The sequence below is a fragment of the Lolium perenne genome, chromosome 3 (genome assembly GCF_019359855.2).
Source record: "Lolium perenne isolate Kyuss_39 chromosome 3, Kyuss_2.0, whole genome shotgun sequence".
Taxonomy (NCBI): Eukaryota; Viridiplantae; Streptophyta; class Magnoliopsida; order Poales; family Poaceae; genus Lolium; species Lolium perenne.
Genome location: NC_067246.2, coordinates 54,064,093 through 54,208,271, shown reverse-complemented (window position 1 = coordinate 54,208,271; position 144,179 = coordinate 54,064,093). Strand labels below are relative to the sequence as shown.

The 144,179-nt window shown below is 44.4% G+C and overlaps 4 protein-coding genes, 2 long non-coding RNA genes and 1 other non-coding gene across 11 annotated transcripts; 2 read left to right on the top strand and 5 right to left on the bottom strand.

Moving 5' to 3' along the window:
* The first annotated feature begins 61,212 nt into the window (after window positions 1-61,212).
* Window positions 61,213-64,563, top strand: LOC127341221 (uncharacterized). Its single transcript, XM_051367018.2, has 4 exons — window positions 61,213-62,108; window positions 63,058-63,147; window positions 63,253-63,320; window positions 63,456-64,563. The coding sequence occupies exons 1-4, from the start codon at window positions 61,413-61,415 to the stop codon at window positions 63,592-63,594; spliced, it is 993 nt and encodes a 330-aa protein (XP_051222978.1). The 5' UTR covers window positions 61,213-61,412; the 3' UTR covers window positions 63,595-64,563.
* Window positions 64,564-65,048: 485 nt separating this feature from the next.
* On the top strand, window positions 65,049-65,120 carry TRNAC-GCA (transfer RNA cysteine (anticodon GCA)). The gene has a single exon. It is a non-coding gene; the product is annotated as a tRNA-Cys (tRNA).
* A 577-nt stretch (window positions 65,121-65,697) lies between these two features.
* On the bottom strand, window positions 65,698-69,097 carry LOC127341222 (rhamnogalacturonan I rhamnosyltransferase 1). Its single transcript, XM_051367019.2, has 8 exons — window positions 68,497-69,097; window positions 68,003-68,070; window positions 67,824-67,912; window positions 67,459-67,621; window positions 67,090-67,379; window positions 66,799-67,003; window positions 66,564-66,721; window positions 65,698-66,452 (listed from the first exon to the last, which is right to left on the bottom strand). The coding sequence occupies exons 1-8, from the start codon at window positions 68,741-68,743 to the stop codon at window positions 66,206-66,208; spliced, it is 1,467 nt and encodes a 488-aa protein (XP_051222979.1). The 5' UTR covers window positions 68,744-69,097; the 3' UTR covers window positions 65,698-66,205.
* A 10,318-nt stretch (window positions 69,098-79,415) lies between these two features.
* Window positions 79,416-83,320, bottom strand: LOC127341224 (autophagy-related protein 18c). Its single transcript, XM_051367020.1, has 5 exons — window positions 83,166-83,320; window positions 81,570-82,441; window positions 81,145-81,403; window positions 80,450-80,573; window positions 79,416-79,834 (listed from the first exon to the last, which is right to left on the bottom strand). Exons 2-5 carry the CDS (start codon window positions 82,329-82,331, stop codon window positions 79,726-79,728), a joined length of 1,254 nt encoding a protein of 417 aa, XP_051222980.1. The 5' UTR covers window positions 82,332-82,441; window positions 83,166-83,320; the 3' UTR covers window positions 79,416-79,725.
* Window positions 83,321-90,482: 7,162 nt separating this feature from the next.
* On the bottom strand, window positions 90,483-97,462 carry LOC127341226 (uncharacterized). 4 transcript variants are annotated; one of them, XR_007875354.2, is made up of 8 exons: window positions 97,034-97,462; window positions 96,829-96,959; window positions 96,566-96,673; window positions 96,333-96,372; window positions 95,686-96,132; window positions 93,746-94,886; window positions 91,258-91,334; window positions 90,504-90,676 (listed from the first exon to the last, which is right to left on the bottom strand). It is a non-coding gene; the product is annotated as an uncharacterized lncRNA (long non-coding RNA). The 4 variants fall into 4 exon arrangements; XR_007875352.2 differs by having other exon boundaries at window positions 90,483-90,676; window positions 91,258-94,886; XR_007875353.2 differs by lacking the exon at window positions 90,504-90,676 and having other exon boundaries at window positions 91,040-91,334.
* Window positions 97,463-98,067: 605 nt separating this feature from the next.
* Window positions 98,068-122,629, bottom strand: LOC127341227 (uncharacterized). 2 transcript variants are annotated; one of them, XR_007875358.2, is made up of 4 exons: window positions 122,271-122,629; window positions 121,899-122,014; window positions 120,594-120,696; window positions 98,068-98,594 (listed from the first exon to the last, which is right to left on the bottom strand). It is a non-coding gene; the product is annotated as an uncharacterized lncRNA (long non-coding RNA). The 2 variants fall into 2 exon arrangements; XR_011754912.1 differs by lacking the exon at window positions 98,068-98,594 and having other exon boundaries at window positions 119,801-120,696.
* A 2,713-nt stretch (window positions 122,630-125,342) lies between these two features.
* LOC127341228 (uncharacterized) lies at window positions 125,343-128,893 on the bottom strand. Its single transcript, XM_051367021.2, has 8 exons — window positions 128,238-128,893; window positions 127,972-128,048; window positions 127,014-127,182; window positions 126,585-126,673; window positions 126,282-126,446; window positions 126,128-126,205; window positions 125,844-125,947; window positions 125,343-125,721 (listed from the first exon to the last, which is right to left on the bottom strand). The coding sequence occupies exons 1-8, from the start codon at window positions 128,713-128,715 to the stop codon at window positions 125,616-125,618; spliced, it is 1,266 nt and encodes a 421-aa protein (XP_051222981.1). The 5' UTR covers window positions 128,716-128,893; the 3' UTR covers window positions 125,343-125,615.
* Between the last annotated feature and the right edge of the window lie 15,286 nt (window positions 128,894-144,179).

The following is a 144,179-nucleotide window of genomic DNA, read 5'->3' as shown; positions in this document are numbered from 1 at the left end:
ATTACGTGTTTGTGGTTTAGGTTGGAAAAATAATCAAACAAAAAAGGGTGCATCTTTATATTTTTGCGAGGGAAAAATGGTGCATTTATCTGATTTCAAGCATTGCGTGTTTGTGATTTTTTGTTTCATACTTATATGGGTACCCTACTTATATTACATCAAAGTTCATACTTGGATCCATGTTTGTGATTTCATGATTCATACACCCTTGATATATTACATCGAAATCATAGAAAACTAAGATATATGAGATGCAAATATTGGTAGCCAGATCATCACGCAAAATAACTTAGATAAATTCGATACATAAGATTCTTAGTTTCACCATTACACGGAAGTAACTTAGATATATAGATGGGTACCCTAGATAGATAGATGGGTACCCTAGATAGATAAGTTGAGTGACACACGACTTGACACGACTCAACACGGAACCACATAGAAAATGAAAACGTAAAGCTAAAAAAACATGACGAGCTTGATGAGAACACATCTTGGCCGCACCACCTGCCGCAACACCTGCGCCGCACCACCGTCTTCACCAGCGTCTTCACTTGTAGTACGGGAGGCAGTGCATAGGTTTCCCGGAGAAGAAGATGGCTTCGCAATCGGTGAAGACGTTGTAGGTGGTGAATAAGATTGACTCGCAGCCGCACCAGAAGACCTCACCGAGGAGGGCGTACGTGAAGGATAACGTTGCATAGAAAACAAAAAATTTCCTACCGCGAACACGCAATCCAAGCCAAGATGCAATCGAGAAGACGGTAGCAACGAGGGGTTTATCGAGTCTCACCCTTGAAGAGATTCCAAAGCCTACAAGAGTAGGCTCTTGTTGCTGCGGTAGACGTTCACTTGCCGCTTGCAAAAGCGCGTAGAAGATCTTGATCACGATCGCTTCCGGCGCCACGAACGGGCAGCACCTCCGTACTCGGTCACACGTTCGGTTGTTGATGAAGACGACGTCCACCTCCCCGTTCCAGCGGGCAGCGGAAGTAGTAGCTCCTCTTGAATCCGACAGCACGACGGCGTGGTGTCGGTGGTGGTGGAGAAGTCCGGCGGAGCTTCGCTAAGCGTGCGGGATTTAGTGGAGGAGAGAGGCCGCTAGGGTTTGGGGAGAGGGGGGCGCCGGCCACTAAGGGGTGCGGCCACCTTGGTGGTTGTTGGGTGGCAGGCCCCCTCCCCTTGGCCCCACATTATATAGGTGGAACCCCAAGTGTTGGTCTCCAAGTCTTCGAATAAGACCCGAACCAAAAACCTTCCATATGGTGGGGAAACCTACCCAAGCTAGGACTCCCACTAGAGGTGGAAGTTCCACCTCCCATATGGGGGGGTGGCCGGCCCCCTAAGGGGGAGTCCACTTGGGACTCCACCCCCACTAGGGTTGGCCGGCCATGGAGGTGGAGTCCCATGTGGACTCCACCTTCCTTGGTGGTTTCTTCCGGACTTTTCTAGAACCTTCTAGAACCTTCCATAGAACCTTCCGCGTCATTTTAATTCACATAAAATGACATCCTATATATGAATCTTATTCTCCGAACCATTCCGGAACTCCTCGTGATGTCCGGGATCTCATCCGGGACTCCGAACAAATATTCGAACTCCATTCCATATTCAAGTTCTACCATTTCAACATCCAACTTTAAGTGTGTCACCCTACGGTTCGTGAACTATGCGGACATGGTTGAGTACTCACTCCGACCAATAACCAATAGCGGGATCTGGAGATCCATAATGGCTCCCACATATTCAACGATGACTTTAGTGATCGAATGAACCATTCACATACGATACCAATTCCCTTTGTCACGCGATATTTTACTTGTCCGAGGTTTGATCTTCGGTATCACTCTATACCTTGTTCAACCTCGTCTCCTGACAAGTACTCTTTACTCGTACCGTGGTATGTGGTCTCTTATGAACTTATTCATATGCTTGCAAGACATTAGACGACATTCCACCAAGAGGGCCCAGAGTATATCTATCCGTCATCGGGATGGACAAATCCAACTGTTGATCCATATGCCTCAACTCATACTTTCCGGATACTTAATCCCACCTTTATAACCACCCATTTACGCAGTGGCGTTTGATGTAATCAAAGTACCTTTCCGGTATAAGTGATTTACATGATCTCATGGTCATAAGGACTAGGTAACTATGTATCGAAAGCTTATAGCAAATAACTTAATGACGAGATCTTATGCTACGCTTAATTGGGTGTGTCCATTACATCATTCATATAATGATATAACCTTGTTATTAATAACATCCAATGTTCATGATTATGAAACTAATCATCCATTAATCAACAAGCTAGTTTAAGAGGCATACTAGGGACTTCTTGTTGTCTACATATCACACATGTACTAATGTTTCGGTTAATACAATTATAGCATGATATATAAACATTTATCATAAACATAAAGATATAAATAATAACCACTTTATTGTTGCCTCTAGGGCATATTGATACGTCTCCGACGTATCGATAATTTCTTATATTCCATGCCACATTATTGATGATATCTACATGTTTTATGCACACTTTATGTCATATTCGTGCATTTTCTGGAACTAACCTATTAACAAGATGCCGAAGTGCCGATTCTTTGTTTCTGCTGTTTTTGGTTTCAGAAATCCTAGTAAGGAAATATTCTCGGAATTGGACGAAATCAACGCCCAGGGTCCTATTTTGCCACGAAGCTTCCAGAAGACCGAAGAGTCAACGAAGTGGGGCCACGAGGCGGCCAGACCACAGGGCGGTGCGGCCTAGGTCTTGGCCGCGCGGCCCTGTCATCTGGGCCCCTCGTGACGCCCCTTGACCTGCCCTTCCGCCTACAAATAGCCTTCGTCGCGAAACCCCCAGTACCGAGAGCCACGATACGGAAAACCTTCCAGAGATGCCGCCGCCGCCAATCCCATCTCGGGGGATTCAGGAGATCGCCTCCGGCACCCTGCCGGAGAGGGGAATCATCTCCCGGAGGACTCTACGCCGCCATGGTCGCCTCCGGAGTGACGTGTGAGTAGTCTACCCCTGGACTATGGGTCCATAGCAGTAGCTAGATGGTTGTCTTCTCCCCATTGTGCTTAATTGTCGGGTCTTGTGAGCTGCCGAACATGATCAAGATCATCTATCTGTAATTCTATATGTTGTGTTTGTTGGGATCCGATGAATAGAGAATACCATGTTATGTTGATTATCAATTTATATCTATGTGTTGTTTATGATCTTGCATGCTCTCCATTACTAGTAGATGCTCTGGCCAAGTAGATGCTTGTAACTCCAAGAGGGAGTATTTATGCTCGATAGTGGGTTCATGTCTCCGTGAATCTGGGGAAGTGACAGAAATCTCTAAGATTCTGGATGTGTTGTTGCCACTAGGGATAAAACATTGGTGCTATATTCGAGGATGTAGTTACTGATTACATTACGCGCAATACTTAATGCAATTGTCTGTTGTCAGCAATAACTCTTAATACGGAGGGTTCGGATGATAACCTGAAGGTGGACTTTTTAGGCATAGATGCATGCTGGATAGCGGTCTATGTACTTTGTCGTAATGCCCAATTAAATCTCACAATACTCATCATAATATGTATGTGCATGGTCATGCCCTCTCTATTTGTCAATTGCCCAACTGTAATTTGTTCACCCAACATGTTGTTTATCTTATGGGAGAGACACCTCTAGTGAACTGTGGACCCCGGTCCAATTCTCTATACTGAAATACAATCTACTGCAATACTGTTCTACTATTTTCTGCAAACAATCATCTTCCACACAATACATCTAATCCTTTGTTACAGCAAGCCAGTGAGATTGACAACCTCGTTGTTACGTTGGGGCAAAGTACTTGGTTTGTGTTGTGCAGGTTCCACGTTGGCGCCGGAATCCCTGGTGTTGCGCCGCACTACATCTCGCTGCCATCAACCTTCAACGTGCTTCCTGGCTCCTACTGGTTCGATAAACCTTGATTTCATACTGAGGGAATACTTGCCGCTGTACGCATCACACCTTTCTCTTGGGGTTCCCAACGGACGTGTGCTGTACACGCCATCAAGCAATTTTTCTGGCGCCGTTGCCGGGGAGATCAAGACACGCTGCAAGGGGAGTCTCCACATCCCAATCTCTTTTACTTTGTTTTTGTCTTGTTTAGTTTTATTTACTACTTTGTTTGCTGCACTAAATCAAAATACAAAAAAATTAGTTGCTAGTTTTACTCTATTTACTGTCTTGCACTCTATATCAAAAACACAAAAAAATTAGTTACTTGCATTTACTTTATCTAGTTTGCTTTATTTACTGTTGCTAAAATGGGTACTCCTGAAAATACTAAGTTGTGTGACTTCACAACCACAAATAATAATGATTTCTTATGCACACCTATTGCTCCACCTGCTAATACAGCAGAATTCTTTGAAATTAAACCTGCTTTACTGAATCTTGTTATGCGAGAGCAATTTTCTGGTGTTAGTTCTGATGATGCTGCTGCCCATCTCAATAATTTTGTTGAACTATGTGATATGCAAAAATATAAAGATGTAGATGGTGACATTATAAAATTAAAATTGTTCCCTTTCTCATTAAGAGGAAGAGCTAAAGATTGGTTGCTATCTCTGCCTAAGAATAGTATTGATTCATGGACTAAATGCAAGGATGCTTTTATTGGTAGATATTATCCCCCTGCTAAAATTATATCTTTGAGGAGTAGCATAATGAATTTTAAACAATTATATACTGAACATGTTGCACAAGCATGGGAAAGAATGAAATCTTTGGTTAAAAATTGCCCAACCCATGGACTGACTACTTGGATGATCATCCAAACCTTTTATGCAGGACTGAATTTTACTTCGCGGAACCTATTGGATTCAGCTGCTGGAGGTACCTTTATGTCCATCACTCTTGGTGAAGCAAAAAAGCTTCTTGATAATATGATGATCAACTACTCTGAATGGCACACGGAAAGAGCTCCACAAGGTAAGAAGGTAAATTCGGTCGAAGAAACCTCTTCCTTGAGTGATAAGATTGATGCTATTATGTCTATGCTTGTGAATGATAGGACTAATATTGATCCTAATAATGTTCCGTTAGCTTCATTGGTTGCTCAAGAAGAACATGTTGATGTAAACTTCATTAAAAATAATAATTTCAACAACAATGCTTACCGGAACAATTCTAGTAACAACTATAGGCCATATCCTTATAATAATGGCAACGGCTATGGTAATTCTTATGGGAATTCTTACAACAATAATAGGAACACACCCCCTGGACTTGAAGCCATGCTTAAAGAATTTATTAGTACACAAACTGCTTCTAACAAATCTGTTGAAGAAAAGCTTGGGAAAATTGATATACTTGCTTCTAAAGTCGATAGTCTTGCTGCTGATGTTGATCTTTTGAAATCAAAAGTTATGCCTAATAAAAATCATCATAATAAAATTGTTACTACAGCAAATGCCATCCAAGTTAGAATTAATGAGAATATAAGATTGATGGCCGAATTGCGTGCTAGGTGGGAAAGAGAAGAAAATGAAAAAGAAGATAATATAGCTAAAGTTTGGACTATAACCACCACTAGTAATGCTAATGCTACACAAGTTGCTGCACCTCCTACTAATAATAATAAAATAATTGGTGTTATCAATGTTTCTACTTCAAATGCAAAGCGCGAGAAATTGCACAGCTGCTAAAACCTTGGCACTGTGATAAAACTGCTGAAATTTTTTCCAACATTGGGGATGATGATCCCATTGCTTTAGATTATAATGGTTTGAATTTTGATGATTGTCACATCTCTGAAGTTATAAAGTTCTTACAAAAACTTGCTAAAAGTCCTAATGCTAGTGCTATAAATTTGTCTTTCACAAAACATATTACAAATGCTCTCATAAAAGCTAGAGAAGAGAAACTAGAGCGCGAAGCCTCTATTCCTAGAAAGCTAGAGGATGGTTGGGAGCCCATCATTAAGATGAAGGTCAATGATTTTGATTGTAATGCTTTATGTGATCTTGGTGCAAGTATTTCTGTTATGCCTAAGAAAATTTATAATATGCTTAACTTGCCACCGCTGAAAAATTTTTATTTGGATGTTAATCTCGCTGATCATTCTACAAAGAAACCTTTGGGGAAAGTTGATAATGTTCGCATTACCGTTAACAATAACCTTGTCCCCGTTGATTTTGTTGTCTTGGATATTGAATGCAATGCATCTTGTCCCATTATATTGGGAAGACCTTTTCTTCGAACTGTTGGTGCTATCATTGATATGAAGGAAGGTAATATTAAATATCAATTTCCTCTCAAGAAAGGTATGGAACACTTCCCTAGAAAGAGAATGAAGTTACCTTTTGATTCTATTATTAGAACAAATTATGATGTTGACACTTCGTCTCTCGATAATACTTGATACACACTTTCTGCGCCTAGCTGAAAGGCGTTAAAGAAAAGCGCTTATGGGAGACAACCCATGTTTTTACTACAGTACTTTGTTTTTATTTTGTGTCTTGGAATTTGTTTACTACTGTAGCAACCTCTCCTTATCTTAGTTTAGTGTTTTGTTGTGCTAAGTAAAGTCGTTGATAGTAAAGTTCATACTAGATTTGGATTACTGCGCAGAAACAGATTTTTTTGCTGTCACGAATCTGGGCAAAATTCTCTGTAGGTAACTCAGAAAATTATGCCAATTTACGTGAGTGATCCTCAGATATGTACGCAACTTTCATTCAATTTGAGCATTTTCATTTGAGCAAGTCTGGTGCCTCAATAAAATTCGTCAATACGAACTGTTCTGTTTTGACAGATTCTGCCTTTTATTTCGCATTGCCTGTTTTGTTATGTTCGATGGATATTTCGATTCCATTGACTTTCAGTAGCTTTGTGCAATGTCCAGAAGTGTTAAGAATGATTATGTCACCTCTGAACATGTATATTTTGATTGTGCACTAACCCTCTAATGAGTTGTTCTAAGTTTGGTGTGGAGGAAGTTTTCAAGGATCAAGAGAGGGAGATGATACAACATGATCAAGGAGAGTGAAAGCTCTAAGCTTGGGGATGCCCCAGTGGTTCACCCCTACATATATCAAGAAGACTCAAGCGTCTAAGCTTGGGGATGCCCAAGGCATCCCCTTCTTCATCGACAACAGTATCAGGTTCCTCCCCTGAAACTATATTTTTATTCCATCACATCTTATGTACTTTGCTTGGAGCGTCGGTTTGTTTTTTTTTTGTTTTGTTTGAATAAAATGGATCCTAGCATTCTTTGTGTGGGAGAGAGACACGCTCCGCTGTTGCATATGGACAAATATGTCCTTAGGCTTTACTCATAGTATTCATGGCGAAGTTTCTTCTTCGTTAAATTGTTATATGGTTGGAATTGGAAAATGATACATGTAGTAATTGCTAAAATGTCTTGGGTAATGTGATACTTGGCAATTGTTGTGCTCATGTTTAAGCTCTTGCATCATATACTTTGCACCTATTAATGAAGAAATACATAGAGCATGCTAAAATTTGGTTTGCATATTTGGTCTCTCTAAGGTCTAGATAATTTCTAGTATTGAGTTTGAACAACAAGGAAGACGGTGTAGAGTCTTATAATGTTTTCAATATGTCTTTTATGTGAGTTTTGCTGCACCGGTTCATCCTTGTGTTTGTTTCAAATAGCCTTGCTAGCCTAAACCTTGTATCGAGAGGGAATACTTCTCATGCATCCAAAATACTTGAGCCAACCACTATGCCATTTGTGTCCACCATACCTACCTACTACATGGTATTTCTCCGCCATTCCAAAGTAAATTGCTTGAGTGCTACCTTTAAATTTCTATCCTCTACCTTTACAATATATAGCTCATGGGACAAATAGCCTAAAAACTATTGTGGTATTGAATATGTACTTATGCACTTTATCTCTTATTAAGTTGCTCGTTGTGCGATAACCATGTTCCTGGGGACGCCATCAACTACTCTTTGTTGAATATCATGTGAGTTGCTATGCATGTTCGTCTTGTCTGAAGTAAGGGCGATCTACCACCTTATGGTTAGAGCATGCATATTGTTAGAGAAGAACATTGGGCCGCTAACTAAAGCCATGATCCATGGTGGAAGTTTCAGTTTTGGACATATATCCTCAATCTCATATGAGAAAATTAATTGTTGCTACATGCTTATGCATAAAAGAGGAGTCCATTATCTGTTGTCTATGTTGTCCCGGTATGGATGTCTAAGTTGAGAATAATCAATAGCGAGAAATCCAATGCGAGCTTTCTCCTTAGACCTTTGTACAGGCGGCATAGAGGTACCCCTTTGTGACACTTGGTTAAAACATGTGCATTGTGATAATCCCGGTAGTCCAAGCTAATTAGGACAAGATGCGGGCACTATTAGTATACTATGCATGAGGCTTGCAACTTGTAAGATATAATTTACATGATACATATGCTTTATTACTACCGTTGACAAAATTGTTTCTTGTTTTCAAAATCAAAGCTCTAGCACAAATATATCAATCGATGCTTTCCTCTTTGAAGGACCATTCTTTTACTTTTATTGTTGAGTCAGTTCACCTATCTCTCTCCATCTCAAGAAGCAAACACTTGTGTGAACTGTGCATTGATTCCTACATACTTGCATATTGCATTTGTTATATTACTCTATGTTGACAATATCCATGAGATATACATGTTACAAGTTGAAAGCAACCGCTGAAACTTCATCTTCCTTTCTGTTGCTTCAATACCTTTACTTTGAATTATTGCTTTATGAGTTAACTCTTATGCAAGACTTATTGATGCTTGTCTTGAAGTACTATTCATGAAAAGTCTTTGCTATATGATTCATTTGTTTACTCATATCATATACATTGTTTTAATTGCTGCATTCACTACATATGCTTACAAATAGTATGATCAAGGTTATGATGGCATGTCACTCCAGAAATTATCTTTGTTTATCGTTTACCTGCTCGGGACGAGCAGGAACTAAGCTTGGGGATGCTGATACGTCTCCGACGTATCGATAATTTCTTATGTTCCATGCCACATTATTGATGATATCTACATGTTTTATGCACACTTTATGTCATATTCGTGCATTTTCTGGAACTAACCTATTAACAAGATGCCAAAGTGCCAGTTGTTGTTTTCTGCTGTTTTTGGTTTCAGAAATCCTAGTAAGGAAATATTCTCGGAATTGGACGAAATCAATGCCCAGGGTCCTATTTTGCCACGAAGCTTCCAGAAGACCGAAGAGTCAACGAAGTGGGGCCACGAGGCGGCCAGACCACAGGGCGGCGCGGCCTAGGTCTTGGCCGCGCGGCCCTGTCATCTGGGCCCCTCGTGACGCCCCTTGACCTGCCCTTTCGCCTACAAATAGCCTTCGTCGCGAAACCCCCAGTACCGAGAGCCACGATACAGAAAACCTTCCAGAGACGCCGCCGCCGCCAATCCCATCTCGGGGGATTCAGGAGATCGCCTCCGGCACCCTGCCGGAGAGGGGAATCATCTCCCGGAGGACTCTACGCCACCATGGTCGCCTCCGGAGTGATGTGTGAGTAGTCTACCCCTGGACTATGGGTCCATAGCAGTAGCTAGATGGTTGTCTTCTCCCCATTGTGCTTAATTGTCGGGTCTTGTGAGCTGCCGAACATGATCAAGATCATCTATCTGTAATTCTATATGTTGTGTTTGTTGGGATCCGATGAATAGAGAATACCATGTTATGTTGATTATCAATTTATATCTATGTGTTGTTTATGATCTTGCATGCTCTCCGTTACTAGTAGATGCTCTGGCCAAGTAGATGCTTGTAACTCCAAGAGGGAGTATTTATGCTCGATAGTGGGTTCATGTCTCAGTGAATGCGGGAAGTGACAGAAATCTCTAAGATTATGGATGTGCTGTTGCCACTAGGGATAAAACATTGGTGCTATGTTCAAGGATGTAGTTACTGATTACATTACGCGCAATACTTAATGCAATTGTCTGTTGTCAGCAACTTAATACTGGAGGGGGTTCGGATGATAACCTGAAGGTGGACTTTTTAGGCATAGATGGATGCTGGATAGCGGTCTATGTACTTTGTCGTAATGCCCAATTAAATCTCACAATACTCATCATAATATGTATGTGCATGGTCATGCCCTCTCTATTTGTCAATTGCCCAACTGTAATTTGTTCACCCAACATGCTGTTTATCTTATGGGAGAGACACCTCTAGTGAACTGTGGACCCCGGTCCAATTCTCTATATTGAAATACAATCTACTGCAATACTGTTCTACTATTTTCTGCAAACAATCATCTTCCACACTATACATCTAATCCTTTGTTACAGCAAGCCGGTGAGATTGACAACCTCGCTGTTACATTGGGGTAAAGTACTTGGTTTGTGTTGTGCAGGTTCCACGTTGGCGCCGGAATCCCTGGTGTTGCGCCGCACTACATCTCGCCGCCATCAACCTTCAACGTGCTTCTTGGCTCCTACTGGTTCGATAAACCTTGGTTTCATACTGAGGGAAAACTTGCCGATGTACGCATCACACCTTCCTCTTGGGGTTCCCAACGGACGTGTGCTGTACACGCCATCACATATCTCCTTCAGTACGCGTCAAATCGGTTGGCGAAGGTGACCGTGAGCAGCTTGAGGGCGACGCCTTCACGAGACTCGTTGACGTAGTACATGACGGGCGAGCCCGGTGGGAGGTGGGAGAAGCCCTCGTCGAGGAAGTCTCGAGTGAGCTCGACCTCGGTCCTCCACCTCGACTTTGCCCACACACGGAGCGTTTTCTCGACGAGGACGTCCGCCGGATAGAGTAGCTCCATACTGGTGCGCGGACGGCGGAAGGTCGGTCCCGTGTACTGCATCTTCGGAGAGGCAGAGAGGCTCGCTTGGGTGCGTGGTGCTTTGGAGAGGGAGAGGAAGAGAGGCTCGCTCGTTTGGTGTGTGGGAGAGGAAGAGAGGCCCCTTATAAAGAGGTTGGCTCATAATTGGGTGGTTCCTAATGAATTAACGCGTGGCTAGCCGTCTTCCAAAAATAATTAAGCGTATTGACGATGGCAAAACTGATGCCGCTGCATCGCTGCGAGAGCTGAGACGATGGCAACGCTGAGACGCTGCGTTGATGCATTAAAAGGCGTCGGCGAGTGAGGTAGGTGGAAAGGGCCGTTGGCGTGGCACCTGCATGGCGCATGCATGGCGCATGCATCGCAGGCCTAGACACGCGGGACGGCCCAACGGACATTTCAGTGTTCTTATAGCCCACCGTACGCGTGGAGAAAGGAACCAATCATGTTGAAGAACGAGGGTGTCCACGGATCGGCCCCGAAACCTTCTAGAAGGCTAGATCGGACGGCTGGCGTTACTGCAGTGAACGGTCCACAATGCAAAACAGAGCAACCCACGGATCGGTCTGGTTTCCTTCTAGAAGAATAGGGTTAGCTGGTCAAAATTAGGCTTTCACCAAACTTGAAATGAGCATAAAAAATTCAAAAAAAATCAAAAAAATGGAAAACCTTCTCACATAGACTTCTTATGTCATATACTACCGATTCTAGTTGATAAACATGGTCTACATGCTGTTCAACAAAAAAACCATGTGTCTAATGTGATATCTCAAACACTGGGGTACAAGTTCGAGGGTGAAGACAAGAGGTTTAGGGTTTGGAACATGAAAAGTTTCAAAAACCTCACCAAAGCTTCATTTTGGAGTGAATAACAAGGATCCATGCTTAGTTTTACAATTCCATGTTTAAAACTTGATAAAATGATGGTCAAAGTTAGGTTTGACTAAATTTGAGATGAGCATAAAAAATTCAAAAAAAATCAAAAAAATGAAGATCCTTCTCACATAGTCTTCTTATGTCATATACTACCCATTCTAGTTGATAAACTTGGTCTACATGCTGTTCAACAAAAAAACCATGTGTCTAATGTGATATCTCAAACACTGGGGTACAAGTTCGAGGGTGAAGACAAGAGGTTTAGGGTTTGGAACATGAAAAGTTTCAAAAACCTCACCAAAGCTTCATTTTGGAGTGAATAACAAGGATCCATGCTTAGTTTTACAATTCCATGTTTAAAACTTGATAAAATGATGGTCAAAGTTAGGTTTGACTAAATTTGAGATGAGCATAAAAAATTCAAAAAAAATCAAAAAAATGGAAATCCTTCTCACATAGTCTTCTTATGTCATATACTACCCATTCTAGTTGATAAACATGGTCTACATGCTGTTCAACAAAAAAACCATGTGTCTAATGTGATATCTCAAACACTGGGGTACAAGTTCGAGGGTGAAGACAAGAGGTTTAGGGTTTGGAACATGAAAAGTTTCAAAAACCTCACCAAAGCTTCATTTTGGAGTGAATAACAAGGATCCATGCTTAGTTTTACAATTCCATGTTTAAAACTTGATAAAATGATGGTCAAAGTTAGGTTTGACTAAATTTGAGATGAGCATAAAAAATTCAAAAAAAATCAAAAAAATGGAAATCCTTCTCACATAGTCTTGTTATGTCATATACTACCCATTCTAGTTGATAAACATGGTCTACATGCTGTTCAACAAAAAAACCATGTGTCTAATGTGATATCTCAAACACTGGGGTACAAGTTCGAGGGTGAAGACAAGAGGTTTAGGGTTTGGAACATGAAAAGTTTCAAAAACCTCACCAAAGCTTCATTTTGGAGTGAATAACAAGGACCATGCTTAGTTTTACAATTCCATGTTTAAAACTTGATAAAATGATGGTTAAAGTTAGGTTTGACTAAATTTGAGATGAGCATAAAAAATTCAAAAAAAATCAAAAAAATGAAAATCCTTCTCACATAGTCTTCGTATGTCATATACTACCCATTCTAGTTGATAAACATGGTCTACATGCTGTTCAACAAAAAAACCATGTGTCTAATGTGATATCTCAAACACTGGGGTACAAGTTTGAGGGTGAAGACAAGAGGTTTAGGGTTTGGAACATGAAAAGTTTCAAAAACCTCACCAAAGCTTCATTTTGGAGTGAATAACAAGGATCCATGCTTAGTTTTACAATTCCATGTTTAAAACTTGATAAAATGATGGTCAAAGTTAGGTTTGAATAAATTTGAGATGAGCATAAAAATTCAAAAAAAAATCAAAAAAATGAAAATCCTTCTCACATAGTCTTCTTACATGGAATTGATGTGTTGTGAATTTATTTGGCCAATTTAGACAAGATCAAAAAAACTTGCTTAGAAATGAGGCCATTTACCCTAACTTTGGAGCTCTTTTTTAGCACATTTTGACATGAGTTCCTCAAAACATGTAATCTCATCATTCCAACATCATTCAAACATAGTTCAAACATGTACTCTAATCATTCCAACATCATTCAAACAGAAATACAACATTATTCATGAACTTTAGTTGGTTCCCACTCAATCATCTACAAAGCGTTGCGGCTTCTTCTTGGTCCTTGTGATCCTTGTGCTCATTGCTTCTTTTCACATTGCCTGCTGACCATGTCAACATTGTAGGTTTTCTCATATTCATTTGATGTGACATGGTAGACACCAGCATGTGATGCTCCTAGATTCTTTGCCCATTCTGTCATTTTATCTATTTTTTTTCCTTATCTTGGGGCAAATAGTACCAGGCCATGTATCTGCCTCTTTTTGCTTTGCCACATTTCTATGCATGATTTTGCTGGAAATGGTTTCCAACATTGATAGTACAGGAAACTCTCTACCCTCAAGAATGTAGCTGTTAAATACTTCAGAATGATTATTCAGAAGCATGTCACATTTTAGGAAATCATTGAAGAAAGCTTTAATCCATGTATTTGGCTGCAATTCCTCCACCCATGCCCAAGCTTATGGTAAACATGTCTCACACAGTGCCTATGTTCTGAATCAGGGAAAACTTTCTTCACTTCATTGATGAGGCCCTGTAATATAGAGACAATGTTAATCAGAGAATATTCTTGTGAATATGGCAGGTCGACTGAAAAGTTAATTATGCCCAATATAGAGAATATTCTTTTCCCTTTTACTCCGCTAGACACTACGAGATCAAACTCATGGACTTGTCTACATGTGTTCAGCTAGTGTGCCTTCTGTTCGGCTCGTGTCTTTGATGCCATTGTGCTGCATCCTATAAATGGCATCCATCTACTGAACCAGAAATGCAAACAAAGATGGACAATGCCATGAGTTGGAGGAGGAGCACTGGCTCTACTGGTGCCTCTCGCTCCAGAGATGCCTCTCTGTCCATAAGTGCTTCCATGGCTAGGGCAGACAAGCACTTGCTAGTTTATCATAGGAGAACCTTGGAAGAGAGGGAAGCTGCTGCTGCAAGGCGCAGGGAGGAGGAAGAAGCTGCTGCTAGGCTGAGGGAAGAGCAACAAGCAGCTGTTACCCTGAAGCAGCTAGGTGAGTGCTTTAGGACTACACAGGTCATCCAACTTCCAACGGGCAGCAGGACCAAAACCTACTCCCAAACCGAGAAGGTACCATGTGTCACCAAATCTTGAAGAAAAGGTGAAGGCTGGAGTTATGTTGTGCTGGCTGAAGAAGGGCATGAAGAAGATGAAAGAGGCACTGAAGATTGGTAGAGGCAAGGACAAGGGCCAAGTTTATCATAGGAAAGGTTAAAGCATGGCATGTAGTTTGTTGCTGTTTCAGTCATGTAGTTTGTTTGAATAAGAATGTAAGGCCGTCGCCGCCACTAGCCATTTCGTCGAGCAGGTGGAGGGCGCAGTGGCGGAACGAGCGACTACGTCGCAAGATGGTGGGGCAGAGCAGGTGCTCCTGGAGGCGGTGGCGGTGGAGAAGGTGTCCACGCGGGACGGCCGCACGGCGGCGCAGGTGGTGGCGTCGCAGGTGGTGGCGTAGCAGATGGTGGTGGGTGCAGTGGATCGGTGTGTGGCTGTGTGGCGGGAGCAGGGGTAGTTCGGTCTTCACCTTTTTGTCATTGCGCGGTCCTACCTGTAAGATCCAGCCCCACTTTCAGTAACGGCAAGAGACGGAAACGTTTGAAGCCTGGCCGTTTGGCCTCGATGGAGCAGCTGCGCCAGAAGCGGTGGCAAAACTGAGCACCATTCTGTTCTAGTGGCAAAACTGAGTCATGCGCGGACAGTAGTGGCAAACCAATAATTAACCCTTTAATCTATGTATGAGACATTTTTCTATGTATCTCAGAGACATACTAATATTAGTTCCAATAAGTTTAATTTCTAAATTAACTCCAATAATGAACATACAACATAAGTAAAAACGTTTAAGATACAACATAATAACTGCAACGAATTTTAAGATACAACGCGGAAGTAAAACTGAAATTAACATACATAGCTAGTACAACAGATCACTCTATTTGCCCTGTGTCCACCGTGGCCATTTTCCGGACTTGTCGCTGCGTTCTTCTGCCGCTTGCGCCTCGGCAGCTCTTTCCCTTAATCTCTTCCTCTCCGCTTCACGGGCCTCTCTGCGCACCTCTTCCTCTGCATACCTACGTGCAGCCTCACCATCCATCCTCTTCTGATTCACCTCACGATTTCGAGCTTGCTCCGCCCTTAATTTTTGTATCTATCTCTCTCTTTCTGCTTTATCATTACAATAGCCTTTTCGAAATGCTCTTCCTCATGGAACATTGCCCATGCACGCCGCTGTTTTTCCTCCACCTCACGGCGTGCCCAATCCGGCTGCTCCTGGTCTATCCAATGAAACCACATGCAAAGGGGCGGGGGAGACTATAACACAAATAATACGGTTAATAAACAAACATTAATGACATACAATTAAATTTTTTAATCATGTCGTTAGAACATACCGCAGGCCTCGAGGACGATGAACTTGTTTGCCTGGGTGGATCATGATCATAGCTCGCGCACATGAAATATTTCATGCCGAACTTATCCGCAAAATCAACCACCTCCTTCACCTTCGCAAGGCGGCCGCACCAACACCTCTCTGCTCTCACCCCCGGTGGCAAGCTTGCATTCTTCCCCTTCATCGGCCTAAAATCCTGGTCCGAACAAGGCACACTCATACTCACTCCAAAATTTTGCGCACGAAACAGAGACGCGGAGAAGGCAAACTTGATCCTGCTGTTTCGATTTTTATGCGGGGAAGCCGACTGTTGGGGGGATAACCCCCGGTATGCCAAAGGCATGCCAAACCGGATGGTTTGAGCCATCGAGATACCGGTTTAATATTCTTACCGGAGCACGAAAGTAAGAGTTTGGCTAAGTGAAGCTAAGCCGGTATCCCCAAGAGGGGTATACCGGAACCTGGTAAAGAAGATACCGAAAAGAAGGGCCTGTCGGCAGGACTGGTCAAAGATTCTCTTCGAAGCTAGAAGACAACGATGAGCTAAGCAAAGTGGCTTTAATCAGAGCCCTGGCGCCAAAGAGAGAGGTGACGCTGAAAGAAGCCGGAGGACGTCAGCGTCCCTGATTAAAGAAGACCCCGGCGTCATCTATGATTAAAGTAGCTTTGTAAAGTAGTTTGTCCAGTCAAAGATGCCATTAGGGTTTCTTGTTCTGTAAGCCACCCTCTCCCCTATATAAGGAGAGGGGGCACTGCCTAATACGGGCGCGTGTACACAGAGGAGATTAGACGAAAGACCTTGTATCCAAGCAACTGTAACCATGTTGAGATCAATGAAGCTAGCGATCTAGTGAAGAGTTCTTCCTCTTGTCTCTCTTCTTGCATACCGGCCTTTGGTTGAGTTCTTGAGGAAAGCATCCGGAAGTTCATCCCATCTAGTCGCAAACCCTCCCCCGAATCCTCTAGCGCCCATTCGGCCCCAACTTAAGCCATCCCATGGCATCTGCTCGTTCGCCACGACGACAGTTGGCGCCCACCGTGGGGCATGAAGTGGCGCTTGCTGGAGTTCACATTCGGGCGGGCATCCTCGACGTCGCCGGCCAGCGTACGGTCTCCGCGTTGGTGCAGCGCATCTACACCATGGACTTCATCAACGACAACGTGGGCTGCTTCGCCAACGGCGGCATCTTCCCCAAGAACGGCCGCATCATCGAGTTCGGCAGCCACCGCATCTACTTCGGCACCGTTCCTGTGCGCCAGTGCCTCTCGCCGGTACTGGTGGCGCCGGATCAGCCAAGGTGGCTACATGCAGGTCGCGCTCCAGGCAGCGTGGAGGTGATGATGGCAGGCGCGGTCGACGCCGGCAAAGAAGCTGCAGAAGAAGGCGCTGGGCGTGCGGTTTCGACCCGGGCGGCCAAGCCACCGTTGGAGCGAGGCGCAGGCGCAGCGGGAGCATCATCCGCGCCACCGGAAACTCCGCTCCAAGCGGCGATGAACGTCCTCGCCACCCCCATCGCGCAGAACATCGACCCGGCAGCGGCTCAGGCGGAGCTGGAGGCGCAGCGCCAGAAGATGCTCGAGAGCGGCAAGGACATCGCCAGGGCGCAGCGCGAGCTGAACCTAACCCTACGTGAGTACAACGCTGCCCATGGCTTTGCTTCTGTTAGTGCACATGCTGCTAGGATACCGGAAAACCGGCTTAAGGCTCGCAATCTAGACCAGGATCTGCGCAAAGAAATTGCTGCCAGCAAAAGCATATCTGCATCTGTGAGCATTGTAGAGAAACCTAAGTACAGTAGCCCGGATAAAACAATAAAAGCTGCTAAAGCTGCTGTAGCGCTATGTGACTCGCTTTCCGGGGACGCTCTGGCGAAACAACAAGAGCGTGTCCGGGAACTTCTTGAAACTATCGAGCAGCAAAATGCTGAACAGCATGATAGGCTAAACAAGGCTGTGGCTTCCAAATCCGCGCGTTCGACAAGGAATGCCGGTAGCAAGTCCCATGGGCAGGCTTCGTCCCCCCATCCAGACAGAAGAAGAGAAAAAGAAGTGAATGCGCAGCAGATGACTGTGTATGATCCGGTTCTTGCCGGAAAGCAACAAGCCAGGCAATATGGTGCCGGCAGAAAAGGCCAAGCGGCAAACAGAGGCTACGCCAAAGAGGGCTATGCCGGTAGACAAGAAACCGGGCAAAATTATCGAGCTGCAAGGGCAGCGTACGATGAGGAGGAAATAGATCCTCCAAGGTACCGGCAGGCAAGGGCCGCGGTACCAGAATGTTATGATGAAGCTGATTCAGCAAGACCGGCAGCATACCGGAACTCGTTAGGAGAACGCTTGGGAGAAAGGTACCTACCAGAACGGGATGCGAGGCACCGTCTGGATAGAGTGTACCTGTCAGAAATGATCGAGGAGGAAGGTCCCCCAGGCCCAAAGTGCTTTGGCCCAAGGATCATGAAAGAAAAACCACCAGTTCGCAACTTTATGTTGCCCCGTGACACAAAAACATATGATGGCACCACGAAGCCGGAAGATTGGCTCGCGGACTATGTAACCGCAGTATACATCGCAGGCGGCGGAGGAACCGTAGCTGGAGGAGGAAATCGGCGATGGGCCGTGAGAATCATACCGTCGTTTTTGGTTGGGCCGGCAAGAATCTGGTTAAACAACTTGCCGGCAGGAAGCATAAATGGCTGGCTGGATTTTGAGGAAGCCTTTGTGAGCAATTTCAGCAGCACTTATCAGAGGCCGAACAGGCCGCAGCAGCTCGCTCTGTGCATACAGCGCCAAAACGAAACAGACCGGGATTATCTGGCCCGGTGGAATACCACAAGGAACTCCTGTGAAGGGGTAATCGAGGCACAGGCCATTGCTTGGTTTAGCAGTGGGTGCAGGAGAGGTTCACCGTTGTGGCAAAAGCTCCAGCGGAACATGCCGACAACGTTGGCAGAGATGATACGTGTGGCGGATAGCTATGCGTTGGGAGACCCAATGCAGCCGGCAGTGCAACCTGAGCAGGAACAGCAGCGCCAAGAGCAACACCGGGATAACCGGAACAACAAAAGAAGGGAAGATTTTCCGGATCGAAGGTACGGTCCGCAGCAAGTTGCTGCAGTGCAGGAAAACTCTGAGGCCAGCGGCAGTCAGAGGCAGAGAACCGGATCGCAGCCATGGGCGGGTCATAAAAAACAGTGGGTAGAAAAGAAGCCCTGGGTCCAGAAAAGGAACTGGCAAGAACCCGCGAAGTACACCATGGAAGCTGCCATGGACCAACCCTGCCGGTGGCACACACCAAACCCGGCACACCCGTCAAACCATCTGACGAAGGATTGTACTTGGACCAAGTACTTGATGCAAAAGGGAACGGTAAAAGATGCACAACCACCACAAGACATGCCGCGGCAACAACAGCTACCACCACCACCACCGCTTACCGGGGCGAACGCCTTACCGGTGCAGCCAAACCGGCAGCAGTACCAGCAAGTTAACCAGGTGATGGAAGGCAATGACCAACCACCTCCACCGGCACCTTTGGGCCGGAACATTTACAAAGATCCGGATATGTGCTGCGTTGTGTTCATAACTGAGCCAACCGACAAACAAAGCCTGTATCGCCGTTCTATGGAAGTGAACGCGGTGATGCCGGCAATACCAAAATATATGCTGTGGTCTGATCAAGAGATCTCGTGTTCATTCAAGGATCACCCTAAGGTCATGCCGAACCCGGGTGGCTATGCTCTCGTCTTGGACCCAATCATGCAAGGGCCAAATGCTCGAGTCAAATTCAGCAAGGTGCTGATAGACAATGGAAGCAGCATAAACATCATGTACCGGCACACCATGAACATGCTGGGCATAACAGAAAACATGCTTCAGCCAACGCGCACAACGTTCCATGGAATCGTTCCGGGACTGTCCTGCGCACCGGTTGGAAAAGTCCGGGTGGATGTGCCGTTTGGAGGACGTGACAATTGCCGGGTTGAAAACCTTGAGTTTGAGGTGGTGGACTTAGATAGTCCTTACCATGCTTTGCTGGGGAGACCAGCGTTAGCTGCTTTCATGGCCTCGACTCACACGGCGTATCTCAAGATGAAGATGCCGGCACCTCGTGGACCCTTGACTGTGGTGGGAAACTACAAAGTCTCGCTGGAAACAGCTTCCGTCGGATCAAACCTGGCAGAATCACTGGTGATTGCTGAAGAGAAGAGGAGGATGCAAACCGCGGTCACGCTGGCTCAGTCCTCACAGCTGAGCTTAGCGGCAATGAGTGCAAACCTGGGTACACCGGCGTTCAAGCCAACCAAAGAGACAAAGGACATTGTGCTGGATCCAGCTCACCCTGAGCGCACCGTTCGTATCGGTGCCGGCATGAATGAAGTATAGGAAAGCGCGCTCGTCAGCTTCCTCCGTGAGAATCGGAATATCTTTGCCTGGTCTACTGATGACTTGGTAGGTGTTCCGAGGGAGCTGGCTGAGCACTCATTAAATGTCCGGAAAGACGCAAAGCCGGTAAGATAGCCGCTGCGCCGGTTTGCTGAAGACAGGAGAAAGATCATTGGAGAAGAGGTGACAAAGTTACTGGTTGCCGGTTTCATTGTGGAAGTACAGCACACTGAATGGCTAGCCAATCCCGTGCTGGTCGAGAAAAAGAAAGAAGAGAACATGGAAGCAAAAGCTCCAAAGGTGTGGCGCATGTGCATCGACTACACCAACTTGAACAAAGCTTGCCCGAAGGACCCTTTCCCTTTACCCAGGATCGATCAAGTGATTGATTCCACTGCAGGATGTGAGCTGTTGTCTTTCTTGGATGCTTATTCCGGTTTCCACCAAATCCCCTTGAAAAAGGAAGATCAAATAAAAACTGCGTTCATTACCCCGCACGGGGCCTATTGCTATGTCACTATGCCTTTTGGTTTGCGCAACGCTGGTGCAACGTACCAGCGCTGTATGCAAAAATGCTTGTTTGATCAAATTGGAAAAAATGTGCAAGTCTATGTGGACGATGTCGTGGTAAAAACTAAGGTAAAAGAAACCTTAATGGATGACCTCCGGCAAACATTTGATAACTTAAAAAGGTTCCGGATGAAGCTCAATCCGGCAAAGTGTACCTTCGGTGTCCCAGCCGGCAAGTTTCTTGGCTTTCTCGTATCAAGCCGGGGCATTGAGGTAAATCCGGTAAAAATCCGGGCAATCGAAAGAATGACAATACCGCGCGATCTAAAAGACGTGCAAAAGTTTACCGGTAGCTTGGCATCGCTAAGCCGGTTCATAAGCAGGTTGGGAGAAAAAGCTCTGCCACTCTATGCTCTCATGAAAAAATCTGACACGTTTGTCTGGACCCCTGATGACCCACAAGTATAGGGGATCGCAACAGTCTTCGAGGGAAGTAAAACCCAATTTATTGATTCGACACAAGGGGAGACAAAGAACACTTGGAAGCCTTAACAGCGGAGTTGTCAATTCAGCTGCACCTGGAAACAGACTTGCTCGCAAGAGTTTATCAGTAGTAACAGTTTTATAGCAGTAGCAGTAGTGAAATAACAGCAGCAGAGTAACACAGACAGCAGTAGTGATTTTAGTAAACAGCAGGATTAAAATACTGTAGGCGCGGGGACGGATGAACGGGCGTTGCATGGATGAGAGAAACTCATGTAACAATCATAGCAGGGCATTTGCAGATAATAATAAAACGGTGTCCAAGTACAAAGCAATCAATAGGCATGTGTTCCATATATAGTCGTGCGTGCTCGCAATGAGAAACTTGCACAACATCTTTTGTCCTACCAGCCGGTGGCAGCCGGGCCTCAAGGGAAACTACTGGATATTAAGGTACTCCTTTTAATAGAGTACCGGAGCAAAGCATTAACACTCCGTGAACACATGTGATCCTCACATCGCTACCATTCCCTCCGGTTGTCCCGATTTCTGTCACTTCGGGGCCATCGGTTCCGGACAGCGACATGTGTATACAACTTATAGGTAAGACCATAAACAATGATTATCTTGATGAAACAATAACATGTTCAGATCTGAGATCATGGCACTCGGGCCCTAGTGACAAGCATTAAGCATAACAAGTTGCAACAATATCATCAAAGTACCAATTACGGACACTAGGCACTGTGCCCTAACAATCTTATGCTATTACATGACCAATCTCATCCAATCCCTACCATCCCCTTCGGCCTACAGCGGGGGAATTACTCACACATGGATGGGGGAAACATGGCTGGTTGATGTAGAGGCGTTGGCGGTGATGACGGTGATGATCTCCTCCAATTCCCCGTCCCGGCGGAGTGCCAGAACGGAGACTTCTGGCTCCTGCGACGGAGTTTCGCGATGTGGCGGTGTTCTGGAGGGTTTCTGGCAACTTCGACTTCTCCCCGTGCGTTTTTAGGTCGAGGCCGATAAATAGTCCGAAGGAGGGCGTCGGAGGCCAGCCGAGGGGGCCACACCACATGGCCGCACGGGCCCCCCCTGGGCCGCGCCGCCCTATGGTGTGGGGCCCTCGGGCCTCCACCTTAATTGTCCTTCTGGCTCCGTCAGTATTCTGGAAAAATAGGGCCTTCTGCATAAATTCCGAGGATTTTCCCGAAAGTTGGATTTCTGCACAAAAACGAGACACCAGAACAGTTCTGCTGAAAACAGCGTTAGTCCGTGTTAGTTGCATCCAAAATACACAAATTAGAGGCAAAACAATAGCAAAAGTGTTCGGGAAAGTGGATACGTTTTGGACGTATCAACTCCCCCCAAGCTTAGCTTATTGCTTGTCCTCAAGCAATTCAGTTAACAACTGAGCGATAAAAGAACTTTCACGAACACATTTGCTCATATGATGTATATATTCTCATGCTATGGCTAATACTTAAGCAGTTCATAATGAGATACATGCAAATAAGATCATCTAACAGCTATGTCAATCATGGAGAGGTACCAACAATTAATAATAAGCATCATGAATCATGTATATAAGCAGGATTGCAATGTTCATGAGAGAGTATGATAAAGTGGTATCTCGCTTGCCTGTATTTGATTGGCAAAACATAAATGCCCGGGCACCTCTGGAGTTCATAGAAAGACTAGAAGTAGTGATTGTCAAAGATAAAAGCATCAAAGTTATACCACAATCAATCATATTTTGAGACAAGCATATTATACTAAGAATGAGAGTTGTGCTCTCAAGATAGTGCTCAAAGAAATAATGGAGACACAACATAAAAGTAAAAGATTGACCCTTCGCAGAGGGAAGCAGGGATTAACATGCGCTAGAGCTTTTCATTTTTGAAATCAGGAGTAAAATTATTTTGAGAGGTGTTTGTTGTTGTCAACGAATGGTAATGGGTACACCAACTACCTCGCCAACCGGACTCCCAAGAGCGGCTCCCATGAATTATTGCATATTTATGTGGCACTCCTTCCAACCTTTCTTACACAAACCATGGCTAACCGAATCCTCGGGTGCCTGCCAACAATCTCATACCATGAAGGAGTGCCTTTTTATTTTATTTTTATTATGATGATGACACTCCCCCCAACCTTTGCTTACACAAGCCATGGCTAACCGAATCCTTCGGGTGCCGTCCAACAATCACAAACCATGGAGGAGTGTCTATTTAAGTTAATTAATTCGGGACTGGGAATCCCATTGCCAGCTCTTTTTGCAAAATTATTGGATAAGCGGATGTGCCACTAGTCCATATGAGAGTCCGTCAAAAGTAAATGACAAGGTTGAAAGCTAAACACCACATACTTCCTCATGAGCTATGAAACATAAACACAAATTGAGAAGCATTTTGAAGGTTTTAAAGGTAGCGCATGAGAATTTACTTGGAATGGTTTGAAATGCCATGCATAGGTATTTATGGTGGACACTCTGGAATAACTTGGTTTTCATGTGTTTGGAAGCACGAGCAGTGTTCCCGCTCAGTACAAGTGAAGGCTAGCAATAGACTGGGGAGCGACAAATCAAGAGAGCAGTAACTGTCATAATCATGCTTGCGGCAAAATAAATTAACGGAGGCATAAAAGTGATACAAGAACTCTGAAGCAATATAGATCATCGAGGCTTAATTGAATTTTTGTTCAGTCATATGCATGCGTGAGCATGTGCCAAGTCGATATAAATGAATTATTCAGAGGAGGATACCACAATGCCATACTTACTTATGAATAAAACAATGCAAGCAAACATCCATGACATGCTACTCATATTAATAGATTGGAGCTAAACATGAGAGATCGTGAACTACTAGACTTTCTCAAATAACATATACCTCACATGAACCAACTAAGCATGCTCACATGGATGAGTATATGTACAAAAATGAAAACAAATAGAGTTCATACCAGCCTCTCACCACAATCCAGTTGTCGTAGATCGTCATTATTGCTTTTCACTTGTGTACCTTGGATAATATGAAATGAAAACCACGCTCCAGCCACCGAAGACCATTGGACTCATAAAGAACTTTACAAACCAAAGAAGAACAGCAAATATTTTTGGTGTTTTCTAATTGCAAACAAGAACAAGAGGAAACAATCAAACAAAGCAAAATCTTTTTGGGTTTTCTTGTAGCAAACTAGCAATAGCAAATAAAGCGAAACAAATGCAAGAAACCAAAGCAAACAAATTATGAAGAGAAACAACAGAAATATTTTTGGTCTTTTTGTGTTTTGGAAAGAAAACAAAGCAAAAACAAGAAATAGCAAACTAGAAGAAACACAGAAAAGCGAGATGGCAGAAATCTGCCAAAACCTGACAGCAGTACAGAAATCGATTTTTACAAAAATCTTACGTTGCTCAGCTCGAAAAGTGTTCAACTAATGAAAGTTATATAACAACCTGGGGAACCTGCACAAAAATTGGCAGCTCAAAATAACGCTCTGGCTGTGCGCACGAATTTTTCTAGTAACAGTCCAGAATCTGTTTTCAGGCAGCACTTCCCCAAATATCATCTTCCTCTCATTAGAAAACCACTCAAACAAACAAAACAAATATGTACAAGTATCCAGCAACCATAATATGCAAAGAATGAGTGATGCCGGTATACCTCCCCCCAAGCTTAAGCTTTTGGCCTAAGTGGAGTTCAACCCCAACGAGGATCGTTGTTCCTTGCCGGTGGGTAATTCATGGAGTAGTCATAGTAAAGTTCCTGTGCAGAAGAAAAGCGTGGAGGCTCCACATGTCCAACATGTTGATGCGAGGAACTTGCTGCATCGGATGATGAATCGAGGTGCTCCTCGACCTCCGTGTCATCTCTTGCATGTTGACCTCCTCTCTCTATGTGTGCATCCAGTGCACCTTCCGTGACCGACCAATCTCCCCTGGAATCAAGGTTAGACAGAACAGTGAGCAATCTTACTAGTTTCTCAGTTTTCTTAGTTATTTTCCAGACTTTCTTATAAAATGTCATCTTGTAAAACAGGTTACCCAAGTTGGAGGAATCTGAAACAAATTCATGTTTAATCATAGAGGCTATGTCAAGTTTTTCTATGGGGAATGGAATATCAAAATGATGAGGTTCTACATTATGAAAAGCTAGTAAACGAGAGGCGATGAGACCTCCACAAATTCCACCTTTCTCACGGTTAGTAGCAAGTCTATAAGCTATCAATGCCCCCAAATTATAAGTCCTACTACTTTGCAGTGCCGCAGCTAGAAAAGCTAAATCCGGGATAGAAAGTTTACCACCAATCTTTTTAGCAAGAACGCATTTGGTAATAAAATAGGCAAAGTAGTGGAAAGCCGGGAGCTGAATGCTAGTGATTTTACCACTATCCTCTGAGAAACTCCTTCCATAGCAAATCATCTTGAAGAGGTCCAATAGTTCTTGCGGCGATCCCCTTATCTTCTCGCATGACCCCCATTGCGGTACTCTAATTGCTGCACAAAAATCACTGAATGGCAAGTTGACAGCTTTATTGTAAATTTTATACTGGACCGTAGGGTTAGATCGCGACCAATTGAACTTAAAGTCCTGCACAAAAGACATAGTTAATTTTGCATATTGTCTTGGCTCTCCTTCAACAAAGTCACTCAGCCCTGCACGAGAAATTAGGCTTCGAACATCTTCAAATATTCCCGCGCTTCTCATGAAATCCGCGCACGGGTAGTAAGAGGGGTATACTCCCTCTTCACGATTGACTCTCATAACTTGTTGGACTTCCAATTCTTGTTGGTTCAAGTGATATCTATTCCACTCCATTTTCTGAAATTTCAACAAACAATATAAAAATTTGATTGGGTGACATATAATCAAGGGGAACTACCATAGGAACTTGCTAGAGTACTAATCATGCATCAAAACTAGTTTCTACCACTTAGAACAAGCATGCAAGCTCACTAAACATGTTACCTACAGCAGCAAAATATTCAAGATATACTCAACCAAACAAAATTCTACTTGGATGGGTGGAGGAGTCACATACCAAGGAACAAATGTGCCAAATTTCAGCAAGAAATCTGGGCTGAACAAAGAGATCGAGAAATCTGGAGCTCTGGAGCAAAAACGCGAGTGAGAGGAACCTGGTACGAGTTTTTTCAGGAGAGAGAAGGTGCTGGGAGGAAGAGATGAGATAGTGGGGCAAGGAGGGGCCCACACCACAGGGTGGCGCGCCCACCTCCTTGGCCGTGCCGGCCTGTGGTGTGGCACCCTCTGGTGCCCCACAGGTCATCCTCTGGTGCTCCCAGGTGCCTCGTCGAAAAATAGGACCAACGGTATAATTTTTGTGAATTTTTGAAAACTTTGAAAAATGCACATTTCTGGGTATTTAATTTATTATTACTGGCCAGGAAATTTTTTTGAAATCTCCAATTAACTAAGGAACTTTGCAAATTAAAAATGCTACAGCAACTAGAGCAAGTGGAGGAAGAAAGAGATGTTGTTTACCTCCTCTATACATATAAAAAGTATTTGTTAACAAGGTTGATCAAGTCTTGCCACCAAATAAATTTTACATAGCATAAGAAGAAATAAACCTCAAATCAATCATGTTACCTTGAATTGTATTGATATGGATCCAATCACGAGAGTTTGATATTCTTCTTTAGGCTCATATATAGGACAATCAATAGTTCCCACTTTGATAGTTCTCACATTAGAAATAGTATTAACTCCACGTGCTTTCTCAATCCTCTTGGGAAAATAAACGGTATGCTCCCTATCATCAACATTGAAAGTAACCTTTCCTTTATTGCAATCAATAACAGCCCCTGCGGTGTTAAGAAAAGGTCTCCCAAGAATAATAGACATATTATCATCTTCAGGCATTTCCAACACAACAAAATCAGTTAATATCAAGCAGTTAGTAGTAACTTGAACAGGAACATCCTCACATATACCAACAGGAATAGCAGTAGATTTATCAGCCATTTGCAAAGATATATCAGTAGGTATCAACTTTTCTAAGTAAAGTCTCTTATAAAGAGAAAAAGGCATAACACTAACACCGGCTCCCAAGTCACATAGAGCAGTCTTAACATAATTATTCTTAATAGAACAAGGAATAGTAGGTATACCTGGGTCGCCCAACTTCTTTGGAACTTTGCCATTGAAAGAGTAATTAGCAAGCATAGTGGAAATTTCCTCATTGGGGATTTTCCTTTTGTTAGTAACAATATCTTTCATATACTTTGAATAAGGAGGCAATTTAATAGCATCACCAAAGGGATTTGCAAGAATAAAGGTTTCATCCAATCACAAAATTTATTATAGTGTTCTTCTTCCTTTGATTTTAGTTTCTTAGCAGGAAAAGGCATTTGCTTTTGCACCCAAGGTTCTCTTTCATTACCATGTTTCTCAGCAATAAAATCTTCTTTAGTGTACTTTTTATTTTTAGCATGCTTTTCAGGTTCTTCTTCAACCTCTTCTTTATCAGGAGCATCATTCTTATCATTATCTTTATCATGTTCATTACCACTTTCGGTTTCAGCATCGAAATAGAAATACTATTAGGATCATTAACAGGTTCAGAGGATTCTACAACATTTTTATGTTTCTTCTTCTTTTTCTTCTTAGAAGGAGCACTAGGTTCAATGCGTTGAGAATCTTGTTCAATTCTTTTGGGATGCCCTTCAGGATATAGAGGATCCTGGGTAGAGACACCACCTCTAGTTGTTACTTCATAAGCATGTTTCTCTTTAGAATTATTCCCCAACAAGTCATTTTGCACTTTAGTGAGTTGATCAATTTGAGTTTGAATCATATGAAAATGTTTAACAAGCATCTTAACATCATTGGAGGTTCTCTCCACAATATCATGCAATTCACTAATAGCTCGAGAATTTTCCATTAAATGATTCTCTACTCTCATATTAAAATTTTCTTGCTTAACAATATAATTATCAAACTCATCTAAGCATTGTGCAGGAGGTTTCGAATACGGAATATCCTCCCTAGTAAAGCGTTGAAGGGAGTTTACCTCAATCATGGATGAAGGGGGAATTATCTCACATATATCTTCTATGGGAGGAAGATTCTTCACATCTTCAGATTTAATACCTTTCTCCTTGAGAGACTTCTTGGCTTCCCTCATATCTTCATCATTTAATTTAATTAAACCCCTCTTCTTCAATATTGGCGTTGGAGTTGGTTCAGGCGTAGTCCAATCATCATGATTCCGGCCTATTTTAGCCAATAATTCTTCAGTGTCGTCTGGAGTTCTTTTCCTGAAAACACAACCAGCACAACTATCCAGGTATGCCCTAGACTCAATGGTTAGTCCACTATAAAATATATCAAGTAAATCATGCTTTTCCAAATCATGATCAGGCCGAGCTCTAATAAGAGAGCAAAATCTCGCCCAAGCCTCAGGCAATTTCTCTCCATCTTCCTGGTTGAAATTATAAATTCTCTGCAAAGCAATATGTTGAGCACTAGCAGGAAAGTATTTACGGAAGAAAACATCAAGCATTTCTTTTGGACTTTTAATAGAGTTAGGTGGCAAATTATTATACCAAGTTTTAGCGTCATCCTTTAATGAGAATGGAAAGATTTTAGCAACAAAGTAAGTACGCATCTTGACATCATCAGAAAACAAGCTACTTAGAGTAGATAACTCAGTCATGTGTTCAACATCACTTTCTTTTTCAGTACCACAAAAGGGTGTTTTCTCAACAATAGTTATATGAGATAGATCAAGAGAAAAATCATAATCTTTATCCTTAATGCATATAGGAGATGTGGCAAATTTAGGATCAGGAGACAGTTTATATCTAACAGCATGTTCTGCAAGCAACTTTTTAATTTTTCTTGCATCAGTAGTAGCATTGCATTTTTCAATAAAATCATCATTAAGCTCCACATAATCTTCATCAGGATCATCACTAAAATAATCAAGTTCAGGTGAATTAACAGGTGTAGTAGCATTAGGAGTTTCAGTATTTTCAATTTGTCTAGACCTAGCAATTGTAGCATCTAGAAAAGATCCCAATGAACCACTATCATCAAGCACAGCAGAAATATTATCAATATTGTGAGAGTTTTCAGATTCAGCAGAAGTACCCGCATGTGAAGCATGCGGCGGTGAAACAAGTTTATCAATCACAGATGGTGAATCAAGTGTAGCGGAGGTACTCAGAATTGTACCTTTTCTTGTAGTGGATGGTAATATGGCGATCTTAGTATCGCGAGGTTTACCCATGATGGAGAATTTGCAGCGAACAATATTAATCCAAGTGAACTTCCAAATAAAGCTATGCTCCCCGGCAACGGCGCCAGAAAATAGTCTTGATGACCCACAAGTATAGGGGATCGCAACAGTCTTCGAGGGAAGTAAAACCCAATTTATTGATTCGACACAAGGGGAGACAAAGAACACTTGGAAGCCTTAACAGCGGAGTTGTCAATTCAGCTGCACACTGGAAACAGACTTGCTCGCAAGAGTTTATCGATAGTAACAGTTTTATAGCGATAGCTTGATAGTGAAATAACAGCAGCAGATAACACAGACAGCGATAGTGATTTTAGTAAACAGCAGGATTAAAATACTGTAGGCGCGGGGACGGATGAACGGGCGTTGCATGGATGAGAGAAACTCATGTAACAATCATAGCAGGGCATTTGCAGATAATAATAAAACGGTGTCCAAGTACAAAGCAATCAATAGGCATGTGTTCCATATATAGTCGTGCGTGCTCGCAATGAGAAACTTGCACAACATCTTTTGTCCTACCAGCCGGTGGCAGCCGGGCCTCAAGGGAAACTACTGGATATTAAGGTACTCCTTTTAATAGAGTACCGGAGCAAAGCATTAACACTCCGTGAACACATGTGATCCTCACATCGCTACCATTCCCTCCGGTTGTCCCGATTTCTGTCACTTCGGGGCCATCGGTTCCGGACAGCGACATGTGTATACAACTTATAGGTAAGACCATAAACAATGATTATCTTGATGAAACAATAACATGTTCAGATCTGAGATCATGGCACTCGGGCCCTAGTGACAAGCATTAAGCATAACAAGTTGCAACAATATCATCAAAGTACCAATTACGGACACTAGGCACTATGCCCTAACAATCTTATGCTATTACATGACCAATCTCATCCAATCCCTACCATCCCCTTCGGCCTACAGCGGGGGAACTACTCACACATGGATGGGGGAAACATGGCTGGTTGATGTAGAGGCGTTGGCGGTGATGACGGTGATGATCTCCTCCAATTCCCCGTCCCGGCGGAGTGCCAGAACGGAGACTTCTGGCTCCCGCGACGGAGTTTCGCGATGTGGCGGCGTTCTGGAGGGTTTCTGGCAACTTCGACTTCTCCCCGTGCGTTTTTAGGTCGAGGCCGATAAATAGTCCGAAGGAGGGCGTCGGAGGCCAGCCGAGGGGGCCACACCACATGGCCGCACGGGCCCCCCCTGGGCCGCGCCGCCCTATGGTGTGGGGCCCTCGGGCCTCCACCTTAATTGTCCTTCTGGCTCTGTCAGTATTCTGGAAAAATAGGGCCTTCTGCATAAATTCCGAGGATTTTCCCGAAAGTTGGATTTCTGCACAAAAACGAGACACCAGAACAGTTCTGCTGAAAACAGCGTTAGTCCGTGTTAGTTGCATCCAAAATACACAAATTAGAGGCAAAACAATAGCAAAAGTGTTCGGGAAAGTGGATACGTTTTGGACGTATCAACCCCTCAGGCAGAGGCGGCGTTTAAAGAACTAAAAACAATGTTGGCTACAGCACCTATACTGGCTTCACCTCTAGAAAGAGATCCTATGCTATTATACATAGCAACAACAAACCGGGTTGTGAGCGTAGTGGTTGTGGTTGAAAGAGAAGAGGAAGGAAAAACCGTCCAGAGGCCGGTATACTACCTGAGCGAGGTGCTTTCCCTCTCAAAACAAAACTACCCTCACTTCCAGAAGATGACTTATGGTGTGTACATGGCCGCCACAAAGCTCAAGCATTACTTTGAAGAACATCCTATGAAGGTGGTGAGTGAAGCACCAATCTCTGATATCATGTGCAACAAGGACGCTAGCGGAAGGATTGCAAAGTGGGCAATCCAGATATCACCATATGTACCAGCGTACGAAAGAAGAGATGCCATAAAATCACAGGCTTTGGCTGATTTCCTCGTCGATTGGGCGGAGATGCAATACAAGCCGCCGGATCAGAAGATAGAATACTGGAAAATGCACTTTGACGGATCCAAGCTCAAAGAGGGTCTAGGTGCTGGTGTGGTGCTTACCTCGCCAAAAGGAGATCATCTCCGGTATGTCTTGCAAGTGCATTTCAGGGCATCGAACAATGTCGCTGAATATGAGGCCTTGATCCATGGGTTAAAGGTCGCAAAAGAAATCGGTGCGCACCGGATCATTTGCTATGGAGATTCAGATCTTGTGGTGCAGCAATGTTCCGGGGATTGGGACGCAAAGGATGCAAACATGGCTTTGTACAGGTTTCACGTGCAAAAGATTGCCGGCTTCTTTGAAGGCTGTGAGTTTCACCATGTGCCAAGGGCAGAAAACGAAGCCGCGGATGCTTTGTCCAAGCTGGGCTCATCTAGGCAGGAAATTCCTCCCGGAGTACCATCAATCAAGCCAAGCCCGGAATCGGAATCAATTTTCGTACCGGAATCGCATGTGGTACCCATGGATATCGATGAAGGAAACCCGGGGACTATACCGGTAAACTCGGGGACTGCACCAACAAGCTCGGGGACTGCTGCAGCCGTACCGGAAGAAATGATGCTGGTGGATAGCATGGAGATAGATGCACTGGTGTTTGTGGTTCGAGAGACACCGTCGTGGGTTAAACCTATTAAGGAATTCCTGATCAACGGCACCTTGCCGGATGACGAAAATGAATCAAGAAGAATCCAAAGAAGGTCCAAGGCATACACATTCATCAATGGTGAGGTATACAAGAGAAGCGTTACCGGTGTCCTTCAAAGATGTGTGGAACCGGAAGAAGGAAAAGAAATGCTTGAAGAGATTCACCAAGGAGAATGTGGGCATCATGCTTCATCAAGGGCGCTGGTAGCAAAAGTATTCCGGCATGGGTTCTACTGGCCCACTGCTTTGGAAAACGCTGAGGATTTAGTAAGAAAATGCAACGAGTGCCAGAGGTACGCCAAGCAAAATCATACCCCAGCATCCGGTTTAAAAAAAATACCGTTAACATGGCCGTTTGCCGTTTGGTGCCTCGATATGGTTGGCCCATTCAAAACTGCAAGGAGCAGCATGACTCACATCCTGGTTATGGTGGATAAGTTCACCAAGTGGCTAGAAGTGAAACCTATCGCAAAGTGTGATGGGCATACAGCGGTGAAGTTCTTGAAAGATGTCATTTTGCGGTATGGATACCCGCACAGCATCATCACTGACAATGGAACCAACTTTGCTCAAGGTGAGTTCAAAAGGTTTTGTGAGGACAACAACATCCGGTTGGATTTGTGCTCAGTGGCACACCCACAAGGCAATGGCCAAGTGGAAAGAATGAATGCTTTGGTACTTTCCGGTATCAAACCAAGGCTCATTGAGGCGGTAGAAAAGTCACCGGGGTGTTGGCTTGATGAGCTACCATCAGTGTTGTGGAGCATAAGAACAACTCCAAACCGGTCCACTGGGTACACTCCATTCTTCATGGTATACGGAGCAGAAGCGGTCATACCAACTGACATCATTCATGATTCACCGAGGGTACAGCTCTATACTGAGCAAGAGGTCAAAGAGGCCAGAGAAAATGATGTGGACTTGCTAGAAGAAGCGAGAGAGTTGGCTTTGGCAAGAACAGCCATTTACCAGCAAAACCTCATACGCTATCATAGCCGGAAGGTCAACCCCAGAGTTTTCCGGGAAGGAGATCTGGTGCTACGCCTAGTGCAGCGCACTGAAGGCCGGCATAAGCTCTCACCACCATGGGAAGGTCCCTTCATTGTGAGCAAAGTGCTTCACAACGATGCATACTACTTGATCGATGCACAGGAGTGGAAAAAAGGAAAGGCGGACAGGTCCGGAGAGGAGAGCAAGCGTCCATGGAACGTAGCTCTGTTGCGTCCTTTCTACTCTTGAAGTTGTGGAGTAAGAAGTTCCTTTTTGTACCTTATATGCTATGAATAAAAAGATGTCGGAACCTCAAATGAATCTCGGGGACTACCCCAACCTAAGTTGCATGCAACATGTTTATTTTTTCAGCTCACCGGTTGTTTAGTGAACATTTTTTCCTTCCGGTTTAGTAACGTGCTAAACCTACCGGAGTCTTCGACTCTACTGCTGTCCGCAAACCGGCTTCATGGCAAGCAAGATAAACCGGTAGCAACTAAGCACGCGAACTGCGAAAAGAGAAAGTGGGGACAAACAATCCGGAAAGATTTAACTAACCCCGGTTAAACCGGTTTTTTGCAAAATTTCGAAGTTATTTCTAAGTTCAAGAAAATGCTTGTTTGGTGAAAGAACCTTGTGCTCATATGCCAAAGAACGCCCAGAGAAGGCAGGCAGAGCCAAGGCAAAAGAACCAAGTGTGCATCGAATTGGATGCGGAAACAATTTGGAAATCTTTGCAGTACAGGATAAAAGCAAAACCAAAAGTAAATATATTAAGGCAAATTTAAGATAATTAACTACCGGTATAACTTACCGGCATAAATTGTCGTACGGCAACCAAAAGCAAACTTAGAGTTTTACATCATAAACCCCGGCATACCGGGGTAGAATTTAACAGGACATTGTTTTAAGTTGAACAGGACAACCAGATATTTCACAAGCAAACGTCAAGCAGTAGATGATCAGGCAGCGGGGGCTTCAGAAGGGGCATCGCCAGCACCGGCATCACCCAGAGGCTCCTCCTCGGCTTCATCCTCCTCCTCGTCGAGATAATCTTGGACGTCAGGAGGGGGAGGGATGAAGGTGCGCATGTCGGCGTACTCCGCAATGTGGTACGCGCGATCCTGCCGCTTAGTGGTGAGAATCGGGTCCAGATCGGTTTCCGCGCCTTCGCGCACTCCGGTGAGGGCATCCAAGTTCAGCTCCGAATACCATGAACAGGCGACGCGCAGTGCAGAGTCTGCTCCAGCGCGGGCAGCGGAGCACTGCCACTCACGGATCCTCCTGCCGGCTCCCTTGAGGCGATCGCTGATCAGCGAGAAAGTATCCGGCACCTCCTCGCCAGGCCACAGAGTCCTGAAGAGCTGGGTAGCTACATCAGGAATATCAGAAAGGTTACGATCTATGGCGCGCATGTGAGACACCCGCGCGTTCAGCGCAACCAGATGGTCATAGGGGGTCCACGGCACGCCAAGATTCTTCTGGGCCTGGGCAGCGCGGTGCTCATCAACCTTCTTGATGGCGAACCTCTGAGAGTCTGGGAAGAGGCCTGTGCAAAGAAAGAAAGAAAGAAGCTAAGGAAAGGCATCCGGAAGAAAATGCAGCCGGAAAGAAAGATAATGGAAAGAAAATGCGAACGGAAGAAAAAAGCTTATAAGCAGAAATCGGAAAAGGGAAAAGGAAGAAACTTACGGTAGGCATGTGCATCAGTTTGCATGACCAGCCGGTCGTACTCCTTCTGCTCCGCCTCGAGCCGCGCGACCTTCTCCTCGGCACCTTTCTGCACCTTGGCCAGCTCCTCCAGCTCAGTCTGCAACACCATGTTGGAGTTGCCGGCATCCTCAAGAGCCTCATGCATCTTGGCCGCTGCGTCAGCTTCAACAGCTTTCAGAGCCTTAGCATGGTCAAGGCCCAGCTGGATGAGCTGGGACTTGAGCTCCTGGTAGCTGGTCTTTTGGGCGCTCAGCTCCTCCTGATGCTGCCGGATGAGCTGGTCCTTCTCCCCTGAAACCCGGAAAAGAAGATGTTAACAAAATTGTACTGTTAAGATGAAAAGAAAACCAAGCCAACAGGAAAGAGGGAAAGCTGTACGTTGGGCGGCGGCGAGCTGCTCCTTGAGAGCCTCAATGGAAGCTTCTGGGATCACTGTTAAACAAAAGTCATGAGTGTTAAGAGGAAGAAAGGTTTCCGGTAAAAAGATGCCGGTGCTATAAAAATTTACCTTGGCACTTGTCATGTGCCTCAGCGAGGTCCCGATGCTCCCATAGAAGCTCCTCAAAGAGGACCTTCCGAGCGTCAGCCGTGAGCTGTTCAAGAAAAAGAGATAAGCTAAGTTTTGCGCTAAGAACAAGGTTCTTAACCCAAAACTCGGGGACTGGCAGTGCTAGTTTCGCGCGTTTTTAAGCTAAGTTCTGCGCTAAGAACAAGGTTCTTAACCCGAAACTCGGGGACTGGCAATGCCGGTTTCACGCTAAGTTTTTAAGTTAAAGTTTTGTGCTAAAAGCTGCGCTCTCACCACAAAACTCGGGGACTGGGAAGATAGACAAGAGAGAAACCGGCATGAAACTAAAGAAAAGATAGAAAAAATCCGGAAGTAAGGGAACCGGCAAAAGTTGAAAAAAGTGCTGGAAACTTACCCTCAGATTGTTCGTGGAATCAAACCACGCGTTGTCGAGCTCCTTCACGGCTCGGCGGAGCCGCATGAAATGCTCCTCGGAGCATCGGTCCCCAGCCAGTGCGGCAACGGCTGCCTGTCCTTGCCCACGCCGTGGGTCGCCCGGGTCACATCCGCGGCATTCCACTGTTGGGCATAAGGCAGCAGATGCCCAAGCTCCCGGCCCCCGCGCCGAAACTCAGTGATGCGGCCGAGCAAGCCGGTGGCCTTCTCGCGGACATCGCTGGCGGCCTTGGAGACGTGCAGCACCAAGGGCTGCTGTCCACCGGAAGGGGCCTTGGAGGCCGTCGCCTTCCCCTTGACTAGCTTGGAGGGCTTGAGCGGCGGCGCAGTTGGAGCAGCCCCGGCAGGTTTGGGGCGAGGCGCATCCGGCGGCGGCGTTGGAGTGGTTCTTGGAGAAGGGGGTGCGCTAGGGGCACCACCCAAGTTGGAACTTTCCGGCACGGAAGTTTCCGGCGCGGAAGTTGTCTTCTTTTCAAGGACGGGAGGAGCCGAAGGCTCCGCCCGCCCGGCAGCTTCTTCCTCGGCGCCGATGTTGCTGGCGCCGGTATCCTGGTTCTCTGGAGGGAAGGAAAGATCCTCCTCCGTGCGGTGTTTTGGCGGTGTAGGGGCCGCACGCCCCGAACTTGTAGTGCCCCCCAGAGGGGAGGCAGAGGTGTTGCCGGCACCAGAAGGTGCCGGGCTTGAGCGAGGAGGAGGGGTTGAGGTCCTTGCGGAACCTTCAGAGCCCGCTGGCTTTGAGCCAAGCTTGAGCGCAGGGCTGAAAAAAAGAAAGAAAAACAGTTGGAGAAAAGAAACCGGAAAGAGAACTTGGCAAAAAGAGTCAAGCAAGAAAACGAGAAACTTACCCGGAAGCAGTCGGCATCTGCTTGCGCCCGTAGCGCCGCATGCCTACTTCCTTCTCCCCCAAAGGCTCCGTCCGGAAGCGCTTAGAGGGAGGGGCCTGGCTGGAACCGGCATCAGATGCCGGCGCCTTATGCTTCTGGTCCTGGGCCATGAGCTTGTCCACAAACTCATGACCGGCCTCGGCGCGCAACGGCGGCGCGTGCTCATGGATCTATAAGTTAAACATAGCTAAGAAAAGATTCGAAAGAAAGTGATAATGAAAGAAGTATAAGAAACCGGAAAAGAAAAGTACCTCAAGCATGGTCAGATCATCAGAAGAGCCGGTTGGCTTCGGCGGAGATCTGCCAAGGCGCGAAGCCGGAGTCTTGCCCATCTTCAGATCCCTCCAACGGATGTAAGGATCCGGATCGAAGGAATCAAGCGCACGCTTCACGCAGATCCCACGCCGCTCTGCGAGGATGGTGGGGAAGCGGTCCTTGGCCTGAAGCAAGAAAAAAGAAGGTTAATAAGAGTAAAAAGTTACCGGCAAACCGACCCCAATTGCGTAATCTCTTACTTCTTGGGTCGGAGGGTTAGTAGTGCTGAGGGGAAGGAAGCCCCATTCCCAGTCAAACGGCATGACAGTTTGGCAGATCTGCCTAGCCTTGCGGACGACGTCCTTCTTGCTAAGAGGACAACCGGTGATCTTGGTGGGATCGCCAGGACCGTACATCTCGCTCATTCTATGCCGACGGCGCTTAAGAGGAAGCACCCGGCGCGAGATAAAAGTGCGGATGATATCATCCGAGCAGATGTTGGTCTCCTTCTTCAAAGTTGCCATGAAGCGTACCACCCGGTTGGTTTCAATGTGATCCGTCTTCGGGTTGTAGCTCCAATTGGCTCTGCTGGGCGGCGCCGCGTTGAAGGGCAGCAGATCGATGAGGTTCGCGGGGCCGTCGTTCTTCACGTAGAAGAAAGTCCCTTGCCAAGCGCGGCAGGACTCGAGGCCGGAGAATTTGAAGAAAGTGCTCCCTTGGCGGGAGCCGACGATGCAAGACCCGCATTGCACGGGCGGTTTGGGCTTAGGGATTTCTTTGCCCTGAACGGAATTATTCCGCAGAGCAAAGAAGCGGGCAAACGTCTCACGAGTGGGACGAATGCCAATGTAGGCCTCCATGAAGGTGGCAAAACAGGAAAGGTAGAAAATGGCGTTGCCAGGGAGGTGATGAGGTTGAAGTTCATAAAAGTTTAGGAACTCCCGGAAAAAAGGCGAAGCAGGAAGGCCGAAGCCACGCTCAAAATGAGCAAGGAAAACAACGTGTTCACCGGGCTGGAGCTCCGGTTCGATCTCGTCACCAGGAAGCCGGCAGGTTACTCCTTCCGGAATCCTGCGGGACCGGTATAGCCAATCGATCTCGTATTTGGTAACATTGGAGCCCATCCAGGCTCCACGAGTGATAGGGGAAGGCTCTACGCCGGAAGCTTGGCTAGAGCTACCGGATTCTAGGTGGCTACCGGACTCTCGCTGGCTACCGGATTCTTGCTGGTTGCCAGAATCGGTATCCATCGGATCTGAAGCTGTAGATCTACTGGAAGATGGACTACGCCGGCTACCGGAGGAGGAAGCAGAAGAAGAAGCAGAGGAAGATTCCTCGCTAGACATTGGTTTGGAGGCGAAAAAACAGAAATCCCACAGTTGAACCCCGCGCGAAGATCTACGAGTAAGAAGGAAATCAAAGAAAAAGAGGAAATAAGAACACTGTCGACCCAAGATCTGGAAAACGAGCAAATGGCAAGCAAAGTGAGATTAGTACTAACCTCAGGCGGCGCGGTCGCTGGGGAAGATGTTCACCGGCGAAGGAGCGGGTCAACGGTCACCGACGAGCACCGTCGACGGCGAAGCGGTGAAGGGCGCGAAGAAGAAAGAATGCGGCGGTCGCAACGGAGGCGCTGCGAAGGATTTCCGCACGGCGAGGTCCGGTGGAGAAGCGGCGTGAGTTCGCCGGGCAGCAAAGCTCGAGCGGACGACGGCGGGCAGAGAACGGCGGAGGCGCAGCGAGCGAAGAACACTACGCGCGAAGGATGGAGAATGCAAGAAGAGGAAGAAGAAGGGGCAGTTCTCCTTATAAAGAAGAGGGAGCGTGGGCCGAAAACCGTCGGGCCACGGCGGTTCGCTTCGCGGGCCGCGACGGTTCGCACCGCGGGCCGCCACGTGGCAAGGAGGTACACGCGAAAAAATAGGAGGGCGCACGGAGGCACACACAGATCCGAAGTGGCTAGTGGGATCCGCAGTGCTGCATTTAATGTACGCGCGGGAGTCGAAGCGAAATGACAACTGACACTGGCGTGCCAGTTAACAGTGCGCATGTCACTGACAGGCGCGGGGCCCGAAATATTCTCGACTTCACCGAGGAAGGAGTAAATGCGAATGATACCGGAGAAAAGAGATGCCGGGGAATTCCTTGCAAAGAGAGAAAAGACAAATAAGGGCAAAGATGCCGGATCCAAGCTCAAAGCCGGAGAGATTAAACCGGTATCCTAAAAACATGAAAACCTGGCATGGTCTGTAGGATAGAATCCGCCAGACTATACCAGCTTCGGGGACTAATGTTGGGGGGATAACCCCCGGTATGCCAAAGGCATGCCAAACCGGATGGTTTGAGCCATCGAGATACCGGTTTAATATTCTTACCGGAGCACGAAAGTAAGAGTTTGGCTAAGTGAAGCTAAGCCGGTATCCCCAAGAGGGGTATACCGGGAACACAGTAAAGAAGATCTAAAGAAGGGCACGTCGCGGATCGGTCAAAGATTCTCTTCGAAGCTAGAAGACAACGATGAGCTAAGCAAAGTGGCTTTAATCAGAGCCCTGGCGCCAAAGAGAGAGGTGACGCTGAAAGAAGCCGGAGGACGTCAGCGTCCCTGATTAAAGAAGACCCCGACGTCATCTATGATTAAAGTAGCTTTGTAAAGTAGTTTGTCCAGTCAAAGATGCCATTAGGGTTTCTTGTTCTGTAAGCCACCCTCACCCCTATATAAGGAGAGGGGGCACTGCCTAATACGGGCGCGTGTACACAAAGGAGATTAGACGAAAGACCTTGTATCCAAGCAACTGTAACCATGTTGAGATCAATGAAGCTAGCGATCTAGTGAAGAGTTCTTCCTCTTGTCTCTCTTCTTGCATACCGGCCTTTGGTTGAGTTCTTGAGGAAAGCATCCGGAAGTTCATCCCATCTAGTCGCAAACCCTCCCCCGAATCCTCTAGCGCCCATTCGGCCCCAACTTAAGCCATCCCATGGCATCTGCTCGTTCGCCACGACGACACCGACTTATATAGCCTTCAATTAGTGTGAGCAGTACCAAAAAGTTAGTGCACAATTATTGGTATCGGCTGTCGGTACTCTAATTTTTGTATCAGCACAGAATTCCTACGCATATAGGCCGCTTTCGGTGGTTAATTTCCTGTTTCGAGCGGGAATCTCCGACAGTTTCACGTCTCGTTGTCGCTTCTAAATCAGTGCAGCGAATTATCAAAATCAGTGTCATGGATGGGGCCTGTCGGCCTGATTTCCCGCTCAGACCTGCCTCAAAGTCAGTGCCGGTTGGTGCTGGGCCGGGCCCTGCCGTCACCTGCCCTGGAGGCGTCGCCACGTCAACCTGCGGCTGCATGCTCCGGCGGCATGGCCCGCGGCGGTCGACGGCGGCTCACTGCACGGAGCAATGGCTAACGTGCCGCCAGTCAGCTCGGCGGCCGGTCCCTGCCGCCACACACCCCGGCGGCATCCTCCACGTGTCGCTTGGGGGCTCTGCCGCCACACACAAGGTGGTTTTTGTCAATTTGTCTCACAGGTGGTCCTTTTTGTCAATGTATTGGGGCAGGTGGTCTCTTTTGACAAAATTTCTTCTATAGCCTACACTACACAGCTAAACAAGTAAATTAATAAAGGGAAACCAGCATGAGCTCCATCCTTTGTTTCAACTTTTCTGTCAACTTCATCTATTCTCCAGTCTCGGCTACCACGACACCCAGCTTTACTAATGGAATCATACATACCAATTCAAAACAAAGACGAGCTACACATGAGTGGTTTGTCCTCCGAGCTCCCTTTTTCTGATATGATGTTCAAACTCTTTTAGGCCTGCATGGTGAAAATAAAGTATCTTCTCCTTTGGTGGGAAAAACAGATGAATATGAGACAATGTTCGACACTCGAAAGCAGGTGTGCCCAAAGTATAAGATTGCCACGTAATACAGATATAACAATAAAATATGATATATAATGGTTTATTCTTTAGTCTTATCATCTTTTAAAATTGTGCTAAGAAATCATCTTTTAGCTATTTCCTTTGGTCTCTTTTAATTAACTCAGATTTAGTAGTACAACTTTATACTAAATTCGAGTCAATTAAAATGGACCGCAGAGAGAGTAAGAGAATGTAAAGTCTTTTTGTTTATCTTTCTCTTTCCACCACCTCAACATTTATCCTACGTGGCACTGCTAAAATATCATAATTGCATAATATAACAATTACGCTGGGCCATGGTCGCTGTGATTTTTTACTCAAACGAAAGTGAGCTGTGTGCCATCTTTTTCCAACAACCGCGTTCCCAGGTCCCAGCACGTTAGGTGACCCTGCTCCCTGCTAGAAGAAACATTTGGAGTTTGAAAGTGCGCGCGACACACTGGTACGTGCAACACACTTCACTTGGTAACTCGCGCAATTGACTTCAAACCTTCTAGAAAAAGTTAACAAAATGTTACCTAAACCTTCTAGAAACTAGCAGTAGTTTAGGGTGGGAAGCAGATGCACATGTAGAGTTTTGTGAAATTACCAAACACACGACTACTGTGCAGCAGCATCATTTAGACCCACACCGCGCCGATTGGATTAATGTGCACCTGTCCTTGCTGTAGTTGTTGTTGCGTCGCCGAGCACCATATGCATGGAACACTCTGAAGGTGGGCCTAGTTGTTACATTGTTAGCTTATTGTTAATTGGTTAGTTAATTGCATCGTAATGTTCCACTACAGGGATGACATCGTGGTGCACCAAGCAGGCAGAGCAACAGATTTGCGGCCGCTCTCCAAGTCTGAGGCAGACATGCGTTGTTGTCACCTTTTCTGAGGCCACCTCCGCCTCGTTGGTCTTGTGACGCCTTTTGCCGACCATCGCCGGGAACTGGCACCCGATATGCTTCGGCTACCAAGCTTCCCATGTCATGTTCGTCGGCTTCACCTTCAACATTGCCTTGCGTGGCTTCTTCGTTGTTGTTGCCTTCTTCTTCAGAGGCATGACTGCAGCGACAATTATGATGGGGAGGGGGGTGCTCTGGGCATGAACTGGAGCATTGGGCGAGGATTGGAGAGGTGGGGGTGGGAGAATGGAGTGGAGGGGAAATTGAGGAATAGATATAAGTTTTTTAGGTGTGTGTGGCTACGACGGGGCCCATGAACGATATTAGACGTGGCGGTACGATGCTCCCCCTTTGGCCATTATGCGTACGGGACGACACATGTTTTTTCTAGCGGTTTCATTAGGGCTTCAAACCGTGCCGACAGATTATGGATCCGTTGGTGTCAGGGGAGAAGCTGCATAGGATGTGCATCAGGGTCAAAGAATTTTTTTTAGCAGTACTTACAAACTTCACAAGACCAATGCATCAGGGTTGAGTGAGAAAAGTGCATCATGAAAGCCATAAATCCAGATCGCAAGGCTGCAAAGTTGTAATATGCATTAGGGAAACTTTCCCTCTAGCTCCATCTCCCTGATTGGTGTGAGCCTAAAATACAGCTGACGGCTTAATAGAGTTATTGGAGCGGAAACCCAAAACTGAATCTGGGTGTATATACACCTGTTATGTATAAAACATATTTAAAAAGGTTAAATTAATTAGGAATTTTTTTTACATGTAGATGGACATGTTCTATGTGTGCACGTAAATTATCTTTTTTGCTCAGGACAATGTCGGTTTTTACTGAAACAATTTTATGAGCATGTAACCTGATATTTATGAGATATTTTATTTATCTATCACTACGGGAGAACTGTGCTTTGGCGTGCACCAAAATCACACGGCAAAGGCCCAAATCCGCTCAGCAAAGGCTTTGCCGTGCGGCCTTGCACGGCAAAGAATACACGGCAACGATCCGCCCGGCAAAGGCACCTTTGCCGTGCGTCGAGAGAAAATCGCACGGCAAAGGCTTTGCCGTGCGACATAGCTTTGCCGTGCGCCGCGCCCACCTTTGCCGTGCGACATCCTTTGCCGTGCGCTGGGAGGCTTTGCCGTGCGGCCGACTTTGCCGTGCGCCTCCCCTCCAAGCCGCACCGCAAACACTTGGCTTTGCTGTGCGTTTCCATTCCGTCCCGCACGGCAAAGGACCATACAGCAACACCGGGTGGCAGCGCAGTGCACAGCTGGGCACCCTTTGCCGTGTGCATGTGCACGGCAAAGACAGCCTTTGCCGTGTGGCTTTGTCTTTGCCGTGTGCATGTGCACGGCAAAGGCGCTGAAAAAATTCCAGGTTTTTGCTGTTTCCATTTAATCCCTGCACATATAATGCACAAAATAGATATATATTTCCAGATACATATATAGCACAATATATAGACATTTGCACATCATCAACAACAAAGTTCAACCACTAATAGTCCAACAAAGTCCATACATAGAATGTTCCATACAATAGTCCAACAACAAAGTCCAACAACAAATTCATACATAGAATGTTCCAAGTCACACAACAAAGTTCATACAAGCAACGTCAACCTTCGCCACTTCCTTGTCCTTCGCCACTTCCTTGTCCTTCGCCACCTCCTTGTCCTTCGCCACCTCCTTGTCCTCCTACAAGTTCATACATGCATAAGTGGCATGGAATGGCTAAACTTGACATGTAAGAAGTAGAATTGATATGGAAGAACTATAATTAACATGGAATGACTAAAATTGACATGTAAGAACTAGAATTGACATGGAAGAACTAGAATTGACATGGAATAGCTAAAATTGAACATAATCGCTAGAATTGACATGAAATGGCTAAAATTCAACATAATGGCTAAGAATGACATGGAATGACTAAAGTTGACATGTAAGAACTAGAATTGACATGGAAGAACTAGAATTGACATGGAATGACTAAAATTGACATGTAAGAACAAGAATTGACATGGAAGAACAAGAATTGACATGGAATGGCTAAAATTGAACATAGTCGCTAGAATTGACATGAAATGGCTAAAATTCAACATAATGGCTAAGAATGACATGGAATGGCTAAAATTAACATGGAATAGCTAAAATTGAACATAATGGCTAAAATTGACATGGTTGAATGGCTAAAGTTCACAAGTGACATGGTATGGAAGAATTACAAGTGTAGGAGAACTCACCTAGAAACTGCTGCAGGCTCCGGATGATGCCCGTATTGTTGACGGTCAAGCCAGGTGTCAGCGGGCTGCTCGACTTGGCGCTTCTTTGGAGGAGCGCCATCACAGCCGGATCGGGCGTGGGGATCTGCAATATCCAAAGTTCGGTTAGACAACAAACAAGATTGAGACGGAGATATTAAATTAACCACTTACAAAATTTGGGAACATAGGAGGACACGACGTGCTAGGACCACTACTCCCCGGTGGTGAAGTCAGCACGGCATGGTTCATGAACATCTGCTGGAACATCTGCTGCTGTTGTTGCATCTGCTGCAACATCTGCTGCTGCATCTGCATGTTCTCCCTAAGCTGCTGCTGCATCTGCATCTGCTCCTCTTGGTGCCTCCGTTCCCTTTCTTCCATCTCCGCCTACGTTGTGTTGCCGCGATGTCAGTAACATTGCAATGGAAAACATGTAATGAAGCGTAGAGGATCGACGAAGAACTTACCCGTAACTTCTCCACAGCTAGGTCCGAAGCCCGTGGGCGGGTCTCTACCCGAGGCTGCTCGCTCGTACGCCCACGACGGATCTGGCGTAGAGATGGAATGGTCTTTGGGTCGACTAACCCGTCAGCAATCCATAGGCGGCCACCCTTCTTGCCTTGTCCCGCAAGCACCGCAACCTCAACGTCAAAGTCTTCGGTGGTTGGGTCGGCGTCTTCGTCGTGCTTGGCCTTGAACTTCGAGCGGTACGCGCCACACTAGGCCTCCGCTAGCCCGTTGACCCACACGGACCCCGTTTCAGGATGCGGCTCCCTCCTGGTCTTGGACTTTTGGAAAAGGCCAAATAAGTTTGGTGTCACTCCTGTCTTCACTTCCTGCAAAAGAATACATGCAAGTAAGTGAAGAGGGACACCCTTGCGGGGCTACCAATAACATGAAACGAAAGAATGAAGAAACCATTTGCTCACCTCTTGCTGCAAGGTAAGGGCCAAGTTCTTGCTGCCCAGGACATGTGATCCACCTCCCATCTCTAAACGCTTCAGCTTGCCCTCCTCGTGCTTTCGGGCGTACTCAGGGGATGTCCACCATATGACCATCGCAAGAAAGCACGCCTTGTCTTCCCCGACGTACTGAGGAGGGTTCTACATACACAAGATAGACCCATTATTAGAACATAAACTACATGAAAATGCGGAAATAAATAACACATCGATGCTAATACCCTGCAGTACGCTGCAGTGCCATGAGCGTATCCCGACAATCAGCCTTACTCATCCAAACTTTGCGCTCGGCGTGCCAGTCGCGGACGCACTGGACACGTGCCTCGTAGTGCATGCCAGTCACCCTCACCCTGCACAACTCGTGTAAGATAACGTCGCACGCAATTTCCTCGCCCTCAGCCCTCTTGAAGTATTTCTGCAACCATGCACATAGGTAAAACAAGAGGAATTAGAGCAACTATTGGTAGTCAAGAAGTGTTTGAATGCTAAGAAGCCAAAAGTCACATACCCAGAAGTGGCGGACAACCCGCTCTTGCATGTTGGTGCACTTTCCGCTAGGATCTTCCGCGTAGCTGTAGTGCTTCCAACTCCAAGCCACATCGCGGCCACCACTAGGGAGATTGACAATCCCAGGGAAATGCTTCCTAATTAGGCCTCCAAGGATGTTCGAGTACTCACGTGTCAGCTTCCTCCTCGGGTCACCATACTTGAACATGCTGCACAACGAAATGCCAAAATCAGTATGCATGTGATAAAAATTTGTATAATGATAAAAATTTCAATAATGGAATGCCAAAATCAGCATGTACCTCTTTCCAGCGGGCACGAGAACAACATCGCGGAAGGCCCAAGTTTTTAGCTTGGGGAGTTTCGTAATCCCGCGCTTATTCGGCTTCTTGTCCCGTGGTTCCAGCCTCTCCTCGGCTGCAACGTACACCTCCTCCTCGGGCGGATACCAAGCTAGGTCTTTGTTTAGCTCCTGCGGCAAACCCCCCAACCCCTCATCCTCCTCGAGCTCCTCCCCACCGTCCTCCCCACCGTCCTCCCCACCATCCTCCTCGTCCTGCCCACCGTGCTCCTCACCGTCCTCCTCGTCCTCCCCACCCCACTGCTCCTCGTCATCATCCTCGGCTGGGGGAGGACTAGGAGAAGAAGTCTGAAAGTCGCCGTGGCTGGGCATTCTTCCTCCGTGGTGGAGGGCTAGGAGGAGCGCTAGGAGGACGTGTCTGCGACGACGAACCACTCGAAAGTCCCACAAGCTCAGCCACGGCCTTGATCTTCTTTTTGAAACCTCCCTTTCTTTTTCTTGGCGGCATGTTTCAATCACCTGCAAACACAATGAAAAGAGTGGTTTATTAGTATGCAATGTAAACAGATGAATATTAGTGAAATCAACAATAAATAGCACATAGTTCAGTACATAGATCATAGTTTATTACAAATAGCACATAGTTCAGTACATATGATAGCCTCACTATTACAACTACATAGATCATAGTTTATTACAAATAGCACATAGTTCAGTACATAGGATAGCCTCACAATTACAACTACATAGCACATAGTTTATTACAAATAGCACATAGTTCAGTACATAGGATAGCCTCACAATTACAACTACATAGCACATAGTTTATTACATAGGATAGCCTCACAATTACAACTACATAGATCAGTAGCCTATGTCGACATCCGTAATCGGACCACATGTTTCATCATCATCAGGCTCAGCGAACCAATAATCATCGATGAAACCTGGAGGTGGTCCATTTGGACCTAGGTCAATGCCTGCTTTGAACGCCTCGAGTAAACTTAGGTCTTCTACGGCACACACATCCTCAGCTTCATATTCTTCATTGTCTTCCTCCATAACCGCATCTTCTTCTTGCTCATCGTCTACGACCATGTTATCAACAACGGCCGACAAGTCGATAGTGAAATGACCGGGGAGCCCTTCTTCTTGATAAAAATCAACACTCCTTGTTGAGGGGTCTACGCGGCGGTAATCATCCTTGTTTGGCGGGAGTGGCCTAATGCGTGAAGGAACCGTCATCACAACATCCCATCCATGTAGACGTTTGGTCGGGTTTCGGCACGCGTACGGGAGATAGAATACTTGGAAGGCTTGGGTGGCCAAAATGTACACGTCCTCTCCCTTATAAACAGAGCTTCTTTCAACTTCGACCAATCCAATTTCAGGATCCCGTCTCACGCGGCGTGGGTCGAACCAATGGCATTTGAATACGACGGGATTTAGCCCTTTGTCAAACCCGTAATTCAGCTCGTATATACCCTCGACTCTTCCATAGTAATGGAGTCCATCATCACCTTGACATACCACCCCGCTATTTATTGTCTTCTTGTTTGGACGGCTTGTTGTGTATTGATGGGTCTGGAAGCGATACCCGTTCACGTCATAAGAATTGAACGAGTCGACGGAATGGTTGAAGCCCCTAGCAATTTTTCGTAGCAAGGGATTCATCTCTTTGTCGGTTCTTGCCTACAAGATTAGGACGACAAGTTTAGAACAATAAATGACCGAGAAATGTCGATAGTGTACAAGCAAATTTGGATAGGATAGTACCAAACCACAGAACCAGCTACTGAAACCGTGACCGCCGCCCTTATCGAAAATATCCTTGGATTCTTCCGAGGTAGGATCCCTGTGGGTATACCTCCAATATTTAGTCGTGAATTGTCTATAACAGTGAACGGAGGAAGAGTTAGCCACGAACATACGAGTGAATGTTTGCGAATAACTAAATGGTTAGCACTTACTTGATGTACGGCTTCACTTCCACCATGGTGTTCAAGACATATGAGTGGATCAACTCCCGCTCATGTAAATTCGTTGTGTACGGCTTCGAGCCACTTGACTTGCCGCCAAGCCCTATGAAGATGCTAAGCTTGGGTACATCTTCATTGTTGGCGGCATTGTAACGGAGGACCGGGTTGTGCTTTGTGGGAATGTTGGGATCATAGTGCTTAGTGGTGAAGTTTGCCACCTCCACGTTCAGGACTGCCTCGGCTATGGATGCTTCGATCTTGCATTTATTGCCAGTCATCTGACGAAGCTTTTGTGTTTCTCTCTCGGGACCAAACTGCCAATGGCCCCAATTCGGCCCCCCCCCTTTAAGCATTCCTTCGCGAGGTGCAGGATCATATGTTGCATCGGATTAAAGAACGCTGGAGGAAAGATCTTCTCTAGATCGCAAAGCAACATGGGTGCCTGTTCATCCAGCTTCTCAATCACTTTAGTGTCTAACTCCCTAGCACAAATCTGGCGGAAGAAATAACTCAACCTCGCTAGCACTCGCCAAGTCTTCTCAGGGACATAGCCTCGAATCATCACCGGCATTATCCGCTCAAGCCACACGTGGTAGTCATGACTCTTCAGTCCTTGAACTCGCAACGTTTCAATGTTCAGACCCCTCATCCAATTGGCTGCGAACCCATCAGGGAAAAACAAGGAGTCCTTCATCCATTGGAAGACCTCCCTTTTTTGGGCCTTTGTGAGGCAGAACGGAGCGTGTGGCTTAGTCCAAGTTTTTTTGGCACCTTGAGGTGGCTTCATGTTCAACTCTGGCCTATCGCACAACTTTTCTTGGTCAATTCGAGCCTTTATGTTATCCTTCGTCTTCTCAGTGTCCACTATGGTGCTCCAAATGGCTTCACTGATATTCTTCTCGGTGTGCATTACATCAATGTTATGCGGGAGCTCGAGAAACTCAAAGTAAGGAAGCTTCCAGAAGCATGGCTTGTGGGTCCATTGGTGTGTCTCCCCATATCCCAAGAAACCATTCCCATCAGGGTTAGGCTGGAGAGCGTCTAACTCAGCCTTGGTTTCCTGTCCGGTCTTCGGAATTGGCTTCGGTGCATGGACAACACGGCCTTTTTTGAAACTCTTAACATCACTCCTGTATTCATGAATCTGCTCAAGGAACTGTCGAGCTTCATCAAAGCAGGAATACTTGCCACCCTTGTTTAGCCAGAAGAAAGTCACGGCTTGCCTGCACTCCGGACAAGGCCACTTCCCATGTGTACACCACCCGCAGAACAAAGCACGTGCTGGCAAGTCATGCAGGGACGTGTGGTACCAGACATACATATCGAAGTGTTCCTTCTTTGCCGCGTCATAAGTTCGGATCCCACGATCTTCCCAGCCAAGAAGCAAGTCATCAATCAGTGGTTCCAGATACACGTTCATGTTCTTACCCGGGTATTTCGGTCCTGGGATTATCATCGACACAAACATGTGCTCTGATCTCGTGCAGACGCTGTGGGTAGGTTCGGGGAATAACAAACACTGGCCAACAACTCGTATACCGCAGCCGACATACCATATGGATTGAACCCATCGGTTGATATCGCAATTGCTACGCTCCTCGGGTCACCGGCTTTGGGGATATTTCTTGACAAAGTTCTTCCATGCGTACCATCCGACGATGTATCATCTTGCCACTGCCTGGTCTGATCCCTTCTACAGCCCACCTCATCTGTGGGCGTATCCTCGGTCATGAAGAGCCGCTGGATCCTCGGTAGGACTGGAAGATAGCGGAGGATATTCTTGGCAACCGTGGTCTGCCTCTTCTGACCATCACCATTGGTGTCAACCTCAAAGTACCTAGAGCTTTTGCAATGGATGCAATAATTTGTGTTAGCATGCTCCTCTCTGAATAGCATACATCCCTTTGGACAAGCGTGTATCTGCTGAGATGACATCTTCAGGTCACTGAGCAATTTTTTCGAATAGTAGAAGTTTTGCGGCAAGAGGTGCCCTTTCGGCAGAATGCTGCCAACGAGGACCAGAAGTTCATCGAACCCATCTCTGCATAGATTCCTGTGGCACTTAAAGGCCAAAAGGCGAGCGATGGCATCTAGTTGGGTAACATCTGTATTTACGTGTAGGGGTTTCTGCGAAGCAAACAAAGCCTCGTAATACTTCTTTGTGTTTTCCTCCGGCTCCTCACTTGTCTCCGCATCCCTAGATGTCTCCGCCTCTACATGAGGGCTTTCTGGCACATTACCATTAGCCAAGTTCTCTAGACACCTATCAAACCCAGTATCATATTCTCTCGTAGGCTGAATCTGCCGCACCTCCTTCCTAGCACGTTTCTTCGCCTTTTCTCCATGAAAAGTCCAAATCTTGTAGGACGGTTTGAACCTAGACTTGATCAGGTGAAGACTCATAGTTTCCTTGTCCGGCGTTTTTTGGTTAGCGCACTTACTACAAGGGCAAAAAACTATCCTGGGTCTGCTAGGGATGTCAAACGCCCTGTCCACGAACTGCTTGGTCTTTTCTCCCCATTCCTCAGTATATTTCCACGGACCAATTCTGCCATCGTACATCCAGTCACGATTATCCATCCTCTAACCAGCACCAAAACAGACAAACTTAGAATTTATATCAAACATGATCCGCATTTTAATTTTTCCTTTTTTACGCATGCATCAACCTGAATCTCTACTAGGTGGGCTCCTAGCAGCCGCCGGATCCGTAGATTGAGTACGTTCTCCCTGCTCTACCCTGATCCGAGACAGAATTTCGGCAGCACCTCCCCGCTGCTCTCCCGATACACGTCTCGCCAAAAAGCCGAGAGGGGTGTGCATCCGGAGAACAACGGGGAGGCGCTGCCAAATCCTGACTCGGATCGGGGTAGAGCAGGGAGAACGTACCCAACTACGCATCCGCCGACTGTCCCGATAAATGCCGTAAGAGTTACGCTTCATAATATGCGAGACCACTAATGCATATTTATCCGCGTAACCCTTACGGTCGGGAAGAGACGCCTAGGTAACGCGACATACTTGGTGATCTAGACCAAAAAAAAAACCTAGGTACACAGGGGCGAGATTTTTACCCTTGACGCGTGAGCGAATCGGCGAACAAGATCCGGGACGGCCCCTCAAAGACCACCGCGACGCCGCCCCCCGTGACCACCTCGAAGAAGATCCGGGACGCCCCCTCAGAGACCCTCGCGACGCCGCCCCCCGTGTCCTCCTGGAAGCATCGCCTGCATAGCGACAAAATGAATTACTAATTATTGCAAGCGAACACAATTTATTTGACATGTACGATTCCATCTCAAAAAAAAAAACGGCTCTCTATGGTGTCGAGGATTTCCGCAAGCGGGCGATTTCCGCGACGGCTCTCTATCTAGCTTCCTCTAATATTCTCTCTACACTTGCGCAGTAGTAAGAAAGATACATTTTGCCTTCCTTTCACAGTTGTGGTGCTGACCAGAAATTCATATACATTTACCACTCACATACAAACTCAATGCATTGTGTTGTCTAAATTTAGGTTCACAATAAAATCCAAACATCATCATCTGCCATCTGGTTAATATTTTGGGAGAATTTTTAGTTAATATTAAGTACATAAAAATGCACATTTTGAGATACCTTATTTGTTAGAGCAAAACCGGACATAAGCGAGATACTTACCCTGATGAAATGGAAAAAGCTGACGCGGGGCTTGACGGGGAGGCGGCGGCAGGGGTGTCGGGCGGTGGATGTGGAGGTGGAGGGGTGGAGGCGGAGGTCGGGGCGCAGGCTATGGCGGCGGTGGCCGGCTGGGGGGCAGGGCGCGGAGGGAGGTCGCCGGCGGAGGGAAGCGGAGGGAGGCGGCGCGAGGAGAGCACGGCGAGGCGGCGGAGGGAAGCGGAGGGAGGTCGCCGGCGGAGGGAGGCGGCGCGAGGTGGTGGCGCGTCGGGAGGGGGAGCGATGGGCACGGCGGATGTGGAGGTGGAGGGAAGCGGAGGGAGGCGGCGCGAGGTGGCGGCGCGCGTCGGGAGGCGGCGCGAGGTGGCGGCGCGTCGGGAGGCGGCGCGAGGTGGCGGCGGATGTGGAGGTGGAGGGAAGCGGAGGGAGGCGGCGCGAGGTGGCGGCGCGGCGGGAGGTGGCGGCATGGCGGCGCGTCGGGATCGAAGCTGGGGCGCGATGGGGTGTTGGCGAATGGGTATCACCTGGCCCGATCCCGATTTAATTAGATTTACAGGGCTTTGCCGAGCGAAGGGCTTTGCCGAGCGCCACGTAGACAATGCCGAGCAAGATTTCTTTGCCGAGCGCCGGCAGTGCTTTGCCGTGCAAAGTTTCCATTTGCCGTGCGCCCATGCACGGCAAAGTTTTTTTTTGTCATTTTGGCATTTAATTAGTTTTATTTAGTAATTTTTCAGTTTTACAGTCCATCTGAGATCAGAAGTACCCATGTTGTATCCCCAAAGGCGCAGCCACGGTGAGGCACGTCCATGACCACGTTCGCGGCGTGGACTCCCGTTCGGCCACGTAGGCGCCGCGGCGACCTAAACCGGCTCCTTTATTGCGCCATTAACCCGTTGGATTACCGGAGGCTATAATGTGCCAAATGGTGCCAAACCTTGCTTTCCTTATGTACATGGACTAACCAAAACCAAACCTATCAAAAAGTATGTTGGTGGAACCTCGCGCGGTGAAATCTAGGGGGTAGACCCCCCGAGGCAAGCAGACAGCCGTTTTCGGGGGGGACGACCGCCGGAGCACCGGAATGCCACCAAAACTTGCATGTGGACCTAGGATATGTGTGAAAGTGTGTTGGAAGGTGTGATTCACCAAATGGTGCAAGGCATAGCTCCCATGTGTGACATTCCTCTCTTTCGGGCGATAACACTTGGAAGATTTCTCGACTTGTAGGCTGAAGTGTCCCGCTGCGGGTATACCGGAGGCTACAATGTGCCAAAGTGTGCCAAACCTATCTTTCCATGTGTATATGTACTAAACAAAACTAAACCTACCAAAAAGTATGTTGGTGGAACCCCGCGCGGAGAAATCTAGGGGGTAGACCCCCCGAGGCACGCAGACCGCCGTTATCGGGAGAGAACGACCGCCGGGGCACCGGAATGCCACCAAAACTTGCAAGTGGACCTAGGATATGTGTCAAAGTGTGTTGGAAGGTGTGATTCACCAAATGGTGCAAGGCATAGCTCCCATGTGTGACATTCCTCTCTTTCGGGCGATAACACTTGGAAGATTCCTCGACTTGTAGGCTGAAGTGTCCCGCTGCGGGTATACCGGTGGCTACAATGTGCCAAAGTGTGCCAAACCTAGCTTTCCATGTGTATATGGCCTAAACAAAACTAAACCTATCAAAAAGTATGTTGGTGGAACCTCCCGCGGAGAAATCTAGGGGGTAGACCCCCCGAGGCACGCAGACCGCCGTTATCGGGGGGGGACGACCGCCGGAGCACCGGAATAGCACCAAAACTTGCATGTGGACCTAGGATATGTGTGAAAGTGTGGTGGAAGGTGTGATTCACCAAATGGTGCAAGGCATAGCTCCCATGTGTGAGATTCCTCTCTTTTGGGCGATAACACTTGGAAGATTCCTCGACTTGTAGGCTGAAGTGTCCCGCTGCGGGTATACCGGAGGCTACAATGTGCCAAAGTGTGCCAAACCTATCTTTCCATGTGTATATGTACTAAACAAAACTAAACCTACCAAAAAGTATGTTGGTGGAACCCCGCGCGGAGAAATCTAGGGGGGTAGACCCCCCGAGGCACGCAGACCGCCGTTTTCGGGGGGGAACGATCGCCGGGGCACCGGAATGCCACCAAAACTTGCAAGTGGACCTAGGATATGTGTCAAAGTGTGTTGGAAGGTGTGATTCACCAAATGGTGCAAGGCATAGCTCCCATGTGTGACATTCCTCTCTTTCGGGCGATAACACTTGGAAGATTCCTCGACTTGTAGGCTGAAGTGTCCCATTGCATGGGTATACCGGAGGCTACAATGTGCCAAAGTGTGCCAAACCTATCTTTCCATGTGTATATGTACTAAACAAAACTAAACCTACCAAAAAGTATGTTGGTGGAACCCCGCGCGGAGAAATCTAGTGGGGTAGACCCCCCGAGGCACGCAGACCGCCGTTATCGGGAGAGAACTACCGTCGGGGCACCGGAATGCCACCAAAACTTGCAAGTGGACCTAGGATATGTGTCAAAGTGTGTTGGAAGGTGTGATTCACCAAATGGTGCAAGGCATTGCTCCCATGTGTGACATTCCTCTCTTTCGGGCGATAACACTTGGAAGATTCCTCGACTTGTAGGCTGAAGTGTCCCGCTGCGGGTATACCGGAGGCTACAATGTGCCAAAGTGTGCCAAACCTATCTTTCCATGTGTATATGTACTAAACAAAACTAAACCTACCAAAAAGTATGTTGGTGGAACCCCGCGCGGAGAAATCTAGGGGGGTAGACCCCCCGAGGCACGCAGACCGCCGTTATCGGGAGAGAACGACCGCCGGGGCACCGGAATGCCACCAAAACTTGCAAGTGGACCTAGGATATGTGTCAAAGTGTGTTGTAAGGTGTGATTCACCAAATGGTGCAAGGCATAGCTCCCATGTGTGACATTCCTCTCTTTCGGGCGATAACACTTGGAAGATTCCTCGACTTGTAGGCTGAAGTGTCCCGCTGCGGGTATACCGGAGGCTACAATGTGCCAAAGTGTGCCAAACCTATCTTTCCATGTGTATATGTACTAAACAAAACTAAACCTACCAAAAAGTATGTTGGTGGAACCCCGCGCGGAGAAAGCTAGGGGGGTAGACCCCCCGAGGCACGCAGACCGCCGTTATCGGGAGAGAACTACCGCCGGGGCACCGGAATGCCACCAAAACTTGCAAGTGGACCTAGGATATGTGTCAAAGTGTGTTGGAAGGTGTGATTCACCAAATGGTGCAAGGCATTGCTCCCATGTGTGACATTCCTCTCTTTCGGGCGATAACACTTGGAAGATTCCTCGACTTGTAGGCTGAAGTGTCCCGCTGCGGGTATACCGGAGGCTACAATGTGCCAAAGTGTGCCAAACCTATCTTTCCATGTGTATATGTACTAAACAAAACTAAACCTACCAAAAAGTATGTTGGTGGAACCCCGCGCGGAGAAATCTAGGGGGGTAGACCCCCCGAGGCACGCAGACCGCCGTTATCGGGAGAGAACTACCGCCGGGGCACCGGAATGCCACCAAAACTTGCAAGTGGACCTAGGATATGTGTCAAAGTGTGTTGGAAGGTGTGATTCACCAAATGGTGCAAGGCATAGCTCCCATGTGTGAAATTCCTCTCTTTCGGGCGATAACACTTGGAAGATTCCTCGACTTGTAGGCTGAAGTGTCCCGCTGCGGGTATACCGGAGGCTACAATGTGCCAAAGTGTGCCAAACCTAGCTTTCCATGTGTATATGGCCTAAACAAAACTAAACCTACCAAAAAGTATGTTGGTGGAACCCCGCGCGGAGAAATCTAGGGGGGTAGACCCCCCGAGGCACGCAGACCGCCGTTATCGGGGGGGAACGACCGCCGGAGCACCGGAATAGCACCAAAACTTGCATGTGGACCTAGGATATGTGTGAAAGTGTGTTGGAAGGTGTGATTCACCAAATGGTGCAAGGCATAGCTCCCATGTGTGAGATTCCTCTCTTTCGGGCGATAACACTTGGAAGATTCCTCGACTTGTAGGTCAAGTGTCCCATCTAACGGGTATACCGGAGGCTACAATGTGCCAAAGTGTGCAAAACCTATCTTTCCATGTGTATATGTACTAAACAAAACTAAACCTACCAAAAAGTATGTTGGTGGAACCCCGCGCGGAGAAATCTAGGGGGTAGACCCCCCGAGGCACGCAGACCGCCGTTTTCGGGGGGGAACGATCGCCGGGGCACCGGAATGCCACCAAAACTTGCAAGTGGACCTAGGATATGTGTCAAAGTGTGTTGGAAGGTGTGATTCACCAAATGGTGCAAGGCATAGCTCCCATGTGTGACATTCTTCTCTTTCGGGCGATAACACTTGGAAGATTCCTCGACTTGTAGGCTGAAGTGTCCCGCTGCGGGTATACCGGAGGCTACAATGTGCCAAAGTGTGCCAAACCTATCTTTCGATGTGTATATGTACTAAACAAAACTAAACCTACCAAAAAGTATGTTGGTGGAACCCCGCGCGGAGAAATCTAGGGGGGTAGACCCCCCGAGGCACGCAGACCGCCGTTATCGGGAGAGAACTACCGCCGGGGCACCGGAATGCCACCAAAACTTGCAAGTGGACCTAGGATATGTGTAAAAATGTGTTGGAAGGTGTGATTCACCAAATGGTGCAAGGCATAGCTCCCATGTGTGACATTCCTCTCTTTCAGGCGATAACACTTGGAAGATTCCTCGACTTGTAGGCTGAAGTGTCCCGCTGCGGGTATACCGGAGGCTACAATGTGCCAAAGTGTGCCAAACCTATCTTTCCATGTGTATATGTACTAAACAAAACTAAACCTACCAAAAAGTATGTTGGTGGAACTCCCCAAGGAGAAATCTAGGGGGTAGACCCCCCGAGGCACGCAGATCGCCGTTATCGGGAGAGAACGACCGCCGGGTCACCGGAATGCCACCAAAACTTGCAAGTGGACCTAGGATATGTGTCAAAGTGTGTTAGAAGGTGTGATTCACCAAATGGTGCAAGGCATAGCTCCCATGTGTGACATTCCTCTCTTTCGGGCGATAACACTTGGAAGATTCCTCGACTTGTAGGCTGAAGTGTCCCGCTGCGGGTATACCGGTGGCTACAATGTGCCAAAGTGTGCCAAACCTATCTTTCCATGTGTATATGGCCTAAACAAAACTAAACCTACCAAAAAGTATGTTGGTGGAACCCCGCGCGGAGAAATCTAGGGGGGTAGACCCCCCGAGGCACGCAGACCGCCGTTATCGGGAGAGAACTACCGCCGGGGCACCGGAATGCCACCAAAACTTGCAAGTGGACCTAGGATATGTGTCAAAGTGTGTTGGAAGGTGTGATTCACCAAATGGTGCAAGGCATAGCTCCCATGTGTGAAATTCCTCTCTTTCGGGCGATAACACTTGGAAGATTCCTCGACTTGTAGGCTGAAGTGTCCCGCTGCGGGTATACCGGAGGCTACAATGTGCCAAAGTGTGCCAAACCTAGCTTTCCATGTGTATATGGCCTAAACAAAACTAAACCTACCAAAAAGTATGTTGGTGGAACCCCGCGCGGAGAAATCTAGGGGGGTAGACCCCCCGAGGCACGCAGACCGCCGTTATCGGGGGGGAACGACCGCCGGAGCACCGGAATAGCACCAAAACTTGCATGTGGACCTAGGATATGTGTGAAAGTGTGTTGGAAGGTGTGATTCACCAAATGGTGCAAGGCATAGCTCCCATGTGTGAGATTCCTCTCTTTCGGGCGATAACACTTGGAAGATTCCTCGACTTGTAGGCTGAAGTGTCCCGCTGCGGGTATACCGGAGGCTACAATGTGCCAAAGTGTGCAAAACCTATCTTTCCATGTGTATATGTACTAAACAAAACTAAACCTACCAAAAAGTATGTTGGTGGAACCCCGCGCGGAGAAATCTAGGGGGTAGACCCCCCGAGGCACGCAGACCGCCGTTTTCGGGGGGGAACGATCGCCGGGGCACCGGAATGCCACCAAAACTTGCAAGTGGACCTAGGATATGTGTCAAAGTGTGTTGGAAGGTGTGATTCACCAAATGGTGCAAGGCATAGCTCCCATGTGTGACATTCTTCTCTTTCGGGCGATAACACTTGGAAGATTCCTCGACTTGTAGGCTGAAGTGTCCCGCTGCGGGTATACCGGAGGCTACAATGTGCCAAAGTGTGCCAAACCTATCTTTCGATGTGTATATGTACTAAACAAAACTAAACCTACCAAAAAGTATGTTGGTGGAACCCCGCGCGGAGAAATCTAGGGGGGTAGACCCCCCGAGGCACGCAGACCGCCGTTATCGGGAGAGAACTACCGCCGGGGCACCGGAATGCCACCAAAACTTGCAAGTGGACCTAGGATATGTGTAAAAATGTGTTGGAAGGTGTGATTCACCAAATGGTGCAAGGCATAGCTCCCATGTGTGACATTCCTCTCTTTCAGGCGATAACACTTGGAAGATTCCTCGACTTGTAGGCTGAAGTGTCCCGCTGCGGGTATACCGGAGGCTACAATGTGCCAAAGTGTGCCAAACCTATCTTTCCATGTGTATATGTACTAAACAAAACTAAACCTACCAAAAAGTATGTTGGTGGAACCCCGCGCGGAGAAATCTAGGGGGTAGACCCCCCGAGGCACGCAGATCGCCGTTATCGGGAGAGAACGACCGCCGGGTCACCGGAATGCCACCAAAACTTGCAAGTGGACCTAGGATATGTGTCAAAGTGTGTTAGAAGGTGTGATTCACCAAATGGTGCAAGGCATAGCTCCCATGTGTGACATTCCTCTCTTTCGGGCGATAACACTTGGAAGATTCCTCGACTTGTAGGCTGAAGTGTCCCGCTGCGGGTATACCGGTGGCTACAATGTGCCAAAGTGTGCCAAACCTAGCTTTCCATGTGTATATGGCCTAAACAAAACTAAACCTATCAAAAAGTATGTTGGTGGAACCTCCCGCGGAGAAATCTAGGGGGTAGACCCCCCGAGGCACGCAGACCGCCATTATCGGGAGAGAACGACCGCCGGAGCACCGGAATACCAACAAAACTTGCAAGTGGACCTAGGATATGTGTCAAAGTGTGTTGGAAGGTTTTATTCACCAAATGGTGCAAGGCATTGCTCCCATGTGTGACATTCCTCTCTTTCGGGCGATAACACTTGGAAGATTCCTCGACTTGTAGGCTGAAGTGTCCCGCTGCGGGTATACCGGAGGCTACAATGTGCCAAAGTGTGCCAAACCTATCTTTCCATGTGTATATGTACTAAACAAAACTAAACCTACCAAAAAGTATGTTGGTGGAACCCCGCGCGGAGAAATCTAGGGGGGTAGACCCCCCGAGGCACGCAGACCGCCGTTATCGGGAGAGAACTACCGCCGGGGCACCGGAATGCCACCAAAACTTGCAAGTGGGCCTAGGATATGTGTCAAAGTGTGTTGGAAGGTGTGATTCACCAAATGGTGCAAGGCATAGCTCCCATGTGTGACATTCCTCTCTTTCGGGCGATAACACTTGGAAGATTCCTCGACTTGTAGGCTGAAGTGTCCCGCTGCGGGTATACCGGAGGCTACAATGTGCCAAAGTGTGCCAAACCTAGCTTTCCATGTGTATATGGCCTAAACAAAACTAAACCTACCAAAAAGTATGTTGGTGGAACCCCGCGCGGAGAAATCTAGGGGGTAGACCCCCGAGGCACGCAGACCGCCGTTATCGGGAGAGAACGACCGCCGGAGCACCGGAATACCACCAACACTTGCAAGTGGACCTAGGATATGTGTCAAAGTGTGTTGGAAGGTGTGATTCACCAAATGGTGCAAGGCATTGCTCCCATGTGTGACATTCCTCTCTTTCAGGCGATAACACTTTGAAGATTCCTCGACTTGTAGGCTGAAGTGTCCCGCTGCGGGTATACCGGAGGCTACAATGTGCCAAAGTGTGCCAAACCTAGCTTTCCATGTGTATATGGCCTAAAAAAAATTAAACCTACCAAAAAGTATGTTGGTGGAACCCCGCGCGGAGAAATCTAGGGGGGTAGACCCCTGAGGCACTCAGACCGCCGTTATCGGGAGAGAACGACCGCCGGAGCACCGGAATAGCACCAAAACTTGCATGTGGACCTAGGATATGTGTGAAAGTGTGTTGGAAGGTGTGATTCACCAAATGGTGCAAGGCATAGCTCCCATGTGTGAGATTCCTCTCTTTCGGGCGATAACACTTGGAAGATTCCTCGACTTGTAGGCTGAAGTGTCCCGCTGCGGGTATACCGGTGGCTACAATGTGCCAAAGTGTGCCAAACCTAGCTTTCCATGTGTATATGGCCTAAACAAAACTAAACCTATCAAAAAGTATGTTGGTGGAACCTCCCGCGGAGAAATCTAGGGGGTAGACCCACCGAGGCACGCAGACCGCCGTTATCGGGAGAGAACGACCGCCGGAGCACCGGAATGCCACCAAAACTTGCATGTGGACCTAGGATATGTGTGAAAGTGTGGTGGAAGGTGTGATTCACCAAATGGTGCAAGGCATTGCTCCCATGTGTGACATTCCTCTCTTTCAGGCGATAACACTTGGAAGATTCCTCGACTTGTAGGCTGAAGTGTCCCGCTGCGGATATACCGGTGGCTACAATGTGCCAAAGTGTGCCAAACCTAGCTTTCCATGTGTATATGGCCTAATCAAAACTAAACCTACCAAAAAGTATGTTGGTGGAACCTCGCGCGGAGAAATCTAGGGGGGTAGACCCCTCGAGGCACGCAGACCGCCGTTTTCGTGGGGGAATGACCCCCGGAGCACCGGAATGCCACCAAAACTTGCAAGCGGACCTAGGATATGTGTAAAAGTGTGTTGGAAGGTGTGATTCGCCAAATGGTGCAAGGCTGTGTGGCCGGCCTCTTTTTCAGGCGATAGCACTTGGAAGATCCCCCGAACGCGGTTTGTTTACTCCGAAACCCTGATATGTTGGAGGGGGAGTAAGGACTTAGAGTACTTGTCGTATAGCAAAAATATGGTATAAACATTGCATTAATCAAGATGTGGTACTTGTCATATTTCAAGAATAAAATGTAAGCATTAAAATAAGTACAATATAGATCGAAAAAGGAGAAAATACTACAAGGCACACGGCAAAGGAAAATGTGCACGGCAAAGCAGCCTTTGCCGTGCGACTGTGCAAAGCGCACGGCAAAGCAGCCTTTGCCGTGCGGGTGGGGCTGGCGCACGGCAAAGGACCTCTCACGGCAATGCCTTGTTCCCTTTGCCATGCGTCATTTCATTGCCGTGCGCTTTCCTGAGGCTTTGCCGTGCGCTTTATCTTGCCGTGTGCCGTAGGTCCTCTTTGCCGTGCGTTCCTCTTTGCCGTGCGTTTTTTGTTTGCGTTGCACGGCAAAGTATTCTTTGCCGTGTTTATCTTGCCGTGTGCCGTAGGTCCTCTTTGCCGTGCGTTCCTCTTTGCCGTGCGTTTTTTGTTTGCGTTGCACGGCAAAGTATTCTTTGCCGTGTGCGAGCACACGGCAAAAGGTGTATGCACGGCAACGAGCTTTTTTCCCGTAGTGTATTTGATATTTTAAAATATGTTTAAATGCATTTTAAATAAAGGGTGCATATGCATCCGGGTGTAATCCCTGTTGGAGCCCCTGTTGAGGCCGCCGGTGAAGATGGTGTAAAGAAAGGCAAAAGGCGGAAGAAAAGAAGAAGCAAGACGCCATCATGCTCAAGTACTAATAATTCATATCACTGTATCGGCTACAACTTCTGTTGAAAAATTGATTCGATAGTATCGCACACTCGAAGTCTCCAACCACACCTACCAACATGAGAGGTAGTTAAGCAACAAAACCTAATGCTTATGTACGTACCTGGAAAGAGGGAGATTATATAGAAGAGACTGAAGCACATTTCAGAGAGATCTCCATTGCAGAAGCAGAGAGAGCGGAGTCACAAAGCGGAGAGTGAGATCCTGAGAGTCGAGACACATATATTAGCCATGGGGTTCGGCGTGGTGTCCATCCTGAACGCCGTGTTCCGGCGCGCCTTCACCTCCGCCGGCCTCCGGTCCAGCTCCACCGCCGTCGACGCCGACACCACGCTCCACTTCTGGGCCAGCCCCTCCCTCGTCCCCCCTTCCTCCGACTCCAAATCCAGCTCCAAGAATGGCAGCAACATCAAGCAACGGCGGCCGGTGGTGGTGCTGATCCACGGCTTCGGCCCGGACCCGACGTGGCAGTGGGCGTCGCAGGTGGGCCCGCTCTCCCGGCACTTCGACATCCTCGTCCCCACGCTCCTCTTCTTCGGCCCCTCCACCACCCGCTCCCCGGACCGCTCCGACGCCTTCCAGGCCGCCAACATCGCCTCGCTCCTCGCCGGCGTCGGAGGCGGCGAGGAGGAGCCGAGGGAGGTGCACGTGGTGGGCACCAGCTACGGCGGGTTGGTGGCGTACCACCTGGCCCGTGCGCTGCAAGTGCAGGGAGGGAGGTGGAGGGTGGGGAAGGTGGCGCTGTGCAGCTCGGACCTGACCAAGGGGCCGGAGGACGACCGGGCGCTGGCGGCGAAGGGCGGCGTGGCGGAGGTGACGGAGCTGATGGTGCCGGCGGACACCAAGGCGCTGCGGCGGCTCATGGCCATCGGCGCCCACGACCCGCCCAAGTACCTCCCCGAGTGCCTCGCGCGCGAACTCCTCCGGGTACGTACGCACACCCGCCGTACAATACATCTTCCACGACTGTTGCTACGTAGGTATATACATGGTGCATGCACGTCCTGTACATAAAAGTCTCGTAAAGGGTACTTTCACATTGAAGCCACAGGGGCAACTGAAAAAGTTTGTACTAGTAGTAATAATATATGGCCTCCATGATTAAAGTTAACAAATCATGCACGTTCTTTACAAAAAGGTTCACAAATCATCTCCCAACTCACCAACAATTTGGTGGGGAATCACATCTGTCACCAATCTATTTCCCTATACTCAAAGTTTGATTCGTCACCATGGGGGAAGCACGATGCATGCATGTCATTGCCGCATTCTCTATAATGTACACTTGAGTAATTCTTAGTAGAGAAAATATCTGGTGTAAACCACGCTATGATGTGGAAACCAGTGAAAACAAATGAAAGTTATCTTTTAAATTTCTAAAAATTATAAAAAAGAATATTAACATTTAATCTCATAGCAGACTATGTAGAAAGAATATTAACATTTACAATTTTCATTTAAAAAGTTTATAAAACAAAATTCAGCAATTAATAGTGGAAACAATACATCGTCATTATTCATGCATATTTCGTTTTCGTGTACCTTTCAAATAAATATGAGTTTGGATTTCATATTGTACAACTTTGTATAACATCACCTATCTAGCATGCCATTTTTTTAGAACTTCTCAACATAGTTCCACGGGATATTCTCTATTCTCACTATGGCATGTGTACTTTCTCGAAATTGTTTGTCATCTTTAGAGCATGTAAAAGTTTTTAGAGAGAGAGAGAGATAGAGGGCAAGTTTTTTCCCCCCGGTAAAGAGAATATATTAATACCGCTGAGATACCAATAACACGCAAAATGAAAGTTAGAATGCTCCGTTATGTTTGATAAATTTCAACTATACTTAGTTCACTACATTAATAATGCAGAAATGCTTCGGTGCCCAAAGAGAGGGGAAGATACAGCTCATCAAGGGGATCGCCACCGGGCATGGCTTCAAGATCGCTCCTCTCCCTCAGGTAGCTAACTAAATACCACCATCATATTAGTTACCACAACTATATCGGTTAATTAGTTACTAGCTAACACTATTCGCTTGACCACGTGATATGTAAATATTGCAGGAAGTGTTGATCGTTTGGGGAGAGTTCGACCAGATTTTTCCGTTGGAGAAAGCCCACAAGGTCAAAGAGTAAGTTCCAATATGATCCCATCTACTAGTATCAATTTTTTAACTGATTGTGCTCCCTCGAGCAGTGAACTATCACATGAGTTATCTTGATACGGTGAATATATGCGCAAATTAATGAAAACTAATCATTTGCAGGAAGCTTGGCGAGAAGGTGACGCTGAAGATTATCCCCAATACGGGTCATCTGCCGCAACAGGAGGATTCCAAGCTCTTCAACAAAATCCTCATCGACTTCTTACTACCTTCGCCGCCCATTTCTGCTTCCGTGAAATAGCACATGATGTTCGAGTTTCCAACGGGCCCGTTGTATTGTAACTGAGGGTATAAGAAACGAAATACTTGCACATTCTTTTTCTCACCCGTTAATATTTTGCTCCGCCTACATCCCTCAGTCGATTGATATTTTCTTATGTCACAATCGGAAGGCATGTAGGGGGATTTTCCAAGATTTTATATTAGAGATAGTGGTGTGGTGAAACGGGTGATATTTTTGAGGTTTTGATGGAGTGAGTAGAAAGGTAGGAAAACTTTCAAAAATAACTGCTATACGGAGATTGGAGCTTCGTCGGTTCACTTGTCAAGCCCATGTGGTTGCTAACTCACATCGACATCCTCCACTCCCGGGGCACAGTTTTTGGGTGAAAGCTTAGGCCCTGCTGCTCAGGGCCGGACTACGGCGTCGATCCATGTCACTTCCCTCTTGGGGGTGTCGTCTTGAAGACTTTTTTTCCAGCGTGCTTTCCTGAGGCTGGACTTGTACATCATCGCGGCGGGTGGCCGACGTTGTGTGATGACCGTGTGGTGGCTTGTGTGGCAACGATGGTGGTGTTGAGTGATGGTCGGGTAACGTCAAGACCTTGGCTGACGCGTCCGAGTTTCTTCTTCTTGTGCTTCGCTTGCGGTGGAGTCGGCGGAGCTGCTATGGTTTGTCGAGAGTCTTCATTTGAGCAGCGTACGATGACCTGCAGGGTGGCCTTGTGGTGATGATCTTCCTCGGCGCATGTCTTGCGCTTATCCTCTTCGGATCTCGTCATCAGAGTCGGAGTTGACTGCTGCTTCACGAGGAGTATCTTGTTTGGCGTTGGCCGGCTTCCATGGTACCGCTTCGGCGAGGTCTTCGTGGTTGGTACTTCAGTGAAGTCAGAGTCGCTGTCCCCCGCGGGGGTGGTGCTCCATAACGGTCACCGAGGCACTTGTTTCGGTTTTTTGCTGGTTTTCGCTAATAAACTGGTCGATTTCTATACTTCTGCTTTATTAATGAAAGTGATAAGTCTTTTGCCTCGTTAAAAAAAAAGTGATAATTGTTCTATAGAGATTATAGAATTGTATAATCTTGTTTTAAATACACACTTGATATTCAAGAAAAACATATCAAGAGAATGCATTATTCTACTATAAATGTAATTATTTGAAACAAATTAAGAGAACGTGGGTTATCTTTTTGCAATATCTTGTGATATGGGATGGCATATAAGTCATTGGTACCATAAACCCTAAAGTTTCGTTAATTTTGAAGTTTGGCGACTCTAATCTTTGGTACAGGTGCGTATATATGACTATATGTATGTGGCGATGTGCGCCGTGATTCTCAGCTGAGTTCGATAATGTTCGTTTAATGTTGTCGCATGTACGTGTTGTTTTAGGATCATGTTGCCCATGAGGCAGGGTGTTTGACCCGCTCCATTTTGCGCGAGCATATATATTCGTGTCCTCCTCTATTCACCAGTTGGGTTCATAGCTCAGTGGTAGAGCAATTGACTGCAGATCAATAGGTCACCGGTTCGAACCCGGTTGGGCCCTCTATTGTTTTTATTTTTATCCAAATTATTTCACTATATATAATATAGTCACTTAGTTTTTTGTTAGTACTTCGTTACGAAAGATCTCTAATTCTACCGATATATACGAGTAACATGACGCCACAAAGTATCAAGTTTTTCCAGATCTTGTAACAACGTTATGATCGTTGATGATCGCAGCAGAGATGTTGAGATCAACAAGACCAGCAGCAGTCCATCATCGGGCTCCAGAATTCCTTGCAGTTTTCCCAAAAACCGCAATAAATCAATTAAACTATATAATGAATCTCAGCATGCAGAAAATGACTAGGACAATACCCATCACCAAGTCCAACAAACTTGCACAGGAAAAACGCGGCACTGGATTACAGAGCACAGCACTCAACTAGAAGGATTTCACACAAAAAGAAGATACACAGAAGCAGAGGAATGTCATTGTAACACACAACACCTGTGATCAGCAGGTTCATTTCAGTTTGTAGGTAACGCAGACCGATGCAACAACCAGTGTTTCTTATAATCGCACAGTTCAATGAAATAAACATGCATGACGTCAATGAATCGGTTATGGAAAGAAATAAAGCAATCATCTTTTTGTAGATCAAATGAAACCTCGTACAGTGTCCAGAGTAATGTTTATATCATGAAATTTCTGAAGACCGTGGTGACCATTACGGAGTACAAAAAAAAAAATTCGAGGGAACTCCTCATACACAAGTGCAGTTCTACATTCTCATGATCAGAGTCAGAACCCTAGACGAAAGCATAGATGATGTAGAAGGTGGAGTGCACTGAAAGAATGACAAATCAATGAAGAACTACAACAACCATAACTGAAGGTGGGGAAAAAAAGCAGAGCAGATTGGCCGCTCTCTTCTTTCCGGACCGGGAGGTCTCAATTTCCTTTTCAGCTTTATTCTGTGAGGACATGTGGCTATAGGTATTTGACATGTGAGTTCTGCCTGAGACTGGAGTAAACACTCGGTTAGCGGAGCGAGCCTCGGTCAGCTGTACAGAAGCGATGGAGCCACCAGGTTAATGCTACTCTATCAGATAAAGCATCAAATGCTTTTCCGGGAAGCATCGTCACAAAACATCTCTTAATCCCCCTTTGGAACCAAGGCATTCTTGGGGATTAGCATAGAAATAGTCCTCTTCCTTGGGCCGGCCAGGGATGGCCCTTCGGTCTGTTGGTTGGCCCATGTGTTTCTGGTGTGCCACCTTCACAGCTGCGGAGAATTCATCCCAGGAAAGTTTACCTCCTTGGAAATGATCGAGGAGTTCGACAAGTTTCACCCTGTCTAATAAGATGGTCTTCCGAAATCCGGTATACCTGAAACAGAATAGCAAAAAGGTTCATCAGCATAGCATCGAATCAAGTACTATTCTGTAGTCAGTACTAAGGAAAAGCTATGAAATCGTATAATATTCTTAAGAAGCCCACCTGCGATGACCTTCAACAACCCTTGCCATATTTCCATCGTAACTGGGGATAAAAACATCACTTGCTATCGAAACCATGTAGTCCAGTGCTGCCATCTGGGTTGAATGGTTCTGGAATGGCCGCAGTTCATCAGGAGATAAAAGCTTTTCCTTCCTTACCTGGTATCATAAGACAAAGCTTAGAAGATCAAAACCCACCTTAGAGAACATTGTAGACGAAAGAAAAAAGTGCTCACCAATTTAGGATACGCAGCCCTCAAAGCAGCCAAACGCCTTTCGCCTCCATAGATTTCACCAGAGGCAATATATATCAATGTATCCTTCGTAAATCCTAGAGCTTTAAGCACTAGAGTAATTTCTTCGGGTGTGAGGGGACAAAGTCCCTGGAGCCTCTTGAACTCAGAATCGATCTCTTTTTCTTTCCACCATGGATATGCATATCTACAGTTCAAATGCAATCGTTTTATACCTATTCAAGCAGCACCACCATAAGTACTGAGTAGAAAACTAGAAATGCAAAGACAAACCTCATTCTGGTGAGCTCCTCGGTTTCTTTGCTAGAACAGCCATGTGCGCAGCCTGAAAAGGCGAGCATATCCATTTCATAGCGTAAGTGAAGCACAACAAATTGCCCACTTTTCTGAAGGGTGGAGATAAGTTTTCTGCCAAGAGCCTCAATCTGTGGAGTGAATCTCAAAGCCTCAAAGTTGACACGGCAACGCAGCATTTGGAGATGCATAGGAAGGCCATTGTTTGCAAGGCGGGCATCTGTTTTATTGAAATGGATTACTTTGTGCTTCCTTGCAATAGGTAATACCTGCAGATACAAATGGTTTATAACTTTCTAAGTTTTTCAACACTGCTCAATGCAGCCTGCAGTAAAAGACATTCAGTACCTGCTTTAGGTAGTACGTATCATTTGACCAGCTGATAGGGGGCATCGAATAAATTCTTCTCCTAGATTTTATCTGGAGTTTCAGTGGCAATGCTTTGACAATCCTCAGTTCATCTCTTAAAGAATTAATAAAGTTGTTTACATCAAATATATCTCCAAAATCACTGCAAATCAGAAAAGAGCTTCTTTGTAAATAAGCAACAAACAAGCAGTAACATATGTCACCAAAAATCCTATTTGTTGTGCGGTAGAGATAAATGATGTTCACAATATCACAATACGATAGCAAATATTTATGTAGACTAGAAGCTCATTGGATAGGTAAAATGCTGATCTTACTGAAACAATTCGGTACGAAAACTATACCTTGGATCAGCCCAGAAAGATCTTTTATCCAGTTCAGGGACCACTAGTGTTAGATTCAGATGACGTGCTATGGTCACCATATCGCATATCTGCAGCACACCATTTCGTAAGAAAATTAGAATCACGCCTGGTAGGCAGGTGACCGAGCAACAAGAATCTAGTATAGCTAAGGTACAAACCCCAGCTCGCATTTGATTGAGGCCTCCATTGCAAGTCACTATTAGATAGCCATTGCTTCTATAAACTCCTGTATAAAGCAACAAGGCCCTAATCAGCATAAGGACTGAGACAACAAGATATGTTAATTGTCTTCTGGCTATGCATCACAAACATCTATTTTAATAACAGCATAAAGCAGCAAGTGTCTAAGGAAATGTATGAACAACAGAGGAAATGAGATAAGAACACACATTCAGGTCCTGCTAAAGGATAAACTGTACTATAGCAATATGCCGCATACCAAGAAACGGCCACAAATTCGGTACTTTTGCATCCAAATTTCAAACTGGAGATCTCCTAATGGTACAGAATTGGCCTCAAAATCGCCATTTCGAGCGTGTTGACTCGCGCTCCGTCCAAATCCGAGAACCACGAGCTCGACCAGATCGCGCAGACTAACATTCTGAGGCCAGATTCTTGGGAGCAAGAGGAGGGAGAAGAAGAGAGCACTTACTCCTGGGCACGAGCGCCAGAGGGGAGAGCCGCGCGGCGGTCCGGTCCTCCCCGGCGAGCGCGGCCAGGCCGGCCGCGGCGCCGCCGGAGCCTCCTCCTCCCCAACAGTCCGCGAGGACCCTGGGGTGCCAGAGCCCGGCGATGGACGCCAGCTGCACCACGGCCGTCCACAGCACCGCGCTGGCCACCGCCCGCATGGCCCACCGCCACACCCGCCTCCGCCGCGCCGCCGCCGCGGCCACAACCATCTCCAGCTCCTCCCCCGCCGTGCTCCGCTCTTGTCGCGACCCCTACTACAGCCACGGCCTCCACCTAACTGCCAACTAGTATCACTGCTACTACAACCAGCGGCGGGCGGGAGGCGAGCGATTAGAGCGGACGACGGCGGTGTTTACGCGGGATTAACTGCGCCGTTAGGCACTACTACTGGCTCCCGTGATTAGTTTGGAATGGCGCCATTAATGGGCGATAAAGCTTGGAGATTTCGGAGCAGCAAGACGAAGGAGAAATCGCGGAGAATGAATGAAATGAGAACAGAGCAGCGGTAGGCAGGACGTTAGCATTTGGAGGATGGCGCTGGAGCCCCGAAAGGACTCTTCCTCGATCGGTTGGTAGTAGACTAGTGAGTGCTAACCCTTAAACGCGGCAATTAGTATTTTAATTAATCATCGCCAATCTTTCTCTTCGGTTCCTTGGAAATGTTGTTACCGCCCTTCTCCAAAATACAAACTTTGGTCACTAGTAATTTTACTGCTTCTGATAAACAGCATACTGTAGTGTTCAACTATTTGATCTCTAACTATCTAATTCAAATAGTTCTAAAGATAAGTCCTTCGGTTCCTTTGAAATGTTGTTTTCGTCGTTATCCATAAAATCTAATAAATGGCATACTATAGTTCAGCCAGATAAGTTCAACTATTTAATTTGTAATAATTAAAATACTTCAAAAGATTTTATTACTTCAAATTTCTAAGGCGCACTATATTCAAAATTTAATTTTATAGTCATAATTAATTCATTACTCATTAGTGACAAGTGTTCCCCTTGTCCTTGCTGCTTACGCAACTATAAAAATGCAACTCTCTATTGACCTTTTTGTTTTCTAGTATTCAGTTCAATGCTGTTAGCATGGAAAAACTATGCAAAAACATGTGTCTATTGCATTTTCGTAAGACCGCATATAACTACTATACTAAAGCGTAACAGGTTCGATTTTTCTCCTAATTTTGATTTTTTTTTTGGGATTAACTTGGTGCTGACACGTATGTGCTTTGGGTGGTTTGCTTCCCGCTGGCTCTTTCCTGTGTGTAATTTCGGTGCTCTGTGCGATTTTTGGGGAGGCTGAGAGTTTGTATGATGCTGATATGTCTGCTCGCTGTTTTGGGGCATTAGGGCATCTTCAGCGCCGCGACGCAAACGGACGCTGAGCGACCGTTTTGGTCCGCCGTGACCGAAAATGCGTCTAGGTCCTGCTCCAGCGGGGCGACGCAAATTGACCGGGCCGTCCGTGGAGACGCAAACCTGGCCCAAACATGCGCCATGTTTGCGTCTCCGCGGACGCTCAGCGGTCGCGGAAAGTATCCATGTTGGGTGCATCCGGGCCCGGTAGGCAGTGAGTAGGTAAGCAAAAGATTTTTTTCATTACTATTGATTGGCCAAAAGGACCATCTTTACAGAGATGGTTAGTCGAGTTAACCTAAAACTACAACGGCCGTACCTACTCGCCGTCGCGCGGCCTACACCGGCCTCGGTTACTCGCAGTCACGCGGCCTACTACTGACCTCCGGCGGGACCGGCGCCGTCGTCGAAGCGCGAGCGCTTCGCGCACTCCGCACGCCGGGCACGCCGCAGATTGGTCACCCCCTCCCGCCTGCGGCGTTCGAGGGACTCGGCCAGAGAGGAGTCCCACAGGAGTGCCGCCTCCTCCGCCGCCGCCTGGGCCGCCGCCAGCAACCCCGCTAGCTGGGCGACGAAGCGAGCCCTGTCCCTAGCCGCCTCCGCCACCGCTTCGTTCCGGGCGGCGATGGCGACCGCCAGCTCCAGGTTCTCCTGCTCGACCCGCGGGAGAATGGCCCCTCCGCTGGAGCGAGTCCAGGTCGGAGCACAGTAACCCCCTAGCCATGGCGATCGCATAGCTGTTGGCGTCCTCCTCCGCCAACCGCGCCTGGCGGCGCTGGGCGTCCCCAGCGAGGGTCTCGAAGGACGCGACCAGAATGAGCTGGTCGCCGACGCAGTCGAAGCGACCGGGGACGGGGGCGTCATCGTCCGCGATGTCATGGATGACGGCGTCCGCTGGTGGGGCCGTCGGAGGGGCCGCCATCGCCGCCCGCGCCTCCGCGAGCTCCGCCCTGGCGTCGGCAAGCTCAACCATGGCGTTCGTGATCTCCGCCCTGGTCGCCGCGAGGCGCCCTTCGGCGCGCTCTGCCGCCTCCGCCACCGCCTCCGCAACCTCCGCCTCCGCCGGCGCCTCCAGGTCCAGCTGCTGGGCCTCAACGCCGGCGGCGACTACCTCCTCCTCCGGGTGGAGGTGGCGGCACATCTGAACAACATGCTCCTAACTAAGGTTCTGCCCGGCCATGGATGGATGCTAGGGTTTAGCTTGAGGTGTGCCCGTCGCCCCCGCCGGTGTCCACCATATATAGCCAAGGCGGGGCGGGAAACGGCGTTGGCGCGCAGGTCGTTTCCCGCGCGCGCGAAACGGCGGCGAAACTTGCCAATGTATTGGGCACGCGCGGGAACGATCGTCGACGCGCGGGAACAGTTAGTCGCCGGCGGTAGTCCTCGACGGGACGTAAAACGCCATTAGCGAGCTTGACGCTGTCCCCACTAAAAAAATACGTCCGCACCGCTGGAGGTACCCGACGCAACGGTCGTCCTGGGCCACATGGCATCCGCGGACCGACGTAAACGGACATTTCGGACGTCCGAAATACGTCGGCCCGTTGGAGATGACTAGGATGTAGCAGTGGAGTAGGCTCTGCCGTCTGCATGATAGCTGGCTTGGTTATGCATGCGTGTGATGAGGCTAATGATGACGCGTGTATAGTTTTGGAGCTGCCAGATAAACTACTTTGACCAGATGAAGCGGTGGTGGAAAAAGGAGACGCGTTGTACTCCATTTTGTCTCCCATCTTCTCGATTTCCACCGCTGAAAAGTTTTGTCCGCCTTTTTCTCTCCCACGTCCTCTCCTTTTCCACCTCCGCTCCTCCTTGCTCGCAACGATTTGGCGCAGCGGCGGTGACAAGACCTGCCCCGTCTTATATTTGTTGTCGGTGGCGGCAGGAAACGGCGGCGCCGTTGGTGCTTCTGTCGGAAAGTGCGCGAGGTCATCCGGACGGGTAGACAGAGATCAGTGCTGCCGCCTACATCCTCCTCTCGCTCCCACCGACGCCCTCCTCTCCGTCAGGGCTGGCCACCAGGAGCTCTGAGGGAGATCGATAAGGTGGAGATTGAGGACATCACACTAGAGGAGGAGGGGCTGGTGGGGGGAATCGCCTCCACAGTTGACATAGGGAGGCGGGGATTTATTCGCGTCATCATCATGCTGGTATCTTCTCCTCGATTCTTTGCCTTTTGCACTCAGTTTTATTTTGTTGTTCTTTTCCGTTGGCTTAAAGGAAATTCTGATTCTGGATGCCATCGACACCGGCGCCAAATTGGCTTCTTGCTGCTTATGACATTCGATTTAGCTGTTTCTATCTCTTACTATTTGATGTGTGTTGTTCTAATGTTCTACAGTTTGGATGATTTTGTTTTTCGATTTAGCAATTCCTGGTCCTTTTAGAGCAGGAGAAGCTACTCACCGTGTTTATTAGAGGAGCGGCCGCGATCACGGATGCACTGAGGTTGGCTCGCAGGTGGAGTGGCTGAATCGCCTCCCCCACAACATTTTTTGCCCCGCCATTCCTCTGACCTTTCTTCTCCGTTCCAGCCTAAGCATCATGGTTGTTCTGAGAATTTGATGCCTCACAAGTGTTTGTTGTTATGCCTTTAGGAACCAAATAACTGTATTCTTAGATTTTTTTCATTTGATCTGTATAGGTTAAACTAATGTATTCATCTGATTAACACATCTGCATAGGATGCAGTGCATCTGGGCTTCCTTATTCTTTTTTGCTAGCTTTCATATCTTATGGCTGTTGGGAACGATCTAATTATCTGATTTTTATTCTGCAACCAAATGTTTTAGCTCATTATATAGGCAATCATGGACACAATGGAGAGTGCCTTTTTCTGGCTAATGAGTAATGATGTAAAGGTATAATCTTAAACCGTGGTTTTTCCTTGATGGCACTGCTAATATCTAATGATTATTTGGGAGCACATGTAACTTCTTCACCAAAGTTCCCAATCCGGTTGGAAGAAGTGTGCTTAATGTTTAACAAATGAACTCTTTTATTTTTGTCAATTTCCCACTCTTGAATTGATGATATCCCACAAGTTCGTGACAAATACTTTAAGAAGTCTCATATCAATGCTGTTAGAACAAAGAAGGCCATGGAATTAGCCTGATGGTTATTTTTTCGTACATAGACTTTATCAATATCAGTTCACTATCTCTTGCTATAGATTCATGATATTGATAGACGCTTCAGGCTTTTGACATTTCAATTCTGCTGTTGCATCATGATATCTTTTTCAAAGAAACAATTTAGTGGACTGTTTTGGTTTCGAGACAGTATCTTCTTTGGCACTACCTACATCATTTTTATGTGATCTGGTGCTCTTCCTAAATTTAATAAGGAATTATAAGTTCATAAACTAGCAGTGGCGCGGTTGCATCTTTTCCTTCAGTTTTCATGCTCACTTTTCTAAGATATTGTTATGTGCTAACGCTAACTGATTTAATGTTTGGGCTTGATTTGTATTCAAGAAAATGGATCTGATGTGGTCTCAATTGCCCTTACCATGTATTCTCTAAGATTCAAAATTGTCATTTTGTTGGTGACCCGTATTATACACCTACAAATAGCTGAATACATTAGTATAGTAGCACAAGTAAATTAAGACTATTGCCCTTTCTACACAAGTGTTTCACTGCTTTTAATAGTTTTTACGTCTAGAGAAACCATTGTTGTAGTATAAATCTTCTGGATCACCACCGAAGAACGGAACGCTGAAATCCATGGACCACCAGGTGCACCTACCAATCTTGTTTCTGAATCTTTCCATGGCAAGTTGCACCTTTTCCTTCAGTTTTCATGCTCACTTTTCTCAGATATTGTTATGTGCTAACGCTAACTGATTTAGTGTTTGGGCTTCATTTGTATTCAAGAGGATGGATCTGATCTGGTTTCAGTTGCCCTTACTATGTATTCTCTAAGATTCAAAATTGTCATTTTGTTGGTGGTCCCTATTATACACCTACAAATAGCTGAATACATTAGTATAGTACCACAAGTAAATTAAGACTATTGCCCTTTCTACACAAGTGTTCCACTGCTTTTAATAGTTTTTACGTCTAGAGAAACCATTGTTGTAGTATAAATCTGTAAGTATATTTACTCTTTACATTATGTAATCTCCATTGCAGTGAACAATTATAGTCTACTATCTTTCTCGAACATTTTGGCCATATCTTTTTATTCTCCTATTCGGTTACTTATCTATCTTTTTATTCTCCTATTCGGTCACTTATCTACTGCTGAGTTATGGAATAAGCTATTAATGCTTATTGTCTATTGTGTTACAGAGTCTCTAAGGTTAAGGACAAAACGTCGGCCGAGGACTAGGCAGTTACATTGTTGAAAATGTATATACCATCTTATTTCATCTGCTAAAGGCGACGCTGAAATCCAAACATTCTGCTGAAAGTTTCCAGGTAAAGTTATATATCTTGCTTTGATTACTATTTTCAGGCGTTGCGATGTTTCTTGATGTGTGCTAACACTGAATTATTTCAATTTTTTATTCTAGGACTATGGATACATATCCTACCCAGCCATGTACATGATGTTGAATGATAACACCGCCAGGATGATTTCCTGCATGGAATGAAGGTACTGGACCATTTCTTCTTCTGATGCAAATTAGCGGTCACTGATTTGTGTTTAATTCGCCTTGTTGTATTTAGCCCGTTTTTGGAAAATCGAACTGCACCGGAAAAGTAAGATAAAAAGTATGACACATTAGCCTATATAATGCCATTATTCATTTAGATGTGTTCAGGCATGCTGAAATTGATTTTTTATTCTCTAGATTTCCAATGTTTTCTGTCTTTCTTAGGTAACAACTGCATTTGTATGACCGTATCATCTGTATGGATATCATTGATGAATACTGGTGATCTTCCATGTATATTTTCACGTAGTTAAGACCTGGGATATATTTAAACATTCCCATTGTATGCTTACCAATGCTTCCGATGTATATTCTCACAAATTCAGAAAACTTGCAACATATCCTCATTGTTCTATCTTTGGAGAGTGTCTCCATTCTCCTTTCCTCTTCAATGCTTCATGATTTTTCAATGTTTTCATATGATCATTAGGTTTGGCTCTCCATTTATAGTTTTAGTGAAGTAGATTGGAGAACTCGCATTAATTAACTGGGATTGTTGAACTGTGCACAGTCTTTGGCTTCCCAGGAACCTGATCAGATGTACTATATACTTTATTGGGCACAAAAATGCTACGGCTGTTTGCACTAGAAATTTTTGAGAATTCCTCCTGAACGGAATAAGTAACCATTTCTACAGTGCACAGGTGAGAACTTCTAATTATTTAGGTCAATTAGGTTGACACATGTATGCACTGACAATCAACCTACTAGATAGATTTACATGATTAGATATGAACTTTGTTATCGAACTGATTAATTTCAACAGTCCATATGGATATAGCATTCTAAAAATTACTCCCACCATTTCTAGAATACACAAACTGCAACCTTTAAATATATGGGTCATTTAGGTTGATACATGTATTCACTAACTGCCGATCTACTAGATAGATTTACAAAAATTAAATATGCGCTATGAAAAAACAATTGTGTTCTCCAACTGATTAAATTAATAAATATTATTATAGCCAGGTTCCATTACATAATGCTCACAGTCTCCCTAAACATGGAACCCTCTTTCAGGATACAGGGTTATATATGACATGAATCTTTTGGCTCTCTATTTTATTCTAGCAGAAGGGCCTCCTAGCATTTTTGGGATCTCTTATCATTGTTAATTTTTTAAATTTTGTTCCTAGGTTACATTGAACTGATAAAAGGGCCAGAAACTTTTGCATTTGATAGTACATAAGCATGAATGCATGTAGACTGTAGAGAAGGCATGCATTTGATATGATGTTTTTTACTTTGGTATTACACAATGCAAGGCCTGGTTTTTATACTTTGTTCCTTCATTCAATAAGGAATTGATTTTTATGTTCATTTTAACTTGAAATGCATTAAAAACAAGACCCAGCTATTGACCAAGAGGTGGGTAACTGAATTGTCCACCCATAATTTGCAGGTGCTTGGTGTAACTAATTCCTTACCTATGTGCTCTTCAGTTTAGTCCATGCCACCTCAAAGCTGGGTGAAGCTGAGTGTGGACAGCTTCTACATTGGGAATATTGCGCAAGGAGGCATTGGATAATCGCTCAGAAGGAAGACTACTATGTGGTTCTGTCCGCCTGGTACAACATAGATAAGTACTCTGACGCCAAAGAATTACAAGCAATCGCAGCACTGCTGGGCATCAAAACTCTATCCCAGAGTTTCAGTGGACAGATCATCCTGACTACGGTCAGTTCTAGCACAAAAATATTGAGCTTCTTGGTGTGCAGTTTCAGAAGAAACTATGATCTTGATGCACAGATTTGTCATGTACAAAATTAATTAGACCAGGAGTGTGAGCAAGAAGGTAGGCATCCTATGCCTTGGCTAGCCACTCTAGAAATCATGAGGACATTGTCACAAAGGAATGTAATCCTCTGTGTTTTAATATATGATGAAGCTCTTTTTATAGAAAAAAATGTATTATTTAGTCCAACCAAGGTCGAATCTGTAATTTATGTAACCTACGATGTGTTATCTTCATATTACTAGAGCCCAGCCATACATGTCTAAAATAATTGGTTGTTGATACTTTGACAACAATAAGTTGATAACACATCCATGTAAGATGGTGGAAATAAGAAATAATGAGAAGATGGACAAAATATCAAGTGGTATCATCATTTTAGGTAAGCACATATGATTCTCAGAATGTAAACGACAACTCTGTACTGTTGTGGCCAACTACCTTGCTAATCGTATTGTATCTACAATCACTATGCACTCATATTTTCTCCCTGTTTTATCTACCAAACTTCTGAGTTACAACAGCTTTGTGTTCCTCTGCTGAGTACGCACTTATGTTTCTATGATTAATCTGCATATGTCCAAGTTACCTCATTGTTCAACTTCTTGGGTAAAATCAGGATATGAATCACATTTGTATTGGTAGATTCAGTTGTAGCACTGATCGATGCATACAAGCTTGCTATCCGTATATGTGTTATAGTGGTACTAACAGATTCAATCACAGACATACCATCTGAATACACCATGTCGATCTTATCCCCTTCAATAACTCACGAGCAAAATATCAAATGGTATTTGATCGATCTACACAGTTTATGCACTCTTCTGCCATTAAAGTTATCACAACACAGGCTCGGCGTGCCGCCGCGCCATTTCCTGCTAGTAACAATCAACATAAAACTTAATGTTAAACTTAATAATAATGTTCAGGAATTTTTAGACAAGCAAACAGCGAGAGCAAAAAAATGGGGGGTTTAATATAAAAAAGACATCATATGGAAAAAAAACTATGTAATCACGAAAAATAGTATTATCACACATAAAGTTAAGTTATTGAAGCAATTAGAGGGTAATAAATATAATCAATAAACGTTAAGTTTATGGGTGGTTATAGGCATTAGATCTCATCAACAACAGATAGGTAATTATGAAATTGAACTAAACATTCGGATGTCTCATATCAAAAGGATCTCAATCAATTATTACCTTTATAGGCATAGTTATAAAAGGTAGAGAGTTATTCATAAATAACCATATAATGGTTATGAAGAATATTTTATTTCCCTTAATCACTCATGTTGATATGCTCTTAGTTGTACGTATTGTCTCCCAACCAGTGACATATATTACTTGGTATAGACGAACTTTTTCGCGTTTACACAAAGAATTGGTTGATTTTTTTTGTCTAATTCAATGTATTTGGTCTTGATGTGTATCTTATATGATTTTATTTTTTATATTAAGATTTAGCATGAATATTCAATACAAATGACATAAGTGGGTTTTGAAAAAAATAAGCTTTTACTCCCTCCGTTCCATATTAGTCTATACCAGGGATAACTACTATAAAACGGAGGGACTAATATGCTTGACTTAAAAGCCCACAAAGTTAAATGCTGACTATTGTTTTTCTTTTACAATAAATGCTTACTATAGTTTCTTCCATATCCACAGTATTTGAAGATAAGAAACATGTCAAGATTATTGTGTTTTATTTTTCATAGAAAATGGACTTCTGTTTTTTCTGTGTACACGTTAGTACAGAATATAGACACCTGATTAGATAAAAATAGTTGTGATTAATTTTTGTAACAACTGACATGACAAATCATGTTACCTCAATCGTTAAAGAGCAGCGAAAGTAAAGTCTCTAAATGTAGGAAGACCCTTTATAGAAATTCGATAAGAGTAGGTCAATACAAATTGCTTTAGAGGATGTAACAATTTTGTATTGACCTTGATACACAATTCTTTCGGAGCATCCAAACAATTTTGTTTTGGATATTCTTGTACTCCCCTCGTCTATAAATAAAATGTCAAAGATTTATCCAAATTCGGGTGTATCTATACACTAAAGAGTGTCTAGATATATCTAAATTTAGATAAATTTTTGACATTCTTTTATGGACATATGTAGTATTATGGTTGGTTATAGAACTCAGTTAGTTGTGATATCTTAGTTTCATGGTTTGGTTTGTTCCTTCATGCTGTTCGTTTAGAGTCCCATGTAAAGAGAGCAAAACAGTACTGGGTAGCTTAAGATAAACTGATGCTCTGATCATCATCACTATTATCATTAAAAAAAATCTTTCTGTCGGTTCTGCCTCTACGTCATGAATCACGGACGTTTGCTTTATCTGGAGACGATGAAGTCAACTAACCAAACAAGCGTGATTACGCTGCAGCCGGCTGCCATCTGTACGCACGTTTCGGTCCAAGGAAAAAAAAAAAAACAAGACAATTTCAAAGGTTAAACCTAATTCTATAGGAGGACTCGTACAGTCGTACGTCCTAATTAAACTCCCACCGTACGGTACAGACCGATGAGAATTTTTAGAAAACAAACATGGAATCAAAATTTTGTCTCCTTTCCTTGAAAAATAACATCAAATCAAACATGAACGGTTAAACTGTTATTGTGTTTCAGATTCATATCCAAACGGGACTTATGTACGCTAAAACTTCAGATTAACTAAATCCCTTACGGAAAAGTAAATTTCTAAATGACGGTAACCATGTACCGCTTTTTCGTCGAACCTCTCTTTGATTTAGGTTGGTCCCAAGTTTACAGAACTGAGAAGTTGCCAAGAAATATTCTGCGCTAACAAAAGAGAGGCAATACGATGAGATAGGCACATCAGGAGGAGACGCAACCGCGACATAGGAGATAATGGACACGACAGAGACGGACGGACTGCCCTGCCCTCCCGATGGTTTTTTCATATCAGATCCGAGAGCGACCAAGAGCACCTGGTTAGATGTTGTTTTCACGAAAAGTTTATATGCACTGTACTTTAACAAGACAGGCCAAGCACAAGAACCACACCTAACATGGTTGCCCATACTAGAAATAAATATTCCATATACATGTATAGCCATCTACAACTTTACTTGGAAAATGGTAGGATCCAAAGTGGCAACAGTGCATTGCACGCCAAGGTAGCACTCAGAATGAGAACTGTTACAACTTTTTGCAGCCAAGGTCATATCTGTATTTCCTTCTTGAGCTGTTTGTTACAAATATATCAGTGGACAACCTTGAGAATTGCCAATACAATTTGGATGGTGCAAAACAGGAAGTGAGGCAGGTTGCGGCCGGATACCCAACGCGCCTTATTCCAGCAGCAAAAGAAATATATGTACAACGGACCAGGCACAACTTCTATGTACATGTCGTGAAGGCGATGTGATGGACAGGAATCATGCAGTTCAGGCACTCAGTGTCCTCAAGGGGGCGTAGTCGGCCTTGAGAAACCGGGAGTACTCCTTCTGCGACATCTGCCCACCGTTCACTTGGTCAAAGATGCACCTGTAGAAGCTGAAAATGGCAAAAGAAAAATTGTGATTAGCACGAAACTTTCAACTGATGATGGAGGGAGATGGTCAATCACTTACTACAAAAGAACAAAAATGTACAGGGCCGACTACGAGCTAAACTTAAGCAGCTTTAGATTGTGACCAAAAACTGTCATGACTGGCGTATTTTTATGTAGTTAAATGCCACATGAAGTATTTTTATGAAACAGCTTAAGCCAGTAACAAAAACTATCACGACTGGAGTATTTTTCTGTAGCTAAATATGAAACAAATGCGACAACATTCAGAAGTGGAAAAAAAAAACACTTTTTTTTCTCGAACACATGCCTAAGCATGCGTCATTATATATTAGAAGAAGCCGTCGAGAAGACGGGAGCATACAAGGGGGTAGCAGGGCTACAGAGGAGTTCAGAGAAAAGGCAAAAAAACTGTACAAGGCTAACTTAGTTAGACCTGCAGGTTCTGTAAAGAAAAGGTTGACTGAATAGCATGAGCTACAGGTATATATGTCATTCATGTGTCTCTTTACCAAGCACAAACTCAAACGGCAAACATTTGCTGAAAGAATAATCTTGTAATAATAAATATTTAATCCATAGAGGTGGCTGGTGCGTACCTGCCATCCAAGCCAACCATCATTACAGTGTTCTGAGCACCAAAAGCTACAATGTAACGTGTGACTTCGGGTAAATGGAACTGAGCAAATGACCACTCTGAGCTGAAATACCTCGGCAGAATACCTGCAAAAATTTAGCAAGGACATGTTAATTACTTGAGTAACTGAATTCTCTGGGAAGCCAAACCCAATATCCACAGCATGCGGACTTCATATATACTAATCCAATTGGTTTTGAGAGAATAATGCAGAATTCATAAATGTTTAAGGACACATGTGCCCTTGGTTTGTTCCTGATAGAATTTGGCTTTGTTCAATATCTTTTTCTTCTTCATCACACAAATAATAGAAGAGTAGCTACATGTGGCCTTGGTTTGTTGCTGATAGAATTTGGCTCCGTTCAGTATCTTGACATCACTACTTCAAATCATTTTATGAAATAGATATGTTAATTTTTCTATCTTGAGCTAGTTTTCCAGTAAAACCTAGACTATTGATCACATCAAGCAGCATGCAAAATTGCAGAAAATTGTGCATCCTGTTGGAATGGCTCCTTTCTAATGAGCATTGGGCAATGGAGTAAACCATACAGATGCTCTAAGCAGTTAGCCCTTCATTTACGACAAAAAGCTACACAGAACTCCAAATACCAGATCAACTATATCAAATAATGCAAGAAGAAGTACTAATCTAACCTTTCATGAAAGACAATGATGAGCTTGCATTGGATCCAGTGTTTGTTTGTATAAGAGGATCCATAGAGGTAGAAGAGTTCTGGTGATCCATCCGTGGAGCTTCGAGAGTACGTATGTCATGACCTGAATCTTCACCTGCGACCCTGACTTTTAGACTGAAAATGTGAACCGTTCCTTTGTCACTGGACACTGCCAACCACTGCACATTGGGCGATAATGCAATGCTGTATATCTCTGCCTTATCAAGGCCTCTTCGCACCTACATATTGTTTAGACATAAATAAATATAGTTGCATGCTCACCAACAATTAAATATTCTACAGGGGACTTGTGAAGTCAGCTAAGAAAGATCTGTGAGGTAAGGAGATAAATATGTTCGCAAAAGAATAGAGATACCATGAAAGAGCGATGGAAATATTACTCACCTCTTGCAGGAGACTGCCATCCATTGTGTTGAATATTCTGATCAAGGTACCCTTCATACTTGCCGTTGCCAGTAAGAGGCCATCCATAGTCAAAGCCATGCAAGCAATGTGTGAATCATGAGCTGCGATCATCTTTGTCAAATTCAGCCCGAAATGCTCTACCCGAACATGCCCCTGGCGCAGCCCAGGGCAGGCTAACACTGAAGTATTAGAATGATGGGAGAGGCAGCACAGTCCTCTGGGATTTGGCTGGGTATCAATCTGATGGAGCATCTTCAAATCCGAGAGCTTGTACACATATATCTTTGTCTCAAGGACAATCACAATGTTGTCCTTCCCCAGCTTTACAGCCCGGACATCGGCACGGAAGGCAAACTCCCCAATACAGCGGCTCTTGTGATCATCCCAGATCATCACCTTGTTTGACGGATACGCCACATTGGATCCGCCACCTACAAGGGCAAGGATGTTGCAGCGGAACAGCATCTCAACAATCCCAAACCCACCACTCTTGAGGTCTCGCCTGAAGGTCTCCTTAAAAGGGTCGCAGTTAAAGATCCTGAACCCGTTGCTGGTGCCAGCAGCGAAGCAACCGCAGTCCTGGTTCCAAGAAACCGACAGCAGCCTAACCTCCTGGTCATCGTTGCCACCCGCGTCTGCCTGGCCCGTAGGTGCCGATACTGGCCATCTGTGAGGGGACTCGAATGTCATGATGTTCCCCGGGGGATGTAAACCACGAGACGTAGAGACTTGCGAGCTCATGCGGAAGGCAGACGCGCCAAATGGATCGACTCCAAGTGCAATGAGCTCGGCTACGCCAGAGGTTGTTGATGTGTAAATAACAAAGCCCACGGGTTATGTTTTGAGAGATCCTGCCGCAAAAGAGAAAACATCAATAACTAGATAGCAACTAAAACAAAAAACACCTTAATAAACACTAAGCATGTCAAAATTTTATTTGACTGTCGAAGGCAAGCATTCCGGGAAACAACACTGGAGCTCAACGCATATGAGCGATGGTGGAATTAAATGTGTCACAATTTCCCGGGGCTTAAAAGTTGCATCCAGGGACAATGCAATTTGCACTCGGTGTTACCGACACACTCTAAAAGTTGGAATCTTTGGCTCGTCGACAGCTGGGATTGCAATAATTTTGGGTCAGAGAGCTGAAATTTGCTTGCTTAACATAACATAACATATGATGGTCGCATAATCCTACCCACGAGCAGCGCTATGCTGCTCTTCAGCTATAACAATCGACGACCCGGAATCAGCACATGACCGCTCCGACATACACTAAACCTTCAAATTCCGGCTCGGAGCCGGCGGGGGATTCGCTGAAACCGCATGCACATCAACGGGGAAGCCAAACGACGGCACCGCCTCCCGATCGAACTGCGCCGTTACGCTTCTGCAGAAGAGGAGGTAACCCTACGGAACACAGGATCCCAACCCCGAATCGGAGGTACCAGAAGCAATCATCAAACCCAAATCGGCACGGCACGCGCGCGCGAGAGGGAGATCCGGGCCCCTGGATTTCCAGGGAGGACACGGCGGGGTATGCAGAGAGTGATAGAGGTGCGGGACGGGCGGTACCTCTTGCGGCGGCCGGAGGCAACGCCGGGATGGGGCGCGCCGGGGACGAGGCAGCGGAGGAGAGGGGAGGAGGAAGGGCGAGTCGGCAAGGAAAAGGGTGCCCGTGGATTGACGCCTTCTCTTTCTTCTCTTTTCTTTTTTCTTTTGAGAAGATGGAAAAGTGTGTTAATTAAAAAGGTAACGGAAGGGGGCCGCTTCTTCTACGGAAAGTATGCGTTGACCTCAATCTTAATGTTAGACCAATTATCGTGTATAAAATTTTCAAACGAGAATAATTTCTACTAAATCTTTCAATTTCTTATTTTATTATGTTTCACTTTATGTATTCCTCTATCCGCAGAGTAACATTGAAGACCCTTACACAGTGGCGAAGGATGGAAAAAAATTAAAGTAGGGCAAACTAAAAAAATGATGCAAATACCAAAATAATCATAGGACATGAACGTCTTATGTGATTCTACCGAAATAACTTAGTACGATAAACACAAAGACATATTTGATATACGTAGAACCCAAGGAGATAGCAATAATACCACCTCAGTGCTAAAGTTTTACTTTTTTTTGTAAACAGAATAATGTTATCGATTAATACTTTTAAATATCTATCGTGAGCAACTAGGTCTTAATGATCTTTGTCGCCAAGAAACCCTTCCAATTCACCATCTCAATGAGGTGATAATATCTTTGATGAAATCATGATGCGTCTTTCACATATCAAGAAATCTCTAAATTTTCAATTCTACAAGTTTGAATAATGAATATCACAAAGTTATCATGCATATACCAAGATTCATGATAAATCTCTATAATAGAAATATAGAATCATTGTTATTTACATTGAACCTATAGTATGAGTCTATGTTTTTAGTTCGAAGTCGATTTTACACAATGTTCACTAAAACAAGCATAATTTTCTCATACGGAGTCTGTTTTCGATGAACGACCACTTAAAATATTCAGAAAAAATATGTGCATCTAAATGTATTCACCAAAAATTAAGGTAGGGCGGCTGCCCTGCCTTGCCCTAAGGGGAGCTTCGCCCCTGCTACTATTCCATGTGGTTAAATATAACATTCTTTGTAGTATAATCTTTGTTATTTAGTACATGCAGCACAATTGTTTTGACTCTTCTAGCTTCTGATTAATCTCTGGGAATCGATCGATATTTTGGTGGCGAGCTCTTTTCCACATGAGTGCTCCTTATTTTCTTTTCTTTTTAAGAAATGTGTCTTGGTCTCGATTTACATATCTTCTCAGATTTAGATGATTGGCGTGTTAAAAATTTCGTAGGACTATCTTCAGATCACAGTTGTTTGGAAACCAAAGGTTTTACTTTGCCAAAATTTTGGACGTCACATTGGCCAACATCCAAACAGCAACAAGTTGCCAAAATTTTGGTCATGCCAAACTTTTGGTGGAGCAAGCTAGGGCTCAAACCAAACATACCCTAATATTCCATGAATTAAGCACAAATAAACTACATGATGAACTGCATAGTTAATATAAATCTGAGTACTCCACATGAATCATAATATTTCTTATATGGTTATTATTATAAAACAAATGTGCTCTATATACATATCTCTCTGGATTGGCTTTCATAGTTGTTCTGTGATGGTCAATTTAGTAACATATTGGGTCGTACTGGTACGACATAGGAAGGTATAAAGAGGGAATTGAAGAAAAGAGAAACCTTAATCCATTTATTATTATTATTATTATATATTGCCTTAGAGTTTTCTTTTGGGATCTATTCTTGTCTAAATTGATGGTCAAACCTATGCCATAGAGACCGAATGAGCACTCGTAGAGCTACATTTAGTTCGGGGGGGGGGGGGGGGGGGGGGGTTGCCCCCCCTCCCAAATAATTTATATGAGAACAATGGTAGTTTATGTACAGTTTGATCCAACACTTCTAGGTCACATGTTCAAGGTCAGCCCGACACCTACCCAGGCCTACACCTTCGCGCACCTCTACTACGATGAGAAAGCTGTTGAATTCCACTGCGACACCTCCTCGAGCCACCACACTCTCATTTGTTGTATCAAGGTGAACTACCTTTTGTGTGACGAAACCATCCCGTCATGCTGCCCATCGTGTGTGTTCTCTGAATATCGGTCGAGATATTTGAGTAACAACATCGTATTGTCTTCGATTATTCCGTAACAACCAAATACTGCTCTTGTTGTGTTTTACCTTCTTTCAAAGTGTATGAGCACTGCCTCACCTCCGTTGAATAAGCATATTTTATGAATACACATATATTTGCCACTTAATATTTACTCTTTGGTTTCCTGGTAAGCTAGAGATTAGAAATGTACAAACTATGCGGATTAGTGGCCATAAATCAAGCACAAAAACTATATCCATAGACAACATGGTGATGGCTCCCAAGTGCATGAGATCAATTGTAGTACTTTTCAATAAAAAAATGTTGTCGAACCAACGAGGAGCTAAAGGTATTGGTTAGCAGAATCCAAGAAAGCAGTAATAATAAAGCAACAATTTTGATGTTTTTAGGTGTATAGTTTGCAATAAAAATAAAATGCAGAAAGTAAATAACAAATAATTAAATGCTCTCGATGAGAGAAAATCCCAATCCTCTATGCAGCAAGAGGACAAGCTCAAGTGTGCATCTGAGTTCTAAACAACATGGTAAATAATTTGTCAAACTTTATTCAATTTGGGGCAGAGCCTAAGTTAGGTGCAACCATAGATATGTGTAAACTGGGACTCGAGGAAGACAAGATTAGTATCTCATAAACTAGCTTCTCTTACCTTTTGTTAAGGGATACCATTAGAATGGTATGCCTTAACACACCCCTTATGATGGGTCCTAGAGCCATTTTCATGAGCAAGTAGAGGAATTATTATGACATAAATGTCCCACCATTGCCATAAGATCATTGGTCCCCGACATAAACCCCTTTAATACAACCTATAGTATTGTAAAACGGTTTATGTTAGTTCGTCCCTTCCAACACTTATGCATTACATTAAAGTGCAACCCTATGAGCCCATATAGGTGAAGTAATATGCAGTCGACGTTCGCATAAAACCATCATAGAACAACATAAAAGATAGAAAACTTAACAAAATACTCATTGCACATCATATAGAATCATAGCCAGATCATCCTATGCCCTTAGTAACAAGGGGAACTACTCACAAGTGTCAAACATGATATGGACTAGAGGCATAATGATTACAACACAATCTGAATATATAATCTCCCCACCAAATAATGACAAATTACCAATCACGAACAGGCAATAACACTAAAAACAATATACATGGTTCAATTCAACACAAACTATGAGAGGGATGACGTCGATCTCGTAGATGGAGATGGTGGTGAAGATGGTGCTGATGAAGATGTTGATGGAGATGTCTCCTCCCAAGCCAATTAAGGAGGAGTGGGGATGTCGATGGCGTCGATTTCCCCTTTACCGGAGGCACCGGTGCAGCAGGATCTGCCCTCCTCCAGAGTAGGAGAGGACTTTCGCCTCCGCCGCCGCCTCAATAAATCTCAGGAAATGGCTTAAATTTTTAGGTGAAACGGAGCTTCTAGTATAAAAGGGGGGCGAGACGATGCCCGAGGCGTAAACGGACCAGGGTGGCGCACCCTACATGTTTGGGCGCGCCACCTGGTGCCGTTTGGCCCTCGTGGTTCCCCTCTCGTGATTCTTTCGCCCACGGTTCTTTTCCGGGTGAAAAACTGATCAGTTTTTATTTTCTCAATTTTTTGCGATCCAGAAAGTCCTGAAATAAATAAAATACGAAAAAAAGGTTTTCTGCCTCCCAAAAATTAAATATCAATGAAGAGGACTTTGTAGGAAAATCCCAAAAATCGACTAAGAATGCATAGTTAATGATGTATGATGGCAAATAACAACACATGCTTGATCCGGCCACACGTAGCCCATGTTATGGTGAGCCGGACTGACCTATGGGCCTCCATTCACGCGTTTTGAATTTGAATGTATATGTCCGTATGTCTTTGTAGAGCGCATTGAATGTTTTCAAATTTGAATAATCTTAACTCTGTGTATGTGATAGAACCTTCCGATTCTATAGCCTACTCCAGGGGTGGAGCTGGAGGAGAAGATCACTGGGTTCATCTCTACGTTATGTTGTGATGTTTCACAACTGAACCAAATGATAGACTAAATTAGTGAAGGTTTGATGAAATCTACTGGGTTCATCCGAACCCAACCCTTGTACACCAGCTCTGCCATTGGCCTACTATACAACGATACAGTACTGTGCGCCTGCGTGGGCAAACAAAGCTTCTGAAAACTAAGCAATTAAGGATATGCTTAAATGTCAATCTTCCATGCATGTTGCACATCATCCGACAGTGGAGGGATCGGTGGCAAACTACCATCACGTGGAATCACTTAATATCCAAGAAAAAAGGCACTTACCAAGGTCCTGAAAGAGATAACTAAACAACACACTCTTGCAAACATTGTAGTTCTAAGACTGTTATATAACACACAAGAAATGGGGCGAAGGTTCAAATATAGGAGAAGAGCCATAGCATGCATGCTTCCCCAAACCCTGCCCCTAAGAAGAAATCTCTAATCCATTGGGATTTTGATCGGAGTCTTCTCAGCAGAACCAATTTCGTCACTTGTTCTATTTTTCAATTCTATTGTGCTTTAATGCTAGTTATATTTTATATGTTTAGTTAGTTGTCGTCATTTCATTGTTGCTTGGTCATGTATTGTAAGTTGCTGACACTAATAGTTAGCGGGCCATTTACTATATTTATGTAGCATATAACAAGATTTATTGAAAACGGATGGCTATCGTGTCTCTTGTCCAACATTATTCGTTTGCAATCTTGTTTCTACTAGTTTCCGTGAAAAATGCAACTTTTGTTTACATACGTGTTTATACTCATAATTAGAACCATGCCTGACTCTGGTCCTAGGCGACCATGGGCAAGCCCAAGGGCCCACGCCTGAGAGGGGCCCATGATTGGATCTTCATCTATACCTTTCCCATGTGGTGGGCCGTAAAGAAAATGGTTGAAAAAGGCCATGGCTGCAGCGATCGGGATAGGAAATGCCACGACCACGCCTCGCCATGGGCAGCCCGGCCTGGGGCCTGGCCCAAAAAACCTAGGCCTGGACCTGCAAACGTTGGCCCGATCCGGGCCAGGCCTAGGTAGCCCAAAAACCTAAACGGCCCGGCCCATAGCCCGATGGGCTTTCCACGTATTTGGCCAGGCCGGGCTCGGGCCTGATTTTCAACGTCAGGCTTTTCTCAACCCTCCCCAAGGCCCAGCCCAACACATGGCTAGGTATAGCCACGACATATAGATAGGAAACAATTGGAGGTGTTGGAAGCAAGTTAAGGTTGCCCATGATCTAGCAGGCACATGAGCAAGTGCTCAGATGTCCAACCAGTTGTGGTTGGACCAATTGCCGAATAATGTTATGGTGCTGGTAGCAAGCGATATAGCTGTGCCTGCTATTAATTGGGTACATATGTTCCACGTTAAAAAAACTAAAGGTACTCTGAATATCAATGTAGATGGCGCGGTGGCAAAAGCTGAGGATACAGGTGCCTTCATTACAGTATGTAGAGACCACATGGGACAGTTTATAGGCTGCTCGTTAGTTAAGGTAGAAGGCATCACTGAACCTGTTGTCCTGGAGGCAATGGTGTGTGCAGAAACGTTGTGCCTAGTTGTTGATATTCATGCCAATCGGTTTCAAATTGCCTCTGATTGTCCTGTGGTTAAGGAGATCCAGAGTACTCCCTCCGTATGACCAAAAGTATCTTAACTTTGTTAAAATTTGAATATATCTAAATACTATCTATTAGATAAATACATCTAAATTTAACAAAGTTGGAATACTTTTAGTGGAACGAAGGAGTACATCCAGCCATGGCCCACATTACATGGTGATGAGTTTTTGACTCGCAAGGAGTCTTTTCAGGATGTTTCCATCATCCACGAAGCAAATGGTAAGGCGCATCCTCTAGCCCGAATTACAACTACTCTACATTTAGGCAGACATGTGTGGTTTGTAAACCCACCTTCTGAGGGTATTGATGAAAACATTTTGTTAAGTAATAAATGAAGCTTTTTTTTTTGCGGGGAAAGAGCTGATATATTAAGCCACAGATCTTACAGATAGACCCAGAACAGAAAGCGAAATTACAATAAGGTCCTTCTGGATCTCGTCTTCATCAACGCCAAGCGAGACGTTCCGGCGGCGCGCCGCCGCCCCACCTCCCTTCAGCCTTGGATCAGAGGTGCCCCCTAGCAGACGGGAAGTCGCCGGTCCTCGAACTCCGAAGAGCCTCCACCGCGCTCCATCGACTCGGACGCCATGGCCAACCACACCAACTCCTTCAAGCAGAGCAACTAGACCGGAACCACCGCTACTCGGCCTCCGGCGAGGGGAAGCTCGCACAGCAGCTCCACGGACCTGCAGGCGAGAAGAAGACGGACGATCTGCGGCGAAACTCCACCGGAGCATCACCACCGAAGAGGATGACCGCCGCCCCAAAACGCCACTCCGGCCGCGCCGCCACCTCCTCGACGCCGCCGGCTGGCACCAGCACAACCCTACGCTATATACAGACGAGAACCGTGGCTCCCCCACCCTCCCGCCGCCGGAGCGGCCGACGGAGAGCGAGGGACCCGGCGGAGCTTCGACGGTGAGGTGGATCGGCCGACGATTTCACAAATCGCCTCTCTCGTTACTGTAGCGGGAGAGGATAAGTAATAAATGAAGCTTCAACCGTTTTTCTTAGACTAGTCACAATAAAAAGTATCATACACTAGTATTATGTACACTAGATTTAGATGTGCGCCTTGGCGCACGATCCCGTAAAATTCACACAGATTTACAGTTTGTATAACCACCACAAAAAATTAGGTGGAAAAAGCAAGTCGTGGTGGCATGGATGGGCAAGTGTTGTGGGCTTCAGTCTACACGCCACAACATATGAGTATGAATCCATCATGACCCGATAGGATGATAGGCCATAGCATATATGGAATCCATTTTTTAACAATTGTTTAGTTGCTCACCACGTGTACCACATGGAATCCATTTAATAAAAAGAGAAAAGGGTAAGCGAGCATGGAATCTTCAGCATTCCCACTGATCGGAAAGCTAGCTACACATCTTCTATACTTAATGCCGACATAGAACCTAATAGAAGCAATTTTTCGCTGAAATATACACAATGATTTAAGAGTAGGAACTATGGCTATGGTGATAGGTCAACTTCAGCGGGACATAAACTTGTGAACATTGTCATACTTAATGTGGATCTATTAGAAGAGAACATAGAAATCAACTGATTATATCTTCTTACATGAAGCTTACCAGTTCAAAATACTTTGGGTCAGACAGAAGAAATATGACAGTGTGTTATGCATTCCTGTATATGAGGATATATCTATTGTGTCATCTATTGTGCCTGAATAATATTTTGAAGACCAGAACATGTCAAACAAATCCTTACAACCTGTATGAAGCTGGCAGACATACATGAAACAGAAAACGCAAGTGTTACTAAGCTGAACTACTAAGAAAGTCTTGAAGATCAATTGCTCTAATATATTTCGTTGGATAGACAAAATTAACTCAATACATAAGCAACTTGAAAAGTGCAGTCTTCTAGGAAGAGGTGATGATTTGTTTATTAGCCCCAAATACCTCGTTACCTCGGTACCTCTACCTGCATACTACTTACAATGCATGCACGCACATGAAAAAACAGCATAACTTGTACAGTGGAAAACTCACACACTGCAATATTAGCAGGACTGGTAGCATCTTAATAATTGCAGAAATCAAACTGTGACGGTAGAGAAAAGCCGTTACAAAGCAACACCAACTTCAGCAATATTTAACACACTTATCAAACTGTATACGATACATGATCATGCTGCCAAACTGTATAATCTGAAGCATAACCGATCTAATGAACATATAATGGCTTGGATAGGATATACATCATGAGAAGATTGCTTGCTAACTACTGCAGCACTGGCAAACTGAAATCTTCTAGCAGAACATGATTCCCAAAAGATCCCTTTCAGATGCTAAAGCTTACCTGCAACAGAGTTGAATCCCAAATCTACCAGAAAAACAACAGAGCCTTTAGGCAGCAACCTTAAACGGGACAACGGCCTGCAACAAAGAACACAACAACCATGTCAAGTAAAATGGCAAGAAGTGAAAATCGAAGGTGCACGATTGTATAGAAGTGTAGGAGGCACCACGAAAAAAGAAGACAAAAAAATTACCGCTCATGAACCATGAAAACAAATCGAAAAGAATAGATTTAGGTGCCTTGCTTTGGCCGCACAACAAGAGAACTGAAGGAGGCACCAAGAGTACTTTTGCTTGTCAAAAGTAATGCTTGTCCAATGAGGCATCTATATTTCCAAGCCTAAACACCATATATCTTGAAAGTTACAAAGAAACCTATTCCAAACCGTATCAACGGGGCTATGCTGGTTTATGTAGGTAACCACCCAATTTAATTGATTTACTAAATTTATATCCATAAGGGATAGAGACCGCCTCCAAGCAGGCATCTATATGTTCAAGCCTAAACACCATATATTTTGAAAGTTACAAAGAAACCTATTCCAAACCGTATCAACGGGGCTGTGCTGATTTAGGTAGTAACTACCCAATTTAATTGATTTACTAATTCTATATCCATAACGGATATAACAGACCGCCGACTTCCGCAGTGAGAAACGGTTTGTCAAACGCTATATAAAGCATCTATAGAAACCACTTATTAGCAAGCACCAAACAAACATACATATACAATGTCGAGAAATATATTAGACACATCATGGTAATCTAAATTTAGAGCAAACCACATTGCTCTTCCATACATCAGGTTTACATAAATTAGAAAATTCAGGATAGTTAGTTCCTTCACTACGATAATTCCAAACCATCACAAAAACCTCCTTGTGAACAAAAAACTTTCCGGAAACAGGTTTAGCATATAAAACTATGCTATGCATCGTTTGCAAAAGAGAAACAGGAAGAATATATGAAAATACCCCATTTCAGCAGGCAGTGTGACACTATATAGACCTACATAAAGATACAAACCAGCCTATCTGGATCCAAGTTGCAAATGCAGTGTATGCACACATGTCTAACCTTCAGCGATTGATGCAATAAATAGAAAATGATACTAATAAGCTCAAATATAAATACGTCCACCGGTTGGGTACAACGGCGCAACCTGATTTCTCTCTAGGTGGCTTCATACACGAGCTCTCCCTATCACTAATTGCCTATCCTTTGCTGACAAGGGAAAACTTAACTTAAAAGAGCTAACATCCTGAACCTTACTCCACTATTTTGTAAACTATTCCTTGGGACAAACACTTTTTTTCTTATGAACAATCACATAGCATGTTTTTGTACTTGATAACACACAGGGATTCATAGAGAAATACGCATTTTACTTTCATGGTATCAAGCAAAAAATCCAGCAACCTCATAGCAAATAAAAAACTTGCAGAACACGATATACAACAGTACATTTCTGATAGAGAAATGAAATCATGTTTCTATTTCATCAATATGTTTTACTTCGAATAACCATTTCAGTCTCAGGATAAATACCACAAAATGCAAGTAGATCAGAATCTTGATTAAAAGTACGATAAACCTTGACCTGGATTATAAGAAATAAATAGTTGCAAGAACTCACCTAGGGCCTGGGACGATGACAACCATGAAAGTAACTACAAAGTAACTCAAAATATTAAACCAAGCTGATGCAAATGATTTCTATAATACACATTAGGATCACATTGTCAGCTGCAAATTCATACTTGACCTTCACATATAATTTCTACCATTATTCTAGTAACAAAAGCAGTTGATTTGGCCATTTGGGAAAAGCTATAGACTGCAGCGAGACAAAAAAAAATCAGATAGCAACACTCAACACCACATGGCGAACAATGCCTCGCAGAAAAGCTATAGACTGCATTTAAATATTGTAGCATAAGTATTATTGTTGTGTTATGTGTACGGATAAACAGCGCTAAGCTCTAATGGATTTCAACTACAATTTCTACTGTTCATATGAAATCACAATGCTTGTGTCCAGGAGCGGAGAGAGAATAACATGTATTCTCCTGCCAGTGATGCAAGAGCAGGTCTGACAGTTATCTACCCTTTGATCAGCTTTCCGCATACTTGTATCTCTGTATTGTTACCCTTCTTTTTTGTAGTGTTCTATGCTACCCAAAAACTGAACCATCACGCCATTATAAGAAAAATATAGTTTCTTCTTTTCATATAATAATCTGAGAAAAGATAAGGAGCACACAAAGATAATACGGACAATTTCATCAAAGATAAGAAAATAATTTAAACCCTCTAGCCGTACACCTGGCCATAGGAATTAGCCTCAATATCACCTAATGTGCTTTTAAATATTTTCCTCCGCTTATTCTATGGTAGGGATGTAAACAAAAAAGGAATCATCTAAGAACTAAAATAGTATATGGTCAAGTGAACAATCACAAAATAAAAGAAAGGCCAACAGTGAATACCTCTGAAGTTCAAAACTTAGCGTCGACTATGGCCTTTTGGTGCTGCCCATGAGAGGATGCATAATAACTTCTGCTGACACCTGCAAGGGTTTACATTAACTATTATAATGTATAGTTAATACCAATTTACATAGTATCCTTGGTTCATGTATGCTGCTTGTACCTAAAGCACGACCCAATGAACAAAGCATATAAGAGACATGGGAAAATGGAGGAAAGATAAGAGACATATAAGAAATTTTAAGCACACTACACTAGTAACAATCTAGTGGCGTTTAAACTGAAATGTGATCAATTTATTTCTCTGCTATCCAGTCCTTCTGATACCTCTCTTAATGTGACGTCAATACCATTTATTAATATTGTAATAAGGGGGCATATCTCAAAAAACTGAAGGATTACACATCTGAATCAAAAGAAAGCAGAGATATTATCCCCCGGCGAACAGTTTATTATTCAAACATGGAAGTATTAAAAAAACCTACCCTTTAAACTATAATGCTATGTGACAAAAATAATAAATAAGTATATAAGAAACAATAGATTGGAACATCCAAAGCACCAAAACATAATCCTGAAAGCAATCTATTAATCGAAATACACATGTATAATACCAAAGGCTAAAGCTAAAAGGTATAACTCACAACAACATTTTTACAAACAATAAATCTAAAATAATTTTTAACAGTCTGTAACACATCAAAGCACTGAAGAGAGAAGGTGCAAATCCAAGTGTAGAGAATACATGGTCACCATGATCTCAGTATATTCTAAAAATTATGTTCTTGTTCCAAAATGAGCCCCTCACTGCTTTTGAAGTTCAGAATAGCATTCACTCTACATGGCCAAAGAAAAATCATTTTTCTTGACAAATCATTCGGGCCAAAAGGTAATAGTAATGAATTGAACTTCTTGCAGAGAGAATGATAATAATATTGTAATGCTGCAGATTATACAATAACTTCCTGCACACCATTCCCTATGTCTATTCATATAAATTCACGTGGAATATCACTGTAAGCAAATGATTTTCAGAGCCTATACATAGAACACCCAGGATTCATAAATTTCTTTAACAAACCGATAAGTACACTTCAGTGTGTTGAACTCAAGCATATTCGTCAGCCACCATCTTGCACACCTAGAAAAGAATGCAAGGAAGGTTACCACAGAAAAATTACTGGACATACAAATATTTAAGAGCTTTCTAAATTATAAGCAAAATAAAAAGATATTCGACTAAAACTGAGAGAAATTATAAACAGTATCACCCAGGATTCATAAATAATACATTTGTTTACCAAACCGATAAGTACACTTGAATGTGTTGAAATCAAGCATATTCGTCAGCCACCATCTTGCACACTTAGAAGAGTTTACCTCTAAGATGGATGAGTGCACAATACCGTTTTTCTAATTATTAATGTTCCTTCTTTACATTCAGATATTTTGCTTCTTATCCATAATAAATAGAAAATGTAAGAAATATCCTCTGAAGAACAAACGACCTGAACATGCGAACTAACTATATATCCTGCTCTCAGTACAGAAATAATAAAATTCAATTTAAAGAATGCAGGATGTAGGAAAGAAAGCAAGTGGATTCTTAGTGGCTACAACAAAGAGACGTGGGGTGCATAGTCTTTGTGATATCAATAGCATGTCAACCGGGCATATAAACCCAACATATTTGTTAGTAACCAAGTTATTTAGTTAACGTAAGGCAGGGTGGTTAAAAAAAAGGAAGAACATGGTAGAAGAAACAATTTTCAGTGAGGAAGACAGGCTTTTAGACTTAAAAAATGCTTCCTTAAACCAAGTGTAAAACAAGACATGAGTGCTCAAGTTTGGTTGAATTGAATTCAAGCAAAAGGATGCTGCATATCTAACATGTACCCATTTCTTGGAGTGCCAATGGAATTTACATCGTTGTTAGTTACCTCAAGACCTTGAGGGCTGGCCGGGGCGGAGAGGGAGAGCGTCGAGGGCATGCAACCCTAACACCATCTGCAAGGAGGATTTTGCAAGCTCTTTTATGATCTATAAACCAGAGCTCTAGTATTTCTCAAAAGCTACAATATGTATATATGCGATTTACAACTATTCCTCAAAAGCAGGCGATAACCAATCCAGAGCAGACATCAACCAATCTGATAAACCATTGATCTAGATGAACACAAATATTTTTAAAAAGCTAGAATATGTACATATGCAATTTACAACTATATTTCTCAAAAGCTGGATTGTCTCTGGCTCATGGATGGCCTGATCATCTTTACTCAAGGTTATCGAAAATGAACTTCAAAGAAATTTCTTGGCTCCATTGCAATACTGAAAGTTCCCATAGCAAGAACCAGTCACTTCATGCATCCCTCTCCAGGGTCGAGCTTCGCAAGGTTTCCCATGAAATCCAAAAAAATCATGGTCAACCGATACGTATAAATCAACCTTTGTATGAATAAAGGCACACCTAGGAAATGAATGAGTCTGATACATGGCTTCAGGTAGATCAGCCCAGAGAACTCAGACCCTCATGTCATTAAAAAGGGAGAAACAAAGTGCACATAGAACCGGATAAATAGCTCACCTCTGAGATGATAGTACCTCTCACAGTATTATGCCCTTTCCTGCAATCCATTGCATTGGAAGGCGAAATCAGATAGGTAAGGACAATTTAATAAACCTATAAAGGAATTTTCTGCTTCCTTTATCCCAAGTCATAGTTGCAGTTCAACTCGCATTACAGACAAGATGTGATAAAACAAAGAATTTATAACCTGAAACCAAATGCATCATAGTGGAGATTTTGAGGGAAATTACCTAAAATTGAACACGCTGCCACACAGGGAATAATACAGGCACCAATTGACCTGCATCTTCTAGTCTGCACAACAAATATGCAACAGCAATCAATCTTCACCTTCTAGCCTGCACAACAAATATGCATATCCACTAATTCACTCCAATCCATGATTTATTTGCAATAGCCTGGCATCAAACACAGCAGATTGCCTTTTCTTTTGGCATGAGAATTGACCATGTAGATTACTACTGTAAAGAGAAAAACCAGAGGTGGTGCTTACATTCAGCCAAGTTTCGAGGCCATAAATTGCAGGTCCGTCAGACCATGAGAACTACAATGGGCACGGCGGCGAGGCAACTCCACACATCAGTGAGCGACTCCAGGCAGTGACGCATCCGAGGCCCCAAACCCCTACACGAGATAAGGTGAGAAAGTGACTAATTTGACCACCATAACTGAGAGGGGCCAAGCGATTTGAATCTCACCTCAACCAGCGTTGAATCCTGCGGAGTCCATGCAGGAGCGCAGAAACTAAGCCGACCGGCCAGCCACTGAGCACCGGCAGGAGGCAAAGGCGGCCAGAAACCCCCTCCCCTCCCCTAGTCTACTACTGCGTGCGACAAAGAGAGGCGGCAGTGGAGGATATAGAGCTCGGGCCGCCGCTTTTTTGTGCGTTGTATGGCCGCTGGGGTGGAGGAGGCGGCGGAGCTCAGCTGGGGATGGTGAAGGCGCGGCCGTGAAAGGGCTGAAGGAGGCTCACGATCACGCCGGCGGATATCTACAGCGGGGAGTTGCAGCCGGCGGAACGGCGGTTGCAGCCGGCGGTCGCGAGGGGGAGGGGCGGGGAGGAGGCTGGCGGCCAGCCACGCGATGGAAGGAGAGACGGCGGCGGCAGAGGAGGGGATTGGGGACTTCGGGAGGAGACGAGTGAGGGGATAGGGTTGGTTCTCGTGAGAGATATTTTGGCCTGGCCAACCACACACCAACACGTGGGCCAACCGGTGAAGCAAAACGAGGCCAGCGTCCATGCATCACGCGCCACTTGCTTAACGTGGATAGCCTCTACGTGCTCCATGGGGTGGCACCTATTATACCTTTAGATGATACTAGTTTGTGATACCACCTCCACAATGCATAGTATTATAATATGGTATCATACTTATGTCATATTTAATGTTGTGTAGAATCTCAATGCAAATTTGTGTACATGATGTATTTGTCATGAAGTTTTCTAGGTTTATGTGTCATGATACGGTATCATATTATGATACTACTCTCATCTCCCACCTCACTAATTTATGTGACACATCAGATTTTTGCCAACATGGCATGCATGATACTACTTATGATACTTCCATTGGGGCTAGTCTTAAGAAAACTAGTCTTCTCTATCTCTACTATATAAAAAGGACGAACTGGTTCTGTTTCCTCCGGCCCAAGGTTTCGTCCTACATATTTTTGATCTGACTATTTTGCCCTCCCATCACACCATCAAACAATGCATAGGATTACACATTTTTTGGACGACCATCAGGCAACAACAAGAATTACAGGAAATTCCATCAGCGCGCCATAAATGATGTCCACCATCACCGACCATAATTCATGGGATTACATTCCATCAAACAATGCATCAGCGCGCCATAAATGTTGTCCAGCATTATAGGAAACAATTCATAGGATTACACATTTTTTGACGACCATCAGACAGCAGGAATTATAGGAAACAAGAATTACAGGAAACAAGAATTACAAGGATTATATTCCATCCCCGCACCATACTTTCAGGGCACCATCACCACCCATAATTACAGGAAAGGTAATTAAAATCATATAAATCTAGAGATCATAAATCTCCTGGAAAGGAAAGTAATCCCTTGAAGCATGGCTGGGCGAGATATGGTGCAAGCATATATAAAGGGTACCTCAAAGCATGATCTCCGGGAATCGCCAGGGATAAATCTACTGAAGGTGTCGAATCCTTGATGCCCTCCACAGGTACCCTGATACGTGCTCTGTTCTACTTCGCCTCCAATTCCAGATAATCTGCAGTCGCTGAGCAAGCTGATTGATTCGTATGGATTTCAGGTTTGGCTGCAACAGGAAGAAGATAGAGGAGCACATCCGCACAAAGACTACGGTACAGGTAATTCCGTATTCAGACTCGATCATATCAAAGGCTGCAATTCAAAAATATACCTGAATGTTTGAAGTTTTTGCATTCAAAAATGGATTGGCGGCAAATATGCTAAATAGGGAGTGCTAGATGATTTGTGGTGTGTGTCTGGTGATTTTAGAACTATACTACTAGCGTAATCCAATTTGTTATCATATCTACAATGTATCTATCCAGATGAACCAATCAAAAAGATAAATTCTGATTTTGAAGGAGATTTCATGAACACACATTTTATGAGTCAATCAGTAATACTTGTGTTCAAGAAATGCTTTCCCGCGGATGGTTGAGCATTGAAAACCTAATGGTTTGCTAAACAGTGCATAATTATCGCTGACTACATTGATGGATCAAGCTGGTAGTACCTTCTGCCATCCAATATATGTGACTATAGTCTTGGTCTGGTATGAGTACATAATGAATGTTAGTATCGTCAACAGACGAGCAAGAGAATTTTTTTACACAAAGAGATATATCGACAATTCTATTGTAAGTCAATATTTGTGGTGCTACATGATGCCCACTCAGGAACGTTGCATAGATAATTTTATTTCCCTCATGAAATCATGATTGCCAAATAGTATAATCGTTCAGGAATGCCTCATGATAAAGACCATGGTTGTAACATCCCAAGAATTTCAAAACAAAACAAATGAAGTTCCCTAGTTCCAAATTTTGGAACCAACAAAAACTTTTATTAAAATAAGATTGATACATATAGATCTTGTTTAAATCTTGTGTTTTGCCATGATGAGTGTTATTATGCTTATGTACTAAACCCTAAAACCCTAAAGTGATCAAGTGAAGATCACCAACCAAATAAAATAAAAGAGAAAGAAATCAAATAAGAAAAACCTTAAACCCTAATCTTCTCCAAAAATCATTTGGATCTTTTTTGAGAAACCAAAATAAAATAGAAGACATATGGGGGCATATAGCCCTAATAGGTAAATCTTGAACCCTACCTTTTTAATTATGCTAAATGGTGGTAAACCATTGTGAACCACACTAAACCCTAAACCTCATCCCTCTTTTCACCACCCTAGTTAAAATAGAATAAAAGGAAATTAAATAAGAAAGAGGCATATGTGCCTATGGCTACTTTTATAAATCTTTACCCTAGAACTTTCCACTTTGTTTAGAAGTTTGGAAAACCTTCACACACTTTACCTAGTACTTATCAAACCTAATCCAAGTGGTTTCCAAAGAAAATAAAAAGAAACTAAAAATGCCATAGAGGCATATGAGAGTAAAATAGCAAATTTGGGAAACTAAGAATATTGACCCTAGGACTTGTTGTGAATGGTTGGATCACTTCCTTATACCATTTCAACACTCAACAACACCATTTGGGTCAAACAAAGCCAAATTAAAAATCAAATGCAACATATGCATAGAGGCATATGTGGCACATAGCCATAATACCCAATTCTTGCCCTATGACTTTAAACCTTGACCAAATGGTGTGCAACCATTTCTAAACTTCATATAACCCTAAATTGACCCTAACCCATGCCCAAGTAAAGCAAGGTGAACCCTTTTCAAAAATAGTAAAAAGTGACACATCACCTCTTATGTGTTATGGCCATTTTTGCCAATCTTTGACCAAGACCATTTGAAATGGTTTCAATGGTTTGAATATGTTTCTAAACTAATAAGAATCACATTAGAGTCAACCAAAGTCAAATCAATTGGAGGGAAATTCATTAGGGAGAAAATCCCCATTTCTCTCACATACACTAAGGGCAATTTTGCAAATCTTCATATGAGGCCACCATTGCTTGCCCTATGGATTCTAAAACTCTTATATAACAAAAACAAACACAAATGCATAGAAGAAACCAATTTCAAATCAAAGGAAAATTCAAAACTCACATACATGTGATAATGGTCACATGTCCTCATTTTATTTTCTTCACCACTTTGCCCCAATTTATCTTCTGATTCCTCAACCAAACTTAGTCAACTATGACCATGTCATCCAAGACCAAGTCAAGTTCAACAACTTTCATGTTGACCATCACTGCTGAAGTTGACCAGGTTGACCAGTAGGGCTTTGACAAGTGGTGATGTTGAAACTATGTGAAGATTACCCCCAAATTTGAAACTTTGCAAATCTTCACCAAAATGACCACCACCACCATCAATCCCTTTCTATAATTATATAAATGAAGTTCACCAAAAAGATTTCCAAAATTCGACCAAAACCTTCATGCGGCCATTTCATCAAACAGGTGGCAGGCAACAAATTGAATTGGACATACACTCTTTTACACACTGGATTCTTGCCTAAACCACTCCCATTTCGTGATCATTAGCTCCCTCCATGCTCCCTGCATCTAGCTCAGTACTTGGCTTGGTCGTTTAAAGCAGAAAAGTGAGGAGAAATGCACCTCACCATAGCATGCCGCCACCTTTAGCATCTCTCTCTAGCCTCCTCTCTCAAAGACAACCTTGCCGGAAGCATCTACTCATCACCACGACCCTGCCAAGGTACCGAGCTCTCCAACGCACGGCATTGGCCAAGCCAGACGTGCCCAAGACGCCCGCATTTGCCAGCGCGGTCACCGCGCTCTGGAGCGCGCCAGTACGGCGGGCACTCGAGCAACGCCGTCCTCCCCCTGCATCCCTATCTCTGTGACGAGAACCACCTCTACCCCCTCTACCTCGTAGACACGCTCAAACGCCTGCAGCCACCTCGTCACCGTCGTCCTCGCCGGAATTATACCGCGCACGCCGTGCGTAACTCGCACGCGCCCGATCAATCCTATCATCCCCTGGACGCTCCAGCTACGCCCAGAGCCTCGCCTAGGCGTCGCCTACAAGATGCGCTCCATAGCTTGCCCCTTCAATCGCCAGAAACGTCGAGCCCATGGTCGACCTCGCCAGCACCCGCCGGCCTTCTACGCCCGCTATAAATAGGGACGATCGGCTCCTCCTCTTCTCACACAACTCACTCCACTCCTTACACTGAGCCTCCTTCACCAGTCAATTTCACCACCCATCGCCGGAGCCGCTCCAATTGCGAGCTCGGAGTCGCCGGAGCCCGCAGATCGCCGTCACCAATTCACGCCACCCCGAGCCTCGAAACTGCTACCAGTCGACGTCTCGTCGTCGACAACATCGCCTCACCCCTCTCCCTCGACCGCCGGCGACCTACAGCGCCCTCCGACCCCCTACCTCGCCGGAGCAGCACGTTCCTCTCCACCGTCGACGATGACGAAGCTCCACCGTAGATCCTCGATCTAATCCAACGGGCCAGGTTAGCACGTACCGATTCGGTGTTAAGGAGAGACTGACATGCAGGCCCCACCATGTCAGGCGGCCCGCAGCGTGGTCAGCGCTAGTTGGGCCGACCACTGTTTAGTCTGTTAGGCCCGTTTCGTTTTCCCGCGTGGCCCAGTATTTTCAAATTTGGTTTAATCCATTTAGTTCAAATCCAATACTGCTGCACACTTCAATTTTGAATAGTTCAAATTCTACAAACTCAAATTTAGCAAATCGAAATGTTCTGGAAAGCTTATGTTTTGCTCTAACTAACCCCACTGGATTCAACCCCATACCTTGTGTAGTTTTTGAATAGCAAAAATAACAAAACAGATACTTTTCTGTATACAAATAAATCTTAAAATTCAACCATTTTGAATTTTGAAGTGAATCCAATTGCAATAATTCACATATAACAAACCCTAATTTACTATGTAAAAACATGATATATGTTCTGTACATGATCATGGGCTAGAATCAAAATATTGGCTATGTAGTCAATACTAGCCCATTTAAACTATATCCAAATTTTAGGAATTTAAATCTATGAGGTGTAGCACCTCATTTACCTCATTCTCACAAGTGATATGAAGTAATGTGTTGACCTTTAAATGCTTAGGCTCATACTTGCTCACTTGTAGATTTTTAAATCTAAATAGTATTTACATTTGCCATGGTTATTTAATTCACATGAGATGATGAATCTCAATTAAATCCCTTTTCTCAAATACTAAGTGTGAAGTGTTGACCTTGGTCAACATGGGATCATCCCTGGTTATTTGAGAGTATTGCCTCACCTCAATAATAGTTTTTACTAAATTAGTTACAACTATGTGTTAAATCATATGAGAGGTATTCCTCTCATTTAAATCTTGTTCTCAAGTAATTCAACATGAGGTAGTGACCATGGTCTAATAACCTCATATTGAATTATTTGGTGGCATTAAATCACTACCATGTTAGTATTAAATTGCATGAGGTATGGAACCTCATTTAAATCATTTTTCTCAAATGATAAGTATGAAGAGGTTGACTTTGGTCAACCTAGGTCATATATTATTCATAAGAGAAATTAAATCTTAAGAAGAATTCAATGAGAGGAAATTATTTCTCCAAACCAAAGAGAAACCTTAATTCAACTTTTCAATGAGAGGAGATTATTTTCCTAATGTTAAATAAAGAAACCCTAGCATATTTTGAGAATAAATGTTAAGTAGTGATGCTAGATCCTTTGTGTGAGCCAATAAGGCTAATTAAGACTACTTAAGTGTTGTTTGGTGATTGTATCCTCGTATTCGTTTATAGACGCTAGTACCGGAGACTATCAAGAGGAAGAGGTCTTCTACCAAGAGGAAGAGCAAGAAAACTTTGATCACATCACCAATCAAGGCAAGCTAATCTTCTTGCAAGATAATACTCTTGCAAAGTGCAAAGCTCACCATGAGCAAGGCATTACCCCATTTACTTTATGCTTATGATCCTATTTCCCAGTTTTACCTTACAAGCTTTATTTACTTTTGTTTTATCAAAGTACTTTTTGGTTTATGATTCACTTGGTTGAATTATAGAGTAGTACAAGAGAATCACACTTAGCCTAGCAAGCTCCAAGATACTTAGCACCCCTCATGACTAGTTGCTAGTGCTCAAGATTAACAGTGACTACTTTAGTTGGGAACTTGTGATTTGAAATGACTTTGAAACCTTGGAATGATGAGTCATTTCTATTGAAAGATTTTGAAGGTGAATATGACTGGTGAATGACTTGGTGAATTTTATCAAAAACACTGATGGTTGGGTTCGGATGCGATACCTTTCCAATTTTACAAGTACCCCCACAATACCCAATATGGGTAAGGGCTTAACTAGAAATTTATGTGCTTTAGTATGGGTTCCCTCTGAACAAGCGTCATCGGGGTTAGGCCGAAGGCTGCCTCTACAACAAACACAACGATACGATATGACGTGAAATGAGGTGAATGTCCGGCCCAAGCCCCCGTGCGCTTCCGGGTTGATCACGGTTTTCACCGGGAGGCCAAGCTCATGGGGAGAGGTGCCTATACTAGAGTATGTAAATGAAAGGTTAGGATTGGTAGTTCGCGTACTGCGTACGATAAATCAGGGCCAGTTACCCCTGACGAACTATTGCAATTGTTGTGGCACAAGTGTACACCCTCTGCAGAGTTAAAACCTATTCGAATAGCCGCGTCCTCGGTTATGGACAGTTGGAAAGGCCATACTGTTCCGTCATCAGAATTTTTCTAAAAATATGAATGGTGACTTGTGATTTGAGTTGAAAGGTGACTTTGACTTTGAATCACAACTGAGTTGTGGGAATGACACTAATGTTCCCACTTGAGTTAGTTGAGCAAATGAAGGTTTTTGATTATTTAAGTGCTTATGAAATAAAACTGGCTTTATGCAAACGAAACTAGAGCTTAGAACCCCCTTACTATAGTTGATAGTATTTACATTAGTATTAGTTTGCGAGTACTTTAAAGTACTCATGGCTGTGTCCCTGGCTATTCAAATGGCCAGACTATGAAGACGAGTACCAGAACCCGGAAGAAGGACAGCAGGACGTCTACGACAACTAGGATCCCTCCTAACGTCAACAGTTGCCTGTGGAATAGCTGGACTACTACTACGCTACTTTCGCTTCCGCTATGTGTTATGTAATGAATAACTAGAACTTCTATTATTGTAATGAGACTGGATCATGTGATCCTTTATTTGTAAGACGATTATGGTATGTAATGAATGATGTGTTGTGATATCAATCTATTATGTCTCGCAAAAACAATATTCCTGGGATTGCGATGAATGGCATAATAGGCATCTGGACTTAAAAATTTGGGTGTTGACAAGTTGGTATCAGAGCCATTGTTGACCTTAGGAGACCCTAGTTAGAATGGACGTCTGCAAAACTTAGTTTCAAAAAAACCAAAGAAGTGAATATTTGTGAAAAACTTATTCTCACTCTTATCCTTGAGATCTGCTTCAAAATAAGAAAGTTATGCTCTATTTTCTCTTATACTACTACATAAAATTTTGACACACTCTTCTAACTTACTTATCCTAATTGCTCACAGATGAAGTACCAATGGGAGTGCTATCAGCTTGGTCACGGAGGAGAACTGAGGTTCGAAAAAGAGTTGAAGCAACTGGTGGACTATCTGGGACACCCGTATCCCGAGTTCTTCGGAATACCCCTCAAAGCTCAGTTAGGAGAACCACCTCGGTGGGACGTTTCTACTGATCTACGAAGGAAGCTTGATGCCCCGGTATGGGAAACCATCTGGTTTTCTGTAACGGGAAACACTTGGAAGGAAGGACTAGACAAAGCTATGCAAGAAGCAATGTTCCGTCTGTGTGGACAAAATGAGGACAAGATCAAGAGCACTCGCTTCATCTACTACCCAAGACATGACTCCATGGGAAGACCGATGACCATGCCCCCACCACAACCAAAGATGAACCCCTATGAAGCACCTCAGGACTTCAGGCAGTACCAAACCCGCAGAGATTTGGACAACGCCCTCGCCTCTCGCCAAGCACCTCACCCGTGAAGAAGAAAAATCCACCCCGAAAGAGTAATATCCCCCCCCAGCACTTAAGTAGGTGTGAGTTGTATCAGGATCCCCTTGTATCGTAGAGCGATGAATGGTTCTTCAAACCAACGGTGTGTTAGATTTGTAATATGTGATGCTTGGTATGAATGAAAAAGTGTTGTTGGTTTTACCCCCGCAACACTACTCAAGTTTTTTAATATTATGAACTTTTTAAACTTAACAAAACAAACCCTAGAAATTTCCCTCTTATCTTATCATCTACATCAATGTTTAGATGGCCCCACCAACCCGCAACGCCACCCAGGATGCCATGATGCAACTGCTGCAGACGATGATAGCAGACCGAGAAGTCGAGAGAGCTGAACGCCAAGCCAACATTGCTGCACTGCAACAACTAGCTCAGAACAATCAAGGCCATGGAAACCACGACCACCCTGGATCGAAGCTGAAGAACTTTCAACACACCAACCCTCCGATGTTCAACAAGACCGAAGAGCCCCTTGATGCCGATGGTAGCTCCAGGACCATGGAGAACAACCTCGAAGTTGCGGGAGTTGAAGTCGCAGTGAAATCTTGTTGCCACCCACTATCTGTCAGGACCTGCCAGAGCCTGGTGGACAAGTGCTCGTGCAATGAATGCGGGACAGATGATGACATGGGAAGACTTCAAGCTGAAGTTTAGCAAATACCACGTGCCCCAAGGACTGATCAAGAAAATGAGAGACGAGTTCCGTGAACTCAAGCAAGGAAGGATGTCCGTGGTGGAATACCGCGACAGGTTTCTCACTCTGTCAAGGTACGCCCCGGATGAGACCGACACCAACGAGAAAAGGAAGGAAAGATTTTTGAATGGACTGCACGACGAGATGCAGACTGTGTTAGTGAACATTCCGTTCGCTGACTTAGAAGCCCTCGTAGACTCGCCAAATGCGTATGGAAGGAAAGCTACATCAAGCCAATGAGAACCGCAAGCGCAGAATGATGAACCAAAATGGGCCCCACAATGCCCAGAAACACCGCAACAACCACTCTGGAGGATTTACCCCAAGATACAACAAGCCCCCTGCTCAGACTTATCGCCCCAACTACGCCAACAACAACGGAGGACCCCCGAAGCCCGGAGGTAACAACAACAACAACAACAACAACCACAACAACAACAACCACCCCAACAACAGCAACAACAATGGAAACAACAACAACACCAATACTGCCCCAAGGACTGGAAGCAATGCTACCCCCGTCATTCCCAAAGACAAGTCCACCGTCAATTGCTACGAATGTGGAGTTGTGGGTCATTTCTCCAATGAGTGCCCCAAAAAGCTTGCCAGGATTGCCACCAATACCGCAAAGACTCGCTCAAGAATGGCGCCGCTTTCTTGGAAGAAGGAACCAGAACAACAACAACGGCCGTCTCTACCACATGATCGCCATCGAAGCTCGGGAAGCACCCTGCACCATGCCAAGTATGTCTTCCTGTTAATAAAATGCTCAATCTCTCTTAGGAACCTAACTTTTCTTAAAATCTCGGGACGAGATTTGTTTAAGGGGGAAGGGTTTGTAACATCCCAAGAATTTCAAAACAAAACAAATGAAGTTCCCTAGTTCCAAATTTTGGAACCAACAAAAACTTTTATTAAAATAAGATTGATACATATAGATCTTGTTTAAATCTTGTGTTTTGCCATGATGAGTGTTATTATGCTTATGTACTAAACCCTAAAACCCTAAAGTGATCAAGTGAAGATCACCAACCAAATAAAATAAAAGAGAAAGAAATCAAATAAGAAAAACCTTAAACCCTAATCTTCTCCAAAAATCATTTGGATCTTTTTTGAGAAACCAAAATAAAATAGAAGACATATGGGGGCATATAGCCCTAATAGGTAAATCTTGAACCCTACCTTTTTAATTATGCTAAATGGTGGTAAACCATTGTGAACCACACTAAACCCTAAACCTCATCCCTCTTTTCACCACCCTAGTTAAAATAGAATAAAAGGAAATTAAATAAGAAAGAGGCATATGTGCCTATGGCTACTTTTATAAATCTTTACCCTAGAACTTTCCACTTTGTTTAGAGGTTTGGAAAACCTTCACACACTTTACCTAGTACTTATCAAACCTAATCCAAGTGGTTTCCAAAGAAAATAAAAAGAAACTAAAAATGCCATAGAGGCATATGAGAGTAAAATAGCAAATTTGGGAAACTAAGAATATTGACCCTAGGACTTGTTGTGAATGGTTGGATCACTTCCTTATACCATTTCAACACTCAACAACACCATTTGGGTCAAACAAAGCCAAATTAAAAATCAAATGCAACATATGCATAGAGGCATATGTGGCACATAGCCATAATACCCAATTCTTGCCCTATGACTTTAAACCTTGAACAAATGGTGTGCAACCATTTCTAAACTTCATATAACCCTAAATTGACCCTAACCCATGCCCAAGTAAAGCAAGGTGAACCCTTTTCAAAAATAGTAAAAAGTGACACATCACCTCTTATGTGTTATGGCCATTTTTGCCAATCTTTGACCAAGACCATTTGAAATGGTTTCAATGGTTTGAATATGTTTCTAAACTAATAAGAATCACATTAGAGTCAACCAAAGTCAAATCAATTGGAGGGAAATTCATTAGGGAGAAAATCCCCATTTCTCTCACATACACTAAGGGCAATTTTGCAAATCTTCATATGAGGCCACCATTGCTTGCCCTATGGATTCTAAAACTCTTATATAACAAAAACAAACACAAATGCATAGAAGAAACCAATTTCAAATCAAAGGAAAATTCAAAACTCACATACATGTGATAATGGTCACATGTCCTCATTTTATTTTCTTCACCACTTTGCCCCAATTTATCTTCTGATTCCTCAACCAAACTTAGTCAACTATGACCATGTCATCCAAGACCAAGTCAAGTTCAACAACTTTCATGTTGACCATCACTGCTGAAGTTGACCAGGTTGACCAGTAGGGCTTTGACAAGTGGTGATGTTGAAACTATGTGAAGATTACCCCCAAATTTGAAACTTTGCAAATCTTCACCAAAATGACCACCACCACCATCAATCCCTTTCTATAATTATATAAATGAAGTTCACCAAAAAGATTTCCAAAATTCGACCAAAACCTTCATGCGGCCATTTCATCAAACAGGTGGCAGGCAACAAATTGAATTGGACATACACTCTTTTACACACTGGATTCTTGCCTAAACCACTCCCATTTCGTGATCATTAGCTCCCTCCATGCTCCCTGCATCTAGCTCAGTACTTGGCTTGGTCGTTTAAAGCAGAAAAGTGAGGAGAAATGCACCTCACCATAGCATGCCGGCCACCTTTAGCATCTCTCTCTCTAGCCTCCCTCTCTCAGCACAACCTTGCCCAGAAGCATCTACTCATCACCACGACCCTGCCAAGATGCCAGTTTGGAGCTCTCCAACGCACGGCATTGGCCAAGCCAGACGTGCCCGGCCGCCCGGTGCTTGCCGGCCGCGGTCACCGCGCTCTGGAGCGCGCCAGTACGGCGGGCACTCGAGCAACGCCGTCCTCCCCCTGCATCCCTATCTCTGTGACGAGAACCACCTCTACCCCCTCTACCTCGTAGACACGCTCAAACGCCTGCAGCCGCCTCGTCACCGTCGTCCTCGCCGGAATTATACCGCGCACGCCGTGGCAGAACTCGCACGCGCCCGATCAATCCTATCATCCCCTGGACGCTCCAGCTACGCCCAGAGCCTCGCCTAGGCGTCGCCTACAAGATGCGCTCCATAGCTTGCCCCTTCAATCGCCAGAAACGTCGAGCCCATGGTCGACCTCGCCAGCACCCGCCGGCCTTCTACGCCCGCTATAAATAGGGACGATCGGCTCCTCCTCTTCTCACACAACTCACTCCACTCCTTACACTGAGCCTCCTTCACCAGTCAATTTCACCACCCATCGCCGGAGCCGCTCCAATTGCGAGCTCGGAGTCGCCGGAGCCCGCAGATCGCCGTCACCAATTCACGCCACCCCGAGCCTCGAAACTGCTACCAGTCGACGTCTCGTCGTCGACAACATCGCCTCACCCCTCTCCCTCGACCGCCGGCGACCTACAGCGCCCTCCGACCCCCTACCTCGCCGGAGCAGCACGTTCCTCTCCACCGTCGACGATGACGAAGCTCCACCGTAGATCCTCGATCTAATCCAACGGGCCAGGTTAGCACGTACCGATTCGGTGTTAAGGAGAGACTGACATGCAGGCCCCACCATGTCAGGCGGCCCGCGCGTGGTCGAGCGCTAGTTGGGCCGGCCCGATCATTTAGTCTGTTAGGCCCGTTTCGTTTTCCCGCGTGGCCCAGTATTTTCAAATTTGGTTTAATCCATTTAGTTCAAATCCAATACTGCTGCACACTTCAATTTTGAATAGTTCAAATTCTACAAACTCAAATTTAGCAAATCGAAATGTTCTGGAAAGCTTATGTTTTGCTCTAACTAACCCCACTGGATTCAACCCCATACCTTGTGTAGTTTTTGAATAGCAAAAATAACAAAACAGATACTTTTCTGTATACAAATAAATCTTAAAATTCAACCATTTTGAATTTTGAAGTGAATCCAATTGCAATAATTCACATATAACAAACCCTAATTTACTATGTAAAAACATGATATATGTTCTGTACATGATCATGGGCTAGAATCAAAATATTGGCTATGTAGTCAATACTAGCCCATTTAAACTATATCCAAATTTTAGGAATTTAAATCTATGAGGTGTAGCACCTCATTTACCTCATTCTCACAAGTGATATGAAGTAATGTGTTGACCTTTAAATGCTTAGGCTCATACTTGCTCACTTGTAGATTTTTAAATCTAAATAGTATTTACATTTGCCATGGTTATTTAATTCACATGAGATGATGAATCTCAATTAAATCCCTTTTCTCAAATACTAAGTGTGAAGTGTTGACCTTGGTCAACATGGGATCATCCCTGGTTATTTGAGAGTATTGCCTCACCTCAATAATAGTTTTTACTAAATTAGTTACAACTATGTGTTAAATCATATGAGAGGTATTCCTCTCATTTAAATCTTGTTCTCAAGTAATTCAACATGAGGTAGTGACCATGGTCTAATAACCTCATATTGAATTATTTGGTGGCATTAAATCACTACCATGTTAGTATTAAATTGCATGAGGTATGGAACCTCATTTAAATCATTTTTCTCAAATGATAAGTATGAAGAGGTTGACTTTGGTCAACCTAGGTCATATATTATTCATAAGAGAAATTAAATCTTAAGAAGGATTCAATGAGAGGAAATTATTTCTCCAAACCAAAGAGAAACCTTAATTCAACTTTTCAATGAGAGGAGATTATTTTCCTAATGTTAAATAAAGAAACCCTAGCATATTTTGAGAATAAATGTTAAGTAGTGATGCTAGATCCTTTGTGTGAGCCAATAAGGCTAATTAAGACTACTTAAGTGTTGTTTGGTGATTGTATCCTCGTATTCGTTTATAGACGCTAGTACCGGAGACTATCAAGAGGAAGAGGTCTTCTACCAAGAGGAAGAGCAAGAAAACTTTGATCACATCACCAATCAAGGCAAGCTAATCTTCTTGCAAGATAATACTCTTGCAAAGTGCAAAGCTCACCATGAGCAAGGCATTACCCCATTTACTTTATGCTTATGATCCTATTTCCCAGTTTTACCTTACAAGCTTTATTTACTTTTGTTTTATCAAAGTACTTTTTGGTTTATGATTCACTTGGTTGAATTATAGAGTAGTACAAGAGAATCACACTTAGCCTAGCAAGCTCCAAGATACTTAGCACCCCTCATGACTAGTTGCTAGTGCTCAAGATTAACAGTGACTACTTTAGTTGGGAACTTGTGATTTGAAATGACTTTGAAACCTTGGAATGATGAGTCATTTCTATTGAAAGATTTTGAAGGTGAATATGACTGGTGAATGACTTGGTGAATTTTATCAAAAACACTGATGGTTGGGTTCGGATGCGATACCTTTCCAATTTTACAAGTACCCCCACAATACCCAATATGGGTAAGGGCTTAACTAGAAATTTATGTGCTTTAGTATGGGTTCCCTCTGAACAAGCGTCATCGGGGTTAGGCCGAAGGCTGCCTCTACAACAAACACAACGATACGATATGACGTGAAATGAGGTGAATGTCCGGCCCAAGCCCTGTGCAGTTCCCGGGTTGACTGCGGTTTTCACCGGGAGGCCAAGCTCATGGGGAGAGGTGCCTATACTAGAGTATGTAAATGAAAGGTTAGGATTGGTAGTTCGCGCATCGCGTACGATAAATCAGAGCGATTACCCACGACGAACTATTGCAATTGTTGTGGCACAAGTGTACACCCTCTGCAGAGTTAAAACCTATTCGAATAGCCGCGTCCTCGGTTATGGACAGTTGGAAAGGCCATACTGTTCCGTCATCAGAATTTTTCTAAAAATATGAATGGTGACTTGTGATTTGAGTTGAAAGGTGACTTTGACTTTGAATCACAACTGAGTTGTGGGAATGACACTAATGTTCCCACTTGAGTTAGTTGAGCAAATGAAGGTTTTTGATTATTTAAGTGCTTATGAAATAAAACTGGCTTTATGCAAACGAAACTAGAGCTTAGAACCCCCTTACTATAGTTGATAGTATTTACATTAGTATTAGTTTGCGAGTACTTTAAAGTACTCATGGTACGTGTCCTCTGGCTATTCAAATGGCCGTACTATGAAGACGAGTACCAGAACCCGGAAGAAGGACAGCAGGACGTCTACGACAACTAGGATCCCTCCTAACGTCAACAGTTGCCTGTGGAATAGCTGGACTACTACTACGCTACTTTCGCTTCCGCTATGTGTTATGTAATGAATAACTAGAACTTCTATTATTGTAATGAGACTGGATCATGTGATCCTTTATTTGTAAGACGATTATGGTATGTAATGAATGATGTGTTGTGATATCAATCTATTATGTCTCGCAAAAACAATATTCCTGGGATTGCGATGAATGGCATAATAGGCATCTGGACTTAAAAATTTGGGTGTTGACAAGTTGGTATCAGAGCCATTGTTGACCTTAGGAGACCCTAGTTAGAATGGACGTCTGCAAAACTTAGTTTCAAAAAAACCAAAGAAGTGAATATTTGTGAAAAACTTATTCTCACTCTTATCCTTGAGATCTGCTTCAAAATAAGAAAGTTATGCTCTATTTTCTCTTATACTACTACATAAAATTTTGACACACTCTTCTAACTTACTTATCCTAATTGCTCACAGATGAAGTACCAATGGGAGTGCTATCAGCTTGGTCACGGAGGAGAACTGAGGTTCGAAAAAGAGTTGAAGCAACTGGTGGACTATCTGGGACACCCGTATCCCGAGTTCTTCGGAATACCCCTCAAAGCTCAGTTAGGAGAACCACCTCGGTGGGACGTTTCTACTGATCTACGAAGGAAGCTTGATGCCCCGGTATGGGAAACCATCTGGTTTTCTGTAACGGGAAACACTTGGAAGGAAGGACTAGACAAAGCTATGCAAGAAGCAATGTTCCGTCTGTGTGGACAAAATGAGGACAAGATCAAGAGCACTCGCTTCATCTACTACCCAAGACATGACTCCATGGGAAGACCGATGACCATGCCCCCACCACAACCAAAGATGAACCCCTATGAAGCACCTCAGGACTTCAGGCAGTACCAAACCCGCAGAGATTTGGACAACGCCCTCGCCTCTCGCCAAGCACCTCACCCGTGAAGAAGAAAAATCCACCCCGAAAGAGTAATATCCCCCCCAGCACTTAAGTAGGTGTGAGTTGTATCAGGATCCCCTTGTATCGTAGAGCGATGAATGGTTCTTCAAACCAACGGTGTGTTAGATTTGTAATATGTGATGCTTGGTATGAATGAAAAAGTGTTGTTGGTTTTACCCCCGCAACACTACTCAAGTTTTTTAATATTATGAACTTTTTAAACTTAACAAAACAAACCCTAGAAATTTCCCTCTTATCTTATCATCTACATCAATGTTTAGATGGCCCCACCAACCCGCAACGCCACCCAGGATGCCATGATGCAACTGCTGCAGACGATGATAGCAGACCGAGAAGTCGAGAGAGTCGAACGCCAAGCCAACATTGCCGCACCGCAACAACTAGCTCGTAACAATCAAGGCCATGGAAACCACGACCACCCCTGGATCGAAGTCAAGAACTTTCAACACACCAACCCTCCGATGTTCAACAAGACCGAAGAGCCCCTTGATGCCGATGACTGGCTCCAGGACCATGGAGAACAACCTCGAAGTTGCGGGAGTTGAAGCTGCAGAAAAGTATCGTTTGCCACCCACTATCTCGTCAGGACTCGCTGCAGCCTGGTGGACAAGTGCTCGAGCCATGAATGCGGGACAGATGATGACATGGGAAGACTTCAAGCTGAAGTTTAGCAAATACCACGTGCCCCAAGGACTGATCAAGAAAATGAGAGACGAGTTCCGTGAACTCAAGCAAGGAAGGATGTCCGTGGTGGAATACCGCGACAGGTTTCTCACTCTGTCAAGGTACGCCCCGGATGAGACCGACACCAACGAGAAAAGGAAGGAAAGATTTTTGAATGGACTGCACGACGAGATGCAGACTGTGTTAGTGAACATTCCGTTCGCTGACTTAGAAGCCCTCGTAGACTCAGCCATACAGATGGAAGGAAAGCTACATCAAGCCAATGAGAACCGCAAGCGCAGAATGATGAACCAAAATGGGCCCCACAATGCCCAGAAACACCGCAACAACCACTCTGGAGGATTTACCCCAAGATACAACAAGCCCCCTGCTCAGACTTATCGCCCCAACTACGCCAACAACAACGGAGGACCCCCGAAGCCCGGAGGTAACAACAACAACAACCACAACAACAACAACCACCCCAACAACAGCAACAACAATGGAAACAACAACAACACCAATACTGCCCCAAGGACTGGAAGCAATGCTACCCCCGTCATTCCCAAAGACAAGTCCACCGTCAATTGCTACGAATGTGGAGTTGTGGGTCATTTCTCCAATGAGTGCCCCAAAAAGCTTGCCAGGATTGCCACCAATACCGCAAAGACTCGCTCAAGCAACAGCGCTGCTTTGCTGGAAGAAGGAACCGTAACAACAACAACGGCCGTCTCTACCACATGATCGCCATCGAAGCTCAGGAAGCACCCCAGACCATGCCAAGTATGTCTTCCTGTTAATAAAATGCTCAATCTCTCTTAGGAACCTAACTTTTCTTAAAATCTCGGGACGAGATTTGTTTAAGGGGGAAGGGTTTGTAACATCCCAAGAATTTCAAAACAAAACAAATGAAGTTCCCTAGTTCCAAATTTTGGAACCAACAAAAACTTTTATTAAAATAAGATTGATACATATAGATCTTGTTTAAATCTTGTGTTTTGCCATGATGAGTGTTATTATGCTTATGTACTAAACCCTAAAACCCTAAAGTGATCAAGTGAAGATCACCAACCAAATAAAATAAAAGAGAAAGAAATCAAATAAGAAAAACCTTAAACCCTAATCTTCTCCAAAAATCATTTGGATCTTTTTTGAGAAACCAAAATAAAATAGAAGACATATGGGGGCATATAGCCCTAATAGGTAAATCTTGAACCCTACCTTTTTAATTATGCTAAATGGTGGTAAACCATTGTGAACCACACTAAACCCTAAACCTCATCCCTCTTTTCACCACCCTAGTTAAAATAGAATAAAAGGAAATTAAATAAGAAAGAGGCATATGTGCCTATGGCTACTTTTATAAATCTTTACCCTAGAACTTTCCACTTTGTTTAGAGGTTTGGAAAACCTTCACACACTTTACCTAGTACTTATCAAACCTAATCCAAGTGGTTTCCAAAGAAAATAAAAAGAAACTAAAAATGCCATAGAGGCATATGAGAGTAAAATAGCAAATTTGGGAAACTAAGAATATTGACCCTAGGACTTGTTGTGAATGGTTGGATCACTTCCTTATACCATTTCAACACTCAACAACACCATTTGGGTCAAACAAAGCCAAATTAAAAATCAAATGCAACATATGCATAGAGGCATATGTGGCACATAGCCATAATACCCAATTCTTGCCCTATGACTTTAAACCTTGACCAAATGGTGTGCAACCATTTCTAAACTTCATATAACCCTAAATTGACCCTAATCCATGCCCAAGTAAAGCAAGGTGAACCCTTTTCAAAAATAGTAAAAAGTGACACATCACCTCTTATGTGTTATGGCCATTTTTGCCAATCTTTGACCAAGACCATTTGAAATGGTTTCAATGGTTTGAATATGTTTCTAAACTAATAAGAATCACATTAGAGTCAACCAAAGTCAAATCAATTGGAGGGAAATTCATTAGGGAGAAAATCCCCATTTCTCTCACATACACTAAGGGCAATTTTGCAAATCTTCATATGAGGCCACCATTGCTTGCCCTATGGATTCTAAAACTCTTATATAACAAAAACAAACACAAATGCATAGAAGAAACCAATTTCAAATCAAAGGAAAATTCAAAACTCACATACATGTGATAATGGTCACATGTCCTCATTTTATTTTCTTCACCACTTTGCCCCAATTTATCTTCTGATTCCTCAACCAAACTTAGTCAACTATGACCATGTCATCCAAGACCAAGTCAAGTTCAACAACTTTCATGTTGACCATCACTGCTGAAGTTGACCAGGTTGACCAGTAGGGCTTTGACAAGTGGTGATGTTGAAACTATGTGAAGATTACCCCCAAATTTGAAACTTTGCAAATCTTCACCAAAATGACCACCACCACCATCAATCCCTTTCTATAATTATATAAATGAAGTTCACCAAAAAGATTTCCAAAATTCGACCAAAACCTTCATGCGGCCATTTCATCAAACAGGTGGCAGGCAACAAATTGAATTGGACATACACTCTTTTACACACTGGATTCTTGCCTAAACCACTCCCATTTCGTGATCATTAGCTCCCTCCATGCTCCCTGCATCTAGCTCAGTACTTGGCTTGGTCGTTTAAAGCAGAAAAGTGAGGAGAAATGCACCTCACCATAGCATGCCGGCCACCTTTAGCATCTCTCTCTCTAGCCTCCCTCTCTCAGCACAACCTTGCCTGTAGCATCTACTCATCACCACGACCCGCGCACCCACTGAGCTCTCCAACGCACGGCATTGGCCAAGCCGGGACGTGCCCAAGACGCCCGATTTGCCGGCCCAGCGCGGTCACCGCGCTCTGGAGCGCGCCAGTACGGCGGGCACTCGAGCAACGCCGTCCTCCCCCTGCATCCCTATCTCTGTGACGAGAACCACCTCTACCCCCTCTACCTCGTAGACACGCTCAAACGCCTGCAGCCGCCTCGTCACCGTCGTCCTCGCCGGAATTATACCGCGCACGCCGTGGCAGAACTCGCACGCGCCCGATCAATCCTATCATCCCCTGGACGCTCCAGCTACGCCCAGAGCCTCGCCTAGGCGTCGCCTACAAGATGCGCTCCATAGCTTGCCCCTTCAATCGCCAGAAACGTCGAGCCCATGGTCGACCTCGCCGACTCCGCCGGCCTTCTACGCCCGCTATAAATAGGGACGATCGGCTCCTCCTCTTCTCACACAACTCACTCCACTCCTTACACTGAGCCTCCTTCACCAGTCAATTTCACCACCCATCGCCGGAGCCGCTCCAATTGCGAGCTCGGAGTCGCCGGAGCCCGCAGATCGCCGTCACCAATTCACGCCACCCCGAGCCTCGAATCGCTGCCGCCGACGTCTCGTCGTCGACAACATCGCCTCACCCTCTCCTCGACCGCCGGCGACCTACAGCGCCCTCCGACCCCCTACCTCGCCGAGCAAAGACGTTCCTCTCCACCGTCGACGATGACGAAGCTCCACCGTAGATCCTCGATCTAATCCAACGGGCCAGGTTAGCACGTACCGATTCGGTGTTAAGGAGAGACTGACATGCAGGCCCCACCATGTCAGGCGGCCCGCAGCGTGGTCAGCGCTAGTTGGGCCGGCCCAGTCTGTTTAGTCTGTTAGGCCCGTTTCGTTTTCCCGCGTGGCCCAGTATTTTCAAATTTGGTTTAATCCATTTAGTTCAAATCCAATACTGCTGCACACTTCAATTTTGAATAGTTCAAATTCTACAAACTCAAATTTAGCAAATCGAAATGTTCTGGAAAGCTTATGTTTTGCTCTAACTAACCCCACTGGATTCAACCCCATACCTTGTGTAGTTTTTGAATAGCAAAAATAACAAAACAGATACTTTTCTGTATACAAATAAATCTTAAAATTCAACCATTTTGAATTTTGAAGTGAATCCAATTGCAATAATTCACATATAACAAACCCTAATTTACTATGTAAAAACATGATATATGTTCTGTACATGATCATGGGCTAGAATCAAAATATTGGCTATGTAGTCAATACTAGCCCATTTAAACTATATCCAAATTTTAGGAATTTAAATCTATGAGGTGTAGCACCTCATTTACCTCATTCTCACAAGTGATATGAAGTAATGTGTTGACCTTTAAATGCTTAGGCTCATACTTGCTCACTTGTAGATTTTTAAATCTAAATAGTATTTACATTTGCCATGGTTATTTAATTCACATGAGATGATGAATCTCAATTAAATCCCTTTTCTCAAATACTAAGTGTGAAGTGTTGACCTTGGTCAACATGGGATCATCCCTGGTTATTTGAGAGTATTGCCTCACCTCAATAATAGTTTTTACTAAATTAGTTACAACTATGTGTTAAATCATATGAGAGGTATTCCTCTCATTTAAATCTTGTTCTCAAGTAATTCAACATGAGGTAGTGACCATGGTCTAATAACCTCATATTGAATTATTTGGTGGCATTAAATCACTACCATGTTAGTATTAAATTGCATGAGGTATGGAACCTCATTTAAATCATTTTTCTCAAATGATAAGTATGAAGAGGTTGACTTTGGTCAACCTAGGTCATATATTATTCATAAGAGAAATTAAATCTTAAGAAGAATTCAATGAGAGGAAATTATTTCTCCAAACCAAAGAGAAACCTTAATTCAACTTTTCAATGAGAGGAGATTATTTTCCTAATGTTAAATAAAGAAACCCTAGCATATTTTGAGAATAAATGTTAAGTAGTGATGCTAGATCCTTTGTGTGAGCCAATAAGGCTAATTAAGACTACTTAAGTGTTGTTTGGTGATTGTATCCTCGTATTCGTTTATAGACGCTAGTACCGGAGACTATCAAGAGGAAGAGGTCTTCTACCAAGAGGAAGAGCAAGAAAACTTTGATCACATCACCAATCAAGGCAAGCTAATCTTCTTGCAAGATAATACTCTTGCAAAGTGCAAAGCTCACCATGAGCAAGGCATTACCCCATTTACTTTATGCTTATGATCCTATTTCCCAGTTTTACCTTACAAGCTTTATTTACTTTTGTTTTATCAAAGTACTTTTTGGTTTATGATTCACTTGGTTGAATTATAGAGTAGTACAAGAGAATCACACTTAGCCTAGCAAGCTCCAAGATACTTAGCACCCCTCATGACTAGTTGCTAGTGCTCAAGATTAACAGTGACTACTTTAGTTGGGAACTTGTGATTTGAAATGACTTTGAAACCTTGGAATGATGAGTCATTTCTATTGAAAGATTTTGAAGGTGAATATGACTGGTGAATGACTTGGTGAATTTTATCAAAAACACTGATGGTTGGGTTCGGATGCGATACCTTTCCAATTTTACAAGTACCCCCACAATACCCAATATGGGTAAGGGCTTAACTAGAAATTTATGTGCTTTAGTATGGGTTCCCTCTGAACAAGCGTCATCGGGGTTAGGCCGAAGGCTGCCTCTACAACAAACACAACGATACGATATGACGTGAAATGAGGTGAATGTCCGGCCCAAGCCCCGTGCGCTTCCGGGTTGACTGCGGTTTTCACTGAGGCCAAGCTCATGGGGAGAGGTGCCTATACTAGAGTATGTAAATGAAAGGTTAGGATTGGTAGTTCGCGTCTGCGTACGATAAATCGGGCCGCGATTACCCCTGACGAACTATTGCAATTGTTGTGGCACAAGTGTACACCCTCTGCAGAGTTAAAACCTATTCGAATAGCCGCGTCCTCGGTTATGGACAGTTGGAAAGGCCATACTGTTCCGTCATCAGAATTTTTCTAAAAATATGAATGGTGACTTGTGATTTGAGTTGAAAGGTGACTTTGACTTTGAATCACAACTGAGTTGTGGGAATGACACTAATGTTCCCACTTGAGTTAGTTGAGCAAATGAAGGTTTTTGATTATTTAAGTGCTTATGAAATAAAACTGGCTTTATGCAAACGAAACTAGAGCTTAGAACCCCCTTACTATAGTTGATAGTATTTACATTAGTATTAGTTTGCGAGTACTTTAAAGTACTCATGGCTGTGTCCCTGGCTATTCAAATGGCCAGACTATGAAGACGAGTACCAGAACCCGGAAGAAGGACAGCAGGACGTCTATGACAACTAGGATCCCTCCTAACGTCAACAGTTGCCTGTGGAATAGCTGGACTACTACTACGCTACTTTCGCTTCCGCTATGTGTTATGTAATGAATAACTAGAACTTCTATTATTGTAATGAGACTGGATCATGTGATCCTTTATTTGTAAGACGATTATGGTATGTAATGAATGATGTGTTGTGATATCAATCTATTATGTCTCGCAAAAACAATATTCCTGGGATTGCGATGAATGGCATAATAGGCATCTGGACTTAAAAATTCGGGTGTTGACAATGGTTATGTGGCATCCATCACTTGAAAAGTGCAGTTTGCTTTGGTTCTTCATTCTAATCAAAATCATGGAATTTACTTTGATGGTAAACTGACAATTTATCTATGGTGCTTTGGTTGTCTCTCCACTTGTTAGGAGACTTTCTGTTTCATGCTTTGAGATCTAACCAGTTTGAATACCTTGTGTGTGATCTGGGAGTATTTCTCAGTCAGGTTTACAGCCTCTGTTCGGATCATCGGGTTTAGTGAAAGTACATCCCACTTGTTAGAATAGCCTTTGAATCTGCAGTAATAAACAACCAAACGATGAGCACTGTTTAAGCGTCAAGAAAATTCAATGACAAATCAAAACTGATCAGTTTGCATCCAGGGGAGAAAGTAGATACCAATTCACCCATCATGCATAGGACAAATGAACTTCCAGGGTTGAATATAAGAGTGGATCATAAACATACCTACTTTCATGGATTGCTCATTTTGCATCCAGGGGAGAAAGTAGATGCCTGAGTATGACCATTTTTTGTTCATGTCTGAGTAGATATTGGTTGGAAAGTATATTCAGAGTATTCTTAAACAATATAAGTTTGATTATTATGAAAATTAGTGACATGAGGCAGTGGAAACAAAACCCAGAAGGTGCACTGTTTAGTACAGCCTCGTGTCTCTAGCTAGCTGTGAAGTTTCCCACAAATTGATAGTAATATAAACTCGTTTTTGTTTAGTCCACCCAAATATATTGTTTGCTACCGATCTACAAACTCTAGCAACAAATCTACATAGATAGAGAACACATTCCGCAATTTGTTAGATATTTGGTCAACGTACTAGGGTCAGAATTTTATGTTTGATTGAAGAGTTGCCGGTTCGGCTTTTTTGAACATTCTCAGATTATTCTTACATTGTGTACTCCTATAAAAGACCTTCGTGGATTTGATATGAATGTTGGATACCTCCACATACTGTCGAAATTGATGTAGAAGCATAAGAGGCTTTCATTTCTCAATTTATTCGATAAGTATATGAAAAGAAGTGTTCATGACGAAGCACAACAAGAGTGGCTGCAAAAGAGTATAAAGCACTTTGCTGAAATGGGTGATATTCACTTTTACCTCATCACACTTTTTGTGTAAGATAAGACTGAAGTTAATCAAAAGTAGCCTGAAAATATTGCAGGAAAAAAAGAAAGGCTATTCTAACCATGGTGAGCCAAGTTCCCTAACATCCGAAAATCCAGTGGTAAAAAAAAGGCTATTCTAACCATCGTGAGCCAAGATACCAACGATAGATTGCAGAAGACTCTTAATTATCTCCACTGTCATTTGGTTGAAATAAATAATGGCATACATTGGTTGTCTTATAATCTGCCAACTTTACACAGAGGTAATACACAACTAGAAAGACAATAAACCATTACCAGAAAAACCTTGATTCAAATTTGTCCAAAATTGAATCAAATGACAGTCTAAGGAGTAAATAGAAGATTACCGTTGAAGCTTAGTTCGCCGTTTTTGCTTCATGTTGTATTGTCAATCTCTTCCCAGTCCTTCAAGTCCCTTCTTTTCATTTTATTATTATTTTTCTTCTGCCTTCACTTTTATATCCTGCAAATCGGTGCAACAAAATACCCAAATTAGTGAAATTCTCATACATACAATCAGCCAAATGTGCAGAAGTAACCGAAGTATCATAGATGAGAGACTCATGCATCTGAGTAAATACCAAAACAATCATCATATCTACAGAGTAAGCACACGGCATATCTTTTCAGTTTGGTCGCAGGATCGAATGAAAATTTAGTATTTCAAGCAACATCGAACAAAGCAATTCTAGCTTGGCCGCAGGATGAGATTAATATACCTCTTCAAGGAGCAGCACGAGAACGAAGATGTGGATGACCTCCGTCGGCGCCTAGCTCAGTGTCGCCTGGCCCGCCAAGAGCATGCAGAGCTTGAGCGATGCTTGCTCTCCTCAGGCTCTCTGGTGACCAGGATCTTTGACGAGGGCGAAGCAGAGAGCGGGGAGTGCCGCCGGAGCGAGGGCAGCAGCCTCTGGGTAGGTTGTCGCAGCAGCGGTGAGGAGGCATGGAAGGGGGCAGAAATCTCTGTAGAGGCAGGAGCACAGCGGAGGAGGAAGTCCTCTCGCTGGCGGAGGGGAGGCACGGGAGGGGGCATCCCTTGGCACCGGCAATAGAGAGGTAGTGGAGGGCGGCTTGTGGATGAGGCAAGAGAGAGTGGGAGCATGTAAGTGTGGATTTGTCCACTTCGTGGCATGGGCTTTTTTGTCCAAGTGAGCATGATTTTCATCTAAAAAGAGCATGCACGATTTTCACCTTAAATAGTGCCCCGATTAACACAATATAAATTGACCAAGAGAAAGATTTCTCCTGTTCCCATTCGGATGTTAGGGTCCAGCTAGCATTAGGACTATAAAAATATATTTTAAGCATCCTTCTTGTTTTAAAAATAATCTTACGGTATCTTTTTGATAATTGGTTTTATTTAATTATGCTGAAAATCATCATTTACTTAAAAATTGCATCATTCATATTATCGTAATGAGTTAAATATCCTTTGGTTTGTGGTGGTTAAAGTTTATCAAATACATGTTAAGAGATATTTTATCCGATAATTTTAAATAGGTATTTCGTTTGATATAGTGATAATTACTATGTTTCCTATTATTATTGGAAAAGCCAACTCTGGTTATTAATTTTCACGTGGCACATTTTAAGTCAAAAGCTATTATTTTAGTCAACGCGGAAATGAGTGATGAGGGTGTAAGGAGTTGAAACTTCGAGAATGATGAAAACAACATGGATCCCTCACATTTCAACTGATGTTGTGTTTTGTGGATCATAGATTGCATGTACTCCGAACTCGCTCCAATTCACTGCCGAGATCGGCTAGAGGAGGATAATGTCGCAGTATGTCATCGAATGGCACTCCGCCTCCGTTGGCTGCAAGCACTGGGTCGCCGGGTTGACGCGACCAGCGGAGAAGAGCGGGACCGTGCCGTCCATGATAGAATATGGCGGAAGCGGTGGAATAAGGAGGTCGTCGACCCTAGGCGCGAGGAGGGAGCGGAGCAGACAACCAGGTCACCGGCGGTGGTTAGACAGGGTCAAGACATGGTCGCTACTGAATGGGGAATAGAGAGAGTGGAGAGTTGAAGAGAGTGGAATGAGGACTGTGATGGGATTTTTTTCTATAGATTTGGGCAAGTGGTTATTCAGTTTAAGGCTTCCATGTATGGTGTTGTAATTTTAGTGTTCCCTTGGATTCAGCTAAAATTAGCAAGCAATTCCCTTCTTCCTTATTTTTGAAAAAGGCACATCTTTGACTCATTTAATAAACAAGATAGACCACCCTTACTATGTCTTCGCTTCGTCCTCCACCATCATTCGCCGGTGCACCATCATCCGCCGGTGGCTAGGGTTCGTGCGTTGGGTGCTAGGGTTCCTGCGTCCGTGCGTGTAGATGGTCAAAGCTGGGTGTCGTGGGTGAGGACCTAGGTGAGGATGGCTGCATATGGGATGGTCGAAGCTTTGTGCGGTCTGGCCCCGAAGGTTGGTGACCATTAGAAAAACGAGATGGGTCGGCCCATTTAAGTGCCATCGTTCGTTCGATCAATCAGGGAGACACGGACATTTCATTTTTTCGGTTTTCTAGATCTTTTATGTTATTCAACTTTTTATGTATAGATTTGAAAAATGTTCAAATTTTAAAAAGTTTAAAATCTGAAAACAATCAAATTTAAAAATTGTTCAAAACTAAAAATGCTTTAAATTGAAAAAAGTTAAACTTTTAAAAAAATGTCAGATTAACAATATTCAAATCTACTATCATTCTTTTGAATTTTCACATTTAAGTGGTAAATTATATATGTGCATTAAATAAAATTTGATGACCCGTGGCAACGCACGGGCACTTGTACTAGTAAGAAAAAAAGGAGAGGAAAAGCCCCGACACACATACATGAATCCATCGATCTGATCTCACCTGATGTCCTCTTTGGCTTTGTGGCTCGTCTCCCCTGGCCCCGCTTTATTTTTTCCTTCGACTCGACCTGCCGACCGCCTGGATTGGGTACATATAACAAAGAGGAACGGAGCCGGTCGGTATGAAAATTGTGTTCTTCTACAAATATCAATCTATTCGAGGCTCTGAGCGAGAACATGTGTAGTGGTAAAAGTGCAATACAAGCATCTTTTGCTTGAATCACATATAAAAAAAAAGTATTCCTAAATTAGTGACTTGGAATTATCTAGATTTGCATGTATCTACACTCCAAAACGCGTCTAGACAGATGCAAATCTAGATAAATCCGAGTCACTTATTTCGTGACGGAGAGAGTATATCGTTCCTACTTTAGGAATCCACAGATAAATGGATGGTTGGTTAAAATTAACTATGAACTATGCCAGCTGATATTTTGTTACTTGATTGATACTAGAATTTGTCAAGTAGGAGTATGTTCCTCAATGTAGGAAAGCTCAGTTTTTTTATTTGTATGCATGATTCTTTCTTCTCGGTATTTGTTGCAGTCACCATGGTAAGTTAATCAAGATTGTGGTGTGATACATATATACAGATGAAGTTCTCCTTTTCGTGAAAAAGAAAAGTTCTTGGCAGTTGGTCTCGCGTACGGCAAACAAATTCAGATCAACAAAACATGCTTTGCCTCGGTATAAGATACTTGAATTAACATTCTTACAGACTGCAATATAGATAGGAATAAAGACAAAAATTGGATAATATTCAGTTTTCTTGGTGCGGCTTGACCGCCATCAGCAGCCGGAGAGTCAGTTCTGGTTAATATACCCTTCGAAGAAACTAGGATACGTCATGCCAATATCAGTCATACTACACTGCCAGGGAAAAACCACGGAAATGAACTCATCATCGAAAGCATGACCCAAAGAGTAGTCTGTTGAAGCTGTCACCACAAGCTATGTTGTACAGTATTACATATATATACTCATTTCTATTTATGTAAATCATATAGGGTCACGTAAAACTTCTTATAACCTATACAGGGGATTACTAATATGCACACTCAGAAACAACGCACTCATGCAGTCCTTCAGCAGGGAAGGACGTGGAGATCCGTTTCAGCACCAGACCGGGCCGCTCTGCTCGTAGAAACACGAACAAACACACGCACGCACACCTATTATCTGTCTTCTTATCGTCATAGCGTAGTCTAGAAAAGCTGAAAAAAGAGGCTTGTCGAACCGTCACCGAATGACCGGAGGTCTGCTGGTTTCACCAATGCCCTGCACAGCGGGCACGTCCGCTCCCTCTCGAACCTGCCATCGTACAGGAAAACATTAGAAAGCAAACCTAGGAGATGTTCGGAATGTTCAGATCATGAAATTAGTTAGCACAGTTTGTAACTACAGGGGGAAGGATACAAATTGCATGCGGTTACCATTCAGAGACACAATCTTCGCAGAAGACATGTTTACAGCGCAAAAGAATGGGGGCATGCATCTTCTCTTGGCATATAGCACACATGTCTCCAGCAGCAGCAACCTGAATGCACACACACCATATTGGTAGTCAGCTTCAGGGAAAGATGTATGCCAAAAGTTCCACTACTCAACACATATCTCACAAGCCTACTTCTTGACATTGAGTGACAAGTGACAACCAATAACTTGTTAGTGCTTAGAGCATAACATATCAGCTTAGTGCTTAAAGCACATCATTTACCTGCTCAGTCGTTGCATATGAACCATAATGGAATTCTTTATGAGATAATGCTCTCAATGCTGTCAAAAATGATTGAACCTGCCAAACAAATAGACAAGTGTTAGAAGGCATCTACTCAGTAACTTCTAAAATTGTCAAGGGTAAGGTATAATACCTTTTCCACAACAGATGTCAACTTGAAAGTAAGATAGAGCCCAGTGGTTAAAGAAGAAAATAGGCTCCCATACTCCTTGTTCAAGAAAAAACGGTACCACACAGGAGTAGGCAATAATGCACGGTACAGAAGTAGGAGATATTCAACAACTGTTAACATTTGACCCTGAACAGAAAAGGAAAATATCAATTATTAGCTCCCTAATTATATGGAAACAATAGCACTGCACAAGGAGCTAGCAGGAAAAGAAAGCCAAGATAAATCCCAAGAAATTTAGATTACAAATGTATGAAGATGATTTACCTGTCTACGATAGCTACGGCCTCTTGTGTTCTTGTAGTACATGAGTAGTATGCACTTGACGACCATAGCAGTTTGGCGCGTCATCGTATCTGAATAAATTTTAGAAAAAAAAAGGTATTATTATGAACATAATGTATAAATTATCACATTATCACTTATGAAGACAGTAATTAACGTGGCCTATATTATCCAATGAAAGTAAATTATCATGTTTGAAGTATAGTGATACATTAGCACTTGCAAGCATAGAAAATAGCCAAATTTATTTGAACATATACACATGAAGTACAACAAATAAAACTTGAGACAGCTCATAATTAAAAACCTGAGTACCAGAAATTAAATGACGTGAACAGAGCAAATTTATGTACCACGTCAGTGCCAAAATAAAACAAATATGTCTCAGCATCGTAAGAGAAAAGAAAATACCATTCACCAAGATGACGAATATAGCGTGCCAAAATGGTGGTATCTCTTTAGGAGGGAGCATCACCAGAGGTCTTATAAGGTCACCATTCTTGTAACACCAGTAAACCCCAAATACGTGAGCGGCAAATAGTATCGTAATCCCAACGAGAACTAACATTTTCCTCTCACCCTGCATCAAGCAGAAGAAAACAGGCCAAGTTAGTCAGATGGCAAACCGATCATAGTTAAGCAATTACGCACCATAGTGTTATAGTAAACATCTTTATAAACAGCTCAAAATCAACATAACTCATGGGTTTTCTCAAGTTTAGAGCATAACAGGATAAACAGGGGATGACGATACTAACAAGAAAAGGAGGAAAACAAACAGTAACATGATTAAGGCAGTAGGGATATAATAGATTTATATAGGCCATAGATGATGTACAAGTTCAGGAAGGATAAAGGTAGGTTTTGCTTATGTGGTGAACCAATGAAGAAATCTGTGGCAATTTTAGGAATCGGTTAATTGATGCATTTAGGTTCAAACTAGCCGGAAGCTTGTATTTGGTTGTTTTGGACTTCCTGTGTAGGTGCGAGGTCAGAAGCTAGCAAAGATATTAAATGAATTTATCCTTATATGTGGCAGCACAACACAAGGGCAAAGAACATCAATAAGCATACACAAACAATTACTGCTAATGTGTTGGAATACAAAAAATTCCATGAGAAAAATGCTCAATGCCACGATAATGTGACCAAATAGCCAAAATATCCCCAGCAGGCCAGCACACTCGGGTCAATAAGATTTGCTGCACTTAATTTTTGAACTGAGTCTATGAAACTCTAACCAACATGGTTGTGTACAATGAACTGGATTTCTTTATTACACCATACTCTTGAGTCTTGAATTCTTGACACTTAAGCTATGGGTATAAACTACATGAAGAAAAAAAAATCAACGAGATGTGCCACAAACCTTGAGAGCAGTCTGCTTGCGCAGGATATCATTGGACTTGAACATGACCGCTGCAATCCAGATGGTGACGAAGAAGCCTGCACGAAACAATTAACCCAAACCAAAACTGAGAAGAGATTCCACGGATTCTCTGCGCGCGCTGCGATGGGTTCTCACGTTTCACAGGTAACCGAACGCAACCGTGTATCGGCCATTCACAAATAACCGAATGCGATCGTGTATCGGATCGTGGGGCAAGAGATTGAGGTGGGGAAGGAGAGAAGGACCTTGCAGGTGCTGCCTGATGAAGACGACGAGGAGCAGGAGGGAGAAGGGCAGTATCTGCTCCACCCACCGCGCGACCTGCTGTATGTCGTAGCGCTGGTAGGAGGAGGAGGAGGAGGAGGACTCGGCGCCTGCCGCGGCGGTCTGTTGGGCGGCGGGCGCGGCGGAGGGGCGCGCGCCCCTCCCGGCGTCGTCCTCGACGATGATCCCCTCCGGGAGGGAGGACGGCGAGGCGTCGCCGGCCCCGACGATCCGGATCGAGACCTCGCCGGGGGCCCCCGCGGCGGCGGGGTGGTGGGGCCCGGGGTCGGCGCGGAGGATGCCCGAGTACTCGAGCAGCGCGGAGAGCGGCGCCTGGATGAAGCTGGAGGCGGAGAAGTGCACGCCGTAGCGCCTGGCCGCGGGCGGCTGCGGCTGGGGCTGGGGCGGGGGCCGCGGGGACGGCTCCGGAGGCGTCGGTCGCGTCGGGGCGTCCATCATCGGGTTGGTGGCGGTGGTGGTGGGTGCGTCGCGGGGCGGGAGCTTCCAGAGGCGCCTGCGGCGGTGGCGGACGGGCGCGGGCGGGTCGGCGTCGCAGGGCGGGGGTGGGGAGGCGGGGGCGCGGGGGAGGCAGGCGGCGAGGCGGCGGCGGAGGCGGTGGAGCGGCGTCGCCGTGGTGGCGTCCGTTGTGGCGGTCGCGGTCGCGGCGCGCGAGGAATTCCTGGCTCTGGCTCGGGATATTTCCCCGGGTACGCCTTTGGCTTTTTTTCTTTCTTTTGGTTCTTGTGTGCCCTTCTTTTTTGTTTCTGTCTGGGCGTGGGTTTTGTTTCGGATGGTGATGATGCTGTCGGGCGGGGCGGATGGAGATACGCCGTCTGCCTTCGCTTGCGCCCCGGTTCTTAGAGCATCCCCACTCGTTGGCACTCCCCACGCCCAAATTCGGCGAAATTTTCGTCCGGATTGGAGGAAGATTTGGCGTGGGGAGGAGTAGTTTCCCAGTCGTGTGCTCCCCAAGCGGCGTTTCTCGGGGAAAAAGAGGATGACTCGGCGAATCCGGACGAAAGAGGAGACACGTGGGCGTGGGCGGTTGGTTTAGCTTCATCCGGAGTCCCCGGGAGACCCCCGGGAAACCGAGGATGGCATGGGGAGTCCGGACGAAAATAGGCTCAAATCCGGACCAAAACGAGGAACCGGGGGCCTGACTGGGCCGTTTTTCGCCGTCCGGATGAAAAAAAGTGGCCGTGGGGGGCTCTGTGGGGAGACGAGTGGAGATGCTCTTATAGTTGGTTGTGTCTTGGTGTTCATTAATTAAAATTTATGTATTAATTTATCAATTTATTCATCTTCTTCTCAAAGAATAATTAATTACTCTTCTGTTTGGTAGGCTCTCAGAATAGATTAAGATTATATGGCTTGTCGGCGTTGGTACCGGACTCAAGAAGGATTCTTCCCATGGTTTCCTACTGCATAATACTATTGGGAAATGAGAATGGTTCTTGATGGGAAAGGCCAATGGTTCTTGATGGGAGATGCCAATGGTTCTCGAGCTCTATCTAGTGGTTCATTTATTTTCAAATACTTAAAAATTGTATTCGCAAGTCCAAAAAATCTCAGGCGATGATACTTTCTCTGTTCAGAATTATAAGGCTTGAGAGCCAATTCGCTAGAACCAAGAAAGTCCATAATTTACTCATATTTATTGTTGAATGCACCAATAGTTTTACATGCGTGAGAGTACTAGATTTTTTTTTAAAAAAAAATTAGCATTCATTGGGGGAGAGAGAAACATAAATGAAAGAGGCTTATAATTTCTGGTGGTGGCAAGTCTTGTCGATTGCGGTGGTTGTTGGTTTGCCCGTGCTAGGACGAGCACCGATCCAACAATGTATCCCGTCTCACGCTTGCTCTTCCTCATCGTAGACTGTAATAGCCGTGCCGGCTGTTCGCGTTTCCAGCTGTAGATACCTCAGGTGGGCCCTTGTTTTTTGTGTGTGTGTATGTGTGCGATTCTACATTGTAAGCTAGGTTCAACATCTTGCACCTGCTTCACCGCTGAGGGCGATATTGGTTTAACGTCGGGCATATGGCCTTTCATCTAAAAGTAATAATTCTTCACAATTTTTAAAAACTCTCTGCCCTTATAGTCCGAAACTAAGGGAGTATATGCTTCAAAACGCAAAATCTCAATGCGAAATTCTTCATATTATAGGCTACATAATACTGAACAAATTGGTATAATTTAGAGATTTAAAAGTACAGTGCGGAGTGGTGTTTTGGCTCATGGGAGCATATGCTCCTTTATTTTGAAATGCATCTTAGATCCATTTTAAAATGTCAAAAATATTAAAAAAACATATGTACATGTTGACGTGCTACAAGCCTAGAAAGTCGTTTCATGAAATTCGACTTATCGTGTGGCTTGCCTAAAGAAGACAAAATTCGGTGCTAAAAATAAGGATTTTAAAAAGATAAATTTTCTATTTTTTACATAGACCATAAAATATATCATTTTGCATAAAACATGAAGAACACACATATATTGTGGAGATGTGCATGTAGATCTTTTGTGAAAAAATATCAACACTTCCAAATATGATTTTTTTGGGTACATGGAGCATATGCATCCGAGAGTTGAATTGAATTTTCGACATTGGTCGCTACACACAGATCTACACATTTAATGCTTTTATGTATCCCTAAAGTTTTTTTGACGAAAAGTCCACCAATCTATTCATAATCTTCAACAAAAAGTACAAGAAAACTCAAAAGTAGTAAAAGTTCTAAAAAATATATATTTGGACCACCTAGCGATTACTACAAGCACTCAAACAAGCCAAATGTGCGCTACCGTCCTCGTCCCTCCCTCATTGGAGTAAGGCAAAGCTTGCCATGGTAGACCTCGTTGTAGTAGAGGACAAATGATAAGCCACCGTGCTAAGACCTCAAAGGACAACCGCAAGAGAGCAACAACCATCATCGATGAAGAAAAGTGTAGATCTGAAGGAACACAGACCAAATCCAACGATATCGAGCGGAGTCAAACCTCCATATGCCCTCCAACGACGCTAGACACATCACCGAAATGAAGACTAGACAGGAGGACTTTATTCCATCTTCAGGGAGTAGACACAGCCATGCCTTTCTGAGGAGGAGAAAAACCTAAAAATGCGAAAAAAACAACAAAAAAAACCGAAATCCTCTCACCGACAATGACCGGGATCCATGGCCCTAAAGTGGTTCAAATTGAGATTTTGCACATTTTGTGAGATACACAATTGACTATACCTCTCGTGTGCTTCCCAGGTCTAGCTTGTGATCCATTTATTTTAGAATATCTAAAATTATATTTATAAGCTAAAATATATATGGTTGTACACAATAATGTATGATACAAACCCGTGAAATCATAATGCGGAATTATTTGTATTATAGGCAACACGAAAACGACGAGATCGATAGACTTTGGAGATTAAAAAATACGCATTGTTCGGGAAGCCTTAAATCTCCACTTTGCGAAATGTCGATAGACTTTTCTGTAGCTTAGAATAAATAGTTGATTTTGTGCATTTGTGAGATACATCATTAACTAACATGTAAATATGATTTTATTTAAACAAAGATATCACTAGTGTTGGGGAAGCCTTAAATCTCCACTTTGCGAAATGTCGGTTTCATGTGAGAAACTTAATTGTTATTATGGATTTTTTTTTTTGCGAAACACAGATGTAGATGCTCACAAATACGTACTGCATACACTTACCCTATGAATGCATGCGGACACATCTCATCCTAATGAGCACCTTTAAAAGACTGAGTCCAAAAAACTAATTTGGCGGGTTTTGAGATTAACAAAGTCAACCACTTACACCCTGTTGTCGATGAGACTTAATTATTATTATGAATTTTGTAAGAAAGTCAATACCCATTAGTTTATTTTTTTCACAAAAACACAAGAAACATTCGGTACGTGACATCGACGGCATACCCTATAGGGCTATAGGTACGAGTACTACCTAGCTTGAGAATCGTGAACACTCGATGGTGACCAGATAAGATTTAGCAGTACGTAGCAATGTAGCATACTACATACAGGTAGTAGCTGCCATGTCCATTGGAGTGACTCAGCCAGTCCACCTACAATTTCCAAACCAGAAACACTTGTTAACAACCTGATTTAGCAGGCCAGTATCTTAGACTAATCCGGTTTAATTAGTGGCTTGCACGCGTCGTGCCGTACCATGAAACCATACAGTTCACGGTGTTCACCGGAATCTGTTGATGGATAAAACAAGTGTGTACGTGGTGAGCCAAGCTCACCTTCCGGCGAATCGGCGATGCCTCTAATCAGATAGGAAAACGTGGACATGGATATAGATGCTGGCATTAAAAAAGGAAACAGAAGGGCGGATAAGGAATCATCGTCAATCATTGGACTAAGCCATGAGCTCACTGGACTAGGCACTACTATGTCATACCACGTTCAATCATTTCTAAGCAGCTGTAGGAAATAAAAACAGAGCAGTATAATGGTTACTGGTTAGGGTTTATCTATGTCTCACTCTGAGATTTTTTCTAATAAAAGGGATATACTAATATTTCAGAGATACTAATTAAATCTAGTCTCCGCAACAATAAAATATCATAAATACATTACAGATACACACAACCTCAAAAATAAAATGAAGAATAAAGAAAAAATCCGGCTACAATGATCATTGTCTTTTAGCTGCATCACAACCCATCGCCAAGACACCCAAAGTCCAAACTCTCCAAAGGGACATATCCTTAAAAAAAAGAGTACATAAACGATGGCATTGCCTGCTCATAGATCTTAGATTTCTCTCAAAACAATGTCTTTAACAAAGTTATTGATAGCCACAACCAATTAAGACTATGTACTTCTCTTGTGTTGTCGTCTCCACTTGTCGATGTCGCTTCCACGAGATAGAAATCACCAAGCAAAGTCCTCATCTCCACGAAGTCTTGGTCCGTCATTACTAGGCCTCGAACCTCAGCAACTATGACATTCTCCGCCATTATCTTCACCATGGAAATTGAAACACTGACATGTCCCATAATATCAACAGACAACAAAACTTCGTGTCACACCCTCCTGAAGCCGCATGGGCTGAAATAGGGGCGCACACACAACCGAATCACATCTGATCATGCAATCTACATGTGTCAAGCGTTGGAACTTGTCAACGGCTAGATCAATGAGATCAGGCATCAAGCAAAACTCCATCTTGCCGTGAGAAGAACCCTAGGATCGCTTCCTTTATTAGGCGGATCGGCATGCCTCCACGCTGGCTCATGCCGACGTCCAACGACGGGCCGAAGATCTTAGCGGGCACCACCTCCACCACCCACACCATGCAGAGAATAGCAGTCGAGCAGCACCTAGCCTACCTCTCCCTCTATCCCCCCCCCCTCCGCGATCTAGCCGACGTGCTGCCCTCATGGCTGCACCGATTGCCAAAATCTCCAAAGAAGTCTGAAGCCGCCGCCCTAGCTTCCATCTCCGTCGGAAGAGTCAAACCATCTAGGACCGCCATGAAGCTCCGCCCCACCCCCTCTCCTGGTTGCTTGAGGGGATGGGAGCTAGCCACCACCACCAGTCGCGTCCTTCAGCCGCGGCGGGGGAGCGGGGACGGAGAGAAAGAAGTGGTAGCGGCTCTAGGGTTTCTACCGAGCCGCCCCTCCTAGGAGCATGTGGGGTCCGTCTACAGAGATTTTCCGAAGAAAAGTGCAACCACAATTTTAAAATGTTTCTTTTTTGTCTTTTCTAACAGAAGAGGGGTGTGGAAGACCCCAGATGAGCTATATTAAACGAACATGTGACATTCGAAAAATGCCATGTCTAAAAAAGATAAAAAGCAATTGAGGACACATGTGTCTCTGCACTAGTCGTTGGCGATCTCCAGGCGTTGCCGCCGAAATCAGAGGGTTGGATGCTCGAGAACCCTCTCCCGACGATGAGATCCCGCCGCCGGCCACTTCTAAGAAACCGGGGACAAAGCACTTGGTTTCCTAGAGGCACCAAGCTCCGGCGAGGGATCGAAGAAACGACCTCTACAATGGAGGTTTTAGAAGGGCCGCCATGCCGGCCAAAGATCACGACAGCAGTGTCGGCTACCATGTGTTCCGCACTTCCGCTCGCAAACAACTCCCACGCCACCCAGATCTTGCACCAACAGTTGCTCACTCCATCTTCCTTCCATCACCATGCTGGCCATGAGGAAGAACATGAGCAACGCCACCAGATCGAAGCCGAGAAGCAGCACCAACGATGGGCTTATTATTTAGAGGGTAGACTGCAAGATCCCTGCCACCTATCTTTGGCTCCAACCACTGGATCAGCTTAAGTAGGAAGACCACCGCCGCCATGAACCGCCCGAGAGGTTCGACGACCTTTGCCCCATCGGCAGAACGCCAAACTCCACAAAAGAAACAACACCTAAAGCTAACCTACTGCTACTATGAACAATGAGGAGCCGGCCTCCTCCCCACCCCTCTCTGGTCAGTGAGACTGCCGAAGACAAGATGGGGGAGGAGTCGGGGAGCGGTGGTGGACTCTCAAGGATAGAGGAGAGAGAGAAAGAAGAGAGAAAAGAGAGCCGTGATGGAGACTCCTCCGTTTTTTTTTGTCGTGACTAAGATTATGAAATTCTTGGTCGATTGAAATACGTAACGTGTTTAACAGCGTATCGATAGAGACTTTGGCTGTGTTCTTCCGATGCTTTGTCCGCGTACATTTTCCGTCGGGCTGCGACTTTGTATTCGCCATTCTCATGCCAAGATCGAGGGGACCAACAATACCATAGCCAGCATCAGGGTATGTAGATGCTTATGTTTGGTGTCCTTCACTATAGGCCACGCGTCACACAGTTACAGTCATCATGCACCGCGTCAGCGATTTTCGTCTGTGCGATTTATCCCTGATCTAACACGTTGAGCGACCAAATTAGCCCCACAAACTAGAGGCTCCGGCAACCCTCCACTGATTAACCCAACATTTACTCGGGCCATAATTCTGCAGGGTAATGGCTTTTATGTTGGGCAGCATAATTTCTGGTAGGAACTTATGGTAACTGACAGTAGTGTGACCTCTGAGTATTTTAAAGGGCATCGAGAATATACGCCCAACAACCTTTTTTTTTGAATGTAAAATATATATAACCTAGCCAGCAAGCCGCCTCATTAAAAACCTCCCAGTCCCCTTAGGTACCCTGGTGAGGAAAAGAGTGCGTCAAAAACTTGCTGGCTCAAATCAGAGTATCGTTACATCGTTCAGGATCGATGGTAAGAGGAAGCTAGGGGGTTCATCGACCCAATTACAAGAAGATTTACTAGAAAAACCATAACTAGCTAACTCATGGGCAACTCTATTAGCTTCTCTAGGACAGTGCATGAAATGAACCTGGCCGATAAGGGTAGCTAAATCCACACAGTCTGCAAATACTGCAGAAAATTCATCAAACCAAGTCATCTCCCCAGTACATGCTTCAACAATCTCCGTCGAATCTGATTCCGCCACAATGTTAGAGCATCCCATCCTATTAGCCAGCTCAAGTCCCTCCTTCATAGCCATGGCTTCAGCTGCCCTCGCCGAAGAAACATGAGGGAGAAAGTAAGATAGCGCCGATATAAATTTCCCCGTGTGATCTCTTAAGATAGCTCCAACCGAACCAGAAGAAAACTCAGGATAGTAAGCCCCATCGACATTAACTTTGATTTGCCGAATGTCAGGTTTGCACCATTTAATTTCATCCGGACTTCTTTTCTTTCCAACCTTAGCCGAATTAGCTGCAATTGCCAACACTGCCATCTTACACTGATGCATGGGCTGCACCGTCTCATCATGTGTTCTGCGACGGCGGATCCACCATAAGTACCAACATGAAATAATGATAATTTCCTTCAGGCCAAAAGCAAAACCAGGGAGAGAGTTGTTCTCCATTCTCAGAATATGCTCCAGGAGCGCTGATCCCGCCCTATCCACGACCATGGCATCCTCAATAATGTGGTTCAACCCCAAAGATAACCATAGTTCACACGCAGGCTGACACTGAAAAAGAAGATGTAGGATGTCCTCCGGGGCCTGTTGACAAATTGGGCACTGTCCACTCGTTCCAACATGGCGGTTTGCAAGGATGGATTTGAGAGGCATCAGTCCATGCAATGCCCGCCAAGCAAATATTTTGATCTTGCTTGGGATCTGCAAACGCCAAAGCTCCTTCCAAACTGGGTTATGGATAGACGATCCAGGTAGGGCGAGTTGATTTTCCCTAGGGCCAAAAGTATGCCTCCATTGCAGGTGATATGCCGAACGTACCGTAAACCGTCCATTACTGTTAAAATTCCAAGCTACAAAATCATCAAAATCATGGATATTAAGCGGGATCTGCAGAATACGAGTAACATCAATGGGCAGGAAATAGTGGCGGAGAAGTCCTTCGTCCCACATCTCTGTCATCGGATCAATTAACTCATTCACTTTCCTTAGGTTTATTTGGCCTCTAGGAGTAAGAACTCTTCTGTCAGGGCTCGATGGAATCCAAGGGTCCTGGAAAATGTCCACGTTGTCACCCGTTCCAATTCTCCAGATATATCCTCTCTTGAAGGTGGTCAGACCCGCCAGAATACTTTGCCAAGTGAAAGACGCCTTTAGGATATCCCCATGAGAATAATATTTAGCCCGGAGCACTCTTGCACATAACGAATCAGGATCACTAATCAAACGCCAAACCTGTTTACTTAGCATAGCAAGGTTAAATGAATGGAAATCACGGAAACCCATACCTCCTTCGCATTTTGGATAACACATTTTCCACCAAGCCAGCCAATGCATCTTCTTATCAGTTTCATCATCTCCCTACCAGAATTTTGCGATTGCATCAGTCATTCTTTTACAAATGCCCTTTGGAATTTGGAAGACAGACATTGCATAAACAGGGATGGCCTGAGCAACCGCTTTTAGCAGAATTTCCTTACCACCAATAGATAGGAACTTCTCTTTCCAACCATTTATCCTCTGAATAATCCTCTCAATGAAGTGTTCAAAGCAGTCACTTCTGTCTGCTCCCACCAGAGCAGGAAGCCCCAAATATTTATCCGAGAGGGCCTCCGTGTCAATATGGAGAGCCTCACAGATTTCAGCTCGTAGTAAAGCATTAGTATTAGGTGAAAAGAAGATACTTGATTTTGCCAAACTCACCAACTGACCTGAATTTGCACAGTAGGTATCCAGAACTTGCTGTAGTGAAGTTGCATTGTTCATATCTGCTTTCATGAGAATAAGGGAATCATCAGCAAATAAAAGGTGTGACACTGACGGTGCATTTCTGCACACCCTGACCCCATCGATACCACCAACTTCCTCTTCGTACAACAACAAACTAGAAAGACCTTCAGCACAAATAAGTAACAAATAAGGGGAGAGAGGATCCCCCTGCCTGAGACCTCGAGTTGGGACAAACATCTCAGTCTCTTCAGAATTAAATCTGACTTGATATCTCACGGATCTAACACATGCCATCATAAGGGAAACCCATCTGTCCGCAAAACCCAGCTTTCTCATCATGTTCTCCAAGAATATCCACTCAACACAATCATATGCCTTATGCATGTCCAATTTCACCGCACAAGCACCATTCATACCAGCTCTTTTATTTTTTATCATATGGATGCTTTCATAGGCCACCAGAACATTATCTGTTATGAGACGACCTGGCACAAAGGCGCTCTGCATGGGAGAGATGATATCAGGGAGAATAGCCTTCAATCTGAGAGCCAGCATCTTAGAGATGATCTTATAAATCACATTGCATAAGCTTATGGGCCTAAACTGCGTCACCAGCTCTGGGGTATCAACCTTCGGAATTAAGACAATTGTCGTATCATTCCAGCCTTCCGGTATAATCCCGGTATTCAAAGCTTGAAGAATTTCTTGAGATATATCATCACCAAAAAGTTCCCAAAATCTCTTATAAAATATTGCATGGAGACCATCAGGGCCCGGCGCTTTTAGGTCCCCTATACTGAAGACCGCCTTCTTAATATCAATATGAGAAAAGGGAGCCAGCAGACTGTCATTCATAGCTTGGTCAACTTTTGGGATAATTTTCTCCAACAGCTCCGGATCAATAGCCTGCACTTCCGAGGTAAACAGATTAGAAAAATATTGGAGAATATAAGGTTTGAGTGCGTCAGTCCCTTCTAGCCAATTATTTTGGTCATCTTTTACTTTACAGATACGATTCTTTTTCCTTCTGGCCGTAGCAAACTGGTGGAAGAATGCCGTATTTCTATCTCCTTGCATTAGCCAATTAGCTCTCGAGCGTTGAGCCCAGTGCGCCTCCTCTTGCTCCAAGATGAGTTCAATCAACGCGGCTTTCTCCTTAGCAATAGTCTCATTCTCGTCATTCATAGGACCAGATACTGCCTTCTCAAAATCTCGTTGGGCCTGACGTAAGCGTTTCTTCGGTTTCTTTAGGTAATAGCTATCCCATGCATGTAGATCGATGTGCATGGCGCGAAGCTTGGTCAGCACGCCATCCCCTGGATCAAAATTCTTCACTCTATCCCAAGCGGTCTGGACCACCTCTCGGAACCCAGGTTCCTGTAACCATTTAGCTTCGAATCTTTTAGGAACAGACGGGTTTGGAGTCTGGTTCTGCTGAGCCTCGGTATCAAGCAAAATAGGACGGTGATCAGATCGAGCATAATCCAAATTTTAGAGAATTGCCCCTGGGTGCATTGCCCGCCATGAGCTATTAACAACAGCCCGATCCAGGCGCTCCCGAATTCTGCCTCTCCGCCATGTAAACTCATCCCCGCAAAAACCCAAATCCTCCAGGTCACAATCTAATAAAACATCTTGAAAAGCTTGCATAAGATTTTGCGGCCGCTGGTTACCGCCCTCTTTTTCATGAGAATAAAGAATCTCATTGAAGTCACCAATTATAGCCCATGGGATATTATGCTGAGTATGCATGGTTCTAATTCTATCCCAAGTCAAGTGTCTGTCCTCCCATCGAGGTTCTCCATAAATACCTGTCAGCCGCCAAATTTTATTTGGACCCTCTATAACCTTGACGTCAATATATTTTGGATGTGAGAAGATCTGTTGGATTGAAATTTCTTTCCTCCAAAGCAGCAAAACCCCACCACTTCTATTAGTACTAGGATTAACTATATGGAAATCCATCTTCAATCTCCTTCTCAAGCAATCTGCCGGATAGTTGTCTAAGTGAGTCTCCGACAAAAACATCACATCGGGAACATAGCGCCTTTGGACATCCAAAAGCGATCGAACTGTCGGGTCGTTCCCTGCCCCCTGACAGTTCAAAGACAGGATTCTCATTGCGTCCGGACAGGCCCGTCTCGCGAGCCCGCCGATCCTGTTGAAGGGGAGATAGCTCCATCCTTCTTCGACCGTTTACGGTCATTTTCCGCTAGTAATTTCGCATCCAACACTTCCTGGTCAGTCAAGCCAATAGCACCTGGCTGCTGTAAAGCGTCTTCCTTCTCCAAAGTATCATTAACACACTCTTCCTGTAGTGCTAGTGCAAGGTTTCTTTTTGCTCCCGAATCACCACTCCTAGAAGGGTTATCAACTTCCATCTGGTTAGTTTTGATAGGGCTGGTTCCAGTATCTTTCAGATCATCATCATCTATCACCTCCGTGTCCATATTCGTGTTATTTCCTTTCGCTGGAGGCTGGGCTACCCCATCAACAAACGCCAAGGCGTTGTGACGCCATGCATGAGGCCCAAAGCGGCCCTCCACTGTACCTTCTCCACCTCTTCCAGAACCACGGTCACGCCCTCCCCTCGGTTCCCAAGCGCCACGACCAGTTCGGGCGCCGCCTCTGCCGCCATTGAAACTGCGTCCATACCAAGTCCCCTAGTCCGCCTTCAAGAACTCTCCCCACTTTAGCTTTTCTTCATCATGCTCGCCAGTACCACATTCCAGATGTGAGTGTCCTATATAGCCACAAGCGCCACAAAATCTTGGCATTTTCTCAAATTTAATTGGGTATACTTCACGAGCTCCACCTCGAGACATAGAGACAAACCTCGCCAGTCGGACTTTAGCTCTCACAAAATTACCAGCACCCAGCACATTCAATTCAACTTTCACCACTTTAGCATCCTTCTTCTCAATCAAGTTTTTTATAAGAGATTCCTTCCTATAGCCCACCGGTATTTTATGTATTTGAATCCAAATAGTAAAGAAATTCAGATCAATAGTTTCAGGAAGTACCAATCCGTCGTATGGTTCTATAGACACCACGCTTTGCCTGAACAGCCACGGTCCTCCTTCTGACACTTTGAGCCAATCTCCCAGGCAGTTGCATTGCACGGTGAAAAGATTATCCTCTAGATGCTGAAACGAAACCAACTTCGCTGGACTCCATGCAACCCTCATATGTTGTTCAAAGGTTTGGGGACTAAACGGATTTGATGTGTGAACTTTCGCTAGAGCCATCCACTTCAATCCCTCTTTTGGAGCATCTTCTTCTTCCTCGAAAACTAAATCATCGAATTCTTCCTCTTCTATTCCCAAACGATTTAGCATATCATCAATTGTCTCTTTCTCCTTTAATTCCGATCCACTAGCATGGTTTGTCGAACTGTTCGCCGGCGACGCCATTGAGAACAGCAGAACTGACCAAGCTCTGACAGACGTACCGAGAGAAGGGGACAGCAGCGCACTCCGTCGCGATCGATGAGAGATCGAGACCCACAAAAAAACGCCAAAACCCTATGTCTTCCGAAGCCAGGACGATGCGATCCCTGAAACCAACGCTAGAAAGAGATACCTTCCGAACCAGAGTGATATGATCCCTATCCAGCGGTAGATGAGATCCCTGCAAGCGATCTCCACCGGCAAGATCACGAAGCCAGAGAGGAAAACCGCTTCCAGACGCGACCCAGGAAAGCTTCGTCGTCCCCTCGCCTAGAGGACGTAGCGATCCAAGAAATACCCGCAGATTCCCTCCGAGATCGATTCAGGAACCCACGCTCGAGGAGAAACCCAAGACGTGGTCGCCCAACCCTAATCGCCCGCCGATCGCCCGATCGCCAGAGCGTTAGGTCAAAAAAACGATTCTGAGATCGTACATTATTATATACACCCAACAACCTTATATCTTTAGTTTTGAAGCTAAAATTTTAACCTGGTCAACGGTTGGTGGAGGAGTTACACGAACACAAGGTGTGCGAGGGGTCTGTTTTTTTTTCTCCTTCCGCTCCCATGAGCGATCGGGGGGAAGACCCTAGCCATCGGGGAAACTCCACCATCAATCCCTCTCCTCTCCTCGCCACCGCCAGGGCGTGCCGAGGTAGGTCAGCGTGACGATCTAGGACCGAACAGGGTTGTTGCATCCAGTCAGCAACCGCCTCTAGCGATGGAGGGCGGACTCCTCCGGTGGGCTGCTCCGCTGCCATGTCTGACGACTAATCCTTCGTTGACCTACCTCGCCCGACTTGTTGGCTCACCATGTGTTGCATGTCGTTTCTTGAGCTCAAGGCCGGAAGCCGGGGTGGCGGCCCCACCGGAAGGTGGATTGGGCGGGCGGCTCTACGACGGGTGATGTGGCATGGTGATGGTCTTGCCTTTGGTCATTTGTGTGGCAAGGAGCGAACCATGAGATCCTGGCGGTTGCGACGCTTAGGCTATGACATCTCCCAGATCGCGTTTTGAAGGTCGGGCTCGGTGTAATATCCCAGGTTTATAGGCAACAAAATGAGAGAACAACAAAGTGTGCATTGCATTCATGCATAGAAAATCCGGGGAATTTTCGCGCTTTCAAATAAAACTTACCACAGTAACTGAAGTTTCACTTGACTTGCTGTAATTGAAGTAGATCATCAAGTCAAGCGCTATGAACTTCACTGTGATCTTTGCTAAAACCCTGTTTTGGGTAGAGAAGATTTGATCTATGGGCTAGATCAAATAGATGTAGATTTACAACAAACAACACCCTAAGTAAGGATCCACTACAAGATCTTATAAAAGATCTAAACATGATAATTCTAACAACAACACATGAATAATTATTCAACTATAAAACAAAGAACACAATTAATTAAGACACTATTCTATACTTATCTTTTCCATGTCTTTTACTAAATAAATGTTCCTACCATGAGTCACATGGTATATCTTTTAAACTACAATAATTGAATCCATGTCAAGGACATTCATATTCCTTCTTTATCAACCCTTGACTATTCCATCATGTCCATTCCAATTCATTTCCAATAAACCTTTAAGAAAGGAGAGGACTCTCTCTGTGTTTATATTATCTATTGAGTATAACCCTAGGCTAACATTCAAATTCTATTCTAGTGAGATAAGTAATTGATATTAACTAATGCATAAGAAGTACAAGTCAAGTACTAAACCCTACTTGACCAACTAATAATTGATGGTAAGTAAGAATCTATTCCTCTAGTAATTATTAGGAGGCAAGTGTGGTGATCATTACACCTTGGTGATCATAAACCCTAGAGGAAATCCTAATTATTCAAGAGAGCTCAAGATACATGTGTATACTCAAGTATATGGACTTATACTTGATCTTGGAGAGAGAACCATGATTCACTAATGAATTATTATAAGGCCAATACTTTGATCATTACAAATTGGGTGATGATCATAAACCCTAAGAACCTAAATGAATGAAATAAGAGGAATAATAAAGAGAGATTAGTGAGGAAGAATTGATCATGTCTAATGCATGATCTTACCTTATAAATTGAGATGATAAGTTAAACTTATATATGTGATCCATAGATCTCATTCTTCTCATGAAATAAAAGGTAAATCATTAGTAGTTAACCAAACCAATCCTCATGCCTTGTGTAGAGGAGTATTGATATGGTATTTAAACCTTGCCTATCCAAACACTTGAGACAAACCTAGCATTGCCTTGATACAATAATTCTACCTAAGTGAGGAGGAGGAACCCTAGCCAATGAAACATAACCAAGCTTATGCTCATACCTAATCCTAGTTGTGCATCACTTGGGTGATCACTACTAAAACCCTATGCCATATTTGAATTCCAATCCAAGTATCACTTTGGATTATAAGTAGAACCCTGCCATGTCTCATGCCTATTTAATACATCAAATAGTGAAGCATCACCAAAACCCTAAACCTTTCAAATAGAATTTATTCCACATAAAATATTATGCCCTAACTTGTGTATCATGTGTCACAAGTATAAACCAAGCCATATATACCTAAGCTTAAGTGTTATTTAAGTGAGTAGAGTGAACCAATATCCAATTCTATTTTCTATTCCAAGGAACTTGATTAGTTAACCAAGTAAAATAATGTTTTATAAAATAGAATTACCTTAGTATACAAGTGAATTAACCATAATGAGCTTAGGATCTATTTTAAATAATTCAAGTAGTAGTTTGCTAAGCAAGATTATTTAACATAGAGTGAAGCCAACCAATTTCTGAAACCCTTAGAAATAATTCTCCACATAAAATCATGATCCAATCCATCCTCATTACCAATTGCTTTAAACTCTAGCCCTAATTAAAATAGATATGAACAATCAATATTGTTAAGCACACTAGTTAAACCTAATAATATTTTCACCATTCACAGGTTCTAAAATTCAAACCATTCAAATAGATTGGTTCCTAAATTAAATAGCAATTGAGATGAATCCTACATTATGTTTAATTATGAATCTTGAATTGTGCCTCCCAACAACACAAATTTAATCAATTGCTAAATGTTTATTTAAAAACAAAACAATGCAGTAAGCATCATTATCAAATTATACTAATGTTCAAATAATTTAGGACCTGCAAAAACAAACAGAAATCAATTTGAATTCAAATATCAAATTCAAAACAGAAAATAAAACAGAAATAGAAAAGAGAGAGAGGCTTACCTGTCCACCGAAGCAGGCCATCGCAGCCCAGCAGCAG

Coding starts and splice junctions, on each gene's coding strand:
- LOC127341224 (XM_051367020.1), bottom strand. CDS start 82,331: ATGAGCTCGCAAGTCTCTACGTCTCGTGGTTTACATCCCCCGGGGAAC. Junction 81,404..81,569: donor ATGGCAGTCTCCTGCAAGAG/GTGAGTAATATT, acceptor AACAATATGTAG/GTGCGAAGAGGCCTTGATAA. Junction 79,835..80,449: donor ATGGTTGGCTTGGATGGCAG/GTACGCACCAGC, acceptor TGCCATTTTCAG/CTTCTACAGGTGCATCTTTG.
- LOC127341221 (XM_051367018.2), top strand. CDS start 61,413: ATGGGGTTCGGCGTGGTGTCCATCCTGAACGCCGTGTTCCGGCGCGCC. Junction 63,148..63,252: donor AGATCGCTCCTCTCCCTCAG/GTAGCTAACTAA, acceptor TAAATATTGCAG/GAAGTGTTGATCGTTTGGGG. Junction 63,321..63,455: donor AAAGCCCACAAGGTCAAAGA/GTAAGTTCCAAT, acceptor AATCATTTGCAG/GAAGCTTGGCGAGAAGGTGA.
- LOC127341222 (XM_051367019.2), bottom strand. CDS start 68,743: ATGGTTGTGGCCGCGGCGGCGGCGCGGCGGAGGCGGGTGTGGCGGTGG. Junction 67,622..67,823: donor TCTTTCTGGGCTGATCCAAG/GTATAGTTTTCG, acceptor TCTGATTTGCAG/TGATTTTGGAGATATATTTG. Junction 66,453..66,563: donor GTTGTTGAAGGTCATCGCAG/GTGGGCTTCTTA, acceptor ATTCTGTTTCAG/GTATACCGGATTTCGGAAGA.
- LOC127341228 (XM_051367021.2), bottom strand. CDS start 128,715: ATGATGGACGCCCCGACGCGACCGACGCCTCCGGAGCCGTCCCCGCGG. Junction 128,049..128,237: donor CATCAGGCAGCACCTGCAAG/GTCCTTCTCTCC, acceptor TGTTTCGTGCAG/GCTTCTTCGTCACCATCTGG. Junction 126,674..127,013: donor ATTCGTCATCTTGGTGAATG/GTATTTTCTTTT, acceptor AAATTTATTCAG/ATACGATGACGCGCCAAACT.